Source organism: Protobothrops mucrosquamatus, unplaced genomic scaffold (genome assembly GCF_001527695.2).
Source record: "Protobothrops mucrosquamatus isolate PMUCROS unplaced genomic scaffold, P.Mucros_1.0 scaffold1, whole genome shotgun sequence".
NCBI lineage: Eukaryota > Metazoa > Chordata > Lepidosauria > Squamata > Viperidae > Protobothrops > Protobothrops mucrosquamatus.
The window spans coordinates 4407572-4511582 of NW_015386388.1; the positions used below are offsets into that span (position 1 = coordinate 4407572).

At 38.2% G+C, this 104011-nt stretch overlaps 2 protein-coding genes across 2 annotated transcripts; both read right to left on the reverse strand.

Annotated features, from left to right (window-relative positions):
* Nucleotides 1–3536: 3536 nt before the first annotated feature.
* TNS4 (tensin 4) lies at nucleotides 3537–45431 on the reverse strand. The gene is made up of 13 exons (XM_015832278.1): nucleotides 45333–45431; nucleotides 39625–40209; nucleotides 31396–31798; nucleotides 29727–30148; nucleotides 27997–28083; nucleotides 25724–25831; nucleotides 23287–23379; nucleotides 21886–21963; nucleotides 21529–21597; nucleotides 9184–9352; nucleotides 7684–7752; nucleotides 5082–5108; nucleotides 3537–4283 (listed from the first exon to the last, which is right to left on the reverse strand). Exons 2-13 carry the CDS (start codon nucleotides 40091–40093, stop codon nucleotides 4154–4156), a joined length of 2124 nt encoding a protein of 707 aa, XP_015687764.1. The 5' UTR covers nucleotides 40094–40209; nucleotides 45333–45431; the 3' UTR covers nucleotides 3537–4153.
* A 22393-nt stretch (nucleotides 45432–67824) lies between these two features.
* Nucleotides 67825–77269, reverse strand: CCR7 (C-C motif chemokine receptor 7). Its single transcript, XM_029287361.1, has 4 exons — nucleotides 77260–77269; nucleotides 75204–75253; nucleotides 73913–73975; nucleotides 67825–69012 (listed from the first exon to the last, which is right to left on the reverse strand). The coding sequence occupies exons 1-4, from the start codon at nucleotides 77267–77269 to the stop codon at nucleotides 67885–67887; spliced, it is 1251 nt and encodes a 416-aa protein (XP_029143194.1). The 3' UTR covers nucleotides 67825–67884.
* Between the last annotated feature and the right edge of the window lie 26742 nt (nucleotides 77270–104011).

Sequence of the window (104011 nt, forward strand, 5' to 3'; positions counted from 1 at the left end):
AGGCAAGAAAACAGTTCCTTCCTTCTCATTAAATTATTGTCACTTTTAATGAAGTATATTGACTAGTAACAAAGACTGAATTGTATCTGATTTGGGGACACAACTGGATGGAATCTGTCCAGAAAATGTACCCAACCAGCTTATAGAACATAAAATTAAGGTATCCCCTGTTCCATTTCCAATTCATATGTTACAGATTCTAAACAGCTAACGAATACTTTTATAAAAAAGCCTTCATTTTATTGATAGCTGAGAAACTAACTCCAGATGGACTGATAACACATACAAAACAGAAAAGCATAACAGGAAACTCAGAAAATTATAGCTCATTCTGAACACTTTATTGCTTCATATATTTGTTTATTTTCCCAGAAGAAACAAATGACTTTCATATTGGTGCCAAGAAAACAACACTGACATGTTCATGAAGTCACTGGGAGTTGGGCTCAGGTTGAGGAAAAACTGTGTTTATTCAGTTTATTTTTAAAATTTCCTGGATAGCTCTAAGGACAATGCATAACGAAACACAAACACATCCCCTATGCATAAAGTGAAGTAATAAATCAATTAACATAGCAATTTAAAATCAGCAAAGATTAAAACACTACCAGATTAAAAGTTTAAGCACTATCAGAAAATCCCAATATATGAAAGACATATGAATCTTAAAAATATTATGCAACAGCAGATAAAAGAAGAAGAGGATTAAGAAGAGATTTTCCTTGTACCCCAAAGATAACAAAATGGGGATAAGAGACACTTCTTATAGAGCATGTTTTACAACTGAGAAAAGGGAGTACAAGATGATCAATGAAAAGTTCTCTCTTCCTAAAGAAATTATTGAAGTATTTCAGCATGCAGTGGTGTTTAGAAGAAGCCCTCCATACCAATCTCAGGCATATGGAAAGAGGCTCTCCTTCCTCTAATTGTCCTAGACCAGGGGTAGGCAACCTTGGCTCATTTATGACTCGTGGACTTCAACTCCCAGAATTCCTGAGCCAGCATGGCTGGCTCAGGAATTCTGCGAGTTGAAGTCCACGAGTCATAAATGAGCCAAGGTTGCCTACCCCTGTCCTAGAACATGACATTTTGTTACCTTTAACAATATGAAATGGGTATAAAGATAAATGAGCTGGGAGCCATCAGAACTACCATGGTTTGCATGAAAGGAGTCTTCTAAAGACTCTTCAGGAGCAGCTATGGAGGGCATCTGCATGTTGGTGGTTGTGATATAAAAGTTAAGATGGCAGGTACGTGATCAGATATTAATCGAAACTGAGGTGAACATCATTCATTGAAGCCATCACTCCTCATGCAAAGCCATAATATGGTTTCCATAGCATTACCTTGCATCTGTAAACATATTTTCATTAATTCAGTGAAGCAACAGATTGTAAATCAAAATAGTTAATAAGCCTCGGCAAAAGGTAAGCATGTTTGATGGCTCTTCTAAAGGCAGAAAGAGCTGATGGTCAAGTATAGTTCATGAAAGAACACATCATGTATTTGCAAAACAAAGCAGGGAAAGGCATTCCCCCCCCCCCCCAAATATCATGCTTCTGAAATTGGAAAGATTTTCTGAATGGCCTTCAACAGACTTGAGCTTATTCAGCGATACCTTAGCTGAGTAGAAAGCATACTATATTTTGATTGGCCACAACCATTGACGCAACCTTTTGGGAACAAATCACTTTCCTGTGTCAATGATTTTTGATTAGGTGCAGACTATTTTCCACATGGCCCACACATTTCAAATATTACCCCCCCAAACTCACAAAAGTTTCTGAATTATGCTTGCTGTTGATTTGTGAACTCTGCCATTTGTAGGTTATTGAGCAAACCCTATTCAAGCAGGATATGAAGGGCTGGATTTCAGTGACAGAAAGTCAGAATTTTATTGAGTGTTGAAAAAAGCTTTTTAAGGATAAGAATAAAGTAAAAAGTAATAGATTTCCCTTCATTGGAGGCTAGACAGTCTTCTGTTTGGGATGTTTTAATTTCAATTCCCACACTCATTAGGATGGCCTCCTGCACCTTTATGAAGCTATAACATAGAACTAAATGTGAGCCTAGTCAGCTCTTTAAGTCATTCATACACAGTGCATTAGCTTAAGAGTTAAAAAGTGCTCCAAACCCCAGAAATGCTTGAGCCTTTAATAATAACTATGCAATATCCACAAGATGTAAAAAGTCTCTCTAACCTCATGCTTCTTCTTCAATATACTGGACCAACTCCTAGATTAGCTGGTGATTATTGACTTTCAGAGTCCAACTCATGAGGATGCTTTCAAGTTGTAGAAAGTTGTAAAATGCAGCTACTTCCACAATAGGTAGAACATGATTTAGTTGGATAAACCATGCCTTAACAATAATATTCATTTGTCTAATCTGAGATTCAATTAATTGGCCTCCATCCAATTAATTACAATGGCCTTGGGATCTGCCTATATTCATAGGCATATAAAATGAAAAGAAGATGGATGCAAGAAATAGGTTATAGAATTGTTTTTATTATTATGTTTTCTTGCATGGGGAAATAATTCAACACAATTGAAATCAGTGCAATGGTATGTAGGTAACTATCTTTCTACAGTGAAAATGATTGGCTTACCTTTGTGATTTATCCATTCTCATCTTGAGAGCCTTCCTCTCTTCTTCTTCTGATCCTACTCCAGCTTTCCTTTCAAGAAAAGGTCTGTTGGGCAGATGGAAAGACTGTCTAACAACATGGAGGGAGAACAATTTGGTGTACCTAAGAAAATGCCATTGATCTGACAGTCATGGTAGCGGATGGAAGTAATGAAGTATACCCCATCCAAAGTACGGTTCAGCAGTTAAAATGACCGAGGGAAATAAAGAAATATAACTATATTAATTAATTATTTTCATAACCCCATAGGATGTAATGAAAGAAGGTATATCAGGGAGAAAATGGAGACTTAAAGTAGCATTCAGTTCCTGGGCCTCTCAGAGTCAAGGCTGTGAACTGGTCTTCTCTCGTCTCCTGAATTTACAGTACAATCAAGGAGAATTCCCAGCTATATGTGTCACATTCGCAGCTCCAACTGCCTGTCCTCTCATGCTCTGTCCAGCAGCTTTCATGATACAGAGTGTCTATACCTGATGCAAATTAATTATAGCAAGTCCCATGCAGGAAGTGATAAAATCTTACATTCATGTTTCTCTTAATGTTTAAGAATTGTTCTTTCATCGCATCCTATGTCCTTTTAATTCTCTGTTGTGTTATTGAGGCCAATGGCCATATAAAAGGGAGTATATGTGAAAACCCCAAAGACTGAAGCAATAAGAAAAGGCTGAGTATTTTTGTGTAATGATGGAAAAAACTTTCTGACAACAACAACAAAAAGGATTTTGAAATTCTGGGTATTTAAAACTTCCATACAAAGTGGGGAAACATAAGCTTGAGGAATTTTTTCATTCATTAATGATGAAGCTATAGTAGGTATTCCTGCTTTGGATTTTTTTAAGGGTAAAATTGCATGTTTATTACATTTCAATTTCATTTCAGCACAAAGTAGCTTGCAAACTTAGTTTATTGGACTTCCCCACTGGCCATTACAATAAATGAAGAAGTGAAACATAATATACTGTATATCAAAAAGGTGTTGAAATGGTGTTAATAATCTATTACATCGCTATCAGCAATCTTGTTCCCAGTACTTGAGTTGTTACCCCCCCCCAAAGTAACATCAGTTGTAAAAAGTCTATCTTTTCCAATAAGAGGGATAGGTTTCTGATAAATCAGACAAAAGACTATTTTAGAGAAAACAGAAGGTCAGAAAATATAATGCTAGTCTATTTGTAGATAGGACAGAATATGCTTTTGGTTCTCTGTTAAACCATTCCTATAAAGTCCTCTCATTTCTCATTGCAACTATTCAATTGTAACAGAGAGAGCTGATATTAAATAGCCTGATTATTGTTTCAGATAAATCAATTCCCAGCCAGCAATTATTTTTTTTGTTTGGAGATTATGAAGGTTGATACCAACAATCTTAAGTGGTTTCCTACTGATGAAAATCAATCTGCAGCCTCAAAACACAACACAGCAGCTTGAAGAGGTAACATTGTTTGGCACATTGCACAAGGCAAAGAATTTGCTAGAAACAGACATTTCAGTACTGTGGCAGCCTTAGACCTCAAGGAGAAGTTTCTGGATAAAGTCAACTATGTGAGAAGCTGGATGCACCGCATCATATTCTGCAAAGAGGTGGCAAATATTCTCAGAATCAGCTGGGCTCTTGGAAACAACACCAAAGATCCTATGGTGAAAGACAGAGAGGAAGCATTTGTTTGAAATAATAGATTTACCACTTTATAGTTATGACTAATGATGATGAAATGGCTTTAATAAGAGTGTGGAGAAGGTTTTTATATTACACTACTTTTCTTTTACATAATGCATTTTGTTTCTGGTGTTCCACAGGAGGGGCAAGATGCTATGAAAGGCATTTTAATCCTTTGTTCAAATGGCATCTGGTCTGGGCTTGAAATCTCTAAGGAATAGGAATACCCAAACTGACTCACTGATCTTATGCACTCAATTTTCCTCTTTCCTTTCATTGATTCATCATGTAAGTCATTTAAGAAACAGTAGAGGCAGCAATAAAGATTAAAGTTTAGATCCAAAATTAATTAAGAGTATAATTACAAAATGGGACATGAGCTGTAATGTTAATCAAGTAGGTACATGCAATCCCTTTGAAATTAATGGAATTTATATTTAAGTAGTAAACACTATTAGAATCTAGATGTTGGCTCAACAAAGACACATTTATACAACCTCAATGCCTTTAAACTCTATTTGTGTAACTGTTTTTTTCTTTTTAACCTTTACTTGGCCAATAGCTTAAAAAACCTCCCTGACTAACATCTAATACAGGAAAAACTGTGGAAGGGATATGAGTCAAAAAAGTTAAGTCGGTACCTATGTCTGTATAATCAAAGCCCCCCCCCCTTATCTAGCCTGTCTTACATCTACAATACATATAAAAAGGGGATGGGTTTTGACTGTGCAGTCAAGGCCACCATCTTTGATTCATGTCATCCATAAAACTTACCTTGAAGTTTTGGAAAACTTTTGCCACCTTAAAATAAAAAAAAATATTAGATTTAATACACATGAACTCACAGAAATAACTAAATTAATAATATGAGAAAAAAAAGGTTTGCTTCTTTTATTCTATGGCTGAAGCCTGGTGAAAAGAAATGGAATAAGGAGAAACATAGGTGATCTTCCCAGATTTTGAACTTAAAAAAAAAATCCTACTTTCTTACTGAGACAATTCTGTTCTACACATTTTGACCTTGTCCCTGCAATTTTGATGTTACATTGCACTAAAAAATAAATGCATGTTCAGAATAGTTTTTTAACCCCTCTCAGTATTCAAGATTTTTTCCCCCTGTAATTCCAACAAAATTTTATCCATGAACAAACCTGAATTTCTTACACTAAATATCTGTATTGGAAGCCTAGTTGAAAACCCCATAGATGGGTTATCTGATGTAGTTCTTCTAGCTCATAGAACACTATAGATTTCAAAATTACTTCAGATCCTATGTTTAAAAATAAAGGCAACCAAGCTTTCGTCGGGTTCTCCCGACATCATCAGGGTTGACAAGGCAGTTTTTAGGGAGGGTTTATATGCTGCTTCCAAATGTCTGCATCCGGCTACGGGACCGCGTGATCGGGCCCCGGTACGTGCGCTCCTGCGCTGTGAGTATCCTTGTTTTACCCGCACGTAACCCTTTTACCTTCTTTTCCCGTTTGTCATTATACGGCCCTTGAGTATCTCTATCACGGGCCGGCTGGGGTTCTTTCCTACATCTCCCCTCCACTTCATCTTCCACACCCTTTCCCTCAACCTCATCATTTTTACAGGGTCTAATCCAGCCGCAGTCAGTCTTTCCCCCCCTTTCTCCTATCTTCGTATCTGGCGGATCGCCTCTCTCTATACCATCGTCCTGGCTGCTCCGCCCCTCCACCCTCCCATCGCCCTCGTCTTTCATGCGGGGACGCCCTCCTACCTCCCGGGGCCCCCTTTCTGCACATGATCCCACTAAGGCGTACTGGTTAAGCTGTCTTTCCTGCCCGTGCAGCATCTCCCATTCACCTCCATCCATCATTCCCTTCAAACATTCACCCACATTCGGATCCCCCCCCCTTTTTTTTTTTTGACTGCGGCTGGATTATACCCTGTAAAAATGATGAGGTTGAGGGAAAGGGTGTGGAAGATGAAGTGGAGGGGAGATGTAGGAAAGAACCCCAGCCGGCCCGTGATAGAGATACTCAAGCTTTGATCCATGCCACTACTAGACCATAGATCTTTTCCATTAGAACAGTGAATAATATCTATTACATTTCTCTTGCTTTTAGAAAGTAGATCCCAATGCCTAAGGACTTGCAATTATATTTCATTATTATTCAGACACTTTTGCTTTTATCATGTGATAAGCACCAGAGATTTGCTGTAGAAAAATTGTGCAATAAAATTAAATTCTATATTTTCTTAAATTTATACAAACATTTCAGCAGTGCTAAAAACCCTTTTAAAGCAACATCTTCACAATAATGCTTGAATTCCAGAAATGTCACCAAGACCTCAGTTCTGTTGTTATGTTGACCAAACAATTCATTGGGAACTATTTCCAGGTGCAGGCAAAAGATAAAATGGGTTGCTGGGAAATAGTCCCGGTAAAAATAACAGATAGTATTATTCCCCCAAAGATCATATATGTGGAAAGAAAAGAAGTAACCTTGATAAAATATTTTAAATATATTACTAAAACAAACACTTCGGGGAAATAAATCATGGGAGGACCTGAATATTCTTCTACATTCTGAAGCTTCTATACCACTCCAGAATGAGTATCTTACTGAGTTCAGCAGTAGAATTAAATACTGGATTGGCTGTGGTATATTTGAAACCCACATAAAACAAGTTATTATCTGTTGTTGGCCTGTGTTTGTATTGTCTAAGAAAACTATGTTTATTACTGGCTGAAAACCTCTTATAGATATTTTTTTTGCATGAAACAGAAAAAAATGGACTTGTGATTTATGGCTTTTAGGATTAGAAAAAGTAGATAATATAAAAAATTTTTTATAATCATAGAGTAAAAATTAATTGTACTTATATTTGTTGCAAAGAAAATCTGAAGCTACTACTTTCTACTTCTTTTTGCTTATACTTTCTCTCTCTTTTTTCTTTACTTTGTAATAATTCTTGCTAGTTTTCAATCTTTTATTTAAAACTCTTAATAAAAATTATAAATAAATAACTATTTTCATAATAAAAATATGCAAAATTATTTCAGTATTTGTGAGAACTTTTGATTTCCCTTACGTCTTAATCCTGGATGTTAGCCATCTGAGGAGAAGGCCTTTCAAGGGAATGATAAATTAGCAGCTCTGCAGCTTCCCAAGATTGAAATAATTTTGATTTTTTTTTTGCATACAATTGAATATGTGGATATAACATGAAATAAGGACATGAATGGGCTGTATTATGTAAAACAATCCATTTTATAATTTCCTTTGTGATGGAGGATTTTTTGTTACAAGGATTTGCTGCAGCTCAGGGTATGGCAATATTAATATTAAATATTAAATCAGTTCAATCTTCAATGTTTGCTATAAGATTTAAGCTGAAGAGTACTCACTTTCGATTTTCAGGATCCATGTCACAAAAACTGATGGTAGCCAATGGATAGTGCCGTCTGAAAAAGATCCTGTAGGGAAGGTGTGTTTGTATGTGAAGAAAGCAAGGAAGAGATCCAGCAAACATTTCTGTATTCCTACTAATAAGAACTATCATGATATCTAATGGTGAAATGGCCCCAGTCAATGCTTTCCAGGCTAAGGGCTGAGATGTCACTGAATATTATATTGGATACACATTTTAAAAATGTTTACAGTTAGTTAAGAAAATAAAGAAAAATTACATGCTGACAATGATAAGTCAATGAATGAATTCAATAAAAACAATTCTTAATCTTACTTCAAAGATCCCACTTATATTTAATGTGTAGCATATATGTAGTAATCCAGGTATGGGTTAATAGGACAGCAGCCTTAATTATTGTAATTTAGCTCCAGTGAAATCATTGTGAAATCACTGTAATATAATGCCAATCATTTTAATGTAGCTTTAAGATAAAGGAGATTAAGCTGTACAAAGTGTTTGTTATTTCACAGGAATGCTTTTTCTGTCAGTCAGACTGGGCTGGATCCAGTGTGAGTGACTCACGATTTAATTCATTGAAATACAGTAAATAGTTCATGATTTATTTATGACTAATTGTGCCATTGATTTCAATAGAAATAAAATATGACTAATTTCTTTATTCAAGACTGTAGTCTGTATAAATTAAACCAAATCCCAAATGCCATAATAGCATGACACATAAAGTTGGTCACTGACTCAGGCAGACATTGTGTTTAAACATGGTGCCAAGGCAAGATTCTTAAGTTACGAATTGCTAAATAATTCATAGTGGCCGATTTCATATAGAATGTGAAAACAGATAATGGCTGGACTCACATACTGCACTAAAACCAAAGTAAACAAATCACATTTGGGTGTGAACCAGCCCCCCACAACTTGTACCTATGTTGGTGATAGGAGCTGGAGATGCAAGGGAGCAGCTTTCCACCTAATGTTTTGGATGCAACGGACTAACTTGGCCACTTCACAGGGAAAATAGACAAAAGTAAAGGTAAAGGTTTCCCATGTCGTCATGTCTGACTCTTGGGGGCAGTGCTTATCTCCATTTCTTAGCTGAGGGAGCCAGCATTGTCTGGAGACACTTCCATGGTCATGTGGCCAGCACGATTATACATCAAGGTACACAGAATGCTGTTACCTTCCCACCAAAGTGGTACCTATTTATCTACTCGCATTTGCATACTTTTGAACTGCTAGATGGGCAGGAGTTCACTCTATAGTGTGCTGCTCAGGCCTCAGACCCAGGCTGTCAGTTTTCCAGCTGACAAGCTCAGGGTCTTTATTGTCTGAGCCAACGCGCCCCCACACGAAAGTATATCTATTCCCCCCCCCCGATAAATTTTGAAAAAAATATGCCATCTTTTCCATTTGAAGCTTTCTTCTGATAGAGATGGCTATAGAAAATGGCTCCCCGCCCTCAATGCATCTTTCTTACTTTCTCTGGATGTCAGTCAAAGTTATTCCTAATGCAGTAACTTTGAAGTGGACAATGGTGGGTGTGGGCAGCATCTCTTGTTCAAAAGTGGAAGATACTGCTTTCTGAACTGCTGCTTTGCCAGTGAGGGTTTCCATAGTCACTGAGTGCAGATACAAGAGATTACATACTATAAGACAAAAGGACAAAAAAAGAAGAAAAGGGTTATCTCTGGTGGCTAATTTTGAGAAATTAAAAAAAAATGAAGCTTACATTTTCAAAATATGGAAGGAAACCAAGGATTGTGAGATATTATCAAAAGTCACTTTCTACACTGTGATTGCATAGTATATTTTAAAAATAGTAAAACTTGTGAAAAAACTGCAGGCAGGCTGGAGAAGTGCTATTAAATCTCTAATCAAACAAATTCACATTTTACCAGGTCACATTGGATAGAATGGAGCTTTATTTGGAACTGTGATTGTGATAGCTTTTTTTTAAACAACAACAACAACAACATCCCAAATCATTTTTTTAACTGAGTGGAGGACAGAAGATATTGGATTTCAATGGGCTAATCAAGAAAGAACTAATATGTGCTTCACAAGGGGTGGATTGTTGATGGACATTCTTTGTGATCATATTGTGATATTTTTGGGTTCTCATTCAAGTTTTGCTTCATACAGATGAAGTAATGAAAGTACATCATTTGTGCTTGCCTCTGCCATTGTTGTACATTTTAGATTTATACTGTGGCACCTCTAGTATTTGTAAGTAAGCAATGACTACAAGATCTCCAGTTCTGTTCTGCTTCATCTTTCCAAACAGACCAACCTATCAAAAATAGTGCCATAAAAAACAGTATAGAAACACAAGTTAAGATAGGCAAGAAAATGATAAGTGAGCACCTGTCCAGCCTAGATGAGTTCAAATCACCAGGACCAGATGGATTACACCCCAAGGTTCTCAAGGAACTGGCAGATATGATCTCAGAACCACTGAACTATATTTTTCAAAGATCTTGGAGCATTGGGGAACTACCAGAGGACTGGAAAAGAGCTCATGTAGTTCCCATCTTCAAAAAAAGAAAAAAAATGGATCCAGGAAATTACAGATCTATCAGCCTGACCTCAATACCTGGGAAGATTCTGGAAAAGATAATCAAACAACGAATCAGCGAACACCTAGAGGCAAACAAAATCACTACTAAAAGCCAACATGGGTTTGTCAAAAACAGATCATGCCAGACAAACCTTATTGCATTCTTTGACCAAGTGACAAAATTAGTGGATCAGAGGAATGCTGTGGATATAAGTTACTTGGACTTCAGTAAGGCATTTGATCAAGTAGATCATAACCTACTACTTGATAAGATAGAAAAATGTGGGTTAGACAGCATCACCACCAGATGGATCCGTAGCTGTCTGACTGGTCATACTCAGCGTGTGGTCCTCAATGGAACCGCATCTACATGGAGGGAAGTGTGTAGTGGGGTGCCCCAGTGCTCTGTTCTGGGCCCAGTGCTCTTCAACATCTTCATCAACGATTTGAACAAGGGGATAGATGGGGAACTCATCAAATTTGCAGATGACACCAAACTGGCAGGAATAGGCAACACTCCAGAAGACAGGCTTAGGATACAGGAGGATCTGGACAGACTTGATGCCAACTGCCATGAGTGATTCTCTTTAAAGCATCTTTGGTTGTGCACACCATACGCTCAGCTTGGCTGTTGGACGAAGGATGAAACGGTGCTGATGTGGCATGACGGATCATGTTGGCCTGTAGAAAAGCCTGAAACTCAGAAGAAGTGAATTGGGGTCCGTTGTCGGAGACAAGGACATCTGGAAGCCCATGAGAGGCGAAGATCCCTCTCAACACCTGGATGGTCCTGGCAGTAGTAGTGGAGGAGACTGGGATGACCTCTAGCCACTTGAAATGGCTGTCCATGAGGAGAAGGAAGAATTGCCCCTGAAAGGGCCCAGCATAGTTGATATGAACCCTCGACCAAGGGGCGTGTGTCACCTCCCACCTATGTACAGGAGCCTGTGGCATTTCAGGCCTGGACTGTTGGCAAACAGTACACCCGTGGACCTGGGCCTCGATCTCTTGATCAAGCCCAGGCCATCAAAGATGGCTGCGCGCAAGCGCCTTCATCCGGACTATACCCGGATGTCCCTCATGCAGAGAGAGCAAGACTCTAGTCCTCAATGAGGTTGGGATCACTACCCTACTACCCCAGAGGACATAACTCTTGAAGGTGGATAGCTCGTGCTTCCCCTTCCAGAAACTCTGGAACTCTGTGCCAGGACATGTGTCAGGCCACCCTGACAGCACCCATGTCAGCACATGTGTTAGCATGTGATCAGTGACTGTTTCTGCAGCCACATCCCTAGCATTGAGGGGAGACTCAGGCAACTCCTGAAAGAAAAGTATGTGGTAAGCTGGAGCAGGATCTGACTCCACTAGCTGTAGAGGTAATCTGCTGAGGCCATCTGCATGGCCCATTTCTTTGCCCGGTTTGTGAACCAGAGTATAGTCATATGCAGAAAGGAAAATTGACCATCTCAGCATTCTAGGAGAGATGATGTGTGGGGTTTGCTTGTTGGTTGTAAACAACCCCAGCAATGGCTTATGGTCTGTAAAGACCATGAAATGGCAGCCATATAAAAAGTCATGGAACTTTTTTATGCCAGCCACTATGGCCAAGGCTTCCCTATCTATCTGTGCGTAATTACGTTCAGCAGATGATAGGGTCCTAGAATAGTAGGCTACAGGGACTTCTGTCCCATCAGCCTTCAAGTGACTCAACACAGCCCCAATCCCATAAGGGGATGCATCACAGGCTATGCATACAGGCAATTGCTCATTGAAATGCGCTAGAACTGCATTTGAAGATAGCAAGGCCTTGACCTCTGCAAAACTCCTTTCGTGGACTTTTGTCCACAGCCATGTTTATCCAAGAGCCGGTGTAATGGCTCAGCCACTGCAGCCTTATGAGGAATGAATGGTAAAAGTTTAACAGTCCCAGAAAAGCCTGAAGTTCGCTTTTGGACTTGGGACTTTGGGCCTGCTGAATTGCTTTAAGCTTAGATTCAGCAGGATGGATGCCTTCAGCATCAATACGGAACCCCAGAAACTCTGTGGAAGTGACTCCAATCTTACATTTGTCTTGCTTTAGCTTCAGCCCTGCTTGGCGGAAATGCAGCAAGACAGCTCTAAGCCTTTCAGCCAGATTTTCAGATGATTCCCCAGCGATGAGGACATCATCAAAGTACGGGCAAACGCCTGGAATATTGCGGAGCGTTCGCTCCATCACACTCTGGAAGATGCCCAGGGCTACATTAACCCCAAACTGCAGCCTTTTAACTTTAAATGCTCCCCGGTGCGTTACAATTGTTTGGGCCTCTGCCGTTGCCTCATCAATTGGTAATTGTTGATAGGCCTGAGCCAAGTCAAGTTTGGCAAAAATGCGGCCTCCTTTGAGGGAGGCCAGAATGTGGCTCACCACTGGCACTGGGTACGAGTGCCGCTGCAATGCTTTGTTAAGTGTACACTTATAGTCCACACAAATTTGGACTTCTCCATTGGCCTTCAGTGGCGTGACTATGGGGGTTTCCCATGGACTACTGTCCACAGGCTTTAAGATGCCCTGCTGGAGCAGCTTGTCCAGCTCTGCATTAATCTTGTTCTTCAATGCGAAGGGCACCCGTCGGGGCTTAATCCTAATGGGTGTGACAGCTGGGTATAAATGTAAAGCAATGGGAGACCCCTTGTATGAGCCAAGCTCTGAACTGAACACATCAGCAAACTCTTTGCAAACTTCTGCAAGGCCTGTCGTTTGCAAACTGTGAAGTCCAGTCACTTGGATTCCAAGGGCCTCGAACCAATCGAGTCCAATAAGACTTGTGCGATCACCCCCAACTACCACCACATCTAGCAACCCTTCAAAATTCCTATGCTGCACCTTGAGCGTGGCCTCCCCCTTCACGCTGACTCAGGAATTCTGGAAGTCAGTAAGGATTAAATTTGATGGCCTGAGTTTAACTCGTAGGCCACTTCTACAACAAATCTTTTTGAAAGTGTCTTGGGAAATGATCAATAAAGCGGACCCTGTGTCCAACTCCATCGATAAGGGAACCCCTTGCAACTTCACATCAATGTGAAGCTTCTTCCTAAGCAGCCTATGGGCCCCGGTTTTAAAAATGCTTCTACATGACGCGCAAAAACCCACCCTGTTCTGGCTGGGGACCCTGGTACCTTTCTGAGGCAATTCTTCCAAAGACCGGTCCTTCTGGCGACCCCAACAGATGGAGGCAATGTGGCCTTGCCTACCACATGCCCGGCAAATGGCAGAGTGGAAACGGCAATCGGAGCGCTTGTGGCATCCTCCACATCTGAAACACCAAGGGAATGAGGTTGCCTTGTCTCTGTGCTCTTGAGGCCTTCTCTCCACTGGCTGCTGTAGATGGCCCACCTCCATCTCTGGCTCCTGTTCGGATTCTTCTCGAGCGACCTCTTGATGGACGGAGATTGAAGTTGGAGGGTTCTTGGCGAGTCACAAGGCCTTCAAAGCTCCGCCTGCCGCTTCTTTGACTACAATTTCTCTCAAGACATCTTGGAAAGAGACGTCTTCCCTTGCGAAGATCTTCTGTTGCAGCTCACGACTTCTCAGTCCACAAACTAAATGATACCAAAGTCTCTCTTCCAGATCTTTGAATTCACATGGCCTAGCTGCTTGTCATAATGCAGCAATAAAGTCCGCAGCAGACTCACCAGGCCTCTGGTCCCTCTGCTCGAATGTGTGTTGCCATGCAATCACCGAAAGCTTTGGTTCAAAATGTTCTCGCAGCGTTCTTTTCAGCTCAGCATAAGCAATTGATTCAAGTGGTGCTGGGGTGACCAGATTCTCTGCAATATCGAAAGTCTCTGGCCCACAGACACACAGTAGCGTAGCAGCTTTAAGACCATCTTCTCAGATTTGGTTTACCCAAAAGTAGTTCTCTACCCGGGCCACATAAGAGCTCCAGCGTTCCGGATGAGCTGTGTCAAATCCAGAGAGATGGCCTAGTTTGGACATCGTTACTGCCCGGTAGCCTCGTCAATGCTTCATGCTGCAAAGGTTGAGGAGGGGTCCCTTTTGCCGAGCTCTCCTTCAGCGTTCTCGTATTGGCAGGTAGAGTTGCATTCTCCGGACGCCGAACTTCCCAGCACTTCAGGCCTCTCTTAGTGAGTCAGCCTATCTTCTTTCATTGTTTCCCTTGCAGCAGATCCCACCTTCGTTGCCAATGTTCTGTTTCCAAGTAAAAGGCATTGAGACAAGGCAGGAGTAACAACAGTCTTGTCTTTATTCAATTCACAACAGATCCAAAACAAAATGGCGTGGATTGCTCTTATAGCCCTTTGCAGGGACAGTATCAGCCAATCAATTCAAGGCATTTCTCCTGCCTTGCGAGACAGCCTGTCTGGTCCCGGGCATTCATGTGGTCTGCCTGGGCCTCTCTGCAGCCTCCTGCATCTGCTGAGTGACTCAGCAGGCCCAGGACATAACACTTAGCAAAGTTTATTTTTTCATTTTTTATCCTGTTCACAAAAGTAATTATGAGCTTTTGCAAAAAAAAAAACTGAAACATTGAAAGATCATCAAAATATACCCCTCTGCAACATTCTCTTACTTGTCAGAATTTGTCTCTCCATCATTTGAACAAAGAAGCAGCCACAGCAGGCTTCTGTGGCAAGTGAGATTAGATAATAATTTGTATTAATTGCAAACCTGATGTGCTTTGTAGCAGCTGTGAATTCTCACAGGATGCTGCAATGGCACTCAGGGGATGCCCCCATGGCTGCAAGAAGTTTTGATAGATAACAAAACAAGAACATGTGACAGAAATACCAAAAGAAGCAAAACAAGAAATCTAGAACAATTCAAGAGGTTACAACCATAGAAAGGGAGAGGGGAAAATAATACATCAAGAAGAGACAAAATGATATTAAAGCCTATAGGTACAGTATGTATGGGCATGAAGTTTGCAATTACCATTGCTGATTCGTATCTTGCCTATCTTTGAAAGCATTGTTTATTACATTCCTAATTTCTGTACAAGTAGTCCCTGGCTTACAACAATTTGTTTAGTGACCATTCAAAATTACAACAGCACTGAAAAAAAGTGACTTATGACTGTTTTTCACACTTATGAGTGTTGTAGGTTTGTCAGCTTTCTGTGTGTTTGAGTGACTTAAATCTTGAGCATTCCAGCTGAGAACTCAGAGATTGAATCTTGTTCGTTTCAACAGCTAAAGGCCTGGTTGGAGTTTTTGTTCCATAAAAGCTGTGTAAAAATAAAAGGAGTTTATTTTACCAAGTCCTGCCTTGTTCAATGCAAAGGGGTTTTTCCTCAAGAGTAAGCGGTTGAGCAGTATTCATGTAGATTGGGACAGAACAGTTTGCCTTCAGCCCTTTACCCCCTACTACCATGGAGTAGTTACATGCAGAGAATGCCCAGCTCTCCCAACAGCTGGACTTGCTGGCAGCTCAAGTTGCTCAGCTTCAAGCTGCTGCTGCTCCACAACCCTGGCAGAAATGTCCAGTAGCAGTGCCTAATAAATTTGATCGCACTCCGGATATGTTTCCAGCTTTTGGGGGACAATGCCAGTTCTTTATCAGCCTAAGAGTGACAGACTTCCCCACTGATCAAGATAAAGTGCGGTTTATGATCAGCCTCCTCTCCGGCCCTGAGGCCCATTGGGCCACAACCCTGCTGGTCCAGCCTAGTCCATTGTTGGATAACTTTGGGGGGGGTTGTGACTTCATGTGTCTCATGTATGAGGACCCCATTAAGATACAGGCTGCTGCCAGATGCCTGAAAGCTCTGAAGCAGAGCCGATGCCCTTTACAGAGATATATCAGTGAGTTTAGGCTGCTTAGCCAGGATTTGGCCTGGAACAAAACTGCACTCATGGACGCTTTCCAGGATGGCCTTTCAGAGCAGCTGTTGGACAAGCTGGCCTATGTTGATGTTGCCCCGGACCTCAATGAGTTGATCCATCTCTGTTTGCAGATTGATGCTCCGCTGCAGCAGCGTAGGAGTCATCATGCTCCCCCAGAGACCCCGGTTATGCGTGAAACTCCAGTTATGCGTGAAGAGCCTATGGAGTTAGCAGAAATGAATAGACGACGTTTTGGGGTTTGTATTTCTACTGTTTGTATTTCTACTGTTTGTATTTCTACTGTGGGGGACCTGGGCATTTCTACTGTGGGGGACCTGGGCATTTGGCTGCATCCTGTCCCAAGAAGTGATGAAGGGGTCAGCTACCAGAATTGCCCTGCGAATGCAACCTCATCTGTCAGGAAATGTCCTGAGCCCAACCTAAAAGGCATTTTGGATCGGGCTTCCCCCAACACCGAGCGGCATCTATCAGATGCGGCACTCGGACCTCAACAGCGCTTGATATTGGCAGCATGCTGGTTCCTTCCCAGTAGGCCCCAGGGGATTCTGGTACATGCCTTGGTCAATTCTGGGGCCACTACGAACTTTACGGATGCTGCGTTTGTGGCCAAATGGGCTGTTCCCCAATGCCTGGTGGATTATTGATAGCCGATTGTTCCTGTCTGAGCCCACCATGCAACTGTGGGTATGGCCCTCAGCTTCATGAGGAGGCCATTCAGTTTTACATAACCTTCGACCTGCATTTCCCCATGGGCTTGGGCTTGGTGTAGTTCCGGACGCATGACCCACCAATTTCTTGGTCCCAGAACTTGGTCACCTTCCAAAATTTACAGTGTATGGACCACAACCACCAAGTCTATGCCAGCCAGGTGATGATTCCCCCAGGGGTTTCCCTGCCCTCCAAACTGGCAAGGGCAATTCAGCGAGATTGAGGTGGTTCAATTGCCCCCGCACCGGCCATACAACTGCCCCATAGCCTTAGTCCCTGACATGCCTCTCCCAGTGGGATGTTTGTATTCCATGTTTGACCCCAAGTTGGCCATGTTACAGGACTTTCTGGACAAAAATCTATCTTGATGCTTTATCCAGCCCTCGTCTTTGCCAATGTCCGTGCTGGTGCTCTTTATAAAAAAGAAGTCCAGTTAATTAAGGCTCTGTTGTGACTATCAAAAATTAAATGCCATTATGGTACATAATCGATACCCACTGCCCCTCATCCCCGGACTTCTGGAATGGCTCCGGGAGGCCAAAATCTTCACGAAACTGGACTTAAGAGGAGCCTACAACCTAGTTAAGATCTGGCCCAGTGATGAATGGAAGGCAGTGTTTGGCACCCGGTATAGCCACTTTGAGTATACAGTGATGCCGTTTGGGCTGACCAATGCCCCTGCAGTCTTCCAACACTTCATGAATGACATATTCCAGGACCTGTTAGATCAGTTTGTCATGATCTATTTGGATGACATTCGGATCTACTCCCCTTCGCAGGAGAGGCGTCACCAGCATCTCCGTCAGGTCCTGCAGCAACTCCGAGATCATTATTTGTATGCCAAACTGAAGAAATGCCATTGATTTCTTAGGTTATCGCATTTCTCCTGAGGGCATAGCCATGGAGCCAAGCAAGGTCGAGTCCCTGCATAATTGGCAACCCCCACGTTATGTTAAGGCTCCTTCAGAAAAAGACCCTGTTTCACTGGAGCACCCTGGAGCAGTGGCATAGCATGGGTTGTCAGCACCCGGGGCAAGGCAAGTAATTTGCGCCCCCCCCTCCACAGTGGGCGGCGACCCGGCGGCTCGGCTCGGATTCGCACAGGCAGGGGCAGAGAGCTGCGAGTGCGAGCGCGCCCCCCCAGATGTTGCACCCGGTGCGGCCGGCACCCCCTGCACCCCCCATGCTACGCCTCTGCCCTGGAGCAACAAGCTTGCCAGGCTTTGAAGCAAGCCTTTATGAAGGAACCTATCCTGAAGCACTCTGACCTACAATGGCCATTTGTCATGGAAGTGGATATGTCCAACATTGCCTTTGGAGCTGTGTTACTCCAGGCACACACGCCCGGCGGTGCCCTTTTCCCTTGTGCATACTATTAGCAGAAACTTAATCTGGCCAAGTGCAACTACACCATCTGGGAGCTACTGGCCATTAAGATAGCATTTGGGGCCTGGAGACATCATTTGGAAGGGGCTCAGCATCAAGTTGAAGTCTGGACAGACCATAAGAATCTGGAAAATTTGCAGACTGCCCAGAAATTGAACAGACAGATTCGGTTGTCTCTCTTGTTTGTGAGGTTCAATTTCCACATTACATACATACCAAATGGTCACAACCAAAGAGTGGATGCTCTTTCAAGGAAACCAGAATACTCCTGTATGGACGACAAGCTTCTGCCCAGGACAATTCTCCTCTTAGAGTCTTTCTCTGTAGTTTGGGAGCCAATAGATTTATGGGATCAGATTCGGGAGGCACAACAACACGATGTGTGGGTGCATCAATGAAGGGAGGAGTTGGGGCCAGACTCTCCATGGACCATCACAGATGGATTCCTGAAATATTGTGATCGGTTCTATGTTCTGGGAAGGCCGCTCAGAGGGCTCATTCTCAATCAATGTCATGATAATCCTGTGGTGGGACATTTTGGACTTTTCAAGGTGCTGAACCTAGTCTCCTGTACATGCTGGTGGCCCTGAGTATGACACGACGTCCAGGTCTACATCACGTCTTGTGTATGGTATAGGCAGGCCAATAGGGGCCCCCACCGGGTCTACCTCAGCCCTTGCCGATGCCCAAGAGATACTGTGGGCAGTGTCCATGGACTTCTTGACAGACTTGCCCCCGTGTTCTGGCTTTATGATGGTGTTTTTGGTGGTGGACATGCTGACCAAGATGGCACATTTCATTCCTTGCTGTGGCTTGCCGTCAGCCCGCACCACCACTCGCATGTTCATCCAGCATGTTTTCCGGTTGCATGGCCTCCCTGATAGGGTCGTTTTGGATAGAGGGGCTCAATTTATGGCCCATTTCTGGAAAGGGTTGATGAAGGCCCTAGACGTACAAATCTGCCTGTCATCGGTGCATCATCTGCAAACGGATGGTAGGATCAAGAAAGTAATTGGAATCCTAGGACAATATTTGCACTGTTTCGTGAATCAGTAAAAGGACAATTGAGCAGACTATCTTGCAGTAGCCGAGTTTGCTTTTAACAATTCACAGCACGTGTATGACACTGTTCCTGGTATCATCCCTGGCTTTTCCCCCTCTCGCAGCTTGATGTGCCAATTCCCACAGCTAACAAATATCTGACCAAGTTACAGGCTATCCATCAATTGGTACGGCAGCAATTAGATAAGGCCAAGGCAGATTACAAGAAAGTCACCGATCAGTCATGGTGAGATACGCCTGTGTTAGCTGTAGGAGATTGGGTATGGCTTTCAACCAGGCACCTTCTGTCAGACCGGCCTGCCAAGAAACTGGACCATCAGTACATAGGCCCTTTCCCTATTGAAGCCATCATTAATCTGGTTGCTTATCGGTTAACATTGCCACGTTCATTACGGGTACATCTGGTCTTTCACCAGTCCCTCTGCTCCCAGAAAAACCAGTGTGTCTGCTCCACCAATCAGAACATCCCCCACCAGAACAACGGGATGGAGACAATGCTCCCAAGTATGAGGTCACCAGTATTCGAGACTCCCGTTGGTTGAAAGGCCGATTCCAGTATTTGATTGAGTGGAAGGGCTATTGACCGGAGGAGTTCTCCTGGGAGGCTTCGACCACCGTGCATGCTCCTGCTTTGGTGATGGTGTTCCACAAACAATTCCCTTCATGACCACATCTGACCTGTCAGACCTGGAGGAAGGGTCCTGTGGTGAGGGATAGTGTTGAGAATCCTTGCTTGCCAGCAGAATCTGGCAGCCGAGTCAGATGAATCGGATGAGGGAGAAGGGTTACCTGGGGTCACATCGGAGTCCATGGAAGGCTCTGAGGAGCTTGAAGACTCAGAGCTAGATGTGACACCGGGCCCATCTACTCACACTCAGGCAGAAAGACAGCTGAGTTGAAGGCCTGAACTGGGCAAAGACGAGCAGCTGGGGCCTGTTCCAGATGCGTGGATGTGCAGAGAGGAAACGCATGCAGGACAGCAGAGGGCGATGGGGCGGCTCTCCAGGAAAAGTAAAAGACTCTAAGGAGCCTGAGAATTCTTGGATATTTAACCAGGTTTGTCAGCTTTCTGTGTGTTTGAGTGACTTAAACCTGGAGCACTCAAGCTGAGAACTCAGAGACTGAATCTTGTTCATTTCAACAGGACTGGCTAAAGGACTGGTTGGAGTTTTGTTCCATAAAAGCTGTGTAAAAATAAAAGGGGTTTATCTTACCAAGTCCTGCCTTATTCAATGCAAAGTGGTTTTTCCTCGCGGATAAGTGGTTGAGCAGTATTCGCCCCTTTGGCCTTCCAGATTGTCTACCATGTCCCATTGAAAGCTGAGCAGAATGGTGCTTCATCCTTTGCAAGAAACTTGAAACTGTGTAGGGATGTGTCTTATTCCCAGTTGCAGGCTAAGAAAATGCCTGAACATTGCTACTCTCTACTCAATACTTAGAAAAACAAAACAAACAACAACAACAACAACAAATGATCTGCATAACTGAGTGAAACTAACTTGGCAATAACCTTAGCTGTGCTAGAAGCTGCTACAAGTTGCTAGTGATGAAATAGCATAGACAGAGAAAAGGAAGGAAGGAAGCCTGGAGGGAAAGAAAAAAAAAATCACCCAGAAAGGAAATCAATGTGTGCAACAGAAGGAAGCATGAAAGTGAGCATGAAATCATAAAGAAAACCTGACAATATCCTTCGAACCTAATGAAACAAGTGAATGTTATCTGGTAGCTCAATTTTACAGTATCTGATGAAAGCTTCTGTAGCTGATCTTCCTGGAAGTTCTCTCTTTGACCAGCTGTCAGTATGGGCTAAATGGGCTAAATGCATCCCTTAACCCTTCCCCCAAGCCATAGTCAGAACCAGTCAGGCTTGATAACTACTTCTGAAATTCCTTCCTTCCTTCCTTCCTTCCTTCCTTCCTTCCTTCCTTCCTTCCTTCCTTCCCTCCCTCCCTCCCTCCCTCCCTCCCTGCCCCCTCACTCTCTGCCTCCCCCCTCTCTCTCACGTACACACCCACATACAGAAACCACAAAGGATTAAAATCTACTATGCAATCACCATGCCCAAAAAAAAAATCTTTGTGTAGATACAGGATATTGTGGTCTGAATGGTAGCAAAATGTAACATCTTTATAGAAAAGTGACAACACTGAAAGGAGGCAAAACATGTAGATCAAACTGCAGGTCATTATTTATTACTTTAACCTTTAGGATATGAAATGGTCTCGTTAACTGAAGAAAAATGCTTACTCCCATTATACTCACCAGCAGCTTTTTGAGACAAAGGAAGAGCAGCTTCTGAACCAAGGACTGGATTTTCATCGTTGAGGAAAGCTAAGATAGGTATAACAGCACACAGTTACAGCCACATTACAAAACATATTAAATTAAAATCTTGATGCACAATCATATCCTTTTCTGGAAAGATCTCTAAAAATCTGCAATTCTAATATGATGCAGAGTTCAGTTTAATACGTTAATATATATTAACATCCTTTTCATTGAGGTTTTACTTGTTAGCAAATATATTTAGGTTTAAAAAGGAATTGTTGTTAGCTGGTATCTATAAGGTTTGTAAGAATTCATGCTGCAGGAAATCTTGGTCCAAGATCCTAAACATACCTTGACTAGGAATGATCAGTTTGCAGGGTAGTGCTAATGGCATAATGGTGTGTTGATATACAAATGCTGAGAGACTCCCTGTAATAAAGAACAAATGAATGAGATTGTACAAAGTGTTCTTAACATCTCTGTAGCCCACATTACTACCTCACATCGCACACTTTATGTCCAAATTATTCATTTTCAGGTAATCAACAACTGGGGTAGCAGTGTTAACAAACTGGAGATTTTATGAAACCAGCAGACGTCTTTGTCTCTTGAAAAGAATGGGGTGAGGAATTTGAGTGACTGGAAGGCAGTTCTTGAGGTGGTGATGGTTTTCCTTTATTAGGATGCTCCCTCCCTTGTTACTTTGAATGGAATGATAGATATGGATGAAAATGGTAAAACATTTGATGCAAATTCACTCGCTAAATCTACTTCCAAACTAGAACACACTCTGTACAACACTACATATTTATTAAATTTTGCAAAAGCCCATAATTTTTTAAAAGATATCTGTACCAAAATCTATATATAATGGAAAGATTTATACAAAGATTTTTATACGTATTAGGAAAAGATCATTTGCACAGTGTGTGCATTTCTAATCCTTTAGAAAATATCCCCCCCCCAATAGATACCAATTTTTATGGGGATTTTTAAGAAGCTACATTGATTTGTGAGTAGGCCAATTGAATATCAGAGATTCAATCTGAAATGGTAAGATTCACTCTTCACGATAAAGGAAGAGATGGAAAAGATTATCTGTTCTTCCCATATAAGACATCACTAGTAAAAGGTTAGCTATCTCTGTTTATTGGTTCTAGGATTGTAGACTATGTGAAAAGTTCCATTGCCTCCCAAGACTGCCACATTTATGACTTTCCATAGACTTTCCACTTTCTACTTAATTGAAATAGAACACTGAATCTATTTCAAAGGGAGTGGGCATGATGCTGAATGGCTAAAGATGCTGAACTGGTCAGCTGGAAAGCTGACAGGCCAAGTTCGAGACCCGAGTGCTGTGTGATGTGTGAGCTTCAGTAGCTTGTCCCAGCTCCTGCCCAACTAGCAGTTTGAAAGCATGCACATGCAAGTATATAAATAGGTACCACTTTGGTGGGAAAGTAACAGCGTTCCATACACATGAATGTATAGTCATGCTAGCCACATGACTGCTGGCTCCCTCAGCTAAGAAATGAAGATGAATACTACCCCTTAGAGTTGGACATGATTGGAAAGGGGAAACCTTTACCTTTGCTGAATCAGATAGGCAGGGCACTTTTTTAGGTGCAAAAAGCAACACAAATGCAACTGCCTGAAACTCAGCTAATCGCAACACCAGCCAATAACTATATGCATGAATATATGACAGTCAAAGCTTAAGCATAAGTAGCTGAAACCAACCAAGTATCTTACCAAAATAGGGTTCTTCTTCTGCTCCCTTAAGATGCACTCCTTTGGGAGAAGATTCAACGAGGAAGTGTCTAATGTGGTTACCAACATCTTCTCCTTTAAAACAAAACAAAGGAATCTGAAATGCAACCTATAAAAAACCAACACCTTATATTGGAAGCTTTCCAAAGAGCTTTAAAAGTGGATTTTTTAGGCTTTATTCAAATCTGGCTTTCTTATTCTAATTTTGGTGCTGTTTATGTTTAATATTGACATAATTCCTGAACCTGGTTTTATACACAGAAATAGATAACACATGTTTTTTTTCCTGATTTTGTGATGCCATTATCATCATCTTTTGATTCTATGAAAATTCTTTGTTACAAATTTAAACCAGACGAAGGAGCAAAATTGTTTTGAGAACAGTTTTAGCTCACGAAACAAAGTGTTTCTGAATATAAATCAGTGATGGACTCATAGTGGAATTCTTCCAGAGATGTGGAAGTTAAATCTTTAAAAAAAACTAAACTCAATATCTCATGAAATGGGTTGTATAGTCTCTCAACAATTCATGTTCCTAAAATCCTCTGTTTAAAGAAACTTTATGTAACTGCAAATTCAGCAATGTGAGAATTGGATTGAATTTCAAGTGCAAGCTAATGAGTTGGAGTCCTAAACATAACAAGATATTTTACCACAAATGATAGAATTTGGGACTGGAATGAGACCCCCTGACCCTCTATCACAGTCATGAATGCAACTGTTTAAGGAACTTTTTCAGTATATGACAACAACAGAAAAGGCCTTCTATAAAGTTCATCCATACAAATAATCACAGAGAAAATATTGCTTTTGGCCTGCAAATGCAATGTAAACCAAACAAAATTGAGAAGAAGCAAATGAGCAGAGATTCTTTTAACCTATGTCTGTCCTCTCTATTTTCATAGGGATATGTTCATTTTTTGCAGTCTTTTCTAGCACAGAGCCTCAGATGGGTTGGAATACAGATTCCATAATTCCCAACGACCATCCTGGGTAAAACTAATGAGACTTGTAGTAGTTGAATATATTTAGAAGACATCAATGTGGCATGGTACAGTTTTACTCTAGTGATTTTTTTGAGGATAAACTCTTTCCCAACGTTCAAAAACGAAAGGGCAAAGTTTAAATGCTAAAAATAAATATTAATTTTTAACATTAAAACAAAGGTTGCAATATTAGCTAGCATTATTTACAATCTCTCACTGCGCTCTTCTGTTTTAAATAGATTATTTACGCAACCCGACAAAAATTGCTGTTTGAGCCACATTGGAGAAAATCTTTTACAGTTGTGTAGAATGACATGGAACAGGTTTCCCTCCTGCACTGCTTCTCTTAATGTTCATTAACTTCCATCTCCTCTATGCTTCATAACTCAGCTGGGGCACAGGTTGTTAATTAATAGAGAAGCTTACATTTCCCTTCAGTTGCATTCCCCTCCCTGAAGCTGATCCATGCTAAAGTCACAGAAAGCTTGCTTGTCCTGGCTTGCAACTATTTTACCCTGAAATTGTTGCCTGGACAGGCTCCAGCACATGAAGTTTGCTTTGTTTCTGTTTCATTTCCCCTGCGACATCTCGTAGGTTGCTTCCAATGTTAGAAGCAAAGTTTTCTCTTTACTTGAACTTCTCATTGCCCTTGATTCAGAAAGACTCTGAATATAGTCATTTACCAACTTTCGATTGTTTTATTTGTTCACAGTTCCTGTGGACGCCTCATCAGTCATTTCTCCTCTCCTCTTTCATTTACTCTCTGGGGCTTCCCCTACCATTGCTTTCCTGTGTGAAAAAACTTGAGATTTGTTTGGCTTTGATTTCTAAAACATGTAGCAACGATTGGTTGCTTTTATGGGGATGCTGTGCTCTATCAGTTATAGAGCTCTGTTTTTCATTTTCACAGAATTTCCTTAACTGTGTGCCACAAGGCAACTGGGAACATGCAGTGAGCAATATGTTGAATGATTAACTACAGCCATGACTTTGGAGTTTTTGGCCATGCAGGGAACTATCACCTCTCTGCATTAGCTGCAGTTGCATCATCAATCTTTAGAAGAATGAATGTGCTGCCTCTCTGCAAGAGTCACCAGCCTCTCTTGCTTTCCAACACTGTCAGAATTTTGAGAGTCTGCTATCTTTCCCTTCCTCGTCAGTATTCAGACTGGGAACATGCAGGTGGGAGCCTAAATAAAGAATCCCTTAAGTGGGGTTTCTGCATAGTTTGGCACCAGAGCAGCTTTTCTCAGTGCAGTGCCTTCCAAATATGCTGGAGCTGCAACTTCCAGACTTCCCAGCCAACTGTCCCTCTGCTTGGGAATTCTAGAATTTATAGTAAAATACATCTGGAAAGCATCAGATAGGAGAAGGCTGCTGTAGACCTTCTCTATTATCACCTCTTTGCAATTTGAAGCAGAAATTCTGAGTACCTGCTTTGTTGCTGAAAACTTTCAGGGCTAAGCCAAATGAGCCAGGATAAGATGTGCTGTCCCTCATAATAAATGTACCTGGTGGTTCATCCATTAGCAGTTGGATAGCTGTTAAAACATACACCAAAGAACAAAGTGTCACCATATCAAAGAATAAAGAGAGATAATCATTTGTATCTTTTGCAAACAGAGTTTCCTGTGTTCAAAGCATTTCATGTGCATTACTTAGCTGGCGCCTTTACAGTATCCCCATAGGTAAACCAATATTGTGATCATATGTTGCAGAGAGGGATAATGGCTTACCTAAGACCATTAGGCCATTACACAGAGGCCAGATTGGAATCAGGAGCTTTTTGATTTACAGCTTAGTCTCTTTGCTGTTCGTTATCTGAGATAAGACTAGAAAGGCTCTATATTTGAAAGAATTGGGCAGTTTGAAGGTCCTAGGGAGAAAATATTGTCTGCATGTCTTTATCTATTTTATTCTCATAAAATGCTTTTATGCTTTCCTTTCCCAGGTATGATCTGGTATTACTGGCTTTGTATATAGGGTCATATCCCAAAACAAAATTGTGGGGAATTATTTGAAAGAACAAACAAAATGCCTTATTTAGCATGAATATATGTAACAAAAACTTAAATAATAGCTAGGAAAAAATACTAGTTATATAGACAACATCTCTTAAGATGCCAAGACATGGCAGTGTGATTGGATACCAGTCTTTATCAATGGATTTTATCTTACAAATAAGAAAGTAAATGACTATTGATGTAATTATTTTGAGCAGCAGTATCAACTCAATTTGAATGTGACAAATATATGTAAGGCTGAAACTTACATCGTACTAAAGAAATAAGTTGTCCCAAAGTTTGGAGTTTCAAAACATCAGGAAGTAGGTAAATAGGTAGATAAATAGTAAATTGAGGCAGAGAAAAATAACCGAGAGACATTTATTTTGTCTCATCTAATAACTCTACCAAGTTTTTAATGCTCCGAACATTCATTTGTATTTCCAGAAGCTTCCCTGTTCCCAATGAGGAAGGGATAGAAAGGATTAAATCCTTTCACCACTGTATTCTGCAAGTTGACTCTTTCCCAAAATGGACATGTAAATCAATATAAATCTGATACATTTTCCTTTCTGTATCTATATGACATTGCTTCAGGGCTTTTTACAGTCTTAATTTTAATAGATCAGTTAAAACCATACTGAATTTTGTTAATAACTTATATGGAGCATTTGTGCATAGCTTTCCTAATGTACCCTGTTATTAGCCCAAATAATTGAAGTAATCTCTTTTAAACACATTTCTCTGAAATTATTTTTGTTGCATAACTCTTCCTTATTATCCTTTTCACTATACCCATGTTCTGAGCCAAAGGAAGAAAATGGCTAGGAAAAGTATAAAGTCTAGGAGAGAAAAAGCACAGGGAAGCCGATTTCTATTGGTTGTTTTTTTCTCCTCCTACTACAATTTCTGCCTCCACTTTCTACATCAGAAGCAAGCTTGGAAGTCTCTGTTTCCAAGACTACCATAGATGGATGTGCTCCTAGAAAGAAGATAAAGGTATGGTTCAGGTACAACAACAGAATGTTGTTGCTGTCCTTGAACCACACCTATGGTGAAGAAGTCAAAAGATGGCTGTTGGATTTGAAGTTGTTGTGGATTAAATGCTCTTCAAGGATCCCATGGCCATCCCAGCAAGGTTTATCATTTAACAACAGCAACAAAAGGATGAAATAGTCATCCCTTTTTTGTTTCCCCCCAAAAGCATGTTTATTAGGATATTAGATCCCTCTAGCACTGCTCAGTCCAATACTCTAAAGCGAAGCCTTAGATCAGGGGTCTTCAAACTTGGCCCTTTTATGACTTGTGGACTTCAACTCCCAGAATTCCTCAACCAGTGTGCCTGGCTGAGGAATTCTGGGAGTTGAAGTCCACAAGTCATAAAAGGGCCAAGTTTGAAGACCCCTGTCTTAGATGGAGCTGCCAGCAACTTCTTTTTTTCTGAAATGGATCTTGGAAGTAAGTATTTCTAGCCTGCTTTCCAAGGCGAAAAATATGTATTAAAAAACTGGACAACACCATGAATCCATAAAAATTCAGTAAAACTCCTTCCACAGAGATGGGAAGGGACATCAGCTCATGTAACTAATTCATGTAACAATCATATTTATCTTTGTGTCTGAATCAGGCCACATTCTTAGGCTTTTAGCTTTCTTGCCTTTCCTTCATTTTGTGTATTTGTTGCTTGCTGTTCCTTAGATTACCTTGGTCTCTTGTGATGCTGGGTTTAAACCAATATTTCGAGGTGTCCATCACAAACTTCATAGTTGTCTGGGCTTCTTTGGAATACCCTGTATGAATATATATACATATATACACATCTGAGTTAAAAAAAAGTTAGGAAAAAGTGGTTAGAAAAACCAGTAAGATATTTTTCATCATAGAGTTTTTTTAATCTTAGAAAAATTTCTGCATATAACGAAGGTTTATAAAATAAATGAAAACAAGGTGAGAGGAAAAAGAGATTGTCCATCCATTTCAATTTATAAATACTGAAATTGATGGACCACACTGAGATAATGGGAGAGACCCAAATTCTTTCCAAATTCCCAGTGATCCTACTGAAATCCAGAAAGTAAGTTAGAAATGAAAATTTCTTTTGCAATTAAGGCAAGGGCATAAGGGGAGGGGGTTAAAAATATCAAGATGGTTCAATGAATTTATAATGAAAGCCATACCCTATGTTTACATATGTCACACATAATATTGCTTCCATCATTTCATTATAGCTTTCATTTTGAGGGGGAGAGGTTTTGACACCCTTTGCAGATGTCCAGAGGGTAGGTGGACTTTTATAAAGCTGGGAAAAAAATTCTTTTGCATGGTGATATAACTAATTTTAAAAGAAAACAAAATTTAAAAGAGACTGCTTAGTTGTGATAGCTTAAAACACAACTTTCACATTCAAGGACTTTAATGAATCTCCAAACTGAATCTCCTCAAATCACATGCCAGAATTTTAAGTCAATTTTGCTGTTTTAGACCCAGCCTCTGGATTTTGTACTGCCCTCCTCTACCTCAAAAGTAAATACTGTTTAATTAGATTTCCTAGCAAACATTCAAAACCCCAACATTACATGTCAGGATTTAATATTAACAGAGTGACTAAATTGTCCTAGAACATCTAGCTACTCTTAAGCAACAATATGCCATTCTAGATGAATTATTGATTGGATGTCCCTGATCAGCCACCTTGTTTTTCTGATAGTCCTACTTTCTAGAAGGAGGATGCAGGGTTAATTTAACTTGCAAGTCTGCAACTGCCCCTTCCTCCTTGGTTGGAGTGATATTGTTCAGATGGTAGCAGAGAGAATCATGTATGAGAATGGGAAAGCAAGGGAAGTCCATTTCGGATACTGGTGTTCCCCACTAGCTTTCTTCTCAAGCTGATTGTCAGATGGAAAATATAAGGGAAAAGGTTGCATTGAAAGGAATTTACTTTATCTTGATTTGTGCTTTTTCCTCACTAAGTTTCTTGAAATACTTCAAAAGACCCACAGGGGAAAATGAGGGAGGGTAGTGAATTAACAAATAGGGAATATGTGGTCAATTTAGGAAACTTTACCAGGCTGATTATACAGATTGGCCCTATTCCCTGACTTTTGTATACGCAGGCACACTGCCATTTTTACTTTGGATAACTTCCTTGACTTCCTACAGCAGGGAAATTTTATTTCACCCATCCTCTAGATTGGTACTTTTTAGATATTGGACCTCAGCTTCCAGAATTCTTACCAACATCCATGTTGGCTGGGGAAGGAGTGGCAATCCAGACTGGTGAACCACATGTCTGAAAGATACATGATCTGAGGAAGGTTGTTTATTCCCAAAAGTTGTATTCTCTCCCAATTTTTAAAATAAAAGATTCATTTGCAGTCCAATTGGAAATGAAACAAAGATGTGAGCTTCTAGTCACAGGGATGGAAAAACTTACCATCCAGAGAAGAAGTGGAAGAACTTGAGTTGTCAGAATAGGAGTTGTTTAAACCATTAACTCCTGAAAAACTGCTGGATTTGGCTTTAAGCATCTTATCTTTGAAGGAACTGGAGCAGCCCCTGGAAAGTTGAGTAGCTGTCTCACTCTCTTCTGGGAGACCATTGATGAGCACTATAGGAATTGGGAGTGGGGGATTTGAAGATGAAAGAGAGTGGGTGTGGGTGAGGGTTTGTCCCTTCTGGTATGCCTGAGTTAGAGGAGAATTCGCTTTCTGGGAGCATGTGGCTCTGGGGTAGGAAGAACCAGGGCTGTTGGATGCAACATAACACCCTGTCAGGGATTCAACGGAGGAGGGGCTTCCTATTGACTTGATTAGAGGTATGTCAGATTCATTGTTGGACAATGATTGGCTGCTGCTGCTGCAAAAGAGAGAAAAAAACATACAAAATTGTTAAAGAAGATTAGGGTTGTACTACTGTTAGTTCTAAATATCCATGTGGGAGCATATGCTAAGTAGCCAAGATATTAGAACTCTCTAATGGTGTCCAGTTTTGCTGAGCATGTTTAAAAGACTAATAGAAACTCACCTAGATAAAGCCAGCGTGATCAGCTAATTAGTGGTTTGTTGTTGTTTTTTAAACACCCATCTTTTCAAAAGTCTAAGTAGAGGTAAATGATATTTCTTTGGAGAGGGCACATTTTGATGAAATTCCTCAACTAACTAATGGGGTATCATCAAGAAAATAGTTTGTTCTGTATTATTCCAGAATGCGAGACTAAATATGGTCTTAAGTTACAGATTCCACTTGGACATTAGGGAAAAAACCCAAACAGTAAAAGAGTTTGGCTATAGAAATAAATTCTTAGAGAAGTGGTATGCGAAACCACACCCCCTCTGATCCATGGAAAAACCTCTCCATGGAACCAGTTCCTGGTGCACAAAAGATTGGGGGTCACTGCCATAGTCAATGCAGACAAAGTGGGACTTCTAACCACCAACCTTCTGAAGGAGAAGGCACTTAAACAGAATGAATGGAACTGAATAGGCATTTGGATTCAGTGATTTATGTGGCCCCTCCATCTCTAAGATCTTTCTGCTGGATTCAAGCAGCAGATATTGGGTACATTAGTGGATTTGCTTAGGTGTCTATTGATTTGGCTCCCAGCATTTCCTAGCCTTGATTTTACAGAAGTGATTCGTAGTTATTTTGACATAGTGAGGGATGCAGAGGAGCTAGGTATTTTGGCTATGCCCAAAGAAAATAACATAGCAGCTGCCTTGAAATACACCTTCCCTTACCATGTAGAAGGTACGATACCCAAACAAGTCAGTAGGTGAAACCTACTTTTTTCCTGTCACTTCCCAGTTCCAGTTCATCTTTTCCAGCCACCATCTTTAAATGTGCACAATTGCTGCTCGATTAGAGGTAGTGTGGCCAGACCAAGGTATCTTTTGAGGGAACTACTCTACTCTGATTCAGTTTTTTTTTATCATTGCTACTATTTTCTCCTGCCATTATTGTTGTACATTTTTTCCTCCTCCTTTCATCTTCCTGCCTGATAGTCGTCTAGTGAGCCAGCACTGCAAAGTAGCTCAGGCAATGATTTTTCACAGAGAAATGTGGAGTAATTACACAGGATAACCCCTTTTATAGAATGCATTTACCTTCCGAGAATGTAACTGGTGTCTGACCCAGGACTTGTTGAAAGCATTGATGCCTCACTGCATCGCTGTGCCATCCTCCTGAGCTGCAGGATGCCCGGAGAGGAAGCTAGGGAAGAATTTGAACCATAGGATGCAAAATTCTTCTGATCTCGTTGTGGAATGGAGATACTCTCTGATACTTGGATGCAAGTTGGTGACTGTCTTCCTGTAGGGGAGAAATGCTGTGCACTTCCAGAAATATTACCAACAGCATCATAGTTATAGCCAAGGTTGCCTCCACGAAGAAATAAATGACTGCGGTTTGGGGAAGATACAGAAAGTGGAGTGCTGCAAGGACTTCTTGAGCTCTGCCAAGACTCTTGATACTTGGTTTTGCCTGGTGACATTTCAATATATTTTATGTCTGGTAAAAACAACAAGAGAAAATAAGATAAACTTCAAGAGTCACAAAATCAATTATATATATGTAAATGCAGTAAAGAAGTTGACTACTGTCTATGGAGAGGCATACAAATGATTTAGGTTCAACAGTCCTAAATCATTTGTATGCCTCTCCATAGACAGTAGTCAACTTCTTTACTTCATTTACATATATATATAAGTAGATTTTAAAGACTTGTACTTAATGTATATCAATACCTTATAATCAGCAGCACATGGGTGGGAAGGGGCAATTGAAATTAACGAATGAACTAACAAGATAGAAATCTTGGGAAAATATACCCTTTATATGAAGAATACAAAAATCCTATGTGAAAAAGAATGCCAGAAATCTTAATATCCAAGAAAAAAATAGGATATTAGGAGAGAAGTACCAGGGTCTGATGGAGTACTGGCGAGGATGTGGAAAATAAAGACCAAAGTCATCACAGTGGTGGTAGGAGCACTCAGAGCTGTGTCTTCTAAATTGGGAGAGGGGCTCCAACAGATCTCAGGAAAAACATCAGAGCTCTCTGTCCAGAAGAGAGCAATGTTAGGAACAACTAGGATATTGTGCTGAACCCTCAAACTTCCAGGCCTCTGGTAGAGCCACTTGAGATTGAAGAAGATGTATACCACCATAAGGATGAGAAGGGAATTATTATCATATCATATAATATCAATCATATCATATCACATCATGTCATACTATATTATATTAATCATACCATATAATATCACTAATATATGGTGAGATTAAAAATCTAATCCAAAATAATATTCTGCATTTCAATTATCATCATCCATGACCATACTCCATGAGACGGTGAGAATAGTAGTGGCAGCGGGAGTAGTTTCAAAGGGATACTGGGTTGTCTACTGAAGACAGACAAAGAAATAAGGAAGCTCTAACCTTACAGAGATTTTGGATCATACAGATTATCATTGACAGTTGGTCAGATTGGCAGAGATTAATGGTCCAGTTACATCATCATATAGATCAACCTTCCATATTTCCCAACAAGAAAGAAATATGGCTAAGAATTCTGGGAATTGCAAAACCCCATTACCATTGCCATTAGAACATTTATTATCATTATTTCAAATTACTGTATAACCTGGTTTTTTCCCCAAAGAACAATCATTAGTGGGGGACCTCATACTGAATCAGACAAATGCTGTATCTGGTAATCTTATATGCTCATGATTGATAATTCATTCCAGCACAAGAATACTGGAGTTAAAGACCAGACTATCTAGGTGGATAAACACCATTTTCAAGCACTTCTTTTTTCCAGGTGCAGATAACCTTCTAGTCAGACCCGGAAGTGGAAGAGCCTCCCCCCAACAATCTGTTTTGTAGACGCATCCAAGCAAGCTTCATGTCAATGAGTCCATTACTTGTTGGCACCTGTATAAAAGGGTGGGGATGCAAGCTTCAGTTGTTCTCCTTTCCTGCCTGTTCTAACAGCAAATGAGAAACATCTGGTTACTCCCAAAGAACATATCAGATACAAGTAAAAGGAGATTGCACAAGGCCATCTCCTTGTGCTGTTTTGACTCCATCTAAGCAATGATCTCATGCTGACCTTTACCAATATGCATATAATTAGTAAATATGCATTCAGTTTCTTTTTCTAACATGGAGCTGCATTTCAAAGCAACAAGGTGAGTTTATATTACTACTAGTGCTGCCAATACTTTCCCTAGCATTTGGTTTTAGAAAAGAAGAACCAACATTTATTTGCAAAAATCATTTAAAATTTTTTCATTTAAATTTGATATTGCAAGACATACCACTTTAGACACAGTTAGATTTTAAAATGTTTAATATACTAGATGTATATAGTACACATATAAGAAACTTTTATATGGATATGATTTTGAAGAAAGAATACAAAGAAAAATAAGAGACATGCAACTTTCCTAATGGTTTGCTCTTCTGTTCAAAATGCCTCAAAGTGGGTTTTACACATTTTAGTTTACAAAGAATTATTATTGATTTTTTTCTCCTCAAGGGACATATGACCTGTAATTCAGTTAGAACACATGAACTTCTCAACCCCCTTTCTTTCTTTTCTTACATAGCACCCACATTAAAAAAGCTCAACAGTAGTTCACATTCTGTACATGCAAAAGATCAAGGCTAATCCCTAACAGCTGCCATTCTAGATGAATTATTGATTGGATGTAGCTGATCAGCCACCTTGTTTTTCTGATAGTCCTACTTTCTAGAAGGAGGATGCAGGGTTAATTTAACTTGCAAGTCTGCAACTGGATTGGCAAAAGTTGCTGTTGGAAATCTGCTCAATTGCTATCACTCTATGTGAATACTGACCCAAAAGGATCAATAATTCAGTTTGGAATTGGGCAGTTTTAAAACATATTGATTTCAAAAACCTGCAAAGACATATCAGTTAAACTTGATCTTGATCTGTTTCATATATTAGCCAGGACTCTCAAGAACAGAATCCTAAGTTGAAAATATAAATGTGTTTCATCTTTTATAAAAATGTATGTACATATATATTGTCTGAAGCACCTATAAAGAAGTGCTTCAGTGTCGGCTTCCAGTTTGCGATCGTGGTGCAGGCGGATGTTCAGGCTGATTGCTCTCCCTGCCGTCCAGTTTTCTCCTGCTGGGGGGCTCTGAAAAGGGTTGGAAGTCACCTTGGAGGGGCAACGAGTGTGAAGAGGACCCCTGAGTGATCGTGGAAGGGCAGCAGCCCTCCCGTTTGATCCAGGGTAGCTCTTCTAAATGATGGGGAAAAGACCGGCCATCAACTAAGCCCATCACTAAGCCGCTACCAGCCGAGGCCAAAATTAGAAACAAGCACTTCAAAAGCAATGCGGAGGAATTGGGTGAGACTCTACCTTCTCTATACCCCAAGTAACTCTCCTGTTAAAAGCTTTTTGAAATTCTTCCCCTTCTGAGGAGAGAGGGAAGGGAACTTTCCCCCCCTCTAAAATGGCGACATTTGACTACCTGGGAAAACAAAGCATTGAAAAGAATAACTTAATATAATTGGATTTACATTTTTTGGGGGGAATCTGGGGACCCAAAAAGTTCCTACTCTTACTGGAACCTGCTATTTTATTTACTTGTAAAAAGGAAGAAAAAAAGAAAGAGCTGTAGGGTTTCCTGCTTGAGCAGGGGGTTGGACTCAATGACCTCCAAGGTCCCTTCCAACTTTTTATTATTATTATTATTATTATTATTATTATTATTATTATTATTATTATTATTATTATTATTATTATTATTATTATTATTATTATTATTATTATTATTATTACAAGATGGAGGGCTTTGAAGATCAACAAGTACAGCTTACTGAAAACTTAGACAATCAAATAACAACTACAAAATTGGACATGACTTTCTACCTAAACCAGAAGAAACCTGAGGAAGAAGAAGATCAGATCAAATTGAAGACAACTATACTAGAGCAAATATGGGGATCTGAGCCACTAGGGCAACAGCTTAATGATTATAAATGGGCCAGTCCCTCCAGAAAATTGACAACTAAATAATAATAATAATAATAATAATAATAATAATAATAATAATAATAATAATAATAATAATAATAATAATAATAATAATAATAATAATAAAAAAAAAAAATAAAGTTGGAAGGGACCTTGGAGGTCATCAAGTCCAACCCCCTGCTCAGGCAGGTAACCCTATACCATTTCGGACAAATGGCTGTCCAGTTTCTTCTTAAAAACTTCCAGTGTTGGAGCATTCACCGCTTCTGGAGGCAGGTTGTTCCACTGATTAATTGTTCTAACTGTCCTGCCTTCAGGCACTTTGGAAAATAGCTTGACTCCCTCTTCTCTGTGGCAGCCCCTGAGATATTGGAACACTGCTATCATGTCCCCCCTCATCCTTCTCTTCATTAAACTAGTCATACCCAATTCCAGCAACCTTTCCTTATATGTTTTAGCCTCCAGTCCCCTAATCATCTTTGTTGCTCTTCTCTGTATTCTTTCTAGAGTCTCAACATCTTTTTTACATTGTGGTGACCAAAACTGGATGCAGTATTCCAAGTGTGGCCTTATCAAGGCATTGTAGAGTGGTATTAATACTTCGTGTGATCTTGATTCTATCCCTCTGTTAATGCAGCCTAGCACTGTGTTGGCTTTTTTGGCAGCTGCAGCACACTGCTGGCTCATATTTAAATGATTATCCACTAGGACTCCAAGATCCCTCTCACAGTTACTACTATTGAGCAAGGTACCCCCTATACTATACCTATACATTTGGTTTTTCTTGCCTAAATGTAGAATCTTACTTTTTTTCACCATTGAATTTCATTTTGTTAGACAGCGCCCAGTGTTCAAGTCTGTCCAGATCCTCCTGTATCCTAAGCCTGTCTTCTGGAGTGTTGGCTATTCCTGCCAACTTGGTATCGCCTGCAAATTTGATGAGTTCCCCATCTATCCCCTCGTCCAAATCATTGATGAAGATTTTGAAGAGCACTGGGCCCAGAACAGAGCCCTGGGGCACCCCACTACACACTTCCCTCCATGTAGATGTGGTTCCATTGAAGACCACATGCTGAGTACGGCCGGTCAGCCAGCTATGGATCCATCTGGTGGTGATTCTGTCTAACCTGCATTTTTCTATCTTATCAAGTAGTAGGTTGTGATCTCCTTTAATTCAAGTAACATGTACAAGAATGAAGGGAGATCTATCTGACAATCTAAAAACATTGGTATGGAAGCCAGGTTGGCATAAAAAGAAAGCTAGAGTTAGGTTTAAAAATAGGGTCATTTGATTTATTTGAGAGATCCTAAAGAACTAATGGGCTAAAGGGAGATTTTAAGATGAGGGGAAATTTGATTATTAGATTTAAAAATTGTTGGAAAATAATAAAAAATAAGGGATTAATTGGAGTAATATTGAGGACTTTGACTTACAAGGGAAATGAAAACTAACTATTAGGAAATAATTTTGAATTATTGTTTAGCCCAGACAATACAGATGATGGACTTGAGATAACAAAGGATACTCCATTATTAAGTGGTGATGTACTAGGATGAGAAACAGAAAATGTTTTTGAATTAAAATAAGCATATATTTAAGTAAGTAATATGTGTATTTTAGATATTATAACTTTTATGTAGTGAGACAAAGGAAATTTGGGTTACCCAAAACTTAAATACTATGGATATTAAAGGTTAAATTGGAGTGTTATAATTAAAAACTAAAAATTAGGTAAAAGTTAAAAACAGGATATGGATATGTATAAGCAAAAAATGTATTGATAAATGTGGTAATGAAGTTTTAACTGAGTTTGATACAATTAGAAATTCATTAGCTTAAATATGATATAGCAAATGTTAAGGGAAATAGAGGAGAAATATTTGATGATGCAACCTGAGATATGTACTAAAGATTTTGTTATTGAATTATTGTCCAACCCAATCACCACGTTGCTTTCCAAATACTTAAATGTAAAACTGGAAAACTAATAAAATATTATTAAAAAAAAGAAGTGCTTCAGTGTCCATAATCTTTTTTCTTGGTATTTACTGCATATATTTGCAGTGCAGGTCAACGTAGCTGTTCATAAGAAGAGCACACCCAAGCAAATGATGCCATCCATGGGCATTCTACATTCCAAAAACTATGCCAAATACCAACTCTAATATGCCATTATGAGTCATGCTTATCTTCCTGCCTTGCCTTAAGGATTTGGTTACTGGTGGGGATTGATAGGCTGAAAATGACTACCTGGTCTATGCAACTGGAATGAGAACTGTAGTCATCTGCAGCTTGGATTCTAGCATTAAAAACTAATTTTGCTGAGTGAAAGCAGATGAAGAAACTTTAAGTTATTGGAGATTTGATTGCTTCATATGACAATGACTTTTTAAGTACTGTATGTGCAACAATAATTTCCTATGCTGGCCAAACCAAAATAAAAATTATAGCATCTTGCCATTTGATAAATAATAAGCAGTACTGTAATTATTTTACTAACAATCTGTGGTGTGTTCTTGAGCTGGAGCTGTATTGCTTTCATATCCTGTTTGTGGCTGCTTGGATGGTACCTGGCATGCTGTTACTGACAAATGGATGATAGGCATTGCGTATCTGGACAAAAGTTGGATCTTTTGTCTTATCCAGAATAAGTGTTATGATCTACAACAATGGTAAAATTTAACTGATTAGAAAAAAGTCACACTTGCTATAATTTCATTGAAATCAATAAGGCTTATTTGTGAAAACCAACTTATTGTTTTCAGTGAGTTTATTTTAAGGATGACCAAACTTGGATAAAATTCTAATAGTACAATCATGAGCCATAGAATATGTGACATTTTCTGAATCCCTGCTTTTTATGGTGCCTTGCAAATTCCATTCTAGAATAATTACAGGAAATTTGCATAGGCTGAAACATTTATTAGCTAATTTTTTTTAAAATAAACTAATGCAATATCTATATCTGCAAAGCCAGAAATCTTGATTGAGTCATACACAAGAGATGTAATGTGTCAGCATGATAAGTGAACTATTTAACCTGTAAAAAAAACCCCTCTGCTTAGCCAACCCAGAGGAGATTAAATTTAACAGGAGGAGGAAGGTGTGTTGGATATAATTGCCTTGGGTTGTTTATGAAAATAATACAAATGGGATACAAACAAAAAAAATAAATATTAAATTTGGTCCCAAATAGTCCTGGGTTAATTTGGTTTTAATTAATTTCCTGGTAAACCACTCAAAGTTGCCCTGAACCTTGAGATGGGCAGCAAATAAACTTGATAAATAAAAATAAATAAATACATTAACTCCTTCCCTGTTGAGTCAAGTCCTTTACTGAGATTAAGCTGACTTTCCTTATTTCCAAAACAGATAACCAAAAAAGAAACTCCTGTCTTTGTTTCCTTAGTAGATTTCACCCCCCTCCCACTATCAAGGACATCTGCTGGGAAAGAAAAAAAAAGTCAAGTGACTTGAGCCTTTTCATCTCCTTCATAGACAGGACACCCATAGAAAGGGTTGGGGTTTCACAGCATTATGAAATGTAGACCCACCTATGGATACCCTGCTCCCTTTTTATGGTGACATGCTATGGGAGAGTGAAAAGGGAACAAAAAGATCCCTTCCCTATGCCTGTCTAGTATAATTTTGGCAACCCTAAAAATGCCATTGCTGATCTCCATTTTCATGGTAAAATAATAAAAAAGGCAGGAAGTAGGCAGAGAACTGATAGCATCCAGACAGCTTTGTGGCAGCTAATGGGTTAAAAGATTGCTAGCATATGACTGAATAGTCATTCTATGTCTCATTAAATGACTAGAGGAAGGGTAACAGAGTTTGAGTTCTTCCTGTATAGTCTTTGATAGAACAACTTTTACTAGATGATCGCCAGACGTTAGCTATAGAATTCAATGGGTTGCCAAAGCAACAAAGTCTCAACTTGTAATCTATCTGCCATAATTTTCCTTTTCAGACAAAACCCATTAAGAGTGAAAAAACATATATGTTTTGATGTCTTTTTATTAGTGGCATCTAAGAGCCCCCGAATCACCCTTTCTTGCAGGGTCATTTCTACACACATTTTTAAATGCAAGAAATGGCACGTTCATTGCAGTGTTTTTGAGAGGCTTCCACTCCACCCTCTAGGAACTGGTCTTGATTGTTTATATAAATTTTCAGAGCTTAAGAACAAATAGTGCAGCTTTCTGAATTTTCTGCACTCAATTTCAATTCTCCAGGCCTAAAATCTCTAAATGATGGGGAAAGAAATTACTTTTAGAGCGATCTCTTTTGGTTTGAGGGATTTCATACCTTACCTGATGTATCAGGTTCATGCTTTGCTACTGCACTGGTGTTGCTTTGTGGAGCAATTTGGGAGGGACTGTCTGCCTGGTTCGGCTGTTGGAGTGGCTTGAAAGTTGGGTCAATTTCCAAGATTAAGCGGTTCAAGTTCTCAATAGATATATCCAAAGTAGGAGAGGCTGGATAGCTGTCTTCATTTGGCCCCTTTGGCTGTTCCTGCTGTTTGTCCTCACAATCTTGAGAGGGCATGGGTGTGACTATTACAGTAGATTTAACAGATTTATTAGGTAGTGAACATTCTTGGGTTTGAGCCAACAAGTTCTCCCTGTCCCAGCCTTTCACTGTATAATAAAAACACTGCATTGGCAATGTGTGACAGGACAAACCATCATTTGGGTGCTGCAAGCAGGCATGTTCCTCTTTGGGTGAAATGCACACTGTCTGCCCAACCCGTACCACATGATTTGGGATGACTTTTGACATCCTGAAGCTATTAAGTCTTCCTGTCTTTATGTTGTGTTTGATTCCAATTTTGCCAATACCTGTAAACTTTAGTTGGGTCCTGATTCATTTATTGAGAAATCCCATATGCACAGGACCTTAAAAAAGAAAGAAAGAAAGAAGTGCACTTTAGTTTCAGAGAAGGGAGGGGGAAGAGGGAAAGACACATTTTAGCACTAGGTGAACAACTTCCTAAAATTGTGATTGTCTCTGGGAATTGGTATGCAATTTGACAGATAAATCTGTTCACTATGGAATTACACTTCATTTTATGGAATAGAGCTGATACTGGACAGCCACATACTTTCAAAGGCAAAGCCTTTTACCAGCTTTCAGATTTCTTTACCTGACAGTCAGAAACCTCACTCTAGGAACCCATGCACTGCTATTTGTAGGGTAGATCTATGGAAATACATCTTCATAAGGTGGCACTTGAAGATACTCTGGAAATGGCAATCAGCCAAGAATACTGCATTACATTTGATAAATAGTGTTTTTGGGGGGTCCTACGTTGCCGCTGTATTGAAACAGCTTCCTTCATAATTGGTTTCCTTCCAGTCCAATTCAGGATGCTCACAATACTGTATGAACTCTTATATGGCTTAGGTCCAAGTTACGTAGGGGACTGTCTGTTCCTCTACAATCCACTCCCTGCTGTTAGGTGAGGCATCTCATTGCTTGCAAGTCCTGCCATGGATCTACTGATCATTAATGGAAATTTTTACTTTATTTTACTTTATTCCTATCATGGCTAGTATTATGGAATAAACTATTATTGGGATTCTATCTTATGGTCACTTACTAAAAGTATATGCCTGAGGGAAGTTACAAAATTTAGGAGGATTTGTTTTTTAAATTCTCAAAATAAAATAAATGCTCAAAATGTATTTACTTTGGCTTTTAAATGCTGCTGTTTTATGTTTTATATTGCTTTTGTTTTTATAGTTATTTCATCTCTATAAGTTCCTAAGAAAAATGGAAATAAGGAAACAAGCAGCTGTTTTCTTTTATTATAGACAAAAAAATCTCTTAATTATTATATCATGACTTCATGGGGGAATTGTCTGTAGTCAATAGAATAGCTGTATTTCAAAGACATTAAGTAACATTGATAATCAAAACCCAAGGAAACCCCAAAGGGCAAAAGTTAGGTGCTAGAGAAATTAGGACAGGCCTGGACATATCAAAATTTAAACTTTAAATTTCAGAGATTGTATAATAGTCATGTAAGCAAAAAGTAGATATGGAAAGTTAATAAAATAATACTCATAGAAGGAAAAATATTTTTAGAAGTGCAGAAGCAGCACAGAAAAAATATGGCTGAGGCATCTATATACAAAGACAGAAGCACAATTGGTCATAATTATCATGACCAATTTCCATAGTGTGCATTATTTCTTTATTGCTTTGCCCCTTGATCTTTGTTATATCTCCATTATAATGTCAGAGAAATCTAATGATGATATTTAGGTTTTAAAAAATCAAATACTTAAGCATGTTCTTCAGAAGCAGACAAATTGGTGATGGACTGGGTTATCATTCCTCCATGGTGGAAAAGCTCTTGATAGACATGTTATGACTAGTAATAGTTGACTAACTGCTTTGAGGGCTGATGGATGAGGTAAATGTAAAGTTTTGAGAAATAGCGAGAACATGATGTTCTAGGAATTATATAACAACTGGCCATGAACAAACAATTCCTTTTTGTTCTCTTCCTCTGAAAAGCTAGTCTGTACATTTTCAGGGCCATCCATAATCCTCATGCCTTTTTACATATGTAGTAATAAACAGGCAAAAGTTCAGGTGAGGTGGGAGAGGACCAAACTTTTAAATTTGCTCCTTTACAATTTATTCATTCTTGCCCCCTCCCACAAGCCCCTCAACAATTGATCATCTGCTTTATGTATAGAGTTGCATGCAATAGCTTGCTACAGACTATACTGTCTGAGAATTTTGATCATATCCTGGCAATAGAATAGAAATGGCAGCATTTAACTGTCCTTGGCTATTCTTAAAAAAGCTAAGCAGATCTGGATGTGGTTTGTATTTAGCCAGTAGATCACCCCAAGGCTCTAGGCTAGACTGGGAAGTAAAAAATATTCCAGAAGAGCCAAAACACTGTATTGATCTGTCCAGGAGTCAAGCTTGATTTTGGAAAAAGACTACATTTATTAGTTTACATGTTATAAATTCCAGGTTAATGTTTTTTATATAGAAGGGTCAAGAGGAATGAGCAAAAATGATTATTACTTGGAAACTCTTGTATTATTTTTCACAGCAAATAAAGTTTAAGGAAGACAATGGTTATTTAAAGGAGGGGGAAGAATGATATTGATGGGAAATGGCTCTTTTGCAACTTCACAAAATTGTGTGGTCCAGCCCCATGCTAAATGGATAATGAAACATTCTGAGCTAGCTATCAACCCTCATTAAAATACCACTAATAAATCTTTATATTTTATATCTTGAGAAAACAATAAAACTTATAAAAATACCTCTAATAAAGAAAACCACCATTCTTCAAAAGTGTGGATAATTCTTGTCCTTGGGAAATGTTTCCTCCCTGCTTGGGAGAAGGAGCTATGCAGGGAAAACACTAATTGTAGGTTATCTCATTTTGGGACTACTGAGTTTGTTTCTGAAGTTTTTATAAGAGAGCACAATTAATTAGGCATTCAGTTTATTCAGGTATGGCTTCTGAGAAAGGAAGGCCTCACAACCTTTGGGGCAATGGATAAGTTGTTGGACTGGAACCAAGAAGAATGTGGCCTTCCGGGTGAAAAAGAAGCAAATATATTGTGCCAAATGATCAAGCATACCCAGTTTTCAATGTCACGATACCCGGTTTAGGCATTATGAAGGAAGGCCAAATTCTGATCACCTCTGGGGTGAATGTGCTTGTTCTGCCTCCCACACACAGAAGGCAAGAGCAGCTGGAAAGAGAGCAGAAATGACTTATTTATAGTTAAGAATTTACCAGGCCTTTACACTTTCAGACAAGTTCCACAGTAAGAACTCTGGGCCATGGCGGGAATGGGTTGGATCAGTTTCCATAATGCAAGCAAGGAGCTTATACTACACAGATATCTCCACAATCTCACAATAGGACAATATTGTCTCTATATTGCAATAGGGGGACTGAGTTGGGAGAGCAGACTTTTTCTTGTTCATATTCTTATATATTACCTTAAACTTGTAATGTTTGATTTTCTGGCTTTTAGTGATTCATGTGGAGAAAATGGAGTAATTTCAGTGAAGATACTGTGATATTTATTGTCATGCTTCTAGTGACATGTTCTTCATTTAACTGCACAATGAAACCTACTAGATAGACACACATAGGCAACCAGCATCCCTAACTTTCATACGCTTCATGTGTATTTTCAGATGCAAGGGCTTTTTGTTCATATTCATACTAGTTGAGGTCCAGCAAATGATACTTCCTCTAAGTACATCATCTAAGGGAGCCAAATAAATGAAATAATAATAATTTGATATCTTGCTACACCACCCAAATTATCCCAGTGAGGCAGAACTGTTTTTAATGGCAGGACTATCTTAATCTAGCTCAATATCTTTTTATCTGCAGGCAGGCAGACAGGCAGGAAGGCTGGCATCCAATTACACAAACACACACATATACTTCAATATTCTTTGAATTCCCAAATATATGAAAGTCTAAGGCTTATATAATTAAACTATACCCTTGATAATATACGTCGTTATTATTTCTATTAAAACATAAACAAGTTTTGGTAGCTGTGGTAACTAACATTCTTGAATTTCATTGCCACACCTCTCCAGCAAGATGAGCCACAAAGGAATCTGATAGTCATTCCCCCCCCCCTGGAAATCCAGCTTCCTGTTATGCTATCTGAGAAATGGATCTGTGCAACTCTGCAGCTCCAGTTTCAGGGGAAAAAAGAGAAAGTTGGAACCACCAATACAAATTTATTTAAATGGTCCCTCCAGACGGGCTTCATTTCTCAGCATCTCCTGGTGCTGAATCCATATGCTAATGCATTTGGAAAATCACCCGGTTTGAAAAGGTTCCACTAGAATTAGAACCTGAACAAATGTTCTCCTCAATTGAATTGTATGTTAAATAGAGATAGGTACAAACATAGAGAAACTTTGTTTAGTATCATCAAAAGTTTGTATAAATTCTGCCCTCTAACTAACTAGTCTTCTGCTGTTGATGCATGATGAGGGAAAAGAAAGGGAAGGGTATAATTCACGGGTGTGACCATTTATTGATTGGTATCTGTTCACTAATGTCTTTGCAGAGCATCATTTATCACTTTTTAACTGATCTTTTAACTGGTGCTAAAATATTTTGAAGTTATGATTAAAGAAAAAATCATTCGCCACTGTAATGAATTGGACTGATTACATTCTAATAATAAAATGCTTTAAAACAAACAAAAGATAAACTCCAATTTCTACCTTTGCTAGTTTAGTAAGGGAATCAGTGACTATATGGTAAAATCAAACTGGGCAAGTGTCATCTAAGACTTTACGTTATATTGTGAAAGAACAAATTATATAATTTATATTATTTGTTAGAACTGATAGTATAGAGTATCACTAATGGCTTTGCAATACCACAGTGATGGCTGGATGACACTACAAATTGCTAAACACTCACTAAATGATGTTAAAGGAACCCACATTGCAAGAGATAGAACTGGTATTAAGATTTCACTTGTCCATTAGCAAGGTTCCTCTTTGCATATTCAACATACACATTGAAACCCACTTAACTTTTTTATGCCTATGAATCAGTGTTATCCAGATGTTTTATAAGCACTGTCCAGAAAAAAATGACTCCTCCAGGTGAATGGCACCTGCATATTCAGGAAATGTCAAGGTCTAATAAATGTAAAAGCAGTGTTTATGTACTGCTTTTGTTCAATATAGATATAATGCAGGATCTTTTTCAAGAAGAAACATAATAAGCTTTATTTTAGTGTGCTTTTTAAATCTCTGAATTTAAAGAAGATATCATATGATTTCCCCTACCAAACAACAAAAGCAAACACTTTAAATAAGGAATATAGCAGATTACAATTAATTTAACCTTATTTTATATCATTACTGGACAGAAATGGTGTGCAGTCTATTAAATGCAAAAGTGAAGTGTGACAAACCATTATGAAGAATAGGAGAAAGCAGATTGCAAGCAGAAAGAAAAGAAAAAGAAAATTATTTTCTCCATTACCTAAACTCGGTGGCTGCTCTTTTCTCTGATGCATTCAGCCTTCAAAGTGTGGCAAAAAGAAAGTGTGAACAAATCTCAGTGCCTCAAGGCTGCTATTCCTTTAATGGTAGCCCTGTCCCGCCTATGTCAGGTGAACTCATGGCAACCACACCTGGATTTTGTTAGGTGTGTCTCTAGGCTTATATCCAGGAGTGATGGAAAAACTGAAAGTGTTGATTGTGGAGTTGGCTATTAGCCAGGCAGATTCTGTTCTTCATAGCTCATACCTTAAGCAGGCAGGAAAGCATAAATCTTTTCACACAAAGAAAAATTAACAAAGAGAAATATAGCAATGAATTTGAAATATGAAAGAAGAGTGAGAATCTTATCTGAATTTCTGATGAAGGAAGGAGGAAAGAAAACAATTTTCTGTTCATTTCCCTCACAGGCATAAATTTCTCCTTATTATCTATAGAGTGTTCTTTGTTTATTATAACACATTTGGAATTTCTAGAAGACTAAATGCAACAATAAAGCAGTGTGTTACCTTTTATTTTTCACACGTGCCCCCCTCCTGCCAAATATGCTATCCAGTATACATCATTCTTCTATATAATGTGCTCAGAACTAAAACCAGTATGACAATAAAGTAAAGTAACATATTCATAATTGTAATTACAACTATAAAAATAAAATAAGACACTAGAGCAGTGGTTCTCAACCTGTGGGTCAGGACCCCATTTGGGGTCGATCGACCATTTCATGGGGGTTGCCAAGCAAGGCTGTCCGCCATTTTCTTTCCCCTTTTCCGGCGGGTGCCTTACCTCCCTTGGGCTGGGCCAGCTGGTGGTCGGCCTGCTCTGTCTCTGCCGCTTGCCAGCTACGCCTCGGCTGGCGCAGGGGGCGGAACCACGCATGTGTGGCGCTCCCGGGCAGGGAAAGTCCTCGACTTACGACCAGTTGGGTAGTCCTCGACTTACGACCGGTTTAGTCCTCGACTTATGACCGGTTTAGTCCTCGACTTACGACCGGTTTAGTCCTCGATTTACGACCGGTTGGGGTCACGGCATTAAAAAGGTTGAGAACCACTGCACTAGAGTGTTTATAATTTCAGAAGATTATACTGAAGACAAATATTGTGTTTACATGTTGTCCTTGACTTATAATCATTTATTTAGTGACCATTCAAAGTTAAAATGGCACTGAAAAAAATAATTTATGACCAGTTTTCACAGTAAGACCCTTGCAGCATCGGCATCGTCATGTGATCAAATTTGGGTATTTGGCAATTGGTATGTATTTATGATGGTTGCATGGGGTCATAAAATAATTTTTTGAGACCTTCTGACAGTCAATAGGGAAGCCAGATTCACTTAACAACCATGTCACTAATTTTAACAATTGCAGTGATTCACAAATCTTGCTTAGCAACAGAAATTTTGGGCTCAATTGTGGTAATAAGTGGAGGATTATCTATATTCTCTGCCCAAAGTGTAGTAAAAAGAGGGCTCTTATAACTTCAGTGCTATAATACAAACATTGTAAGAAAAAAGTCCTTGTAAATATATCTGGATGATGGGACATACATAGTGAGTTTCCACTCACAAGTGCAAATTATATTAATATTTCTGCTATCTTGGCCCTGACCTATTTAGGCTCTGTCAGTAAAAATAGGCCCCTTCAGTTGGAAACAAGTTAAAAGCAGCATATGTGATAAAAAATATTAAATGGTCTTAAAGTAAACATCATGTGGAAGTACATTTTATATTAATTCTGAATAATTAGAGCTCTATATGGAGTTCATTATTGTAAACCAGATGCTACATAATTACAGCATGACTTAGTACAATCTGATCTTTTACCTCAGGAAGGATATTGACATACCAACCAAACTAGACAAACTCCCTTCCCCCATCATCTAAGCTTCAAAGAGCAATCCCATATTTCATATGACCATTCTCTCACCCCAGTCTATATATCTACTTCTTCTGCTGAACTGCTATCCCATCCAGATGACATTGTATTCACCATCACAGGCTAGCTCGTCTACTGATCAACAGGTCCTCTGTCTTATATCAATTCAGTTGCAATTTATTTTTCCTCAGATTCATTTTAATGTTGTACTCAGCAATGGTACAGGACCTTCAGTATCTCAAATGTAGATATACACCTAGAATAAGAACAGAATAATAACTTTATTGTCACTTTGAATGTACATTAATTGGCATGCATTAAAATAAAAGTTTGTTGCATTCAGCTCTCAAAGGGTCATCACCTCCAATATACGCTACATAAATATGACAAAAATAAATAAATACAGAATAATGCATATACCCACATATATTATATGACACAGAGAAATAGCAGTCTAGTTTGGGTTATGTATACATGTGCATGGCGATAAAAACAAATCTTGTGAGTTTACCAGACAGATGGCCTAGGGAACAAAGCTATTACAGAATCGGGTAGTCCTGATAAAAATACTTCGAAACCTCCTCCTAGATGGGAGCAACAGAAACAGATCGTAAAGTGGATGTGTGAGGTCTCTAACAATGCTTTGAGCTCTAAGCACATGGCCCTTATAAACAGCATCCTGAATATCAGGGAGCGAGCTTCCTATGATCTTTTCGGCTGTCCTTACCATTCTCTGTGTGGACTTTCTATCTGAGGCAGTGCTGCCACCAAACCAGACAATAATGCAGTTTGTTAAAATGCTTTCAATCGTGCCTCTGTAAAAAGTGGCCAGGACAGAAGAAGAAAGAGGTGCTTTCCTCATCCGACACAGGAAATGCAGATACTGGTTTCATTCTTCACTAAGGATGGCATGTGGAGAGACCAATTCAGATTGTTAGTTAGTGATATAACTGAACCCAAAAATTGTGGATGAATTCTTCATTGAATCTATGTAAATGAACCCACATGGATTAGAACAGATAGTTCTGAGAAATATATACCCAGCAATCCTATTCTGGAAACATTCTCTGAAATATGATTGAAACCACCATAAAATGTTGCCTCCATCTAAGTTCAGCATCTGGGTTACGCAACATCACCACCAGATGGATTCGTAACTGGCTGACCAACTGCACTCAATGGGTAGTCCTCAATGGAACTGCATATACATGGAGACAAATATGCAGTGGGGTATCCTTAGCCCAGTACTCTTCAATATCTTCATCAATTATTTGCATGAGGGGATAGATGGGGAACTCATTAAATTTGCAGACGAGACCAAGCTGGTAGGAATAGCCAACACTCAAGAAGATAGGCTCAAGAACAGAAGGATCTTGATAAACTTGAACACTGGTCCCTATCTGACAAAATGAAATTCAATGGTGAGAAAAATAAGATTCTACATTTAGACAAGAAAAACTAAATGCACAGATACAGAATACTATAAATAGTAGTAACTGTGAGAGGGATCTTGGGATCCTAGTGGACAATTACTTAAATATGAACCAGCATTGTGCTGCAGCTATCAAAAAAGCCAACACAGTCATAGGGTGTATTAATAAAGGGATATAATCAAGATCATGTGAAGTGTTAATACCACTTTATAATGCCATGGTTAGAACACACCTGGAATATTGCATCCAGTTTTGGTCACCATGATATAAAAAAGATGTTGAGACTCTAGAAAGAGTACAGAGAAGAACAACAAGATGATTAGAGGAGTGGAATCTAACACATGGGAAGAACAATTGAGGAAATTGTGTATGTCTAGTTTAATGACAAAAAGGACTAGGGGAGACATAAGCACTGTTCTAATAGCTAAGGGGCTGCTATCAAGAGGAGGAGGTCAACCTATTTACTAAAGCACTTGAAGGCAGGACAAGAAGAATGGATGGAAACTAATCAAGGAGAGAACCAACCTAGAACTAAGGAGAAATTTCCTGATAGAACAACTAATCAGTGGAATAACTTACCTCCCGAGATTGTTAAGAAGAGATTGGACAACCATTTGTCTGAAATGGTATAGGGTTTCCTGACTGAGCAGGGGGTTGGACTAGAATATCTCCAAGGTCCCTTTCAACTCTGTTTTTCTGTTATTCTATTATTTTCTAGCTGATGTTATAAATACAGTTGAGAAGCATATATCTAATCACAATGTAGGTTATCTGCAAAGAAAGCCAAAATTGACTGATAATTAATTAATGTAAATTTAGATTGATAAAGATTCAAATAATCAGCCTCATCCAATAAATCTGGAGTTTCAAGAACCATTTAGGAAAAGGAAATTTGAAGCCATCTTGAGAATTCATTTCAATAGAAAGGTGGGCCATAGACAAATAAATAAGTGGTTCAATAGTTGTCTAGTCATTAGGAGACAGTGAAAGGTTTTAAAATAAAGAATTTATAATTACTTCCTTCAGTGGAAATGAAATATAATCCTTCTTCAAAGAATGGATTATAATCTCTGCAATTTAATCACCTTTTATAAACTAAGATAATTACAGGTCTAAAAACATGAGACTAAACAAAAAGAAACATCCATTAAAATTGGATGCATGCCAGTCTCAATATTCTCAACATATTTGACTCTCAGTGTAGAGTCCAGCTTGGACAGATATGAGCAATCTGAAGAGCAAAATGTATTTCTGTATCACTTATAGGCGTCTTCTCGGTATACGTGTCCAGAGCAGTTGTTGTTGGACTTCCAGAAATATTGGTTGCATTTGCCGAACATTTCTGAGCATTTCTGAAAGCAGGAAATGTTCTGGAATTTGTTTATTTATAAGATTTATATATGTACTGTCTGGTTATTAAGCAAATGCCATGATTGTTAAGTGAACCCATTGTTCAATATAGGGGCATTTTGCTGAAAACTGGAAGTAGTGCTGGTTTTCACCAAAACCATTGCAAAATGAGGGCATATGCTGCAGGATGCTGCAAACATCCATAATGCATCTATGTTGCTGAATGCCTAAATGTGGTCATGTGACCATAGGGGGAGGAACCAACACAGTAACCATTTACCAATGCAATATTAATAAAAATAGTATATTCAATGCACAATACATAAATAAGAGTTTATATAAAATAACCCATAAAATTCCCTTTGAAATATCTAAGTCTTCACAAATCTTCAGGAGGCTGTATGAATTGAAGCAAGCTATCCTAGCTTCAGCAAGGCTTCTGAGACTTTTTCAAACAAACAGGCCTTATCAAGTCTTCACAAAGCCACAAGAATGGTATTGCAGAAAAATTCTTGGCCCAAGTTAAACCCCCTTAACCCACACTTACTCAGGGAAAACTAAGCCCTGGCTCAGCTATATGATTTCCAATTGGGCAATGCCCCTGTTTCTTTGTCTTTGAGTCAGTATTGACTTCGGAGACCTGGACCACTGCACTGCAGATTTTTATCATACTATGTACATTTGGTTGGGGTAGGGAGAATCTATCTGGGAAAGACAGTCTTGCAGATATCCAGATCTTCAATCATTATAGTTAAAGGGCAGCACCTTGCCAACTGGTCCAGTTCCTATAGCAGGGATACCATATGTCAGTAACAACACTATCCCTAAGAATGCAGGCTGGTTGGATGGTCTTCAAGGGCAGCTTTACATAAAGCAAATTATAGTAATCCAGATACAAGATGCAAGGGCATGAATGATCTTCCTTGGTACCTTCAGCTCAAGATAAGCTTGCTAGTGCATTTGCCAGAGTTAAGTAAAGGGCCTCCTGAACATGTTTTTCTTCCAGCAACAGTTGTGAATCCAGAGAGACCCAACCTGTAAGTCCACATTTGATACTGAGAACCCAAGTTGCTACTTATCCAGAATCAGGAGGCTTTTGAATGAAAAGTCATTCCAAATTAATAATTGAGTCTGAGTCTCACTTGCAAACCAATACAGATCCACTTGCAGTTTTCACACACCACTTGAGAAGTTCTGCCTGTAAAAAAATATAGACTTGGGGAAAGGTACGAAAGAGCCATTAAAATGGGTAAAAAGCAATGGGCTATTCAGGAGGGATGTGGAGAAGCAATTATGCAATCCAGAGATGGAAACAAGAAACTCCAAACAAACCTGCCTTGATTTGTCTGGTATAAGATGGAACAGAGAGAAACTTGGCCAGGCTCTTAAGATGACATCAGCCCTTCAAGTTTGGCCAGATCAAGAAACAGATACCACAGGGATTCCAGTTTATTTTTCTAGGGTATAATAACAGGATCTGGAAAGCATGTCCAAATTTCTCTCTGTTCCATCTTATACTAGACAAATCAAGGCAGGGTTATTTGGAGTTTCTTGGCCAGTGGTAGAGATATACAATTGGGTATTATCTGGATATTAATGATACCACATCCTGAACTGGCAGATGACCTCTTTCAATATCTATGGAGATTCTCAATCATCCAGGTCATGGTTGTCCCAAAGGCCCTTTTTTCAAAAGACAGCTGGACTTTTTTGGTTTTTTTCTTTGAAAACGTTTTGCTTCTGAAGAACTGAAGAAACTTCTTGGATGAGAAGCAAAACCTTTTCAAAGAACAAACCAATAAATTCCAGTTGCCTTTTGGAAAAGGACCTTGGCGGCTTCTTCCAATAATTTCATGTAGATAATAAACAGGATAGGGGAAAGGTTCAAGCCCTATGGCATCCCATTACAGAGTTCCCCATTAAGCACTATTGAAGAAATGATAACATCAAGTATGCCCTTCTCTGCTTTAAGGAAAGGATTGGTGGCAGTTTCTTCTACCATCAAGTGACATTGGATGGATGCAGAAACAAGCAAGGAAAATCTTGCTATGGATAAAAGGAGAAATTGGAAGAAAGAAGGGAAGAGTGATATCTTCTATCACCTTTGCTGGCTTAGGAAGCAGTAGAAAGAGAGAAAGAGAATGGCTCCTTTGGTGCTACTTCGCTTATGATCTCTCCATGTATGACTGTTCACCATCCTACCTCTCTCCTTCCTCCCAGTTCTTTTCAGGACATAACTCTACACTCAGTGCTGGGATTCAGCTGGTTTGCATCAGTTTAGCAGAACCGGTAGCTAATTTTTTGTTGCCTAGGCCCAGAATGGACTTCCGGAAGCGGCATCCACACAGAGAACAGGTTGTTCACATATTTGAATCCCACCACTGCCTACATTACTTGATAACTGTAGTTGGTTCAGTCTTTTTTTAAGAAGCCATACTTTAAGCCAGCCCCTTCATTGAATAGCAGCATTGTACACAAGATACAAACTCTGGTCCTGTGGTACATACACAGAAACACTGCATGCACTATGTAAGGAGTGGACAGAGCACCCTGCAAGGGGACTCAGCAGGAACATGTAACATTGTATTCTCGGTTGTGTTTTGCAGTATATCTAATGTGTTCTGTCCAGACATTCTTAGTCTTTGTCTTGTTTTTACACTTTTAAAAGCTACCTAAAATTATTCTGGAGTTGGAGCATCACTCTGTCCCTTTTTAATGTCCATCATAGAAAAGGGGGAGAGTTTGCTTTGGAAGGATCCTGCAGGTGTTTCTGTGGAATTGCATTGTGATATCAGGAAACTCAATTTGTGCTTCTGATGAAATCCTGATATTCAATGCCCCATCCCAGGACACAGTCTTTCTATACTGGCACTGAATTAACTGTTCCAGAAACCGGATGCTAGACTAGATAGCCTTCTGTTAGAGCCTGCAGGTCCCTCTTATACACTAACTCCTTTTTGTGATAAATTAGCAAATGGTGTTCCTAGGAAATTTGTTAATCTCTTTCTTCCTTCTTTTCTTCAAGTGAGTCACATCACCTTGGATAATTAAAAGAAAAACCAATGTTGACTCAGTGTGGGTGGAACACTCTGCCCCAACGGTATTTATTCCTCTGACTTTTTTTCTCCTGCCAAAGTTTAACATATCAGTGAGTTAATTCCATATTTTTTTTAAAAAAAAAAACCTGGAAGCTGCCTCTGTCTTCTGCCCATTTCTCTGCCCCCAGGTGGCTACATTCTATTCCATGAAAATCTAGACTGATAAAGGAAGTAAAATGTATTTTACGGGAACACAAAGGCAGTTATTTTAATGTTTCACAAAGAAAAAGGGGGTCAGTTTGATACTGCAAGATTCATTAGCTGCTGAAAACTCATTCCTGCCTGTTTGATGCAACCAACCATAACTGTGTTTAAAAATAAAACTTATTTTATAAGGGATCTAAAACTCATTGTGAAGTATGATTATGTATCTGAATAATTCAGCCTGGCAGTCTGTTGTCCTCAGATTTGCTATGACTATAACTCCCAGTCCTCTTGGCCACAAAGAGGACATCTTCTTGGGGACGAAAATAATTATTCTTAAAGGAAAACAGTTTGATGTAGCACTTTAAAGCCATCAGGCTAGAAAGTAAGAAACTGTGAGTTCTAGTCCCACTTCAGGCATAAACACAATTGCATCAATGCTTCTCAGCTCTAGGATGTCAATTTTTCTCAGTTCTAAGAAGGGAAGCCTAACCACTTCCAAAATCTTGCCCAAACTGCAAGGAGTAGCCTGGGCAATCCTCAAGAATCAACATATGGCTCGGATACACATTCAAATAGTGAGAGAGTAGTGGAGTGGTTGTATTGATGGGTATAGGTTCATTGTTTGGGAATTTAAGTTGTATGGCCTTCAACTGCCAGAATTCCCCAGCCAGCCATGTCAGTTGGAGAATTCTGGGAGTTGAAGTCCTCATATCTTAAAGTGCCCAAAGTTGTGAAATACTGTTGTAGAGGATGAAATGGAACTGTTCTCCCTTGAGCAAGATAAGAACTAGTCAATGGAAATTGCCAGAAACAGATTTGAGTTAACATCATGAGAATGTTTCTAGGCATATGAAATATTAAATTGTGTGCCAGATATTTTGGGGGAAATGGGTGTATTCTCCATTGCAAGTATTTACTTAATCTGGATAGCCATTTTCTAGGGATGCTATGGAGGAGGGTTTGAATGATTTACAGAGGTTCAGAGTCCTTGAACAAAAGCAGCAGTGCCTTTTTCTAAAATTGATGGCTAAACAACAATGGTTGGAAGAAAACCAGGAATGGTTTTTAATTGAGTCACTTGCAGTGGTGGGATTCAAATATGTGAGCAACTGGTTCTCTGTATGGATGCCACTTCCGGAAGTCCATTCTGGGCCTGGGAAATAAAAAATTAGCTACCAGTTCTGCCGAAGTGATGCAAACTGGCTGAATCCCACCACTGGCCACTTGTGATCTTGATTCCAGCTACTGGCATGAATTCCTCACTTTTTAGTTAGTTTTAATTAACTTTAGCAACATGCATGTGTCTTTTTTTTAAATGCCTGGTGCCATTTGGTGGACTTTGGGACAAGTAAAAACAAAACAAAACTTTATGCTTGAAAAGCCTGTTCTGACTGGTGATCTAGACTGCAGGACCTCCAGAATAATTTTCTGTACAATTCCACCCAGAAACAGTCAGACAGCCAACATTTAGTTAAACGTACGATTTGGAGGCCAAACCCAGAAAATGAATCTACTGTCTTATGACTAGTGCTATCTTTCTTAAACTGTCCAATCTGATATAACTAACTGAAGATAGGACAACTGAGATACCAAGGACAGGCCTTGGAGACCCAGATTGTGCCTAATAAATAAATGGGAGTACATGGAATTATATATCTTCAAGGAGCCATTTGAAAAAAGTCTGGCATGAGAAAGTAATCTTTCATTGCCCATTCTGACGTTTTGGGATCAAGTTGAATAAAATGTCCTGTCCTTAAGATGCCTATTCATATTAGGATAACAATGCTGGAACTTTCAGCAGCCTTTGAATGATTATGTTGATGAGATGAGGCCGGGTTGAAGTGAGCTGACTTGGAGACAATACTATGCAGCAATTCCAACTGACAATGGAGAGATCTTACTTTGTGAGGCTTGCCATTGGCAAATAATTTGGACTGTAATTCTACATAATAGTTCACTTGAATTCATGTGCCAAGTAGGTCTGAAAGCAAAACTAGTAAATCCTGGATATAGTTGCTCTCTGCACAATAGAAAGTAAATATGTTGTACAGGTTTATTGGCTGAATCATAATAACAACTTGTGATGCTGATAAATATAGTACATAGCCTTTTGTATCATATTGCTCATCTCAAAACTCAGTTGTAACATATACAACACAAGACCAGCAGAATTCAAACTATTTGATGCAGGATAATCAATTCACTTTTAAAAAACCAGAATTCAACATAATGTGATATGATTGTTTAAATATTTCATATTACTGTAAATGCCTACTTATGTTCAAAATAAAATACTATTTTCAAAAATCCTATTAAAGATATTTTTAAGAATAATTTTTACAAATAAATTTAATGTAACAAAAAGCATGACTTTATAAGTAGGCATGTTTTGTAATTGGCCATAATGATTTGTCTCGATAGCCAAATAGTATATAAGAACTCATAATGGGGTCTCTAAATTCCAGTGATCCCAAAATATTTGGATCTGTTTTATGACATTTTGCAGCATAATCTGAAGCATGCTGACTCTGAAGGAAGTCCCACTAAATTCAAGCTACCAAGCAATCTGATCAGCCAGAATAGGGAAATCTGGAGATTTCTCATATCATGTCTGTGTTATCAAGAAACTTTAGAGGAAAACTGGGGAGGACAGAGCCTTCTTCCTGCACCTACTCTCAGTAGAACAAGACTATCAGAACCATGAAAGAGCTATGGTGGGCAGTGGTTAGAATGCAATATTGCAGGCTACTTCTGCTGACTGCCAGCAGTTCGATTCTTACCAGCTCAATGTTGACTCAGCCTTCCATCCTTGTGAGATTGGGGACAATATGCTGACTCTGTAAACCGCTTAGAGAGGACTGAAAAGCACCGTGAAGTGGTTATACCATAAGTCTAAGTGTTATTGCTATCATGCTTTCTGATCCTGGAGAATTAGAAATGGGCAAGACAGATAGTCAGATAGTTTACTCTGTAGTATGCCAGTTTGAAAGGAACCATTTGGGCTACTAAGTTTATTCTTCACCCCATTATTCTTCAATAGGAGTCCAGTACCCCTCCAGGTAATAGATCTCTTACCTGTTTTTACCATTAGCAGATTTTCCCTAATGTTTAGCATGGCCATGTGGTTTTTGGTTGCACTATCTATCATTTTTTTCTTCTCTGGTTAGGACTACCAGTTTTAGACTGCATCTTCATCTATCTTCAATAATTGATCTTCAAGGCTGGGAAACATTTTTTTCATGTTAGAGGAATATTTGGAAGATGGCAATGCTTTGGATCTAATCCTTCTTTGATCTCACTCCCTCCACCATTCTTTTGACTCTACCAACATCAGAATTGTGATGTTAAAGATATAAAATTGTCTGTGGTTTCCATTGGAGTGGCAGGGGTGTCCCCAGGGAGAGGTGTCCATGATATATATACAAAAGAGGTGGACCTTTAATTGCATGGCTGTGGTGGTCATCTTGACATGTTGTATCCTCCCCGCCCTTGCAAGCATCCATGGGGTAGTTGGGGCTTTCCCCCTCCTTTCCCCCCCCCTCTCTCTCTTTCTTTCTCTCTCTCTCTCTCTCTCTCTCACTCTCTCTCATTGGCAAATGTAAATGTTAATACTTATATTAGTTTTTTATGAGTTTTTCACAGGTAATTTAAATGTTAACACCTATGTATGAAAACATTTACAAGATGTATCTCTGGGTCTATATATGATAAAGACTCCCTGAGTTGAGCTTGATTTCAGAAAATTACCCTCCATGTAATCTTTGGCAGCAGTATGGAAGTTATGTGTCACTGCCTTCTTCTGTAATCTGTTTGTCCCTGCTTCTTTCTCTGTATTTAGCCTTAACTCTAAGGCACAACTCTGTCTTTAAAGGTTTGCTTTTGTTTAAATGGCCACTGTTTTTCTATGAATTCATGCTTGCACATTTTCCTACTTTACAGCATCAAATATGGAACTCTTATGAACACAGACAGAATCCCACTGTTACCTCGAATGAACTCAAAGGCAAATGCCTTACAAGGCAAGCAACGGACACTTTCATCTGTAAGTAATCAAATGCTGAGTCACAGAGGGAAGAGAGATATGAAGTCCATGGAATGTTTCAACAATTGGCCTTCCAATGGCATGTCAGATTGGGCTGCTGACCAAGACACTTCTACTTCTGTTGTCCTTCTAGAGACCATGAAAAAGAGCATGGATATCATTATATGTAAAGCTTCCGCTACAATTCCCAACATGTCCCCAGTTTATGTAACAAGCTAGGGAGATGAGTCATGCAACCAGGTTATGCATTGTCTAGATCCCCCAGGGGATAAGTTATTTTATTCAATGAGGGAGCTGACTGAACTGCATCATTGCTTCTAGTGAGTCTCACAAAGGCAGGAGACTATATATGGCCCTAGGATAGCTAGCTAGCTATTATGTAAAAGGGAAGGGGATACAAGATGAGCCTAGACTAAGGCATGTGGAAAAGGGCTTGCCTTTCCAGTAAGGAAAGTGATTCAACAGACCTGAGGCTGTATGCACTGGAGACAAGCGTTAGCAACATTTTGGACCTGAGCTGTGCTGGCAGATGGCTTTAATGATTCCACAGTTTTGCCCTCAAGAGCAACAGAAAGAAGTGAACATTAAGTAAATTAGGATCCTCAGATTGAGTAATAGAGGATTTGCAATTGATCAGCAAATGTTTCAAATGATAAGATGTACCTACAAAGGCAACAACCAAGAAGTTCCATCTTGTTAAATAGATTGCTAAAATCAAGTAATTGGAGGAATGCCAGCACTGTATTTTTTTATGCGTGTGAAGGGCTTTGTGAATTTCCTTGTGGTACCATTCACAACTTCTTGAGCTAAGACAAACAAGCATTTCCCTCCCCAATAAGGAATTCTTTCCCTAAGAAACTGCTGCTTGGGTATTTCAGCCTGCACTTGAGACCAGGAATCCTTACCCCTCTGTATACCCAGATGGCCTGTCTCCTTTCCTACTAGATATGAGAACACAGTAGGGCTTTTCTCATGACACTGGCTGTATCTTCTTGTGGAAAACCTGGAAATGGCACATTTTATAAGAATGGGATGATTTGCATTTGATGTTTCTGTATACGCAAATAAATGGTCACTGAGCATGGGAAACTCATGTGCCCCAGATTTTTACTGTTTTATGAGAGAAACCTTGTCCTGTCATTCCCATACAAATAGATGGGGTTCTTCCCATGAATGATGGAAAAGATCTTATTAAAATAGCAAAGCAATGAAGACTGAGCAAAACTCAGGAGGGACTATAATGTAAAATGATCAGGAAATGGTTGCAAGGAGAGTTGCAATGAGATGTATTTCAAGTCTAAACATTAGAGTATTTAATGTTTTGGTCCTTTTGGTTATTCTGTGTCAGCGGTCTCCAGACTTGGCAAGGAGATAGCCGAGGAATTCTGGGAATTAAAGTCCACAAGTCTTAAAGTTGCCAGGTTTGGAGACCTTTGTTCTGTGTAATCAAAGTAACAAAATCAACAAAGTTGCAATCGGTAGTTGCTGGGATCCCATCTCTGGGATCAGTTCTGCCTGGAGCTCTACCTTGGAGGTGGAAGAAAGCTCTCTTCAAAGAGAGAGGGGAAAATCTGACAGTGGAAATCTCTAACCTGCAGGAGTTTTTGGGATTGAGTCTTCATAGTGAAGGGCCTACAAAACAGCATGGGGGAGTGAGATAGTGAAGCCACTGGATTCAGTGTTCAGTGTTCCTTGAGTTCCTGCCTGATGATGCCATCAACCTTAGGGCTGCATATTTGGGAGAGGCACCAATTTGAAGAGAAATTTCCTCCCCTGGTATAGAAGGAGAAGGAAATGGATGAATTAAAATACCAACTATGTTGGAACTCTCCAAGACTGTACATAGTATTGGCTTGCTTATGAATGATCAGAATGAGGTAATAAATTATGTTGTCCAATGGCAATTCTGGCAGTTCAGCTCACAATATGATGCTGAGGTAATATAAAAGTTGGTAAGAGAAGATTCTTGGAAAGAAAGCACTAAGAATGGATTCATAGAGTTTGGGAAGGAGAAAAAGATAATTCAGAAATTGTGGCACTAATTGAGCTATGGACATATAGTTGTGTGTGTGTGTGTGTGTGTGTGTGTGTGTGTGTGTGTTAATTGCCACTGCCTCCTGTCAGACAGCCATAGAAAGTAGAACCGAAGTAAGATTTGAGGGTACATGTTCTTTTTTTTTTGTCAATAATTTGGTTTAGATCTAATGCTTGTTCCATGAAATACAAATCCTGAAATTGCACAGATGTTTGATATACTGAGAAATTTAGCCAGCCTGTAGAGGCAGAGAGGTTGGACTTTCCAATAATCAACCAGGCAGAATTGCTGCTAGGGAACCATAAACTTAATTTCCTGTTCTTTTCCTTACTAGCACTTTTACTGCTAATAAAAACAGCCTTGTGAGGAAACTAAATTCTAGATCCTTGGTCTGGCATTTTCTTTTTAATAATCAAAAACTTATGATGGGATATCTAGGCAATAGTTCTTTGCTTACTGTTCGTTCCAATACCTGGAACTCTGAAATCCACAGAATGTACTGCATTAGCAGCAATATTTAATTATACTTGACCACCTGATGCATTTGAATATTACTAAAAAAATACTGAAATATTGTCAGAGTAGTATATAGAATGGTATGAAAAATATAAACATTTAAAAGGTAGTAAATAGATAAATTTTGCCACAGTAAAAGAAACATAATGATCAATGACTTAACAAGGATATCTCAAAGATGTGACAAGTGAATTGAGAGCCAGTATGGTGTAGTGGTTAAAATGTTATATGTAGTGGTTAAGACGGGGATCAGGAACTCAGAATAAGTTCACCTTCTGTCATGGGAGCCTATAGAATGACTTTCAGCCTGTCACTCTTCCTCAACTCAACCACACCACAGGGTTGTAATTATACAAAAAAAATCAAGACAATAATTGGCAGCTGGGAGTTTGAGCAGTATTTCTTTGCATGCTAATCTTTGATTCTCTAATACAAGTGTGTCTGCTTCTAGATTATAAATCTGGAAGCATTAAGTACTTTGTCATGGCAGGCAGGCAATCATGAGTCCTAAAATCCAGACTTAAGGTTCATGTTAAAAGTGTCCACAGAACAGAGGCAGCAAGTGAAACCCCAGTGTTTCAGGTTACCATCTGATCATTTCTGGACAAGCAAAAACTCATTAAAATATTGTGGGAGAGCAGCAGACAAGAAGAACATTTTCAGTTTACATCTCTGCATGATAAAATTGACAAAGCTCCAGTAGCTGTGATCAATGCTTATCTCCTCACTAAAAACATCATATCATAAAAGCTTTCAATAACTTGGATATTTAAACAGCTGCAATCAAAATATAAATAACATGATTGCTTGACTATGTCCTGAAGAAATTTGTTTCTCTCTTTTGAAGCCAATGTGGGCTTTGTTTGAGCCCAGCCATACAGTCACTGGCTCAAACTCTCAGTCCCTGTTTGGCAACATTTTGAATCACTGGATAAATCTTTTTGTTGGAATCATTGCTGCATCTCAGCTACCCAACTGAGGAGCCCCCCAAAATAACCATCCTGCCCCCCATCTTATCGTCATTCTTCCAATACTGTATTTATTTTTTGTGATAATGGAGAAAAAATGATTAAAGTCCTTGTGTGGGTGGCCAGAAATGATGGGGAATGGGAACAAGGAAGGAAAGACAACTCGAAAGTGGAAATCAATTAACAAGAGTTTTAGCCATGAAAGCCAGTTGCTCTCTCGCTCTCTCTCAGCCTCACAGGGTTGCTGTTGTGGAGAAAATAGGAGAATGAAGGTGTATTGGATATGTTCGCTTAATAATAATAATAATAATAGTAAAGTTGGAAGGTATCTTGGAGGTCATCTAGTCCAACCCCCTGCTCAGGCAGGAAACCCTATACCATTTCGGCCAAATGGCTGTCCAGTCTCTTCTTAAAAACCTCCAGTGTTGGAGCAGAGTTGGCGCTTCCTTGAGTTATTTGTAACAAATAATAAAGGTGAGGTACCAGTAAATAAATAAATACCTGCATGGTAGCTCAAGAAAAAACATTACCAGTTGATGTATATTTACAGTACTTCCCCTGGAAATAGCAGTTGGGACAGATGTTAATTGACTGAAGGGTAGAAAATGTCTACAAGATCCTTGGGTATAATGCCAATTGGAGACTGAAACAGTCCTTGTGTTACAAGGAGCCTTGGCTTCTAGAAAAGTCATTGCAGACTGTTACTGTCAGCTATGTTCAAATGTCCAATTGATGTTCTAAGGATAGATTTCCACACACAGTTTAAAAAATAATATCACACTATGAAAAGGAGACTTTGAACTGCAGAAAATAAAGACTATATTATGTTGCCCTCTACTGTTCAATAAATTCCTAGGCTGGAGTTGATTAATTTATATGATATACTTTCATGTTTACCTGACTCTTTAGATTCTGAAGCATTGTACACAATAATTATTAAAAATCAAACAATTAATTAATAATTGAATAAGTAATGTTGAATAAATTGATCTAGGAATGCAAACTGTAGTTATACAGTAAGATGGGCTGTGTATAAATTAATGAATAAATATTAATAAATAATAAAAATAAAAGTCCACCCTGTCCAACATCCCTTATAGTTCAACAACATGTGGAAGCCCACAAGTTCTCCAACCTTGCCTGAAAGTAAGTTACTGTCATTGCTACCACCATCACATGCAAGTATTTTGGCAAAATAATAAGCTGTTTATTTGTTGTCATCATGTGAACATTAAAGGGTTTCTTTCCATAGTGATCCATTGTCACATGAGCAAAAATGGAGTTTTGTAGTTCAATGGAATTAGGAGATAATGTCAGCTATTTTGGTTGGTGGGAACAATGTTGAAGTTTAAGACAAAGTTTACTAGTACTTTTTTTGATGCTCTCTACAATGTTTAAATCTTTGTGAGGTCCCAAATGACAATATATATACACTATAACATCACTTCAAGGGGCAACAGGAGAAGGAGAACATTTTCCCATCCCCAAATATTATTCTTTTGAAAATCCATTGGAATAATTCTCTATCGACAATGGCTGGGCTTATTATCCCAAGCTATGGCTTGCTTAACTCTGACTTACTGAAGAACAGATAAACAACAGATAAACCAAAACTAAGCAAGCCACATTATTGCTTAATACGATATGCAAAAGCAGTCATAATGGAGTTCTGAGGCATTCTGGGGATCAAAAATATAATTAAGAATAGGTTAGGGAGCGTCTTGAGTAGCTAGGGGAGCATTAGTTCATTTTTTTAATCTGGAGCCTGAAATGTGTTTTTCTAAAATATAAAATGGACAATTTTATTTTCCACATTCAGTGTACTCATTCCTTCACCCTCACATCAAATGCTTGCCTTTTGAGACAGCATGACTCACGTTGTTGGTTTTTTTACTTCAATACTGTTGGGCCAGGTCCCCTCTGAAGGATTTAATTTAATCAATTTAATTAACTAATTCAGATCTGACTTCGGCCAAAAAAGAGAAGGATTGGATATGCAAGCTCTGTTTTGTGCTTCCATTCCTAGCTGTATAAGCTGAAACAAGGGAGGAAATTGCTGAAAAAGTATTCGGTGATATTAGCCTTAATGTGCCACTTTATCTTTAAACTCTCTTGCAAACAAGTCTCAAAATACAGATCTAATGCAACACTGCATTACTGTAAATCTCATTTTTTAATATATAAATTTGGTTTGCTGAATAAACCACAGAGGAGTGAATTTGTCTCTCAAGCAAAGCTGAGGTAATGATATGTGGGAAAAACCTTGAGAGACTGGGCAAAGAAATACTGCTAAGGGAACAGTCAGATATGAGATAGTATAACCTACAGAGTTAGAGGCTCAGATAAGGCCTCCCTAATTTCTCAGGCTGTAACGGAGGGGAAGGGAGAGGACTGTAACTTCAAATTTTCAAGACTGTCAGTGAAATAGAATTAGCTCATCTGGTTGTGGTTCCTATCTAGTTTATCCCAAGAGGCCAGATAGCCATAAACTATACATGACATATCACCAGGGTGAACACATATTATTAAATAAGCTATGCCATTGTTTAATGGATTTTGGCCTAGTTTGAATTATAGGCATAAAAAAATGTCCTGCTTCATAATAGTTCTGGAAAAAAATGCAGTGGCTTGGTTCACACATATGTGTGGTTTATTTAACCATGGTTTTAAAAGTAACTTCAGTTACTTTGGTTGGATTAGTGTAACACACTAAATCACATATCACTATTAATCACCATTAATCCACCCCAATATCTGAGTTCATGTAATATGTAGTAAGATACAGCCAAACAAACCACACTGTCACGATGTGAAGCTGCTCTGTGTATCTTCAATTTAATTCAAAGCTGTTCATTTCTGTGATTTTGGTTCTTGGCACTTGAGTCCTTAACCCCCAAACATTTCAAATAAAAAAGCGATCCTTAAAATGTTCATGCTCATAAAGCAAATCACTGAACATTCTCATTTTTGTTTCCATCTGCACAATGCAAACCAGTCACAAAAATGGAATTTCCTCTATAATGCATCTGGATGGCCTTGATAGTTTTCACATTTTTTCCTATTTTTAAAATACATAGTCTATTTTTTCATAGCCAGCAAATTTCATTTCTCATTTTCTCATCAGCCAATATTTGGACATAGGTGAATCTAAAAGTGATTTCTATTTATGTTTTCAAGAGCTTCATATTCTGAACCTTGTTTGATCACATGACTGGGAAGCAGAATAAGCAAGCAAGATGTGAAGTGAGGATGGAAACTCATATCATTATAGCAGTTAATGAAGAGTTTCACTTCACCTTTTCTTCAGTGGTTAATACATCTGCAAGACAAAGGACTAGAACAATTCTTCTGCTTCTTAGCAAAGTTTGGTCTAGTAATTAAGGCATCAGGCTAGAAACCAGGAGACTGTGAGTTATAGTTCTGCCTTAGGCATGAAAGCCAGATGATTCACTTACAGCCAGTTACTTTCTGTCAGCCCAACTCACCTCACAGGGTTGTGGTTATGCGAAAAATAGGAGTAAGTATTGTGTGTGCTTGCCACCTTTAGTTATTTATAAAAATAATAAAGATGAAAATTTAAAAATATCTAAAAATAAATAAAAGTATTTCACTAACATTCTTAGTACTCTTTCTAGAAATTGGCATAATACACTCATTTAGCATTTGAACAGAATGGTCTCCCTAATCCAATAGCTGACATTGTGCAGTATTTCAAATATGGTAAACACTAGTCCTGCCGCCATGTTGGGATCTTCTCTTAGTTTTTGCCCCAAAGTCTTGTCCTGGTGTCACTCCTGCTTTTCTGGAAATCTTTTTCAAACTTGGACTATTGTCGATCTCAATCAACTTTCTGTTGAACACTAAATATAAGAAAAAGGCTGATAATGCTGCTGCTTCTATTGTATCTGGACTTATACCACTGAGATGCAGCTGATAGTTTGTAATAGAACTGGTCCAATTACTGGGCAGGTTGGTAATATGTCTCAAGTTCTAGATGATGGGGTACCACTAAAAACGAACCAACAGGGCATTGATTCATTCTATTTTATCATGATAATGAGTTTAAGAACCACCAAACAGTTGGAGAGAAGTCTAGGATCATCTCTGCTTTGTAGTTACTCATATGATTTAGTTCATAGATTCATGATTTTGATTTAATCGTTACCCTGTTTTTCTTGCGATATTATACAATCATGATACTGTTTGATGCCATTTTTGGTATCCTATTTTGTCTGCTGTGTACAATAGCCTTGTACTGTTACTTTTTTTTTTGACTGGCTACAATATTCCAGTTATAAGATGGATCACTTGTGATATTTTACTCACGGTGATATCAAGATAAACACAACCACGGCACTTATCAACCTATCTCAAAACACCAAAACTCTCTGCCACCTGATGACAACAAAGTGAGAAATCCTTTTGAAAGGGGATAGAAGAAAAACATAAGATTCTTTCTCCAGGAGAAAATAAACCCAAAATTTTAAGGAAATTGGAAGATTTTAGGAAGCATTATTTAAGGAGCAATGTCATATTTGGAGGGTAATCATTATAGATGGAGGTGCAAATTGGGGTTCTGTTGCTTCAGAGAAAGATCAAATCTCTCTCTCTCTCTCTCTCCTCCCCCTCCCCCTCTCCCTCTCCCTCTGTGTGTGTATGTATTTGTGGGGTGCAATGCTCTTCCAAATCAAAAGATTGAGTAAGACTTGAGCTGTGGCATCCTTTTTTCTAGAAATGAAAATCTGAAACCTTGATTACATGTGATCTTATCTTCCTTTTAATATGCATACAGATCAGATCAGAAGAATAAGTTGTATAATAGGCATTCATGAATGTACATCATCCTGCAATGTGTCTGATATAGAAAAACACATTTACAAGTAATTCTAAAATGCAGCAAATGAGAAAGGGTTGAGAAAAGATTCATACATATATATATACTGTATATAACATACATCATTTGTGTACAATCAAGCTTTAAAAGATAGACTGTCCCTTTTGGTTTAAGAATTATAAGTAGCTTTGAAAAAATGTAATATTCTGCTGTAATTGGGTTAGTAGATAGGATATATTTACAAAACATTACAATTTGAGAATATAGAGATTGATGCTCTCTGTGGGGAAAATTTTCAGTTTTTGAAAAGGCCTACTTTTCCCCTCAAACTATTGGATATCTCTAGTCCTTGGTTTGTGGTGTTTCTTCCATTGCTGTAACTGTATGATGGAAAGCAGGGCATAAAATGTTTTCAATATTTGAGCTTTTCCCTATCTGTCATTTGTCTGAAAACTCAAAATCTTTCCAAAATTGCTTTATGGTCATCTGGATTATCGAAGCCAGCTTTGATAATTCTCATCAATACAATTTCTAAAAGAACTAGTATTGGGAACTAGTGATTCATATAGGAGGGGAGTTTTTCAGTGATCCCAGCATGATAAATGGAAATGACCATTGACTTGTGGTTGAAGATTGAAGTCTCATTATTGGCTTTATTCTTTTCTAATCTCTGTCCCTCTGTCCCTGCTTCCAGAAGAAAGGAAAGAAAATAATATTTCTTACTAGTTTTTCAGTTAATGAGTTCTATAACTGAGGGGCAAAAAAAAAAAGCCAGACAAAAATAGGAATGAAATTTTATGTAAATATAAGCTAGAAGCATGCCTCATCAGTGGCAGGTGTTGTTGCTGTTTTTTTGTTGTTATGGGATTGTAACTCTTCCTTTCCTGCCTCTGTGCAAAACTAATATTTGCACGTCAAGAAAAACTGCTGCATCTATGGAGGTTCCCTCTAAACGTAAATAGCAGCTTTGGAGAAACCATTGTTGGAAAGTTCATGGTGTGTAACATAAAAGCAGAGGACTCTTCTGGATTTTACCTTTCCCATTCCTCCCTTCTCTGGATGCTAGTGCTCAGGTTTTCACATAGTTATCCCCATAACAAAATAAAATAAAAATAAAATGTACATGGAGGATATTACTACAATTAATTTCATATTGGATTACTTGAGAAATCGCTTTTGTATCTCATAAGGGACCTTTGTCTAGGCCCATGATAGCATGGAAAGTGCAAGATTGTGATTATTCTTCTATTAGGAGCAATTGGGATAACATCTAGTGACAATCCTTGTATATAGTATTAAAATGATGCATCCTTCTTTCTTTCCCTCAATACATATGAAGCATATTCTAATGTATACCAGTCAGTATAGGAACCTAAGCTTAAGATTTATTATTTATTAATTTTAAAATGAGAAAGAGAAAAAAGTCAAAAATTACGAATTACAAAATACAAACATTACATAGAAAAGTTTGTGGAATAATACAAGGTAAAATTAAAAGGAAATATGAATCATTCTACATAAAGAAACACCTCACTTTTGTTCTTATATATTAACTTGTACTGAACAAATATAAAGATAGTTTTATGGAAAGTTAACATTTTAGCACTTTCATTCTACTTTTTGGTAAAATGGAATGAACCTGGTAGTCATTTGTGTTTTTTTTCCCCCTGTTGCAACAACAACGTATAAATGCCAGAGATGTGGGAAAGAAGGAAGGAAAGAAGGAAGGGAGGGAGGGAGGGAGGGAGGGAGGGAGGAAGAAAGAAAGAAAGAAAGAAAGGAAGGAAGGAAGGAAGGAAGGAAGGAAGGAAGGAAGGAAGGAAGGAAGGAAGGAAGGAAGGAAAAATCAACTGCTTGCTTGTTTCTCAGCTTTGTGAAGATGCTAAATAATTGTCACCATTTTATGTCTGTAAGATTTTTTAATTAGGCCTCCTGAATGTCAACATTCTTCAACTTCAGAAGAACATACTTTGCCTTTCCTGTAGCTATGGCATGGTTCTCCTATTTAAGATCTGCAGACAGCTTTCTGCAGTTCTCCCTTTTGCTTTTTAGCAAATTTTATCTAGATAAATTGAGTTGACCAGTGGGAGAAGAGAAAGAAGAGTCGGGTCTCTTCAGGTTCTGTGAAAATACTCCCAATAAGTGAGACCTAAAGGATCTCCTGGTTCCATCTCTGATGATGGATGGTGAAACCCCTCTGATATTAACATCTGTGATTATGCAGAGTTCCAGCATCTCATGGGGAGAAAGAAGTTGTGGTATCAGTTTCTGTGGGAACAGAACTTCTACTGTTCTTCTGGTTTGTTGACCATTGCCAGAGCTGCTTTTGATTGATGCAGCCCAGATCTTTAAGAAGTCGGAGGACATCATTGCGGAACTTAATTCCTATGAAAGCATACAGGAAAGGATTGAGACAGCAGCGGAAGCAAGCCAAGCTGTAAGTCACATCATTAGCCACATCTAGGGTCTTGATGGCATCGCACTGGCCAGTGGTTCGGTTGTATTTTGAAATGGTCCTGAGGACTATGATGCAATTGTAGGGGAGCTGAAGGAGAACAAAAGCTATCATGACTACAACAAGGATTTTGATTACATGTTTTTTTTCAAAGCTATGGGGTTGCAGCAAATTTCTGATGATGACACAATAGCAGAAAGTCATTACAAATAGAGGTAAGCAAAACCCAAAGACCATCTGAGATACTCTTATACTGATAGTTAAGGCTATATGATCACCTGTGGTGATGAAACATTGTGGTGGGTATAAAGGATGTTCATAAACACTGGTATGGACCACTTCTGGGACAGAAAAAATAAAAGCCAATGTCCAAATCAAGAAACAGGTAACTTTGCTGGCAAACATTCTCTGGGACCGAAGGCGGTGGGCTGAAGTTGCCTGAACAATGGCAAAATATCTATCAATGCTGATGGAGAGAAGCAGCAGCATGCCACTGAAGAAACTCATCTGGCAGATGAGGTAAATTGCTTTGCATGCAAAGTCCCCAAAAATCCAGTGCTTGGCTGCACTGACAGCCCAAAATGGGAGAGTCAAAAGAAAGAAGATGTCTGATAAGGCCAGATTGAATAGATAGATATCAGTCATTGTCTTGAGCCTCTTGAAATAGATATAGGTTGCCATAACCAAACCATTGCCTGCCAGTCCCACAAAGCATATCAAGGAATACGCAACAGGAAGAAAAATAGCACGGAATTTCCGGATCTCATCCTTCTTGCACATCTCTTCAAACTGACTGTAGTCAAGATTGGAAAAATCTTCAATGATGTAATCCAGTGTGACTTGGCTCTCTTTAGTAACATCTTCATCAAAGCTGGAGTTGCTATTAATCACAAAGTCACCTTTGCAGAACTGGAAGGGAGATACAACATGGGTTATTTTTATCTCCCTGTATTCTTTCAGTTGTGATTTTTTTTTGTATTGCAAAGGAAACAATCTTCAGGTAAGAATGGCCTGTTCTTTGAGTGTCCTTCTTTAGGGACCATAAACATGACAAACTAATATTAGTTTTATTTCAGTTGAATTATGATTTAATGAGGCTACTGTTAGAAGTTTTTAGTCTACACTTTCCAAAATTCCTAAGATGAAGGGATAATGTTTCATCACATACTTGGAGAGTAAGTAAACTCTTTTGAACTGAGTTTTATTCCTGATGACAATGGGCAAGCTCATGCAGTATTCTCAGCAACAATGCAAAAATGCTTTGTAACTGACTTTGGAGGTATTTTTGTCTACCCAAACGTTTTGTATTTCTTGGAGTTTCCCCATTCAAGTAGTAATCAAAACTGACCCTGCAGAAGAACTTATGCAAACATATAAAGTGGGGGAGGGGGAAACTATGTGGAATAATATTTATGCAATAGCATGCATACACTTACCCATCATATTGTTCCCTATTGTTCCCTGGAGTAAGTAGCTTTATGCAAGGTACAGAAAAATATTGAGGAGCAGGAGCAAAAGAAATTAGAAGCAACGGATAAAAGAATCAAACTAAACCTAGTTAAACCCAACACTATTCATTATACTACTTTTCACTCTTCTGTTCTTGCCAATCACCCATGTTACATCAAATTGCCTTTTGTTCTTTAAGCTTCTTGTCTTCCTTTTTTTGTTTTTTGGGGGCTTTTTTTGCAGATCTCATCTACTGTAGCAAGGTTTTCTGAGTCTTCTCCTTCCTCTGTACCTTCACTCTACCTTCTTACATTTACTTATGTTCAATCCTTTTTAATTCTAGTGTACGTTTTTGGTACTTTTCATTCATTCTTTCTTTCTTTCATTCATTCATTCACTCGTCACTTATTTTTAAAGTTTTTAAAAATCATACATAATTCTTAAGAAAACCATTCTTACTGCATTTAATTTCCCGTGCTTAGCCAGTTCTCAGTTCCCAATAATGAAGAAGGTAAAAGCTCCTTTTTATGCACAGGTCATTAATTTTTTTACAAACCTTATAGGCCACATAACATTCATTATTTTTCTACCACTATTTGCAGAATTTTAACATTTGTCCATGCATTTTCTGACCTTTAGTAACCTTTTATCATGGCATACAAATACATCTACTTACAGTTCTCACCATTTATGTATTCCTTGAAATCATTTTCCCTATCAAACAGTAGAGTTTCTGGAACATTAATATTCAAATTCATATCCTGTGATGAATTTGATACAGTTTAAAATTTGCTGCAAATTGTTTGGGTTGTAGTGCTGTATTATCTGGTTGAAATATACATATACATGTGCATTATCAGCCATCATCCATCTCAAATGTCATCACAAGCACTAAACTTTCAAGGGCATATCCTCAATCATAGTCTTATTATATTTTCTGTTCATTGTTCAATCATTAGCTAAACATTCTATTTATCCTCACATAAAGTTTTATTTTAATCATATATGGGTCATTATGTTCAGCAGCCAACTTTCAACTCCATATTCACACTAAACGTAATTCAGATACTTTCTCTAAATCAACAAATATTCCTTTTTGCAAAGTTATTTATCTCTCTGTAAAAGGGAGCAATAATCGCATTCTTCCAAATGTCTGGCATGGAAGTAGCCTTCAAACTGATGTTAAAATATTTCACAACTACTATATAATTAAATCACACCCATGTTTTAACATTTTTTTTCCAGATGGATCATCTATACCTGCTGCTATAATATTTTTTAAATGTTGTCATAGCAATTTTCACTTTTTTCCATTATTTTTTCCAGGACATTAATACTTACAACTTTGATATCAATTCCATTTTTTGTCATATCATTACCATTTCCACAGACATCTCCACAATACTCTCTCCTGCTTTGTTGCACTTCAGTTTCATTCCAAATTATTTCATCACTTTTATTCTTAATCCCATTTACTCTGTCAGAGGTTATGTTTTCAGCTCTTCTCATCTACTTTCAGGTTCTAGCTCAACCAGATTTTACTAAGGGTTAAATATGCAAAATCTCTCTTAGAGTGGAACTTAGAAGCTTTCATTCCAAAGCAAATATTATATCTAGATGACAAAAGAAGTGCTGAGAAGATAGAGTCAATTGGATTGAGATGGATGGCTAAGGAAATTAAACAAACAAACAAATAACTCCCTCAGATTCCCGATTTACCTGCACATGAACACCGATTATTTTTTAAAAAAATATGTAAGGGGAAAAAAGGTATGCAAGTAATATTTTGTCTGTCTGAACCCTTAGATTTCATTTTCAGTGAAAGCTTTTATAAAAGAGCTTTCTCAAATCGTTACAAGTTGGTGTGTTGATAGCAATTCCCAAAATTTAGAATCTTCTGGTTGGAAATTGTTAGAGTTTCTATTCAATTATACATAGAGTGGGGAAGAATGTAATAGAACAGGAAAAAGATTTATTCAAGATGGGAGGATGGTAGCCATATCAAAAATATTTATTTCAGAAGTAAAGTCCCCCTGAATTGAAATGGTATTATTACTACAAGGTAAATAGACACTGGACTGTAGTCTATGGAACTTTCCCTGCTTATATTTAACCATAGTACAAACAAGTCCTGACAACTCTCTCTCTCTTTTTTTTTTACTGTCACCACATTTCCTTTGTTATGGTTTTCTCATAAAACTTTGAAATGTTTTTCTCATTTCTCATCCATATCTGGGGAATGAGAAAGATTTAAATCATCTTTAGCTATGCCTGTACTAAAGTACTCTTCCACTCATTAATCAGACATTATCTAAGGCAGTCTTTCTCAACTGTGATCACTGGAAGATGTGTGGAATTCAACTCTTAGAATTGTCCCAACCAATATGATGGTTTGGGAATTCTGGGAGTTGAAGCCCATACATGTTCAAGCAGCCAAGGAACAATGGTCTAAAGATAATCTCATGGTGTAAAATCTATTAGGTTTGAAAAGAAGTCAAGGGACTGCTATGATTGAGAGATTGGGATCATCAATGGAGAGAGCTAATATGAGGCTGTTATTCTGAATCAGGCTGAATCAAAAATGAGTAAGTATCACTTCATTTCAGCAGTGGGGTGGAAATTGAGAGCTGTGAGATGAGCTGCCGTATAAATATAAATAAATAAATACTCAAAACAGGTTACTTTTGGGCAGGAATTAGAATACTTAAAAAGAAGAATGCTGTTTATGTAGCAAGGACAGATAAAGGATCAGTGTGTAAAGCTGGGATTTTGTTAGTGAAGATTTTATGTTAAATTACAAACAATACTTATTTATGGTCTCTTGCAAGGTAGCTTATAAATGTTCCCCCAAATGTTCCAGAAACAGCTCATTGAAACCATAAATGGCATTAGATATTAACAATAGCAGAGACTGTTCTTGATTTGTTTCTGAGATAACAACTAATATTATAGAAAAATTTAATATTCCTCACAAAGGTTATGAAGGGCAAAGCCAGATGATCCCATTTAAGTGCTGAACATTGGGCTTTAAAATGAAATAAAATATAACACTTGATTTTTCTATCACTGAGCCCTGTTCTGTCACAGTAATGAGTCCAACAAGTGATACTGTCCTTGTTTTAATGTAGGATAAATTAAGGAAAGTGACTGGCGCTGCAATAGAATAGGAATGTTGGTAGTGAATTCAATTTTATCCTTATGGCAGCAGTGCCTCAAAATATTGTGTGGATAGCCATGAAGCCAAAATAAGTGGGCATAATTGTGCCCCCACCCGAATAGTGTAATAGAAAGAGTAAAAAGCACTGTCATGTGAAAGCCCTTTCTGGCAAAAGCAGTTAAGACTTGCATTACATTCAATGGTAACACAACCTGTAATACTTAACTGGCAGAAACCAGCTTTTAGCAAGTATTTTGTGAAATGTGAAGCTAGATACCAGTGTGAGAACCAGGTATCAGATTTACCCTAAAGCCTAGCTAAAGGGACCCCGGAAAGCCACTCAATGACCTGGAGAGAAGGAAGCATTCTTACAGTAATCTGAAGTGACTATAGGAGCTGAGTAGATCCCATAGTTAACAGCACCATCAGCTACATTATTGTCATAGTGTATTAAATTCGATCTATGAAGAAAACATGTGTCAGAGAAAAAAGACAAACAATGTTTGAGAATAGAATATTTACAGTTGACTTTAACACCCTTTAAATTAAACTAGAGATAAGGCTAAAGTAATATGGCATAACATTAAAAAAATGTTACCAGAACATGTTTCAGTTATGGGTAGTGAAACTTAGTTATGCTTGGGTAGCAGCACTAAAACAAATTAGATTTGGGTTGGCCAAAGCAAGGAAAACTGATTTTTTGTGACATTCATTTTGAAAAATTCCCAAAGGTCATCTAAGATTTAGTTTCACTGGAAGTTTAAAACAGGTAGAACAGTTGGCTCTATGAAGAAGTTCACAGAATGATGGATAATTACTAATCAAATGGTGAGAAAAATAAGAATGACATTGACCCAATTTTTGATTGAAGATGGAATAAAGATGGAGCAATGAAGGGAAGAAATAATGGGAGCAGAATAGGATAAAGTATCAGAAAACTGGAAATAGAAGAGATGCAAAAGTAGGGGCTAAAATAGTGGAGTGATGGAGGAAAAAAGAGGGGGACTTAGGAAGAGCAAACAGAGAGATGTAGAAAGAGGACATCACAGGGACAGGTGGAGTTGGTGGAGGAGAATGAAAAAAATGATGTATTGGAGGAGGCACCTGCCTTATGTTTGAACTGTCTTCTTCTTCTTCATCATCATCCAGGTTTTGTATGAATCCATATGTTGGGTACAAGACACAGATTTAGTGGAACAAAACAGCATGACATTGGTGCAAATCTGGAAGGCTGGTTGGGGTCAGTGTTGGTATTATTCTTACCTCCTTACAAAAGGCACAAGACAATGTGATTTATCCATTGTACAGTATACAGATGCATAAATCTCAGACTTGGTAGAATAAAATGGTACAAAACTGGTACAAAGCATAGGTTTTTACTGCTCATAGCAATATATATTTTAGGCATTTTCTTTTGAACTCCAGATTGAAATATTTGTACTCCCTTAATGATGGGGGTACAAAATCCATCCCTGGTAGAAAAAAAAGCAGTTCAAATTTTTGGTCTTGGTTTTAGCTTTGGGTGCAAATCAAAGATTTGATTTGCAGTTACTGAACTATGCTGCACTGGGTTGAGTGAAAGAACCACATCCTGTGGGTTTACTTGAAGCAACATTGCCTAAAAAGGAAAGAGGACAAGGCAACTATCCTTGGGCTCTCTCTACCTGTGTGAAAGTGAGTGTGCCAAAAGAAAGAAGAAGAATTAATTTACAGCATTTAAGTGAAACTTTGCCACCAACCTAACCACATAGCTTTCATTAAGATTAGCCTGTGAGGTTGGTTTGTTGTTTAGCAATTACGTTTATGCTTAGCAAGCTTCACCTCATGAGTTCAACTGCAAACCCATCAGCTCTAGTCTATGCCATGCAGGGTGGGTCAAGGGGAAGAGGTCATAGTGAAATACATTTGAGAAGTAACAAGTCAGTGTTGGCTAATTTCAAAACAAGAAGTTCCATGCTTTGTCAGGTCAAAAGTCTACTAATCTCATCTTTTATTTTCTAAATGATGAAAAAAGATACTTCTGGAAAGTATAAAAGCTAGTTTTGAGGAAAAAAGAATCACCCCCTCTGACAGTGATTAGTTGTGCAAAGCCTTCTTTTCATTAACATTTATGTACAAAAAGCACAAAAAACAAGTTAAAATGGCTTCAAAACAACATGTAAAAACAGTGAGCCAGTGGCCATAACCTGATTTGTCCATGGTTCAGTGGCTGAGCTCAACGTTATTGTTAAGTCATAATCCATAGTAGTGACTTAATTCATATGACATATTAAGTTATGATGACTGAGGACCTCTCATCTACATTCCCCAATCTATTCCCCAATGTCACATTTATAATATTTATAACATGGCACCCAAAGAAAAGGATGGGCAAGGAACATAGAGAGTTGAAGGGGGTGGGTTTACCCTGCTTCTCTCCCAACAGCAATAGCAGTGAGCAAAGAAAGGCTGGAGTTAGAAGGTGCATAGTGTTTTCATCAGTTTTATGATGTACCTGGAAAAGTAGAGGAAGCTTCCAAAATAAGGCAGCTTTCAGCTGTTGATCTAGGAGGAGAGAATACAACAGATGAATACAACGTTAGAAGCCCTCTTGTGAGAAAGAAAGAGAACCATCATTGCATTACTTGCTGAGCAAACTAGACCCAAATCGAAGACAGATTGGATTGCCAAGATTTCCACAGCTTAGTGCCTTCTCGATAGACTGGGCTACAATTCTCAAAATCTTGCCCAATCCAGCTGGAGGGTACCAGGAAGTGAAGGGTACCCTAGGTTATTTTGTATTGCCATTTCTTAATGGGGGTGGGAAAGTCCATGAAGGGTCATGTCCAAAATAACAGCAATCATTTAGGTACGGTTGGAGATTCCTACTTTCTTAGATAATTGATTCTAAGGTGTTGGGCAGCAAATTGATTCACTAGATTGTTCTTTTGACAAGGTGTTGAAAAGTGGTGGATAGGGGACTTGCATCCCTACCAAGTACATTCCTGGCTTACAGACCCATAAGGACAGTTATCCCACTCCTGCATGACTCTTGCCTCCAACTTTTCTTCTGAAAAGCCAAAATTGGTTCAAAATTGGACCTGACTGTTATCTACTTTAGACTCAAAAAAGCAGCTTTGTTTGTCCAAAGCAACCCAACTGAAAGGGTTCAAAAACCAAAATAAAGTAAACTGAAATAGAAAACTCTCTAAATTGGCTTTTTAGGCATATTTCAGCTTTGGAGCTATTTTCTTAAAACATCTTGTCTGAATTTGTTATTTTTCAATTTAATACATTTATTTTGATTTTTGCTAGTATAAGGTTAAGAAAGGATCCAGGTTAAGACCTGGCCCTTCCCTCAAGCATTGGGCTAGAATAGGAATTTTGCCGAATGCATTTGTATTTAGAATAAGAATGCTATGGAACATTGGTTGGACAATTTCATTTTCTTCTCTGCTTTGTCATTTTTTTATGTTGTGAGCTGGCCAGAATTATACTGGATAAAATGATCAGCCATATACCCCCTTTAAATAAATACACAATTACATCAATAGTAATATTAATAATGTAACATAAGAAGCAAGTTATGCCCAAAAGCTAAACAAATGAATTATACAATTATAAATGACTAATCTGGGAATTATGAGATAACTACAAATGAACATTTTCAACTAGCAATAACAATAAATGTAATCAAGTTAAAAATGTAATTATAATTAAACCGCTCTCATCCATATAATTTATGTTTTATTTATTTATCAAATGTTGAAACCTCCCATCTCCCTCTCAGAGGAACTCTGAGTGGTGTACAAATGAAATATTAAAGCATAAAAACAACGTATAAAATGTTAAGAAAAGCAAGAACGATTAAAATTCAATGTTAAAAGTTAATTAAAGAGGGGAGATCTTTCATGATGCTAGCCAGACCCAATGCTGCATGCTCCTCTGTGATTCCCAGATAAGACATATAATATATATGATCAAAATAATAAAATATCAAGTGTATTACAGTGTAATAAGGTAATATATGAAGGAACTGGAAAACAGCAAAATAAAACCATAAAAGCTAATATACTAAATGTCTTAATATATAGATAGCAGTGCAGTCATAATATAGATTGGTAGATTTTTTTAAAAAAATCTGTTTTGCAATTTGCAATTTTTTTCTAATTGATGACATATCATGTAATGTGTATGTGAATGTATTTAAATATATGTATATAAATATAAATTTATATAATAAAATATTTCAGTCATTAGAGAACAACCATGTCATCTTGATACTCTTTAAAAGAGAACAACATTTGATTATAACATGTAAACATTATATAGATGGAAATCTGTTTCTGTTTTATCATTTGAAATGGTCAGTTCTCCTCATAATCTTAAGGAAGCTAAGAGAAGCAGTATGAGACCTTGTCTATCTTTCTGATTTATGTGAGCAGAAATAAGCAGTTATTCTAAGGTGAGAGGATTTCACTCTGCACATGATCAGAGACACTTGTTATTCCTTTGATATCAAGAACATATGCAGGAGTTGAACTCTCAGAAAAGGTAACTTTCATACTCACCCCTGTCCATGGTCTTTTGCAAGCAGATGCAGAGAGGAAGTGTGAGTGGCGGTTTGTCAGGGAAAAGAAGCTCTGAATGAGCATTGAAGAAAAGCTGTATATAAGGACCGCCTTTTTATTCTTGTTGACAACATGCTTGCATGTAAAACGTATATGATTTATTGCCCTCGATGCCAAAGATTTAACCATGGTTTCTCCACTTGTACAGTCAATATTGAAGCAGAACTTGGAAGAGAGATTTAAATATCCTCAGATGTTTCCTGCTCTACTGGAGAAAGTATTCTGGTGCAACTGATAAGAAGAATTTACTCCCTTGAAGGCTGAACAGATTGTTGGAAGCTATATTCTTGTGGTGATGTCTATTAGAGAAATAGCCTTCATGATATATGGCAACGGGATGTATTTACTTTTAAATTCATGTACACCTTGTGTTTGTGGAGCTTTTTTTAATCTAGAAAAAATCCTGAAGACATATAAAAAGGAAGGAGACCAAGAGGGATAAGTAGATTATCCCCACGATGACCATTTTCTTTTCTTAATAAAGTATATAGGACAAAACTAATCCACTCTGGAATGTTCCTTCTGAATCTTCCATCCTCTTACATTCTTAAAACAATTTTAGATGCTCTTGCCACAAAATGATTTCGAGCAGAATGACAAAAATATTTCTTAGAAGGCATAACTTCCCTTCTGTAAACAATGCATTTGAAAACAAGCAAGATCTGAGAACTAAGTTCTCTGAAGACCCGCCTAAACCAAGGGTATCTGATTGGGCAATTCTGGGAGCTGAAGTCTATAAATCTTAAACTTGCCAAGGTTGGATACCCATGTCCTAAACTATAATCAGCCCCAGTTGAAGGGCCTGGGTCTCAGCACACCATCTCCAAGGTGGGTTGGTTCGCTGGATAGAGCAACTGCAGCTACCTTGTGGGTAAGGCTGGTTGACTTAATCTTGGGTATTGGTGGGACATTCATGTGTGGTGCCTTCCTAGCCTTTCTGAATAATTTGTGTATTATAAATATGAGAAAAGGGGCAGCAGTTCTCCAGAAAAAAAATTCAACAGTTATTTATTCAGATACTAGTTTTATATCCCATCCATTTTTCCACACAACAACCCTGTGAAGTAGGTTGCTTTGAGAGCAAGTGACTGGCTTAGTCACCTTGCAGGCATCCATGGCTGGAGATGGACTTGAACCCTAGTTTCCAAGACAATAGGGAACGAAAGCCACAAGGTATGTAAAATCTGTTGCATCATTGTTATGCCATCTATTTGCCATTATGCTGAAGGTGACCAATAAGGCAGCATTTATTGATCAATTCAGAGATCAGGAAAGCATTTATTGGTCAATTCAATCTGATGTGGAGACTCCTCTCATTCACTCCTTGGCTGGTCTTTTCTGCCACTATTCCCTATTGTCTCCTGAAAGAATCAAACAGAACAGTGCTGTGCTTCAAATTTGTACAAAATCAACATAATATTATGTTTTTACAGTATACAGGGATTCTCTTTGCCTTCCTTTGGAAATCCTATACAAATGGTTCCCTGACCTAAGGGCATGCTGGTTTGTATCCCCACTCATGGGGATCATCATGTTAGTGAGCATTCAAAATATGATGGTAATAAATAATTCATTTTCTTACTGATAAGCATATTTATGACCAGGTTTCATATACATGACAATCACATGCATTGGAGTGAGAGTAATGTTAGCTAAGCTTTATGAGAACTTTATCCATATAAGACAGATCAGGCAGAAGCAAGCAGAGATCTTTGCAATCTCTTTCTCTCTCTCTTTTATCAGTCATAGTCATATATCCTAACAATCTGATTCTTATAACAGAAGTCAGTCACTAAATGAGGAGTGGGTGTATAGAATAACAGAATAACAGAGTTGGAAGGGACTTGGAGATCTTTAGTCCAACCCCCTGCTCAAGCAGGAAACCCTATACTATTTCAGAAAAATGGTTGTTCAATGTCTTCTTAAAAACTTCCAGTGTTGGAGCACCCATAACCACTGGAAGCGAGTCATTCTGCTGATTAATTGTTCTCACTGTTAGACTATTTCTCCTTAGTTCTAGATTGGTTCTCTCCTTGATCAATACAATATGATACTTGGATGTTTCCATTTTCAGAAATTGATGGGAGCAATCAACTTGATGGTCCTTGCCATTCCAGTATAACCCTGAAATAATATCAGAGTGGAAATGGAGGGAAAAGCTTATGGAGAAATTGTGCTTATGACTCAGCTGCCTTTGTGACACTGCTTTTTTAAAAAAACTTTATTTGTTTTGGATTATGATCAAACAGGATATAGGGTCATGCAACTAGACTTGTTGAACTCCTGCAGTGCCAATGATGGGCAAAAGATTTTCCCACTAGCTTGAAAAAGATAGAGAACAGCAAAGCCAAAGGAATCAATCCATTCCTTGGCCTCTCATGAGCTCTAGACACACTAAATCAGAACAACACTATTCAATTATGAGTCAGAACGTTGGCAAATATAAGAGGAATAGAGATTAGCAACATAATCAACATTCAGGCCAATGTAGCTGTGTGCTGAGAAAAGGATGTGGGGACAGTACTTTAACTCAGGGACTGGGAAAGACCCTGTGTGGCAAAAGAAGAAACTGCATATCCCCAAGTGAGGCTGAAAATCACAGTGTGGGAGAAGAGGGGGTGGAAGAAGAAAGCGTTTGAGGTTTGAGGTAATGAGAGAAAGAGAAAGGTAAAAATATTTATGCTAAGGACTATAATCCTGTAACTGGTTGCTGCTGTGGCTTGCTTTTTAGAAAGAAGGGGGGATTTGAAGCATTGATAAATTGCTTGCTTAGCTTAGCCAAAAGCAGTAAAAGCAGTCCTCATTTAACAACCACAGTTGGGACTGGCAACTCCATTGTTAAGTGACATTGTTAAGTGAAACATCCAGTAACTGCACTGTACCTATGATGTAAGTTCCACTTGCTTGTTAAGTGAATTGTTATGTGTTGTTAAGTGAGATATCACATGACCACAATTTGCAATTTTACTGCCAGCTTCTCCATTGCTTTTAGTTGTTGGAAGTGGATTGTGAAGCTCACAAATGACAGCCTTGTGATTGTTGGTCACTGCAATGGATATAAATCTGAGGACAGGTATAAAGATACTTTTTTCAGTTCTGTAGTAATTTGAAGAACAATCATTAACCAATGGACTTGTAAATATAAACTTGTAAACACATACACAAAAATAATGGAGATCACAGAAGGAGATTAGAGCTAATATTCTAACAATCATTAATAGGACAAATCATTGCCAGTGGTCTTTTTCCATGTGGATGTAAAGTTACCTGCGAAAACCAAGCTGGGATACACCTAAAAAGGTCAAATGAGATAATCATTTGAGCTGCTATAGAAGAATATCCAAGTTCTATCTGAAGAAGTACATTGGAATGGTTTCAAAATGTGAATCATCAGAATAGGCACAAAACAGGATCCTGAACAACAGTGCATTGGACACAGTATAGGCATTAATATCAATTGTGAGTTTGTGGATCAGTGGTGTTAAAGACAATCATTACATTGATTTTGGCTAGTTTATTTGTGAATTTTCTTCTTATAGATGCAGAGATATATTTAAGTGAATCTTCTGAAATCATTAGTTATTAACAGTACATTTATTAGATTTCATGGGCATTCTTAGCACAATGAACTGTTTAAGCAATGCTACTTCAGGGGAGATAAGCAGCTGGGAATTTACTACAGTACTCACTATGGACTGCCTTTGTTGTTTTGTACATGTATATACCCCTATCAAATCATTCTGAGATTGTTTAGCTGGGGGAGGGGGAAGAGAAAGTACATGTACTCCTCAGGTTACAACTGTTTGTTTAATGACTGTTCAAAATTATAACAACACTGAAAGATGTGATTTATGACTGTTTTTCACACTTACAATTGTTGCAGCATCGTTGTGGTCACATGACCAAAATTTGGACATTGGCAACTGGCATGTATTTATGTCAGTTGCCGTGCCCCCTTCTAACACGCAAAGTCAATTGGGAAGCCAGATTCAGTTAACAAATGTGCTACTAACTTAACAACTGCAATAATTCACTTAACAACTGTGGCAAGAAAGGTTGTACAATTGGGCAAAACACCCTATTTTATGCAAAACATAAGCTGAACAACCATCTTGCTTAGCAACAGAAATTTTGGGCTCAATTGTGTTCATAAATCAAGGACTATTTATAACCCATGTAGTAGGAAGTGATCATTGTTGGGATGGAGAACATATAAGTAAATTCTGCTCAATAATTTTGGCAGGTAACTTTACCTCCACATGGAAAAAGACCACTGACAATGATTTGTCCCATTATGATTGTTAGAATATTATCTCTAATCTCCTTCTGTGATTTCCATCTTTTTTGTGTATGTGTATGGCATATTAAATTATAGTCAATGATACTGATTCTTCTAGAGTCCCAAAAACTGAATTCTCATTTTGGGTCCTGAGGAATAGTTCTTTAATTCATATCTGATGGCTAAAAAAGATTGGATCTCTAATTTCCTATTGTGTAATGCCATTATGGAAGGAATGCTGAAGGCCAAGTTGAAGAAGCTTATCAAATTTAATGCATTAAAGGTAGGAGTAGGATTTTGTTGTCTGGCATTAAAATCACCAACTAATATTCCTGATGTTTTCTGCACTAATTACCTTCAGGGTGACCCAATTCCTTCTTAGTAATGAGAATTCAAACATCTATCTTCAGGGGCATGCTGGGGACTCTGCTTATATGGCAGATAAAATCTCTCAGATTCATTCAGAGTTGAATGTTGGTGAGGACACTGGGCCAATGGAGATGCCCAGGATACATTCATGCTCAGTTATTTGGGATTGGCTTGAGCATGTAGTTTTTGACAGGTAGCTAGGAAATGTGAGCTTAATCACTTATCTTTTAGATCCATGCCTCCCACAGCTGGTAAAAGCCTCTCAGGAGATGTGCATGGGTAAGTACTAGTGGTGATTAATGCTTGAAAGGGACTGTAGTTTACCCCTTTCTTAAGAGCCATCACTAGCTTTTATCCTGAGGGATAGTTTTCACCCTGATTCCAAGTTCCCTTTTTGGGAAAGGATGTTCAGAAGAGGGTGGCTAAATGAAATGAAATAGAACCTTCTCATTCAGGATTTAGATCTGGATATGGAACAGAATGACATTAGTCACATTTTTTTCTGATCTCTGGTAGGAGTGACAGGGGACAGTACATCTGTCCTTGCTCTATTTGACCTCTCAGTGGTTTTTAATACCATTAATCATGGTATTCTGAAATGGCTTCAGGGGTTAGGAATGTGAGGGTCTGTGTTACCCTGGTTCACTTCATACCTTTGAAGCTGTTTTAGTCAGTGTTGATTAGGAATGAGAGATCTGACCCACAGCCCTTGCTTTGGGGGTTCCGCAGGATTCAGTACTATCTTTGCTTCTGTTAAAGATCTACATGAAACTGCTGGGGAAGATCATCTGTCATGGGGTGAGATACTATCAGTATGCTGATGATACTCAATTGTACATTTCTGCCTATGGTGAATTAAATAATGTCATAACCATTCTCTCTCAGTGTCCCGAAGGAAGGAGTCCTATTGAGGTCTGGGTGGGGAGTAACAGGCTAAAACTGAACTGGCAAGATAGAGCAGCTTTGGAGAATTGCCATTTTTAGTTATAGATGGGGTTGCACTGCGCAAATCAGATAAAAATGAAGTCTGAGGATTTCTAATTTGCTGCCACTTCCTCTGTTGATGAGGATATTCAGGAAGGGTGGTGTTGGTATTTCTTCTTTCCTTGTGAATTTATTCCTTTGAAGATGTTATTATTTCCTGTGTCTTCTCTAGTTGTTTCTTTTTTTATGACAATCCTGACAAAGTATACTGGATCCATACTTTTGGTTGTATGAGTGGAAGTACTATAGTTTCTAGATGTTGCTTTAAAGTCTCTGCTATGAGTCCTGAAAGTGATGATCCCATGGATGTTCCTCTGATTTGTTGGTATATTTGTCCATCGAACTGAAAGTAGGTGGTAAGGCAAGACTGATGAGGTTAATGATTTCAGTTTTCAGTTTCAGTCTTAGTGTATTTGATTAGGTTGGGTGTGTTAGGCAGCAATGCTAACATGGATTATTTCACTAATTCTAGGTCCATAGATATAAAATGTCCTGTTACATTGTATGAAACTATGATTTCATCTTCTTTTATCAGTTTTTTTTTTATTTTCTGGAGACACTCTAGTAGGGAGTTGATAGAATATTTGTTCCCCTCTGTGAGATGTCCAAGCTTTTTTTCAGTTCTGTAACTATGTTGTAGATTTGAGTCCCTGTTATTGATATAATTGGATGGAGAGGTATTCATTCATTCATTCATTCATTCGCTATTTGCTGTTAGGATGATGATGGTGTGGTCCTTTAGGTTTTTGAGGGCTGACGTCTGCTTTCAGTTGGTTCTGTTTCCATAATGTTCTGGTCTGTAGTATTATTGTCTACCTTACATTTTCTTAGGTTTCTGAGTTATCTCAGAAACCCAAACTTATCTCTTATCTGCTGAGCACCAATTCAGAGTAGCTGCAGGAGGAAAGTCAGCACATTATGTGCTTTCCATAGGGCTCTTTGTGGAAAGATGGTTCCTGTAGTTCAGTATAGTGAGAGATGTAGGATAAAACAAAGTTGGCAAAGTCATTACTCAGCAAGGATTGCAGAAACTGAGAATATGTGATCGTAAGATCTGTTTCATAGAAGTTATGTACGAGAAAGACCAGATCAGGTAACTGCAGAGAAAGACCAGAACTATACTTTACTGAAGTAGGCTATAGTAACAGAAACTTGCAAGTCTGCTTGTATTTACCTTCCGCCCACTCATACCCCATTGAATCAGGAAGGAGTTTGCCTGAGTCTCTTCTTGACAGGCACAAACAGTGGTCTTGACAAATAGAGCTGTTTAAGCAAAGCAGTACCAGATTGTAGTTTTAACAGATCTTCTTTTAGGTCCTCTAACCTCTAAAGGGTAATTGCTTGTGCCATGTTTAGTAGCTGCATAAATGAGTTATTTACCAAAGTTCTTAGGGAGAATACCTGATTTGAGAAAATTAAATGGTCTTAGATCATGTCTTCATTATCTGTGCTTCAGTTTATTGTCTGAGTTGATGTGAAATGTAGAATAATTTTAGGCAGTGAAATGACTTGGCAGAAGCACCTATATTTTATACAGGGTAGTCCTTATTTAATGGCGGCCTCATATAGTGACCGTTCATACTTCTAACAGACATAAAAAAGTAATTTTGCGACTAATCCTCCCATTTATGACCTTTGCAGGTTTGTAAAGCAAAGGAAAGCTGAAAATAAGCATAATAGCATTCTCACTTAGCAACCAGTTTGCTTAACAACTGAGTTGCCAGTCACAATTGTGATAGCTAAAGAAGGACTATCCATATAAGGGAGCAAAAGTTTAATGTTCAGGTACTATAACAACAACAACAACAAAAACTAGTTTGAATAAATTTGAAAGACTTTCAAATATTTTTCATTTCAAGCAGCAGGAGTGGAATAGTTGGAGTTTGGAATTTAATTAAGATTCAGCAGCTGATGGAGTTAGGACAGGGGTCTTCAAACTTGGCCCTTTTATGACTTGTGGACTTCAACTCCCAGAATTCCTCAGCCACGCATGCTGGCTGAGGAATTCTGGGAGTTGAAGTCCACAAGTCATAAAAGGGCCAAGTTTGAAGACCCCTGAGTTAGGGAGTCAGTCTTCTGGATCCATGTGGGAGATTTTAGCAACTGGCACAAATTAGAATGGCTGAATTGCAATAAGTACATTTGTTTTTATCAGTAATACTGTTACTCATATAAGCATTATTTGACTTTGTTATAGAGCATAATTACATGGAATATCAGAGATGAGGCATCAAGGGGGCTTCGGGTTGCCATCTGGAGCAAAAAATTGGTTTGCTGCCATCTATGGAGTATAAACTTTCAACTATCCTGCAGTCAGAGGATTTATAAGGTTGTACAGAGCGTCAATTCTTTTAATGGCTGTTAAAAAAAATTACTGTTCTAAAAAAATTACTGTTTTGCCATCAGTTCAGACTGAGAGAGCAGCTGCTTGTGCAGATCTTCTGTGCCTGAGTGGTTTAATAGATTATCTGACAGTGAGGCTGTTCTCAAGAAATGGGAGGATTGGTTTTATTACTGCTCTGTAAATCTTCAAGTTCACTTCCTATTAAATTTAAGGATCACCTTAAAGTGAATAAATCATTTTTGTTTACTGAGATTTGGTCCACAGTTAATATTAACTTGTCAATCTTCAGTTTTTCTGAGGCTTTCTTAGGACTTGGGTGGCCATGCTTGCTCAAGATCTTCTTTTTCTCTATCAAGATTATTTAGATATTAGTTTCCTAGGAGCAAGCTTCTCAGAACTAATTCTAAGAAAAAGAGGTGAAATAAGTGAAATAAAATGGATAAAGCCAATTGTTGAGAATAGGAAATACCTCCAAATATATAGGCATTCACTTATGACTGAAAAAGGCTGAGTTGGCCACAAGAACATATAGTTCCTCCAAGTTGGAAGGAGGTTAGTATAGAGGGTTTTTTTCACAAAACCTCTTCGATGAATTGAGTAGCATAACCTTGCTATTTTCCAGAACTGGAAGCCATGAGTCCATCCAAAGTATAGATTATTAGGTAATGTGAGTCCTGTATCATTAAAAGGAATTGTGGGGTTTGCCAAGGCTTTCTGGTGGCTATGTAGAGTAAGAAAAGAGCTCACACAGACTCTCTCTCCTTCTTTTGAGATGGAGTTTGTTAGGATGAGAAAAACAGAATAGCTACACAAATGGTTTATATATTTTTCATATAAGCATTATTTGACATTATTGTAGGGGGAAGCAGGATATATTATGGATCCCCTCTCTTAAGGAGGTCCATCTAGAGGAACCAAAAAGAAGGGCCTTCTTTCTAGTGGCTCCCTCTTTGAGGAATATCATTCCTGCAGAGGTAAGATTGGTCCCAATCTTGATACTGTTCCATGATTTTGCCAGTGGGCCTAGGGACCCCAGGCTGATATAGAACCCATCAAGTGGTTTATGTATTATTACCAGGGGAATTGTTTTGTATTTGGGATTTTGTTTCTGTAAACCCCTCAGTCACCTTGAGCAAGTTGGATAGCCATATACATTTGATAAATAAATAAATACAAATTCAGACATACATACATATTATTTTGGTAGGTGATACCTCAAAAAAAATGAAATCTTTGTCATCTGCCTGCAGGTCTATCTTCAAACTTAAAGCCTCTAGCAGTAGATGCTGTCAACACACTACCTGTCTGTGGTTTCGGCCTGTTACTGATCCTTTAAAAAACAGACCCTAGATGTAGGTGCTATAAAATGGATCAAAAGCAGGCAATGTAGGTAATTTAATAAACAATATTTTTGAACAGGTAGTGTGGCAACTTCATTAAAACAATTAAACTTCTGATAATGTGACCAAATGCAAGAAGGAATTTGTTTTGAGGAATTCTGTGCACAGAAACTACGATATTTTTTTAGGGAAAATCCTGCATGAGATGTGAGGCAATATTTTTGCACCTTATTGTTGCTCCTATAAAAAGATAACTGTAATGATGTAGATGTGCATAAATGATTTTATCATCTCACCATGGAATGACACAGAAAGATTTATATTGCATTCTGCAATCTCTATGCACCAATGTGGTTTTGTTTGCCCTTTTCTTTATCTGTCACAGTTAAAAAAATTATTTAGAGCTTTTAGCAGTTTACTGCTGCAGTATTTGCTTTTCCCTTTAACCACAGTACACCTGCGTTTGCAAAATATGCCTTTCTATTATCTTCTAGTTTTTTTTCTGAAAAAAACAAGAAAAAAAGGAAAACCACATGCAGGAAGTGGATTTATCAACATGCACCAAAGGTTTTATCAGGAAACTATAAAAATATCTAATCTACAAGCATACTTTTCTCTCCAGGTTTTATGATTCTTAATCAGTGACAACCTAACCAATTTGATATAGTGATTAAAAGGCACCAGAATAGAAACTAGGAGACTGTGAATTCTAGCTCTGCCTTCAGCAGAAAGGCATGGATGGAGCCCAACTGAATGACTTTAGGCCAGTCACTCTTTCTTAGCCTTAGGAAGAAGGCAGTGGCAAACCTTGTCTGAAAACATTGCCAGGAAAACTGCAGAGACTGATTGAAAAGCATAACAAATGCTCTCTTTATATTTCCGTTAAATAAGATATATTTTTTAAAATATATATTTCATTAGAATTTTTCAATATAGTAAAAATATACAAAACAAACAAAAATGAGATAGAAAGTAAGATGAGAAAAAGGAAGGAAATAATAAAAAAGAAAATATACAATTATGCTTTCTCTCCTGTCTATCGAGTAATTATCATCTTAACCTTTCCCCCTAACCACTTCATCCTTTTAAAACCCTTGAATCCCTAATTTGATCAGTTCAATCTTTTCTTCTTTCAAAAAAAAAAAGTCCATGTGAGAATTCCAATCTTTCACAAGAAAAAAAAAAACATTTTAATTTTTTCCTCTGTCCAAACTGGTCAGCTTTGCCATTTCCACAAGTTCATAATCAACTTTATAATCCACCCAATTGGTCTGACCTACATTATATTAATTCAATTTAAATAGTTCTATGTGGAAATTAAAGGTCCAAATTAATTTTCTGTAAACCCCATTGATTTCAGTGAGAATTTATTAAGTTAATTAATTAACAGTCTGAATCCAAGTTCAGTAACTATAAAATGGATTTTAATAGAGAAAAAATCAGTGTGGTTCACAGTGGCCTTACACACCTATCTACTGTCTTCTGGGTCCATTTTCCACTAGTACAAGTGTAGGACAAGTTGGTCTGAGGTTATACAGCTCACAAATTGAGAATAAGGCTGACCTGGTGCTCAGATGTTTGTTTGATTACTTATTTATTTATTTATTTATTTTCTATACTGTCCATCTTACTGATAAAGTAAGGCATCTGGGGCATCTGGGTACAAAACCTATCTCTACTGTGGACCAATCATTCAAATTAAGAGAATTATTCCTATTGAAGGCTGAATGCTGATATTACCAGGGATATGGCGAAACATCATACATATCAGTGTTTGGATTTCACTTAATATACTGTGGAATCCAGCCAGTAGATTTTAACTTGCTATCATAACATGTTATGATAACCACATGTTATAAACTTTATTTCCTAAGGCATATCCCCCCAGAAAACATATTTTAGTGAATAACAATGTGACCAAGACAGATTTGTTCATGATAACAGGAGTAAACTTCTTATCGTACATAGCAGTGTACAATTAACTGCAGTGAATACTTTGTAAAATTCTTATACAATTAATAAAGTGGTTACATGTGATTCTGATATTAGTAATATCTATGTTTAATGTTATTGATTGTAATGAAATTCATTCAGCTTTTCTGCAGTAAAATTTTAACTCTTCATTTTTCCAAGGAGCTAGCAAGCTATACTACGCACCATCACCTTGCACAAACCATACTTTTGTTTTTTTCTTTCCATCTGGCTTTGGGGGAGTCCCTGCTGCAACTCAATAACACCTCCAAAAGTGATAAAACATCTGGAGACTCTCACTCACTTCACCTGAGAATGTGACTTATAGAGAAATACAACTCAGATATGAGCCATATTTTTTTCTTCCAACCCCTTTTAGGTTTCACTTCTAAACTTCTTACCCAATGAACCCCAAAATAATTAGTTATTCTGGGATGAAAGAGAAAAAAAAAATCCTTATCAACATTCATTTTCCATTTTCCAAATCACACGGAATTAAGGAGTAAAATCAGTGTCTTAAGACTGACAATGATTAAAGGCCCTAGAATATGTCTACTAGATTCTGGCCCTACTCACTTTGTAATTTGGCTCTTGAAACACAGAACAACGCTGTGTAGCCCTTTAACAAGGGAAGTCATATATTCCCTTGTGCAAAATCTCACTTGGACTAAAAGATTTGGTCTTTTTTGTCTTATAGTAAACCCGAAATACTATTGTCTTTATGAACGCTATTGTTAATCATTATAGGTTTAGAGTCAGCAAAATGCCCTAAGAGAAATAAAACAATACATTACTTTTTGTGTGACAATTAAAATTCAGCACTTCACTAAGTAGTAATGCACACTGGGGCATTTAGGCAATGTTAATTCCAAAACCCAAACCAAGGTTCTCAGTGAGTCTTTCTTCACTTCCATCTAACTTCAGCATATTCTCCAGCAATATTTTTTTCAGATATATCTGGAAAAATGGAGGTATTATTCCCTTTAGCCTTTATCTCAAACAACGTTAAGTCATCCATTGTTGTTTTCAATTGTAAAATAGTTTTTTCTCTAATCGCCATGTAAGATTTACAATCTGGTTATAATCTGACCTGCTTTATTGACTGTCTATCCATGGTATAATCAGATGTGAGAATACCTTAAACCCTACGGATCACTGTAGTCTGGGGCAGGCATGGCAATCTCCGCTTCAAGAACTAACTTTCACAGCCATTGTCTTTTAGACAAAAGGAGGGTCCAGTTCTTTTCAAACTAGTTTTTATACCTACCAGGTCTCCAAGCTAATTATCAGCGCAAATATCTGAATTGGCTTAAAAGTCACTAAATAAAAGTGGTGCGGATGAAATGGAAAAGAAAGAGCCAACTTTCTCTCCCACTGCTTCATAATACAATTCTTCCTATGTCTGTCAATTACTGTTTGAAACGGGGTTAATGCTAAACCCGTCTAAACAACTGAACTATCTATTTGCAACAGCTGATAAGTTGCCTTTGAACTCATCAATGCAAAATATTGGCAACAAATCAAAGAGAACTTTTACTGGTGGTTAAACCTGTCACTCTAGCTATCTGTCAAAACTCTGCTCCTCCCCTTCCTCACTCCATATCAAGGAGATTGATTGATGGATATTTTCTGGCTAGTGAGGCTGATAGAGAAATCTGAGGGAATCCATAATCCTTATCCTTCATGTGTCTTCTACAATGTAAATAAGGACAGCACAATTGCTTGGGTTGTGCTTGTGGTAAATTATCAATTGGGGGATTTTTTTAATTGGTATAGTTTTCTGCCATTTTAAGAATTGCTGGATAGTACTTTAACTTAGATATGAGAAAAAATAACAGAATAACAGTAACAGAGTTGGAAGGGAACTTGGAGGTTTCTAGTTCAACCCCCTGCCCAGGTAGGAAATTCTATACCATTTCAGTCCAATTTCCTCTTAAAAACTCCCAGTGTTATAGCACCCACAACTTCATTCCACTGATTAATTTTTCAAACTGTCAGGAAATTTCTCCTTAGTTCTAGGTTGGTTTTCTCTTTGATCCAGTTTCCGTCCATTGCTTCTTGTCCTGCCTTCAGGTGCCTTGGAGAATAGGTTGACCCCGCTCTTCTTTGTGGCAGCCCCTGAGATATTGGAACCCAGAACCCAATATAGTCTTCAGATGATGGGACAGGTTGGGTGGGGAATCTGTATTTTTCACAGGTCATGAACAGAAGACCTCTTGGAACTAAAGTGCTGTGAAAAGGTGAAAGAAGCTGCTGTCAGAATGAAAACAGAGGAAGAGGGGAGGAGAGAGGAAACATGTATGTAAATGACTGTTGGCCCTATTTTCTTTATTTTTGCCAGGTGTAAGGAGTGGCAAACCAATAAACCCTTCCTACTTAATTGACTTCCTCTTGTCTCTGGTTTCTGTCATTACAGCAGTTAGAGATTATTATTTTTTTAACCTCTTTTCTAACTTAGCACTGCCTTGGTTTCTTGGGGCTGCAACTCCATTGGCCACCTAGGCTTGGAATTGCGGTTGCCATCCCATTCTATCGAATGGAGTAGGTTAGAGAAAGCTGGACTAGGAAATAATATTTTAAAAATAAATTATGTGCTTTTGGGGGAGTACAGCTATAATAGCTGTCTGCAGAAAACTTTAGATAACATCAACATTACTTGTGCATAGTGACATCCTCATGTTCCAGCTTGAAGGACACATAACTTAGTGTCTGACAAAACTATAAGTCATGGTTTTGGTATAACCATGTGTAACTTCCTCCCTTGTCTCTTACTGATATATCTTCACCTTATACTTTTGGGTAAAGCAGTAACTATTTTGAGGCCATAAGAAAAAGAAAAATCCAAAAAAGCAACCCCTTTACTGAACTTTTTTTTTTTAAAAAAAAAATAATAATTCATGGTGTCTGCCCCTGCTTTAAATCTCTTATTTCCTCCCAAAGGAAAGGTTCTTATATAATCATTGTCAACAGAAACAATTTTGCATAGGATCTTTTATGGTAGGGTTTGTGGTTACTGCATAGTACAAGGTGTTCGCTGTGGCGGTGTGACATGCACAAATCATTCAGTCAAGTGTGATGAGCTGAAGCTCCTTTTTCTGTTCCTTCTCTTCTGTGAACCAAATCTACCACCTGTTGAATGTGTTGATTTGCAAAACTTGTAAAAGGCTTGGTCAGCAGCTGTATGGTTGAATAATTGCTCAATCATAACCAATTATGAAATCATGTTGAAAGTTTGGAATTAACTTTTATTCCCTTATTAACCTTCCCCCAATATGTCAATGTGCTAAAGCTTAATGTAATGTACTTTAGTTATTAGGTATGAATTGAGGCATAATGATTTATGGTGTATCGTATAGATAGTCCTTGACTTATGACCAGAACTGAGCCCAATGTTTATGTTGCTAAGTAAGAAATTTGTTAAGTGAGTTTTGCCCCATTTTACAACTTTTCTTACCAGGTGATCACTGCAGATGTTAAATTAGTAACACAGTTGTTAAGTGAATCTGGTTTTCCCATTGACTTTGCTTGCCAGAAGACCGCAAAAGGGATCACATGATCCTGGGGCACTGCAACTGTCATAAATGTGAACCACTTGTCAAGTATCCAAATGTAAATCATGTGACCATGGGGATGCTGCAATGGTCATAAATGTGAAAAATAGTCATAAGTCACTTTTTTGGTTCCATTGTAACTTTGAATGATCACTAAATGAACTGTTGTAAGTCGAGGACATATATATACCATATCATAAATATGGATGAACAGGCTGCTTTAAACACAAACCATGACTTAGTGAAATATGAGAATCTACTCACTATGTTAATGTGACCCAGAACAGCATGGTCTGGTTTCAATTTAACATACTATGAATCTAGCCATTTGGGCATATTTATTAAATCAGGGCCGCGGACACCATGTGAGAAACTGAGAAGGTTGAGAAAGAAAGGGAAGAACTCTAGGCAGAAACCACAAATAGATGGGAGATGAATTTGTTATTAGCTGATCTCATAAATGGCAGTTCAAGATGAAGAAATACAAAATGTGCAAAGAGACACTGCCTTAAGAAAATCAGTAATAAAAAGACAGCTGGAGGTTCTGATTTGGCACTGAAGGCGTGTGATTCTGACTTCCTTGATGAAGCCTTTCTTGAGATGAAACAAGATTTAGCAGAACATGTGATTTCAGCTCAAATCTACTATGAAGAGTGGCCCAAGGTGCTGTGGCTCTAAGACATTCACCTGTTAAGCTTTCTCTATCTCCCAGTTCAGTTTAATGACTCTTTCCTATATACAAACCAGTCAAGAGATTTGTTTTTATCCTACCTTTCCTTCAAGAACTCAAAGTGGCATACCTAGCACTCTTTCCTCCCATTTTCCCATGACAACAATGCTGGGGTACAAATTGGACTAAAACCTAAAAACTGTTGGATTAAGAAGGATGAACCTTTCTTAATCCAACAGTTTAATTTTGTGTTTCTCAACCTTGGCAACTTTAAGATATATGGACTTCAACTCCCAGAATTCCCCAGCTAGGTCTGCTCACTGGGGAATTCTGGTCCACACTTCTTAAACATGTCAAGGTTGAAAATACTGCTTTAACCCCTGTACTGTGTACTAGCTCTCCTAGATTAGCTCCATGACAAAAGTGAGTAGGCTAGAAATATTTCTAAATGTACAAATTTGAGGAGGGGGGTATTTTAGAAAATGAAATAGAACCAGATTTTAGAGACACGTTAGAACTTGAAAGATTCAATATTTTAGAATAGATGACTGATTTTTAATCGAGTTCTAACCAACATTTTGATGATATGATTATTTCTCTTGATTTACTGATTTTCATTTCTTACTTTTGATTGTTAGGATTTTTTGAGATTTTATCAGTAGTGTTTACTTAATAGATCAACGTATTTGTTTACTAATTGTTTTTAATATGTTATAGTCTAGGCTTTGGTAAAAATGGTTGAATATGATATTTACTCATTATTATGATCCGGACGGTAGCTTGTTTGTTGAAATATGTGATTGTACCTATCCTTATTTTACCCTAATTCCTTATTCCCCTCCCCTTCCCCTTTCCTTCCACCCCTCCCTTTACCATACCTGTATTGTTCCTATTTTTCCTCATTTATATAAACTTAATAGAATTTTGTTAAAAAAAAATGAAATAGAACCAGATTTTTGGTATGGAATTATATCAATGATCTTTTGTCTGCAAAAATAAATGTCCCAGCAATAAATTCACAGCATTATGCCACTAGATGGGGATGAAGCAGTTTTAATGATGTAAAGCATCCTCCAGAGTATTGCACTAGTGCCATCTAGCAGGCTTCTTGGGAAAAAGTAAAGTTTTGCTGCTGCTTTTAGCAATGATGCTAAATGATGGACTGGCCCAACTGACTAAATGCCTACTTTTAGGTGGTGGATTGAGATGACAGCAGAGTGGGACCAAGAGGCCACCTGTTATCCTTCTGATTTATCTTTCAGAGCAGCTCTTTCATTGGATTGAAGTGCACAATAATCTGCCTGTTGCCTACATGTATTGCTCTGAAGAGGTCCTTGGAGTGATGCTTTGTTAAGAAACAACATCATCTGCTAATACTGGCAGCCCATGAAGTCAGCACATCATGAATCCCCTATGATACAGGTAGGGGACCTGGTTGAAGGTGAGTGGCAATGCTGCTGCCGCCACCACTAGGTGAGGAATGGGGAGGGATTGTGGAGAAATCCCATCCATTCTCCTCCTGCTTCTGGAGGTAATATTTTTGGGTCATCCCTACTTAAAAACAACTGCTCTCAGCTCATGATGTTGCAAGTTTATTCACAACGTTGCTAGCTCTACTTTCTCAGGCCTGTCATTGATCATGCAGAAATGGAACAATTTTGCCCATGAAAACTAGTTTATCATACATGTCTCAGCAGTCAGTCTGCCCAAAAACAAAGAACCTAACATGAATCTCTCTGCCAACCTGCCTACAAAGCCACCAAGAGAGTGACACATTGTTCTGGCTCAGACACCATCTTGGTAGGATATCTAACAATCAAATCAAATCAAATCAATCAATCAATGCTGGCCAGGAAGAGGATTAAAAAATAAGAAAATTATTTTTTACCAATTAAAATGGAACCTGGATTTCAAATATTGTCAATGCTATAGAGCACAGGTGTCAAACTCACTGCGTCATGTGACATCACAATGCATCACGACTTTTTTCACATTGCTGGAGCTGGGGTGGGTGTGGCCTCCGCATGATGCAACTGGCCCACGGGCCGGCAGCTTGACACCTCTGCTATAGAGCAACACAAATTGCAGAAAAGAGTATCTAAAGGGAGGATGTATACAGGATGAAGCATATTCTTTTCCACAAACTTTACCATCCAAATATTTAAAAGTTTAGAAAAAAAATCTGATTATAAAATGAGGGCATGAGCGTAGCTTTCTTTTCTTTCTACTATAACATTCATAAACATAAAACAGTCTTCTTCTTCTTCTTCTTCTTCTTCTTCTTCTTCTTCTTCTTCTTCTTCTTCTTCTTCTTCTTCTTCTTCTTCTTCTTCTTCTTCTTCTTCTTCATTGCGAAGTCGTGTCCGACCCATCGTGACCCCAGGGACAACGTTCCTCCAGGTCTTCCTGTCCTCTACCATCTTCTGGAGTCCATTTAAGCTCACGCCTACTTTCTTCAGTGACTCCATCCAGCTACCTCATTCTCTGTCGTCCCCTTCTTCTATTGCCCTCAATCTTTCCCAGCATTAGGCCCTTCTCCAATGAGTCCTTCCTTCCCTAATCTACTGCTTTCCAAATGTGATAGCCTCCATGTCTGCATTCCCTAACCAAAAGGTGGATGAGTTATCTGAGATTTATGGGAATTGTAATCCAACATAGCTGGAAAAGCACTTTATTGGAAAAGGCTGACTTGCAGGGAACACTGGTGAAACTGATAGATTCAGGATAGGAAAGTAGATTCAGGACAGAACCAGCAAAACAGTTGTTTATACAATGTCTAGTTAATTATTTGTTGTACAAATAAGTCCTCAACTTATGACCAAATTTCTCTTGCTAAGTGTAACAGTTAGTAACCGGGTTTTGCTCCATTTTATGGCTTTTCTTGCCACAGTTGTTAAATGATCACTGTGATTGTTAAGTTAGTAACACAGTTGTTAAGTGAATCTGGTTTCCCCATTGACTTTGCTTGTCAGAAGGTTGCAAAATGTGATCACATGGCCCTGGAACACTACAACTGTCATAAATATGAGTCAGTTGCCAGTCATCTGAATTTTGATCACATAACCATAGGGATGCTGCTAAGTGTGAAAAACAGTCATATTTACTTTTTTTCAGAGCTGTTGTAACTTTGAATGGTCACTAAATGAACGGCTGTAAGTCAAAGACTATCTGTATTTATATTCTTCAGAGGAACTTTATAGTGTACATAGTTCTTTTCCTTCATCGTTTATCCATATCACATCCCTGTGAAGTAGGTGAGGCTGGAAGAGCTTCTTCAGAGTCAGCCATTGAACTACGTTTGACTTGAAACATTACTAACCTGCTCCAGTCAAAATAATACTCACTATACTTCACTGGTTCTGCTTTTTGCAATTGATTATATTGAATTTGGAAAGGATTAATCATGGTGACTTAATTTACTTTGAAGGCTGATATTGAGAGACTATTTGATTCCCAATACCAGTCATTGATGGACTAAAACATGGCTATTATTTTCATGTCTTGTTTTTTAATTTTCCAGAGAGTCTGGCTGGCTACCGGGGGAATTAAACCAGCCTGAAATTTCAATCCTTATATTTCCTTGTTTGGGCACTAATGCTCAGAACTATATCACCTGCATGCCTTTAAACCTACCTGGTGTAGGTGTGCCTTACAAAATACCAGACTTTTGATGTGGGACAGGCACCAAGGTTGCATGCCAGGCCTTACAGAGTTTGTCTGTGTTTATGATAATCTTAACCATAGCTATGATAACATCAGCCCATTATCACATGAACACTATTATGACTCATTTGACAGGTTGATCTTCTGTTACTAAAGTTTGGCGACTAACGGCTTAACCACTCACTTGATAATTTCATTCAGGCAGTTTTTAGGAGGTATGGGACACTTTATTTCATCACTTCTATTGTGGGAAAATGAAAAAAATGTGTTATTTTCTCTCCTTTTCTTACACACCCTTTTCAGTGAAACATTTAATCTCTGCCAGTAATTGCAGTTAATTAACATTTGTTGTAAATAAAGCTATTGGTTGAAAATGAAAGTTGGTGTTGCCAAATTCTTGGGTTTCATGGAGAATTGATAAAGTGAAGAATCAGTAGGTTTGGAAGAAAGCTTCTTTCTTGTATAATCTGCATATTGCAGATTATACAGGATAAGAAAAAAAAGGCAAACTAGAGCATTTATAAGGGATAAGTAATACTAACCACTTATCTGTAACTCCAGTCACTTGTAAATTTATAAAATTGGATTCAGTGGGCAGAGCTCCATTCAGAATATTCTATAGCTTAGAGAATTCACTGTGGAAATTCTGTCCAGCATGTATATCATAAAACTAAGTACACTGTTGACCCCTTTCAGTTTCTGACTGGAACAAACAATGGGGATACTTGAAATTGAGCAGGGTAGAAGGCACAGGTTGTGTGACTTCATAGATGCCTGATTGGAGAATTGCAATTACATGTCATAACTCTTCATTGTAGTGATTCAGGCACCTGCTGAGAGGATTTGATTGTTACAAGGTGATTAAAAAGAGGATAGCTCTGCTGAAGGCTAGGTATTTTCAGGAGCACAGACCCAATTTAAAATGCTTGATGAAGATAGATAGTTGACGCAATGTCGGTGATGGGCACAACTCTAGTAGTAGAATATCCAGGAGACAGGCTGCTGATGTTGCTGCCACTCTTGTGGAGGTAGCTTGCATTGGAAGGGGAACTTTTCCATCTAGAAGCAAAGCTTAAAAGATTTACAGTATCCTTTTGGAGTAACACTAAGGAAAGGGGAAGGCCATATCGTTTAGATCAGACATGTCAAACTCACGACAATATGTGATGTCGCGCAACGTATCGGGACGGTTTTGCCATTGCCGGCAATGGGGTGAGCGTGGCTTCTGGATGATGCGTCCGGCCCATGGGCCAGCAGTTTCACACCCCTGGTTTAGATGGAATTTGGAGGGCTAGAAATAAATGTTGGCCTAGGTGAAATACTGCTATGGAGTCCAGATAAAGTGCAAGAATCTGATCTCCATCTAAACAATGAAGTAATGTTCCCAAAGGCATTAGGAGGGTGTGAAAAAAGCTAGGCAATATGAAGTCTTCAAGTGGAACGCCAATGTTGCCTTTGGAATGAAGGAAATTTCTGAGTATATAACTAATTTGTCCCTATAAAAAAGTGAGGAAAACTCTTTTTGCAAGGTATGTCCTTCTTCACCTCAGCAAACTCATATCATGGCCATCAGAAAATCCACTTTCCCGAAGATAAGATGCACGAGGGCTCAAAACATTTTGATATGAACAAAAGAATAAGAGAAAGGTCCCAAGCTGGTAGCATGGAAGGGAGAGATGTAATAGGACTTTCATGGAGTATTTCACTAGTGAGTTAGAGAAATAAAGCCGAACTATTATCTGATAAAGAAAAAAACAGCAAATGGCTGCAAGATATCTCTTTACTGAGCCAAGACACAGCTTTTTTTAAGTTATATTTCTGAGAACTTTACAGATCTTAAAAAGAAAAAGTGCAAAAAAAAAGAAAAGAAGAAAATAAAGTTATGAAATATGACTTCTGACATCCTTTTTAACAGATAATTACAATCCTTCCTCCCTCGTGGATATTCTGTAAATCCCTCCTGCCCCTAATCCACATTTTTAAAATATCATCAAACCCATAAATCATATATTTTTTTCTTCCTTTAGCAAAAAGTCTATATAAGGCATCCAGTCTTCCAAAATAGTTTTAGTTGTTTTCTTCTTTGACCAAGAAGGTCAGAAGCTTTGCCAGCACAAAAACCTCACAATTTCAAATGCAGGAGAAAGCCCTCTATGGGATTTTTTAAGAGGAGAACTGTGTTAACCTATGATGGAGAAACTAAAAAATCTGGTACCTTCTTGTTATTTAGAAGATAATTCACCTTTTACAAGCTGCAGCTCATTTCATCAGATGTTTAGAGGACCTAGACCGATATGGGCTTGAAATTGATGGTAATCGTACAGAATAGTGAGGGAAAGACAGTTTGATTAAGCAGATGCAGGTTACAGATCATTGTTAGATCACAAGTACATAGTCAATGAACAATTGTGCTAAAAACCTGTTTGTTGAGACCTTCTAAAATTTGTGAATTTAACAATTTCTTGTTTAATGGTGCCTTGATGCCCTATTTTTCTAAAACAGACACTTTGAGATCTGCTACAGAGTGTTCTGGGATATTGAAATGCTATGATAATTGTCCTTGTTTTGAGTTCCAATGTCAGACTTGTGTCCATTATTTTTTTTGCAGTTTGTTTCATTTGTCCTATGAAGAATCCAGAGGTGCTGTTGGTGTAAATGTGAGAGCAAAATAAATGTGTGAATTTATTGTAAAGACTGGTTCCCATGTTGCCACAATGTGATGCTCCTGATTTTTTCTTCTTCTGTTCAATTGTAGACTGCCTGGACAAGTCCCTGCAGGGGTTTTTCTGACAAGACTTTTCAGAAATGGTTTTCCATTGCCTCCTTTCTAGGGCTGAGAGGACGTGACTGGCCAAGATCATCCAACTGGCTTCATACCCAAGAAAGCAGTTGGATCAGAACTCACTGTTTCCTTCTAGCCTGAAGCCTTAACCACTAATGCCAAACTGGCTCTTGATGAATATGATATTGTATGGGATTAAATTACTGTATAGATTCATAATAGACATTTAACCAAGTTTAAGCAGGAATGGTTTCTCTATAGATGACACATTACACTACAAGGCACATTCAGGCATTTGAAATATGGCTTCTAGGAAAAGAGTCAAGCGACTAATTAAAAACAACAGATGAAATTATTTAAACTTATATAAACAAAACCCCCATTGTTTATATTAAACATTAAGAGCATAACATTAATATTACAGTGGTTAGCAACTGAGAGAGAAAAAATGCAGGGAAGGGGAGAATATGTCCTCAAATTCACCTTCAAAATGTTACTTATGTTTATTTTTTATTCTGCATTCTGAATTTTTTTCTTCATTCTTGCATTCTTTTAAGTTTATGCAATATAATAAATTAAGAGGCCAAGGAGTATAATTTCCCAGGAATGCTGCTACTTGTGAAATGAGACCCTTAAAACTCTACTACACTGTAAGGCTGTTTAAGGTCATATTCATATGATAAGCCGCCAAGGTGTTCTGGTAAATAATGAGATTAAGGGGGAAGGGAAAAATAATTTAAATTATGCAGGATAATAATCTCAAGGATGAATGTGCTGCATGTAGGTGGGAGCTGCTTTTAGTCATATGGCAGTGATGGCGAACCTTTTAGAGACCGAGTGCCCAAAAACTAGCCCTGCCCCCACTCCACCCCTGCCCCACCCCTCTGCCCCATCTACTCACCGCCTCCAAGGCCCGCTGCAGATTGCCCAGGCAGCCCAGCAGCGCTATGGTGGTCACGCCCTGTGCCTGTGCCCTGCAGCATCAACTGTGCACGATGGGGTGTGAGGGCAGAGTCTTGTCTATGCTGCCTGGCTGCCATGTCCTTGGCTGCACTGCTCCGCGTGGGCCACTCTCCTTCAGGGGGGCTGGTGGAGAGGAGGGGGTCGTGGGGGTCGAGGCTGGGGCAACGGCACGTGTGTCCACAGGGAGGGCTCTGAGTGCCGCCTCTGGCACCCGTGCCATAGGTTTGCCACCACTGTCATATGGTATCCTTGATAGTAGTAGTTCTTATCCAGCAATTCTGTAAAAGGTTGATGAAGAAAACATTAAAGTTTGGCTGCTCTTGTCTTCACAGAATTTTTTTTTTGTTTCAAACAGAATTTATCTGGGTTTTAACCCTAGATTTCCTCGAAAAAATTATGCAAATGATGATTGCAATCTATGGAAGAATACTTCAAAGAAGCATCTCAAAAGTTTTGCTGTTGTGTCACTACAGACTTACTCACCTAATTTACAGTATAAGAAATGTAGTCCTCAACATTTCCATTCCTTTTCCTTCAAATCAGAAGTAAGATAATGTGATATTCCTCTTGTTTGTTGGAAATTATATTTGACTAAATTTGAGCTTAGCTGGAGAACTTGGTTGTAAATATTTAAAGCAAATAAATTGTTTTACAAGATATCTGTCTTTACTACTAAGCAATCCCTACAATATGTTATAACAACTTAGAGCTAAGACTAAATCTTTCAAATGGGATGATATAACTTTTAAGATGGCTTAGGACTAGCATTTCTCTTCTTAAAAGTCATCAAATCATTAAAAACAAATGACTGAATTGGAAATGACGTCAATCATTTTGTTTTTTTGCTAATTAGTCATCACCTTTTGAGCAAAATTTATTATTTTCCAAGTACTTGTTAAACTTTTATAATCAGGCCGAAAGTAAATATTGGTTTCATTTAGAATATATATGTAAATATCCAATGAGTAAATCACAACTGCTCATAGCTATGATATTAACTGATTTATTAACTATGGAGCTTTTTTGTATAGCTTTACAGCTATACTGTAAAGATTTAGCAGCTTTTGCTCTTAAGTTTGAAATTTGCACTTTCAACGTTTATTTACTTAAAAGACAGAATTTTTCTAAATCTGAAAACAGAGTAAATTTAAGAAACCATAACCTTTTTGGTCCTCTATCTGATTTCTTTTGCAATCAAGCTATTGCTGGTGGTAGAAGTATGCTTAGGTGAATAGAATAACTTTTGAGGTTTTTAAGTTTCTAATTCTTGCCCTTGTCCAAAAGTATTAATTGTATATTTTCGTGAGTCTGTGTTTTCTAGGCAGCTCATGGATGACTAATAATAATTTTATATTTGGCTGAGTATTCCATGTAAGTTATGTCATAACAGAGTCAACGGGAAAGAAAACAGTTAAAGCAAAAAAGAGGGTATTTCATTATTTTCCCCCCTAAGCCTCATATATTGAATTCTCTCTTCCTCTTCAAAAGAAAATGAAAAAAATATATTTTTTAATTTAAACATTGAGAATCACAATTGGCTTTTGAGGGAAGTATCAAAAATTCTTGGGTGCAGTAGGTTGCCTACCATGAAGATGATGGCAAATGGTTCCACAATATAAAACTGGCTCAAGACATAAATTATGGAGCCAAGCAACTAAGTTTCAACCTAGGCATGAAAAACAGCATATCTCTAAAACAGCCAAATTACTTTGGCATGAAGGGGGAAAAATCAGTTCTAAATAAGCAAGATTTATTCTTGCATTCCAGAATTATTTGGAAACATATAGAAGCGGAAAGCCATACAAGAATCATGGATACCTGTTTGTATTCAGTGGAGGATGCACTTTCAAAAATAGGTACCGGTATGTTGATACATGTAAAGGAAACTGTAAAAAATTAACACCCTATTTTGAAACTATCAAAAGCTTTATACTGACCATTTATCCATTCCCTTGATCTTGTTCTTTTACAATCTAAATCTCCTAAATAATGTCAAGGAAATTCTAGGTCATCATAAAGTCACTAATTTGATAAGCATATTTAATTCTGGACATTAAGCACAAGAAGAAAATCAGTGGATCACAACCATTTCCCACTGTCATTTACATTTACGTATATAAGATTCCACAGAGCTTCCCATGTAAATCTTCACTTTGATCTTGGACAATTTAACATAACCAGTTTCAACCCTTACAGCAAAACCACAAATGTCCTAAATTACTCTTAGTTTTATCATTTGTTCTTAATTCCCTTGTATACAATTTGATACTCCAGACTAGTTTGATATTACCACAAAACTTCATCTGGCTCCTATATGACAGTGGGTGGGGGGGAGGGGGGGAGGAGAGAAGCAGGAACAGAAACCCATGTTGAGTATACCTGAAGTTAGTGAAGTCAAGACAGAATAGGAACATGTTGGAACAAGACTACCAGAGCTTTGGGTGGAGAGAATGTTAATGAAATTTTGATAGCATGGATTTAAACTGTCTTCAGGAGCCAGTTCCTCCTGGGGTTTTACATAAGAACACATACACTCTGAAAGTTGCCTCAGGTGCTTACAAAAAATCATTTACTCCACACCCAAGTTTCAAGGAGCAATTGTGCAAAATGATACAACTACTTCAGAAAGTATTATAAATATCTCCAAAAATAAATCTACATCAGTAGAATTGGGAGAATAGCATGATGCAATGATTACAGTATCTTTCACTGATCTACATCCCTCCAATTATTTTGGGCTAAAGTTTCCATCATCATCAGCCATGATGACCAATGATAGGAGTTACAGATCAAAACATTTGGAAGAATTTGGTTTGAAGACTGAGTTACTGTATCAAGCTAGGACTATGGGTGACAAAATTTTAGATTCTTAATCAACCATGAAAGTTACTGAGTGATCTTGGGCCAAGTTATTTATTCTTTCTCACAGTCTAACCTACTTTACACAATTGTTTAGAAGTGAAGAAACTGTGTACATTGCCTTGAGGTTCTTGGGAAAAGAAGTGAGGCAAGAAAGTTAGTGTAGGTGGAGGGACACAAATTACCCTGGTACTTGTTTTTGGTAAGTCAAAAAGGAATGTAATCTGGGTTGGGCATCATGACACAATCTTTTACTAAACAAATTGAAGTCATCATTAAAAAATATGTATCTTGCAGGTGAGAGTCTCAAGCTTTTCAGGGTTACTGCACCAAGGGGGCTTGCCTGCCGCTTGAAGAATTTAAGAGTAAAGATACACAAGATGTTTAATAAGAATTTTAGAAATGTGAATGAATCCCGCCTCCATGATACAGAATTCAACTGTAAGATCAAAGCCCTCATTTGCAGGTTCAGAGTAACTATTGTCCTCTGTGCCTCATTCTGTAAGTAGTTTCACATACCTTTACTCAGCATTTAGCTGTAGTGAATACATTTAAAAAACAGTATAAGCTTTCTCAGTCTTAATTGTAATCAGGTTCTTTTGTGGTTTGACATGTTGGTCTGTTCGATTAATTTATGATTCAATATGTTGTGCAAACCAAGAAAATGGGCACATTAATAATCATTTGAAGTGCGTTACGCAAATCCAATCCGTATTTCTTCCAAGCCATATATCTTATTGCCAAGACACTGTGCCAAAGTTAGGAAGCATTTGCATCCAAGATGCTTATTTTATTACCTCAATCCAACAAATTTATTTTATTCAGGTTTTTGCTGATCTAAATGGTTGTCTTGACACAGCCATCAAAAATATATTGTTTTGATTTGGGGAGTATAATATGGGCACAAATATGATCCT

Excerpts from the sequence above, each read along its gene's own strand:
- TNS4 (XM_015832278.1), bottom strand. The coding sequence starts at position 40,093 with ATGTCAAAAGTCATCCCAAATCATGTGGTACGGGTTGGGCAGACAGTG. Across the intron at positions 9,353-21,528 it reads TTTGTCTCAAAAAGCTGCTG|TATGTAATCTCTTGTATCTG; the intron begins GTGAGTATAATG and ends TTTGTCTTATAG. Across the intron at positions 7,753-9,183 it reads TTGACTGACATCCAGAGAAA|GATCTTTTTCAGACGGCACT; the intron begins GTAAGAAAGATG and ends CCTTCCCTACAG.
- CCR7 (XM_029287361.1), bottom strand. Across the intron at positions 73,976-75,203 it reads AGCTTCCTCTACTTTTCCAG|GAGGTAAGAATAATACCAAC; the intron begins GTACATCATAAA and ends GCCTTTTGTAAG. Across the intron at positions 69,013-73,912 it reads ATTTGCACCAATGTCATGCT|TTCTGCAAAGGTGACTTTGT; the intron begins GTTTTGTTCCAC and ends TCTCCCTTCCAG.